Genomic DNA, 121896 nt, shown 5'->3' with positions numbered 1-121896 from the left:
AGCAGCCGACAGGGGGGACTCCAAGCAGCCCCCCCTCACCGCGGGACTCTGCCGGCCGTGGGAGGGACAGCGGGACAGGCCCTGATAATCGGGACTGTCCCGCTGAAATCGGGACTGTTGGGAGGTATGTGTGAGGTAGGCACAATTTACTTCATTTTTTCAAAATGATCAATAAAAAACTTTTATTGTAAGTGTAAGGGTGCTGATGGTAAACAAAAGGCTGATATTCTAGGATGCTGTGATTCAAGAAAGTTAACATTTTAATGCGCTAATCTGTGCTCTGGGTCCAGTCAGTGATACAATTGGAATGTTAGAGTACAAAATGCATACCTCCCAACATGACCCCCTCCAGGAGGGACAAACTACTCTACTTCTGGACTTTCCTTAAAATGTATAATTGCCATCACCTGTGTTGAACAGGTTTACCTAAGAAAAGTGTTTCACCACAGGTGATGGTAATTATACATTAGGAGGAAAGTCCAGGAACAGAGCATTGTGTCCCTCATGGAGGGGGTCATGTTAGGAGGTATGAAAATGTAATTTGCCCTAAAAGTATACATTTATGAAACTTTTACAAAGTTACACTTTAGTATACTTTTTTTCCAGTTTAGGTCTCCTGTCAGGATTCATTTTGCCGAAGATAATTTGCATAGGATTATGCTGAATGCGGTATCCAGAAAAATGGCCGACGGCATGTGTTCGCCTATTCCTCGACTCTGCTGTGCTGGAGACACTTTTTGTGTCTCTAGTGTCTGTTGGAGGAACACGCGATCTCTATTGTGGAAATGGCGTCACAATGTACGGACAGCTATCCGGGTTGCCTGGAAACGGCATAACGCTTAGTTACGTTGGAATAATCCTCCATTGTGATTTTAGGGACCCTTCCTGGCCGCAGACGCAGCCAGCATGTTCATTTACCTGAGCAAGAAGGTGAGTAGAGAGCTGCTGACTCCCTGCCTGGGTGTTATATGCGCCAGTCCTGTGCTAGCTGTGATGCTTGTGCTGCATATGTAACTGTATTAATGTGACATCAGTGGGTTTAGGACTCCCTGCCTGACCCTCTATTTTCTGCAACTACAAGTCCCAGCATGCTTTGTTGGACAGCAGCTGGAGCGACATAAAGCATTTTAGGTGGACTGTAATTATCGACGCCGCAGAGAACTGGCCGATTCAGAATTGCTCAGATATGTGCAACATTGGGGGAGATATAAGAAGCCCTGATAAAATCAGCTTTCATGTAACATTTATGGGGATGGGGGATGGGGGGGACGGGGGGGACATTACGGTGTGGCATATGTAGTGGGTATTACGGTGTGTGCCATTATGTTTAATGCGCATTAATGGCACGCCCCCTTTTGAATGACCACACCCCCTTTTCGGGCCAGTACTCTGTACTTGCCCCCTAGGCTAAAAGTTGCCAGCCAGCCCCTGGTGGCTCCCCTTGGGTTGGTGTGGCTGAGTTGCTTTCCAGGTGGCACACCCTCATGCTGTGTACACACGGGGGAGATATATGGCTGAGCAATATATGGCTGAGCAATATATTGCTCAGTTTCTACTTTACATCAGCGACCAGAGATGGTCGCTGATGAAAAAGAAACTGCCGGGGGGAGCCCGGCAGTGGTAATCAGCTGGTCGCAGGAGCATGTTCCTGCGACCAGCGATCACCACAGGGGCAAAAACGGGAGCGCGCACCCGGCGATATATCGCCGGTGCACACTCCCATTGAGGGCAATATGGTCGCTCAGCGACCATATTTCCTGCGATTTTGCACAAAATCACCCTCGTGTGTACACAGCATAACATTTATTTAGCACTATTTATTTTCCACTAATATATTATACTTTCTAGCACTTCACTTTTTAACCTCTAGCTCCTGCTTCTTTCTTAATACACTTTTATGCTGCTTTCCCACTGCCTACACGGGTAAAGACCCGTTTTTTTTAAACGGGTCTTTAAACGGGTAAGAGCCATAAAGACTCTTTCCCACTGCAGCTTTTAAACGGTAAATTACCGTTTAAAAGCTGTTTTTGTCACATTCACACTTACCCGTTTAAAAACCCGTTTAAGCAGTGTAAAGATAGGGGGGGGGGGGGGAGAATTTAAAAAAAAAAACGGCGTGGGGTCCCCCCCACTGCCGTAACCAGCACCAGGCTGAAAGAGCCGGGGCTGGTCATAAAAAATCAGGAAACCCGACAAATAGGGGTTCCCTGATTTTTTACAACCAGCCCCAGGCTCCAGGTCCGGGGCTGGTTCCCAAAATACGGGGGACAAAATGACTAGGGGTCCCCCGTATTTTAAGAACCAGCCCCAGGCACAACCAGCCAGCAGGGTAATGCCACAGCCGGGGGACACATGATATAAGTTCCCGCGGCCAAAGCATTAACCCTACCGACCAGTCAGCCTGGCCAGGGGCCCTGGGGGAGTGGGGACCCCCCCAATAAAGGGGTCCCCCCCCTCCAGGACTTACCTGACCAGGCTGAAGCCTGGTGCTGTCCCCGGTGACCCTGGAGCGGTGGTCACCGGGCTGATGGTATTGTGTAAAAAATAGAATAAAAACCATTGTCTTTTACTGGTGAACTATGAGTCCCAGCAAGCCTCCCCCGCAAGCTGGGACTTGGAGAACCACAAGTCCCAGCCTGCGGGGCATTAAAGGGCCCGCTGGGTCTTGTAGTTCCACAGTAAAAGAAAGAGTTAAATAAACACACTGACACACGTGAAAAATAAAAGTTTAATACATACATAACACATACATACTGATACTTACCTATCTTGAGCCCGTAGGTAGCCCTGGTCCTGATGTCCTGGTCCGTGTCGGCGTCTGTATCCAGTCGGCATCCCTGTCGGCGACGGCGTCGGCGGTCCGGAGTCCGAAGAAATCCATTTGGGAAGCTGTGGAAGGAAATCCTACTCACCTGTCCCAGCGCGACGTAGTCCAGGTAAGGTCTTTGCAAAAAAAACAAACCGACACCCGAACCAGACCGGACTGACGGAGACGCACGTGTGTTTGTTTACATCGTGCGGCTCCGCCTCCCGAATGCCGCTATTGGCCGCCTTGCGGCCTAGCGGCTCCTGATTGGCCGCTAGGCCGCAAGGCGGCCAATAGCGGCATTCGGGGGCGGAGCCGCACGATGTAAACACACCGTGCGTCTCTCAGCTGTCCGCTTGGTTCGGGTGTCGGTTTGTTTTTTTTGCAAAGACCTTACCTGGACTACGTCGCGCTGGGACAGGTGAGTAGGATTTCCTTCCACAGCTTCCCAAATGGATTTCTTCGGACTCCGGACCGCCGACGCCGTCGCTGACAGGGATGCCGACTGGATACAGACGCCGACACGGACCAGGACATCAGGACCAGGGCTACCTACGGGCTCAAGATAGGTAAGTATCAGTATGTATGTGTTATGTATGTATTAAACTTTTATTTTTCACGTGTGTCAGTGTGTTTATTTAACTCTTTCTTTTACTGTGGAACTACAAGACCCAGCGGGCCCTTTAATGCCCCGCAGGCTGGGACTTGTGGTTCTCCAAGTCCCAGCTTGCGGGGGAGGCTTGCTGGGACTCATAGTTCACCAGTAAAAGACAATGGTTTTTATTCTATTTTTTACACAATACCATCAGCCCGGTGACCACCGCTCCAGGGTCACCGGGGACAGCACCAGGCTTCAGCCTGGTCAGGTAAGTCCTGGAGGGGGGGGACCCCTTTATTGGGGGGGTCCCCACTCCCCCAGGGCCCCTGGCCAGGCTGACTGGTCGGTAGGGTTAATGCTTTGGCCGCGGGAACTTATATCATAAGTGTCCCCCGGCTGTGGCATTACCCTGCTGGCTGGTTGTGCCTGGGGCTGGTTCTTAAAATACGGGGGACCCCTAGTCATTTTGTCCCCCGTATTTTGGGAACCAGCCCCGGACCTGGAGCCTGGGGCTGGTTGTAAAAAATCAGGGAACCCCTATTTGTCGGGTTTCCTGATTTTTTATTACCAGCCCCGGCTCCTTCAGCCTGGTGCTGGTTTCGGCAGTGGGGGGGGACCCCATGCCGGTTTTTTTTTTAACGGGTAAAGGGCTACCCCTTTCCCACTGCCGAAAAAACGGCTATTACACGTTAAAAACACTGCTTTTTACACGGGTAACAAAAACCGGTATTTGTTACCCGTGTAAAGCAACCTGGAGCTTTCCCACTGCAGCTCTAGCCGTTTAAAAAGGCTAAAAAAACGGCATTTACACGTGTAAAGCCTGCAGTGGGAAAGGGGTATTAGCTTAGTTTTTCACTTGTGTGCTGCCCTGGAATGACTGGCCTATGCCAACCTTGGTACTTGTTTCCTAGCACGGCGCCCACGATACTAAGTCGTACGACATATCATCGCATCGCATGCCATACACCCGATGCGATTTAAAATTGTATAAGCACCCTAATGGGGGCTTACAATGTTAAATGCACCCCCACTATCAACGCCAACCTGAAGCGTGGCGAGCGCAGCAGTATGCGTCCTCAAACCTTTTCATACCCCCACTATCCACGTCGGCGTGGAGTTGATTTTATATAGTGTGGCGAGCGCAGCGAGCCACTGAGCCCGAAGCGTGGCGAGCGGACGCGTATTACTTTACATGTATTCCGCGTCCCCTCGTGGGGCTCGCCACGCTTCGAGCTCGGTGGCTCGCTGCGCTCACCACACTATATAGAGTCTACTCCACGCCAATGTGGATAGTGGGGGTATGAAAAGGTCGGAGGACGCGGGCTCGCTGCGCTCGCCACGCTTCGGGTTGGCGTTGATAGTGGGGGTGCCGTTGGGGGTGCTTTTAACATACTAAGCACCTATTACGGTTAATTATCTTATAGGGGGCACATTTAACATTGAAAACATCCATTAGGGTGCTTATACAATTTAAAATCGCATACCATTTTACAATGGCATACAATGTGATGATATACAATTTAAAATTGTATAACATTGGCTGCCATTGCGTAACATCGCATCGTATGCCTTATGGTCTGCGATTCGATGAGCACCGTGCTAGGAAACAAGTACCCCATTCTTTTTGGCGTTCCGCGCCCCAGATTCAAACTTAGTATTAGGGACCCACCAGAAATGAGGTCACCGTGAAGCTGGTTGGTGGGCAAATATTTCTTGGCCAATAAATATACCAAGAACCTCTATTATTGATTAATAATATGGAGTGTATTTTTCCATGTATTTTTCTTTGATATAACATTTATCAAGTGCATTCTATAATATACGTAGCAGCCATGAGCATCTTCTCCACTGGCTCACTTCTCCATCCGGAGAAGTAAAAACTGGACCGGACATCAAACTCTCCATTCCGGAGCTTGTAGTGTCTGCATACCTCCCAACATGACCCTCTCCAGGAGGGACACAATGCTCCATACCTCCCAACCGTCTCGATAACCGCGGGAACGTCCCGGTTTTCGGGGATTTTCCCGCGTCCCTCCCGCCCCCTAATTTCGGGCGCGCGCAAGTGGCCCTCCTCGGACCAACTGAAAGTTGGGAGGTATGATGCTCTGTTTCTGGACTTCCCTCTTAATTTATGATTGCTATCACCTGTGTAGAAACACCTTTCTTACACATGAACCTTACTAAAACAGGTGATGGCAATCACACATTAAGAGGGAAGTCCAGAAACAGCGTTTGTGTCCCTCCTGGAGAGGGTCTTGTTGGGAGGTATGGTGTCTGGTCCAGGCGGGTGTCTTGTCTGGGGGGTGTCTTGTCCAGGGGGGATGCCTGTGATAGTTTTCACCATGGGGAAGATTACAGCCTCCCCTTGTGCTCCGGACAGTTCCGGTTTTTGCTACATGTCTGGACCGTACAGGGAGACTGTAATCTCCCCTTCCCCATGACCCTGGTGACAGCTGTCACAGGCAGCCCCCCCAGACAGGACACCCCCGGATAGGCCACCCCCCGGACTGGACACTACAAGCTCCGGAATGCAGAGTTTGATGTCCGGTCCGGCATTCCGGGGTCTTGTCCGGGTCCAGTTTTTACCCATACCCTCTCCATCCGTTTTAATGCTTCATACAGTGCATCTACCCCATAGTTGCATACATTTCCCCACTCTGCTGTTTGATAAAATTGGTTACACGCGTACACATGTAAAGACGCCACAGCTCAGTATCCCGTCTGTTATATTTGCTTTGTATATTTTTGGGTCCAAAATAAATTAAATATCTAAGTCGCCCCAAGCCTGACACCTCTGGCATCCACCAGAAGCGCTGCAGTGCATTTATTTATTTATTACCCGTTTCTTAGAGAATATTCGAACATTCGCATCAGTCCCTGCCCCAGTGGAGCTTGCAATCTTCATTCCCTACCGCAAAAATACCATTCCCCAGATCTGCGAATATGTTCAAAACGATTTGTAAGCCGCTCATCATCAACTGATTTTTACACCGAGCCAAAGTCATCGCAGGCTCCGAGTAGCCAGAGTTGTACTTGGCGGCTGTAATGAAAGCAGGCATATCCGGCCTGTTGCCGACCTCGCACAGCGCTCGGCTACTTCTGCATTTTCACGGACACTCCCAGCATTTATCTTGGCACTCCTGTGAAATGGCCGGTTACTTTTACCTTTACCTTTCAATCACCTTGCGTACGCCTGTGGATCAAAAAAGTAGCGGGCTTTCATCTCAGGACGGCCTTGCGCATGCGTACTACGGCCACCATAGAAATTTGCAGCCATGCAATGAGCTCTGAATTACCCCCCTTAGTGCTATTTGTGAGAGAGGGAAGCGTGTTTGCGCTAGTAGAGCAGCTCCATGCGGCGGGGAATCGGGATTGCTGAAAGTCTTAATATTGGAAATGCAAACAGGTAAATAGATGGCTAATGCAGGGAGCCCTCTAAATTTAGCCGCAGGTCTCGCTGCTTCTGCAGCCGCATACGCCGAGTCCCTCTCACTCCATTGGTGTATGGGGGGGGAGGGGGGTGTCGGTTGACTACTGACCGGAGCGAGTGGTGACAGCGAGCAGGCAGCCATGCTTGATGTCACCGCTCGCCCCTGGCATTGCATACTACCCTAAAAGTGCATCCAGCTTCAAAAAGTGATAAAACGGAGAGTGATAGACGGCCAGCCAATCAGCTCCTAATCGTCATGTCACAGGCTCGGTTTAAAAAAATGACAGGTAGGTGCTGGTTGTTTATCACTGTCCATTTTATCACTTTTTGAAGCTGGATACATCTGGCCCATTGTGTTTATCATGGAATAAATGTATACATCTATATGGCATGTATAAATCATATAGCTGTATGTCATTGCACACTGTATTTTAAACCTCCAAAGAAAGTTCTGCAGCCAAGAAGATGCAGCAGCAGCAGCAGCGTCATCGCATTGGTGCAAGCCAATAACAAATATTAAAATACATGACTGTATGCAGGGCCCCAGGCAATCCCCCCCACCGCCCACTCCCCCACTCCACACCACCTCTCCCCTCTGGGGGGGGGGGGGGGGGGGATTGCTGTGTGTCCTGGAGTCCAGCGCACAAGGGGGGCAGCGGATTGCGGATGACTAGCTGGCGGGGGCTGATGACCGGCAGCCAGGGATGGGGACTGTCAGGCTGAGGCAGCAAGTTTAACACGGGCGGGCTCCGGCCTGTGACTGTAGCTTTCCTGCTGCTGCTGCTGGCCGGCTGCAGCTCACTACCGCCCTCCAGTGGCCGGCAAAATGCCTAAACCTGCCTAGTGGTGGCGCCGCCGGCCCTGACTGTATGACTAAGAAGAACATTTCGAAATATACTAGAACTCTTGGTCTATTTTGTACTGACCGTAACCTCCCCCTCAACAGCCTCACCATAACCTCCCCTTCGCATCCTAACCCTAACTTACTCCTCCCCAGCAGCTTAGCCCTAACATCCCCTCCCCGGCAGCCTAACCCTACCCTACCGCAACCTATCCCTAACCTTCCCCTCCCCACAGCATAACCCTAACTCTGCCTTCCAGCAGCCTAACCCTAGTCCCTCTCACCTGAAACTTAACCCTAACCTCCCCCTCCACAGCCTAACCCGAACCTCCCCTCCGCATCCTAACCCTAACTTCCCGCTCCTCAGCAGCTTAGCCCTAACATCCCCTCTCTGGCAGCCTAACCCTCCCCTACTGCGACCTATCCCTAACCTTCCCCTCCCCACAGCATAACCCTAACTCTGCCTTCCAGCAGCCTAACCCTAGTCCCTCTCACCTGAGGCCTAACCCTAACTTCCCCCTCCTCAGCAGCATAGCCCTAACACCCCCTTACCTCTCCTGCAGCCTAACCCAACCCCTCCCACAACTTGTCCCCAACCTTCACCTCCCCTGCAGCATAACCCAAGCTCTGCCCTCCAGCAGCAGCAGTGTTCGGACACCCGATACCCTGCAAGACCTTCCCGGCGGCAGGGACATATGTGATCTGTTGTGATGGATCACATGCGTCCCTGCTTCCCGCCCACCTCGCTGCCAGGAGGGAGGTCCCAGAACAGGTGGTCGGGCGGCCAGCCGGTCCGACCACCTGGTCGTGTCCGATGCGCACGGGACCGCGCATCGGACCCGACTGCATGTCAGGGAGAGACGATTTGGTCTGATTTATCAGGCCGATTAGTCGCAATCGGCCGAAATCGGGCCAAGTCGCCTCAGTGTATGGGCACCTTAGCCGAAACAACCCTCTCCCTCATACTTATCGGAAGAATATGCCGGGATGTTGACATCCCATGAGATGTTACAGTAAAGAAGAGTTCCTGCCTGTTCTGCTGAGCAGACTGTGGCTATAGATCCTTATAGCCACCCAGAGGCGTAACTACTTTTTTTGCCCCCCCCCCCCGCCGGACATTTCGGACCCCCCCCCCCAAAAAATATTAACCCCCTCCTTACCCGTCCCCATTGCCGCCGGCGCTTCTGCCTCTAACCCGACATGCAGATCTGTGTCGGGTGACGGGCGGTCCCCGGCTCCGGCTGCAGTGCTAATATAATAACAGACACTCGGAAAAAGGCTGCTACCATACAGCATTATGGGGGCAGCCATTTTCCGAGTGTCTCTTATTATATTAGCACTGCAGCCGGAGCCGGGGACCGCCCGTCACCCGACACAGATCTGCGTGTCGGGTTAGAGGCAGCGGCAATGGGGTAAGGATGGGGAGGGCAGGAGTCGGGAGCCGGGACCAGGTGGTAACTATAGTCCCGCAGACCCCCCAGGCGCCCACACCTGCCTAGCGCCTCCCCACCACCGCGGGGGCTGCGGGACTATAGTTACGCCACTGTAGCCACCTGCCATAAGAAAACCTGTACGTTTGTGTGATTATTTTAATGTGTGATCAGTATAAAGGGCCTGATACTGGGCAGCCCACAGTGGCGATATTCCCGCAATTGGTCTATGTTTTTCAAACTTAATGTTATGTCCGACCAGAGGATTTCATCTCTGACCCCTCCTGTATCTTTTCAGATCGCCATTCCCAACAATATCCGATTAAAATGTATATCGTGGAACAAAGACCAAGGTTACATAGCATGCGGCGGGGAATCGGGATTGCTGAAAGTCTTAAAATTGGAAATGCAAACAGGTAAATAGAGGCAGCACTTTCTGGCCTTTCCCTAATGAATGTTTGGGTTTATTTTTAGACTGCGTTCTATGTGCTAAGTATCATTTCTCAGAGAGCAGATACCTGTCTGCATAGGGATATTTGCTGAAAATAAGTCGGGATCCTACAACAAGGCTGAGCAGTGTCTCCCAGAACTTGGGGAAAGGAGAACCATTCAGGCCAGTGTGTGATGATCATCACCGGGGACAGGAAATCCAGCAGTAGAGGTTTATTCTCTTGAAGGGTCAATATTATCCTAAGCGCTGTTTATAGTTTCCTGGTTGAGGTTCTGCACGTTCTTTCCCACCAGATAGCACGGATCAGGCTCCCGAGGAGCTGAAGGTGTTGACAACTCTTCTCTTATGTCAGACTAGTTGAAAGCCTGTCAAAATAACAGCTTCTGCAATGTACTTTCACTTTGAGCTGTGACAGTTTTTACCTTCCCTTTGAGCTGTGACAGTTTTTAGCCCCCAAACTCTCCCCCCCTACTCCCAGTCCATATATGCCCCTACCTCCAATATCTGTCTTCACAGCTCCCTCTCTCCATATCCAGCCAGTTTGAGACAGATCAGTGTCCCTGCAAAAATGGCTTTCTCTTTCTGTTATGCCATCTTTTAGCACACAAAGGAGTAATTTGGTCTGTCGCGTGGTCACTGGCGATACTTCACCTCATAGAGGTGAGGCGTGGTTAGCCTTTTATTTAAAAGGTCCTTCTTCTATTCCACCAGTATACGGATGCATAAGGGGAGTATACAGAAGGGGACCAAAGTTAAAATGTACCTAATATTATTAAACATAAATGATAGCAGCAGTCTTGTTACTTAATAGCCACACCTCATATAAGCCCCCATAAATTAGCGACATATTTCACGATCCCCTGGTATCCGGTTCGGGCAATCGGAAACAGAAAAATCAAGTTTTAAAGTCTCAATTCCCTGATTCTGACGAAAATAGTCGTGATCAGTACATTGTGGATTTTCAAAACGAAGATCACCAATCATTGGTGGCTGTCAATTGGTGAATCTGATTTGTGCTGCTGGTCTGGTCAGGTTATTGGGAAAAGGGGGCTTAAATGTATGGGGGCTGTAAGGGAGATATAAAAAAATTGTTCTCATACCATTCAGAACTTCATCGGAATCACTGTACTGAAAATATGATCTCTGTTCCAGATGACGCCAAGTTAAAGGGACTTGCTGCCCCCAGTAATCTTTCTATGAATCAGACCCTTGAAGGACACAGTGGTAAGATCTCAATTACTATGTACATGGTGACGTTCATACACTATATTGGGACAGTGGAATGGTTTACTTTGTAAATGGAACTGATTGTACAATACAGTCTGTTCTCCGGTCATTTTAACCTTAAAAGATTGGCTTCATTTTCTCCTTCAGGTTCTGTACAAGTTGTTACTTGGAATGAACACTTTCAGAAACTGACCACCAGTGATCAGAATGGCCTCATCATTGTCTGGATGCTGTACAAGGGTAATCTTTGGCGCACTTTCTCGTAAAGCCTTTTTCTCTTGTATCATACACTACCATTCAAAAGTTTGAGATCACCCAGACAATTTTGTTTTTCATATGAAAATTGACTTTTATTTATCAAATGAGTTGCAAAAACGAATAGAACATATAGACAAGACATTGGCAAGGAAATAATGATTCTTTTTTTTTTTTTTTTTTTAAAGACATTTTATTTGAACATTTTTCAATAATGTAACAGACATAACAAATAAAGAGTACATTATCGCACAGAGAGGAGTCAATTGTAGTTATTAAACATAATCCTAATCTGGACCATCATACATTTCACAGTTTGAAACATCACAGGTATATATCAACATAGGATTTAAGTATAGCTACTAATCAATGCCATCAGAGAAGGTGGTAAAAATGAAATAATATTCGTCAGAGACAGTTTCTCTTAACCTGAGCCCACAGGTCCTAAGTGAAAAAGGGGACTCAGGGGTATGCTGTTCCCACCAGTTGTGAGGTATCGGGACCGATTACAGATGGAGTAAAGGGGGAAGAATGAGTAGTGAGAATTATATCTAAGTCTGGTATAATAGCCCACTTCAAGATCTTAGGTCACAGCAGAGTCTGTCGTTTTCTGACTCCCACTGTAGCGATATAGTAAAACCAATAACAAACATATTTGGAAAGTAAAAAATGAAAGAATAGCATCAAAAGGAAAAAGGGGGGAAGGTGGGAGGGGGGGGGGTAAATGACAGACGGGGGGACAATACAGCACTCACTGGGAGATACCTACAGTAATATATTAATTCTACGTAATCTGGCGTAGCATAAACCAATTGGTGTTTTCGAAGATTTTTTGAATGGATGCCTGTAGTGTGGGATCAAGTGACTGAATGTAGAAGTCCCACTTAGCATAGAAGCGTATTACACCCTTTTCTATATCACAGAGTGATGCCTGTCGTTCATAAAACATTATTTTAATAAGTGAGTTTTTCAACTCCATGAGTGACGGAGTCGACTTATGGATCCAATGGGTCAAAATTAATTTTTTAGCCTGGACCAATATCAAGGTGAGGAGTGAGAGTAGCTTTTTTTTTTGGGGTCCAAGGTTCCAATTCTTGAAATTGAGGAAAAGTATGGGGAGGGGATCATATGTGAGCTGCAAGGAAAATAAGGCATTCAGGAAACCCATCACCTTCCTCCAAAAAGTCCTGATCTTACCACATTCCCAAAAATTATGGAAAAAAGTGGCGCCGGTTATTTTGCATTTTGGGCACAGGCCCAGATCTCCAGGAACAAAGTGGCTCCTCTGTTGCTGTGATATATAGGCTCTATTGAGGAATTTTAGGTGGGTCTCCTGAAGGGAAGCAGATTGTAGGTGCTTGAGAGTAGTAGGTAGTTTCTTTAGCAATGATTGGGTCGGAGGGAGGGAAGGGATATCAATTTGCCATTTGGAGTCCAATGCTTGTAGGAGTTTTTCCCTTGGGAGCATTATCAAGGACTGGTATAGGTTTCTAATCCTGTATCCCAAAATATTATGTGGGGCTAGCAATGTTAGGATAGGGTCTGAGGTGATTGTGGAGGCAAAAGGAGGAGGTAAAGATTGAGCATAGTGACGTGCTTGTAGGTACATGAAGAATTGGGACCGAGGTAGTTGGAATTTATCCGCAAGATCTGTGAAAGAAAGAATCGTTCCTCCTGGATCAAAGACATTGCAGATAGCTGAGATGCCCTTCTGACGCCACTCCAAAAACAGGGGGTTATCTAGTCCCGGGCTAAAAGTTGGGTTGCCCCAGAAGGTAGCATGGGGAGTATTAGTTGGATTTCTATTGAAACGTTTGTGGATAGTAATCCACATTTTATAGGTTTCCCTGAAGAGGAGATTATCCCTTATATCCTTGGGAAGTTTATTGCGTGGGGTATGAAGTAAGGCCGACGGGGCATATGGATGGAAAAAGGCGGGTTCTAGGCTTTCGTTAGTGTATAGAGATCTGTTTAGGAGCCAATCTGTAGCATATCGGAAAAGGGCAGCTTGTGAGAAGTTTTGGGCTTGGGGTAAGCTAAAGCCTCCCTCTGCCTTGGGGAGAAAAAGTCTGGCCAGGGGCATTCTTGGTTTTTTTCCTGACCAAATAAATTTGGTGACCACTGAGTTATAGCGGGAGAGATCCAATTTAGTGAGAGCTAGGGGTAGCATTTGTAGGAGGTAGGATAGTTTAGGAAAAATCACACTTTTTATCACAGTGACACGTCCATAGAGGGACAGAGGGAGAGTCTGCCATCTTTCCAATAATTTCGAGATGGTCTGTATTACAGGCTTAAAATTAACGTTGTATAGTGAGTCAAGGTGTAGGGGAATCATAATGCCCAGGTATTTCATTGGTGAGGTACAGATAGCGAATTGTCGTAGCGTAGGGAAAGAGTCAGAGTATGATGAGGGCCAGGCCAGGGGAAGGATACGAGATTTTTCATAGTTAACCCTGAACCCTGAAAAAGATCCAAAATGATCTATGAGTGTCATGGCCTCTGGGACTGATTCGGGGGGGTTTGACAGGAAGAGGAGCATGTCATCCGCAAACATACTCAGCTTGACCTCTTTGTCTCTTATTTTAATCCCCGAGACCGAAGGGGTGGCTCTCAGCTTTACGGCTAAGGGTTCTAGTGCTAGGGCGAAAAGTAACGGGGAGAGAGGACAGCCCTGGCGTGTGCCTCGTAGAAGGCTAAAGGGGGGGGACAGATAACTGTTGGCCAGGATTTGGGAGGTAGACTGTGAGTAGAGGTTCATGATTGCAGTAATAAAGGGTTCTGGGATTTGGAAGTTTCTGAGTGTGGTGATGAGATGGTCCCAGGAGACCATGTCAAAGGCCTTTTCGGCGTCTAGGGAGAGAATCGCCTGTGGTGGGGGGGTTCTTAATGAGTGATGCCATTGCATAACTGTGAGGAGTTTTCTGACATTCAAAACAGAGTGTCTGCCCCATATGAAGCCTGTTTGATCTTTATGGACAATTGCCGGGAGAAGTAGTTTAAGTCTGTCAGCAAGAATTTTAGTGTAAATTTTGTAGTCAGTATTTAGGAGTGATATAGGCCGATAGGATGAGGGCTGGGTAGGATCTCGGCCCGGTTTCAGGATAAGCTTAAGGAGTGCAGAGTTAAAATAGGGGGGCTGGGGGGTACCTTTGAGGAGGGAGTTAAACATAGTTGTTAGTGGGGTGACCAGTTTGGGGGCTAGTAATTTATAGTATTCACCCGTCAAACCATCAGGGCCTGGTGCCTTTCCTGGTTTGAGGTGGCCAATTGCCCCAGTCACCTCCTCTTCAGTGATTTCGGCCATTAGTGAAGTAGCACGTTCGGCATCCAAGGTGGGAAGTTTAGTCGTGGCCCAGAAGGTGGTTTTGCGATCCTGATCTACGGGCGCAGTGGCATATAGTTTAGAATAAGACCTATGGAGTATGGCCGATATGTCTCGTCCTCTATGGAGGAGAGTACCAGCATCATCTCTCAGGGAGGTGATCGTGGTGGGGGGGTGTTGGCCTTGCAGGAGGTTGGACATTAGTCTGTTAGATTTACCACCAAATCTATGGCATTTACTTTGGGTTTGGAAGGACAATCTGTTTTCGAGTTTAGTCAGAAGGGCATCAAAAATAGTTTTGGCTTGGGTGAACGCTAATTTGTTTGGGGTAGTAGGTGAGGTTTTGTAGTTCTGATAGGCCACCGTCAATGCGGTCTGTGCTTCCAAGTAGTGTGTAGTTCTTTCCTTACGGAGATGGGAGGTATAGGAGATTATTGTGCCCCGCAACACTGGTTTAGACGCTTGCCAATACATGAGGGGTGAGTCAGTTGATGCGGTTACATTGTTATGCTTGTAATCCATCCAAGTGGACTCAAGCAGGGATCTAAATTTGGTTGAGTTGGCTAAGTGACTAGGAAACCTCCAGTTTATATAGGAGCCTCTATCCTGAGTGGAGCGCAGGGAGGTCCAGCATGCGGCATGATCGGACACAGTAATTGTCTCAATCCCCGCATCCTGGACCCGGGGAAAAGCCTGCGTTGAGAGCAAAATATAATCTATGCGGGATAGTGTACCGTGGGCTGCAGACAGGCATGTGAACTCACGCTCCACTGGGTTGAGGGCTCTCCAAACATCAGTAAGATGTAGGCTGGACATCAGGTACTGGATACCATGCCTGGGGGGTGGTCGTCTAGAGCTGATCACAGAGTCCCTATCTAGTACATTGGAGGCCACGACGTTGAAGTCTCCTGCTAATACGATTGTGGTGTCTAAATAAGGCGTCAGCAGTGTAACCAGGTTCCTAAAAAATACTTTGGAAAATACATTAGGGGCATATACATTACACATTGTGACTCTTGTTGAATGTATGGTGGCGTCCACGAGTACCCATCTACCCTCTGGGTCAGTGATGGTATTATGAATTTGCGTTGGGGAGTTTTTATTGGTTAAGATAGCGACCCCTCTAGATTTTGAATTATAGGGAGACGCCGCCAGCAGCGCCCATCCCATGGTGTTTAATTTTAGAGTCTCCTGAGGGGTTAGGTGTGTCTCCTGCAGAAACACTATCTCCGCCTGCAGTTTGCGGAGATATAGCAGGGTTTTTTTCCGTTTAGAAGGGACATGGAAGCCACCCACATTCAAGGTTACTATCTTTAGTTCAGCCATAGCATTCCATGGAACAGTGGTGATTGGTAAATTTCCTTCTTCTCAACAATAACAAGCAATAAAATACAGTGCCTCCAAATGAGATTAACAATCTTCGTGACACATATAACTCTGACAAGGGGAAAAAACACGAGGGGGAGACAAGGGGTAAGCAGGGGGAATGGGAGAATCCGGGGGGCCGGGAGCAGGGCCACCACAACCATTATACTGGAAAAAAGCAAACATTGAGTGAATAAGGTGGACCAACCCCGACGTCCCAGCATCCCACATAGAACGTATAGTAGTAAATACAAAGAAAGACCTCCGGAGTCCCAGCAGCAGAAGCGACTGCTGGGTACCGCATCCCCTGGGGGGAAGCAAGTCACAAACATATAGCATTAGGCTCGCCCCAGCCTTATATATATATATATATATATATATTAACTTTTCGGGGCCAACAGGGAGGGGGGGGGGGGGGGGCGGGGTACCAATACAGATCCCCCTCCCCCTCCCGGGCACCGGGGTAAACATTCAAAACACGCCAAACAGTAAATTCAATTCTTAGTAATCAACTAAGCGCCATAGCAAACAAGGATCAATGCAGTATATCAAACTTGAATCAAACTTTTAGCAACGGATTATGGTTATGGCCCGGAATCCAGAGAGTATCAGGCCGTGTGAGAACGTCCAGCAGGGCCGCATGGCCGTATAGGTAAGTATCGCTGCAAGGAGAAAGGTATCAGGGCATCTGCCACACATAAGTGTGGTGAGAAATAAGTGATGTCCGTCCAGAGTTACAAATCCGGGTCCTCCTGCATGTTATCAGGGCCCGCCGGGGAAAAGGTGGCCTGAGCTTGGTCAAGTAAATAAGCCTCTGCATCCTGTACTGTGCTGAATTCTGTGAAAGAGTTTCCTGAGAATAGACGCAGCTTGGCGGGGTAAAGCAGGGCAAACTTCACTTGGTCTTTTACTAAGGAAATAATGATTCTTATTTGAAATAATAATTTTGTCCTTCAAACTTGGCATTCGTCAAAGAATGTTCCTTTTGCAGCAATTACAGCATTGGAGACCATTGGCATAGTAGCTGTTAATTTCTTTAGGTAATCTGAAGGATTTTCACCCCAGGCTTCATGAAGCTCCTCCCACAAGTTGGATTGGCTTGATGGGCACTTCTTGCGTACCATACGGTCAAGCTGCTCCCACAACAGCTCAGTGAGGTTGAGATCTGGTGACTGCGCTGGCCATTCCATTACAGACAGAATACCAGCTGCCTGCTTCTTCCCTAAATACTGTAGTTCCTGCATGATTTGGAGGTCTGCTTTGGGTTATTGTCCTGTTGGAGGAGGACATTGGCTCCAATCAAGAGCAGTCCACAACATGGCGTTGCAAAATGGAGTGATAGCCTTCCTTATTCAAACTCCCTTTTACAGTACCTTGTACAAATCTCCCACTTTACCAGCACCAAAGCAGCCCCAGACTATCACATTACCTCCACCATGTTTGACAGATGGCGTTAGGAATTCTTCCAGCATCTTCTTACTTGTTCTGCGTCTCACAAATGTTCTTCTGTTTGATCCAAACACCTCAAATTTCGATTTGTCTGTCCATAACACCTTTTTCCAATCTTCCTCTGTCCAATTTTTGTGTTCTTTTGCCCATACAGGTTGAGTATCCCGTATCCAAAATGCTCGGGACCAGGAGAATTTTGGATAACGGATTATTCCGTATTTCGGAATATTTTAATATTTCAATTATGTATTTTGAAGTATCTTGCATGTATGCTGTATAAACACAATAAATACACACAAATATATTTTATTACCACATAAAATTCACAAATATATTTTATTTGTTCAAAAAACAAGGTTTCAAAACATGAAACAAAATTTGTGTACTATCTCAGATATTGAATTTGAATGCCAAGCAATCATTGTCTTGTACATATATAGTGCCAGTTATATATCATGTCCTCAGTAGTGCTGTTAAAAATGTCCCCAGTGAGTTTTTAGCAAAAAAAATATATTTTTTTCACTTTCTGGAATGTATGGTTTTCGGAATAATTCGGATAACGGATACTCGGATACGGGATACTCAACCTGTATTAAACTTTTCCTTCTATTGGCCAGTCTCAGATATGGCTTTAACTTTGCCACTCTGCCTAGAAGGCCAGCATCCTGGAGTCACCTAGTCCCTGTAAACGTTGACACTGGCAATTTGCTTGTACCATTTAAGGAAGCTGCCAGTTGAGGACCTGCAAGGCATCTATTTCTCAAACCAGAGACTCTAATGTGCTTGTCTTCTTGCTTAGTTATGCATCGGGGGCCTCCCACTTCTCTTTCTACTCTGGTTAGAGCCTGTTTTTACTGTTCTATGAAGGGAGTAGTACACACCGTTGTAGAAAATGTTCAGTTTCTTGGCAGTTTCTCGTATGAAATAGCCTTCATTTCGAAGAACAAGAATAGACTGTTGACTTTGACATGAAAGTTCTCTTTTTCTGGCCATTCTAAGAGTATAATCGAGCCCACAACTCCTAGCTCAAAGAAAGGCCAGTTTTATAGCTTCTCTAATGAGCAAACCAGTTTTCAGCTGTGCCAACATAACAAGGGTTTTCAAAGGTTTTCTAATCATCCATTAGTCTTGTAACGCGATTTGCAAACACAATGTACCATTAAAACACTGGAGTGGTGGTTACTGGAAATGGGCCTCTATTCACCAAACATTTGCAGCTAGTGTAGTCATTTACCACATTGACAATGTATATAGTGCATTTCTGATTAATTTATTGTTATCTTCATTGAAAAAAAAGTCCTTCTCTTTAAAAAAATAAGGACATATATAAGTGACCCCAAACCTTTGAACGGTAGTGTATATGACCAGTATACACAGACCCACACAACCATACAGCGCCATCACTTAGAGCTTGTACTACCATGTGGTGGAATATTTGTAACCTAACACAATTCTTTTAGATCTAATAATTACTTTTATTGTTCAACAAGTTTCTGCTGTAATACAGGGATGACTAGTGAATAGCTTGTACAGAAAGTGGTATGGTTACTAACGTTTTTTAATTGATCTAAAGTAAATCAATTCTGTGTTTCAAGGACTAAGCACCTATTTACTAACATTTAAAAATCAATATAAAAAAAATTAGCTGTTAGTAAATGTGTTTTAGCCCCTATAAAACAATATTGATGAGCAGCAGCAGCAGCTACTGACTTTGTGGGGGAAATTTACTAAGAATACGAATAAGAAAAATCATGTTCGTATTGTTAATACTAATGCATATGGCTGTTTTAGCCGTATGCAAATTCGTATTCCGGACGAAAATTTACTAATCAGTCGTACTTGAATGATTCGTATTTTCCGATGGCGTATGAATTCGTATTTTAGCCGATACAAATTCGTATTTTAAATACAAATTCGTATTTTTAAATACAAATTCGTATTGGCTTCAGTGTGGAAAAAAATTAAAAAATTATTCAAAAAAATGGCGTGGGGTCCCCTCCATGGCCGTAACCAGCACCATGCTCAAAGACCCAGTCCTGGTTGTAAAAATCAGGGAAACAATCATATAGGGTTCCACTGATTATTTACAACCAGCACCAGGCACCAGGGCCGGTCCTGGTTCCCAAAATATGGGGGACAAAACGAGTAGGGGTCCCCCGCATTTTGAGAACCAGACCCAGGCCCAACCAGCCAGCAGGGTAATGCCACATTATGCTTGCCGCCTAGCAGCTCCTGATTGGCCGCTAGACGCCGCTAGCCGGCCAATAGCGGCATTCAGGAGGAGGAGCAGCAGGATGTAAACGTACATCCTGCATCTCCATCCTGCATCTCCTCCATCCTGCATCTCCGGCATGGATCGGGTATTGGGTGTTGGGTTGTATGCTAATGATGGATCACCTGTAATTTGTCTCCCCAGGCTCTTGGTATGAAGAGATGATCAACAACCGCAATAAGTCTGTTGTGCGCAGCATGAGCTGGAACGCTGATGGCCAGAAGATCTGTATTGTGTATGAGGATGGAGCCGTCATTGTCGGCTCAGTGGACGGTAAGGACTGTTCTCTGTGATGTCATCTCTGTCATACTTCAGCACACAGATAACATGCAGGGACTACGTTTCGCTACATTCTATGCGGTCCTTTTGCATACAATGTATCCTATGCGATCCCAATAAGGGCTGCTGGGTCCAATAAATCTTGATGGCAGCCCTTTCGATCTCTGGCTCGATCCGATGTGCACGGGAACGCACATCGGGGTTATTCCATATCATTGGGAGGACCGATGTTGCGCATAGGCGCATGCGCAGGTGTGTTTCTACGCATGTGCAGACATAGGGTGTGCGCACCCACAGCAAACTTTTGGTTTGCCGGGCGCACGCACCCTAGACAGCGTGCGGGGGGGGGGGGGGGTGGAGAAGGGCAGGGGCGCCGGGCTGCCCCATTGCCATATGGGAACGCCCAGGGTGTTCTCATGGTAATGAGGCGGTGACGTGGGTGTGGGGGGGGGGGCTGGCAGCGACGTCACCGGATGTCAGCTGCCCGCCCATATCCCACCCAGTGTGCACGCTTGAAAGTCACTTTTATATGCGTGTACCTTCCACAACTTTCGATGGACGGCGACCATCGAAAGATGTGGGAGGTTACCCGCGGCATACAAATGGGTCTTTATGCTAAACATCCGGTGCGGGCGAACCCGCGCTGAGAAGAGGGTGCGGGTGGTCGGACATTCGGCGTGTGGGGTTTGGTGGATTTGCAAGGCTGCAAATTCCCCAGAATAATCCCCTTTATCCGATGTCCGATGCATTGGAGTCGGATGAAAACACAAATTGCACTAGTGTATGGGCACCTTTAGGCTGGACTCATCGCTAGTAGTACTGTGGTTAGGAATGTTCTATTACTGGACTCATTTTTAACAACCTAACTTTTATCCTTAATCTCCATATTTGCCAGGCAATCGTATTTGGGGCAAGGAACTGAAAGGCATACAACTGTGCCATGTAGCCTGGTCGCCGGACAGCAAAATTCTTCTTTTTGGCATGGCAAATGCAGAAATTCACCTCTATGACAACCAGGGGAACTTTATTGTAAGTGATGCTGAATAATATCAAAATATTGTTTTATGTGTATGTTCTACTTCAGTATAAGCAACAGGGCCTATTACATATCAGTATGTTCTTATCATCCATAATTTATATCTATAAAGCTGAAGAGTGATAAAAATGATGTCATCACATTGGCATGTAATGACCGTTGGTATGAACTCTGGCCCCTCCCACCTCTGTCAGTGATGTCACCTCCAGAGAGTTCTGGCATAAAACAAACCTGCAGTCTCCGGACTGTTACTTACTGATCACATACTGTATCACCTTATAATGACACAGCACAGACACTCTTGTTAATCACCCAATAACAACAATAGCCTCAACCAACACGTGTCATAGTATAAAAGAAAAGAGAAAGGCTCACAGTAAAGAAGAATAAGTGAGAATGTCCCAAACATTACAAAACAGTAGTAAAGATGAAAAAAAATATAGGTAATGCTAAGGATAATCTATATACAAGTCAGTACTTATAAGACAAATAGACAAATGAAGTTGAGAGAGAAGTAGAGTATGAGGGGGATCATACAAATAGGGGGGAGGGTAGTGTTAAAGGACCAGATGTATCACGCTTCAAAAAGTGATTCAATGGAGAGTGTAATAAAGCGCCAACCAATCACCTCCTTACTGCCATGTTACTGGCTGCGTTTGGAAAATGACAGGCAGGAGCTGATTGGCTAGTTGCTTATCACTCTCCACTTTTTTGAAGCTTGATACATCTGGCCCTAAAACAGAAAGGAGGAAAGGGAGAGAGAGAAGAAAGAGCTGAGAAGCACCATCTAGTTATTTAGTATACAAGTTTCATTTTAAGTTATTATTGAAAATAAGAATAATGGAAATGTTTCAGTGATGTTCTAGCTTTTCCATTTCTAGCCGTTTTGATAACGATTTATGGATGCAGGTAACACAGAAGTGAATTGTACACACAAAAACATAAACCATACCTCCCAACATATGCTGGCTGGTGATCAGGGCCTTTGTGGGGGAGGGGGGGGGGCATATGGCCTATCGGGAATGCTGTTCCTTGCGTGGCTCATGCCCTATTTCACTCTTTCATTATGATTTGAAATTAAAACATCATTTAAAAAGTAAAAAATGTAAAAAAAAAAAAAAAAAAAAAATTAAAGGTACTCTTTACCTAGAAGGGCGCCAGCGATTGGAATCGCGGGCGTCGGGGGTAAAAATCGCGGTCATCGCGGGTAAATCGCGGGTACATAAAAATCTGCTGCCCGCGATGACCGCGATTTTCCCATAGGGAACAATGTTAAAAAGGCAGATTGACCGCGATTTTCATGTAAAATGCCTCAATGCCCGCGATTTGGCCATAGGAATCAATGTTAAATGGGCTACATAGCCCAAATAGGCACAATTAACCCTTAAATGTCCCCCCAAATTTTTAACGCCACCCCACGATCCACGCCAACCCGAAGCGTGGCGAGCGGCGGCGGTACGCGTCCTCCGACCTTTTCATGCCCTACTATCCACGTCGGCGTGGAGTTGAGAATAGAATAGTGTGGCGAGCGCAGCGAGCCACCGAGCCCGAAGCGTGGCGAGCGGACGCGGATACCTTCACAGGTAAACGCGTCCCCTCGCGGGCTTCACAGGTAAACGCGTCGCCACGGACACCTGTGAAGCCCGCGAGGGGACGCGTATAACTGTGAAGGTATCCGCGTCCCCTCGCGGGGCTCGCCACGCTTCGGGCTCGGTGGCTCGCTGCGCTCGCCACACTATTCTATTCTCAACTCCACGCCGACGTGGATAGTAGGGCATGAAAAGGTCGGAGGACGCGTACCGCCGCCCCTCGTGGGCTCGCTGCGCTCGCCACGCTTCGGGTTGGCGTGGATCGTGGGGTGGCGTTAAAAATTTGGGGGGACATTTAAGGGTTAATTGTGCCTATTTGGGCTCTGTAGCCCATTTAACATTGTTTCCTATGCCCACATCGGGTCCATTGAGGCATTTAACAGTAAAATCGCGTCGGTCGGGCCATTTAACATTGATTCCTATGGGAAATCGGGTGCATCGCGTCGCGGGCATCGCGGGTACATTTATGGCCGGCCGCGACGCGACCGACGCGATTTCCATGTTTAACATGGGTTTCAATGGGAAATCGCGGGCATCGCGTCGGTCGCGTCGCGGCCAGACATAAATGTACCCGCGATCACCACGACGGGCGCCCTTCTAGGTAAAGAGTACCAAATTAAAAATTGACACTTAAAATATTTTTTTTTATCTAGGTGAAAATGGTGCTGAGCTGTTTGGTGAATGTGACGGGTCCGCTGAGCATTGCCGGCATGCACTGGTATTCGGGTGCTAAAGGGTACGTGGAACCAGATTGTCCCTGTCTCGCCATATGCTTCGATAATGGACGATGCCAGATAATGAGACACGAGAATGATGAAAGTAAGTAAATAAGTCAGTAAGTAAAGGTTTATACGTGTGTATATTTATATCAGTCGACTGCATATCCTCTGGCCCCAGGAAAAGAAACGAGCGAACCTGAATCACCCCCAATGTGTTGCGCCAGTGGTATTCATACTGTAATGACATCTCTGAACGCACAGCGCTTAGTGGTTGGACTACAACAGCAGTAGGCCGCACTGGGTTCCGCTCCCGTCAGCTGAGAACAGGGAACTGAGGCTGAAACCTATTATTTGTCTGCTTTGCTGTCATTTTATTGAGATAATAAAGAAGTATTTGGATTGCACCGACGTATAAGCCTTCCATGGCCTTCTGCATTACAGACCCAGTGCTGATTGATACTGGCATGAATGTAGTGAGCACTCAGTGGAATCACTGCGGGAGTGTGCTGGCTGTGGCAGGATCCCAAAAGACCACCATCCAGGATAAAGATGTCAATATTGTGCAGTTCTACACCCCCTTTGGAGAGGTAATTCTGTGCACATTCCTCTCGCTTTATTCCAATGGTTAGAACTGACCTTTAGTGCTGCGTATGATGTAAATAATATTGCAATCTGGTCTTGTTTTATGAATAGGAAACCATGGCAGACCAATAGGCATATTTATAATTGGTGCAGAGTGCACACAAGCTCCTGGGGCCAACAGGACCCTGGACTGCACACCCAGCACCCAGAGGGTACTTACATTGGGCTGCCAAGTGGGTCCCTCCTCTGCATAGCCATTTTCCCAGTGACATCTTCAGGAATATGGCACAGATCAGTGAAAGCATAGACTCTGGTACTGGTGCCAGGACCATTGCTCTCTTGTGTGCATTCGCCATTTTGCCAAACATCTCAAATTACAATTGTTCATTTTATCTATTAAAAGAGAGGAGACAGTTGCTCCAAGTAGGACGTTGAACGTAAGACATTGCTCACAAAAGACATACAAATCTGACACAAAGTATTGGTTAACAGTTATACTCAATCACTGTGATAAATTCACATAGTTATTGTCACATGTCGGACTCTGTGTTTCCGATACCATGTTCAGCCCAGAGTAGCACACTAGTGAAAATACTATAGTGCTAACACTATTAACACGATAGTATTTTCACTGGTGTGCTACTCTGGGCTTTCTAGTTAGTTTTTTGGGGTGCCGCACCATGCACCTAGATATAGCGCTAGGGACCCCCAACATACAGAGAAGCCTTGACGATAGCTTGGGGGCTTATACATCAGGGCTTGACAAATTTATTTAAAATCTAGGAGCCAGGATGAAAATTAAGGAGCCAGATAAAATAATAAGAGGGACAGTGCGTTCCGAAGGCGCGCACCCAAAATTTGCACGTGCCATAATGCCCATTACATGCCAGGGGTTTCATGCTGGAAGCCATGCAGCCCCACTAGTCCAGCAGCAATAAGCGGTGGCACTGGTGGGGCTCAACAGTGCCCCGAACAAGTGGAGGTGCGGCTGCAGGGGAAAGACCTGCATCCCAATGGGGGACTTTTGGCAGGTGGTGGAGGGGGCTAAGCCCCTGCATGAAAAGTAGGTAGCCACTAGTCTGACAGGAGGGGGAGACAGGGGTCAGGCACTGCGGGCCGCTGGTGTGACAGGAGGGGAAGACTGTGCCAGGGTGCGCTGCCACTGGTGTGACAGGAGGGGGAGGTGGGGATCGGGCATCACGCTGCCACTGCTCTGACAGGAGGGGGAGGCAGGGGTCAAGAAATGCGGGCCACTGTGTTCACCCTGGGATTTTGATTTCTCCCCCCCCCCATCACCAAGCAGGGCACATAATTCAAACACCCCCCCTGTTGGCTGGAGGCAGAGGGTAATTACATCCAACAGTTAAAGTGAACACTTATTTGAACTATGGGCACACAGACATAAAAGTTATCATATATAATGGGCCACTATATATTGTGCTCACTCACCAAGATAGGAGACCGTCTCTCGCCACGAGTCCTCACTGCTGTGGAAAGGCTCCCCTCTCAGTAGATGCATGCAGTTGTAGAGCGGGCCGCCTGTGACACCAGCCGCCCACAGAATGTCCCCTGCTGTGCTGTGCACCTCCACACTGTGGTGGTGGCCATCGTCCTGCCCCAGCACACATTGCGCATGATGTAATGAGCGGCGTCTTGAGATCCCGGGCAGCCGCTCATTACACATGCATTGGGGGAGGAGCTGTCTGCATTCACACGAAGCAGGCAGTACAGCAGCACTGGATTCAATCACTGCTGCTTTGGATCTAATCTGGCCGGTGGGTCTAAATCAGACAGGCTGCTGCAGCAGCAGCTTTCAGTGCCTTGGTTGCTGAGCTGCATGTCAGCACGAAAGGGGGCAGCAGAGGAGCAGGGCGTGTTTAAAAGTTTAAAATCCGGGCAGTGCACTGCGCCCTGCATAGGAAGCTTAGCGCCGGGAACACCAGGGCGGCTGGTGTGACAGGAGGGGGGAGAACGGGTCAGGCACTGTGGGAAACTGTGCCCGGCTGCTCTGACAGGAGGGGGAGACACTGCCCGGCCGCGCTGCCGCTAGTGTGAAAGGAGGGGGAGGCGGGCATCGGGCACCGCGCTGCCGATGCTCTGACAGGAGAGGGAGATGGAGGTGAGGCATTGCGGGAACTGGTGTGACAGGAGGGGGAACGGGAGTCGGGCGCCACTGATGTGACCAGATTCTGCTTCCACCCTCACTGCAAAATAAATCTGGTCGCCAGGAAGCAGAATCTGGTCGCCGTGGCGACCTGGCCCCCGGGTTTTGTCGAGCCCTGTTATACATAAATTCCCGCAAGTATATGTAACCGATATCTCTGAGTTCTATTACCATGTAGTGTTCTAGACTGGGTATTAATACCATTGAGTGAGCTGGGGGAAACCATGGATTTCTACTTCCTACAGTTCCTACTAAAGCTCCGTATACACAGAGCGATTGGTGGCTGATCGATATATCGCTCAGTAACCAGATTGCTGAGTGTCCCGATTTCATCAGTGACCAGCGATGGCTGCTGATAAAAACTCTACACGCCGCCGGGGGAAGCCAATGGCTGCGACCAGTGACCACTCCCGGCGACTGTCGCCCTGTACACATGGGGAGATGGTCGCTCAGCGACCATATCCCCGGCAATTTGGGCTGAAATTGCCCCATGTGTATGGGCCTTTACACTGATCTTCTAATGCTGGTGCAATAGGAGAGATGCAAAACAAGTTGGTTTTTAATATATATGGCCTTATTCTGGTTCACTCCTTCTGGCAAATTCCTTCTTAGATGGACAAAACCATGTGCACTGCAGGTGGGGCAGATGTAACTTGTGCAGAGATAATTAGATTTGGGTGGGGGTTTTACTTCAAAGTGAGATCTATATTGCAGTGTAAAAATAAAGCAGACAGTATTTTCCCTGCACAGAAACAAAATAACTCACCCAAATCTAATTCTCTCTGCACGTTACATCTGCCCCCCCCTGCAGTGCACATGGTTTTGTCCATCTAAGAAGGAATTTGCCAGAAGGAGTGAACTAGAATAAGGCCCATAGTATTGATAAATGTCAGTAATTGTTTTCTCTCTTACAAGCACCTGCGCACATTGAAGGTTCCAGGGAAACAAATGTCCGCCGTGTCCTGGGAAGGTGGAGGCTTAAGAATCGGGCTCGCTGTGGATTCCTTCATATACTTTGCCAACATTCGGCCAGATTACAAGGTAAGAAGTGGTGTGTGTGTGTGTGTGTGTCCACCATGTCACTAGCCTAAATCTGGTGCTTTGGCTGACAATTAACCTGCAGAAAATGACTGAATAGCAAAAGCAGCAGCGTTTCTCCTATCAGCAGAAGGGCTGTTTCCAGGTCACTGTTATGTAATACACACTTGGTTATTGCCTGCAAAACAGTATATTTAGTCAGCTGCCCCAACTGGGGACATCGTCACATTCTGCCTCATGCGGTGTCACAGGAATCTGGCATCACTGAGATACTTCATGGGCCTGATTCTGATTCACTCGCAAAAGCAAACTCTTTGTTTAATGGACAAACCCATGTGCACTGCAGGTGGGGCAGATGTAACAGGTGCAGAGAGAGTTATAGTTGGTGAGTTATTTTGTTTCTGTGCAAGGTAAATACTGGCTGCTTTATTTTTACACTGCAATATAGATATCAGTTTGAAGTACAAACCCCACCCAAATGTCTGTCTCATGTTACATCTGCCCCACCTGCAGTGCTCATGGTTTTGTCCATTAAAGAAGGAGTTACCTTTTGGAAGTGAACCAGAATCAGGCCCCATCTCACATGCTGTATTTTCTAGGGGTTACAAAGGAAACTCTTTCTCATGGGTGTCAATTAGCAAGTGAACAATTGGAACATCTGATGCAGCGCAGGGTTGAGGAGTGGTGATGCGCCTTCTCCGCTTGCAGGGGTTCTGGTTTATCTCTGAAATGTGGGCCTAATTCAGCAGAGGGTTTCCCAGGAGTGACCATGCCTCTTACTGCAAGTCTGAGTAAGGTCAGACTTACTCAGCGGGGGGGGGGGGGGGTGATATGCAGGTGGGTAGATGCTATACAGGTGGGGAGATGCTATGCAGGTGGGGGGGTGGTATGCAGGTGGGGAGATTCTATGCAGGTGGGGAGATGCTATGCAGGTGGGGGGGTGGTATGCAGGCGGGGGGATTCTATGCAGGTGGGGAGATGCTATGCAGGTGGGGAGATGCTATGCAGGTGGGGAGATGCTATGCAGGTGGGGAGATGCTATGCAGGTGGGGAGATGCTATGCAGGTGGGGGGGTGGTATGCAGGTGGGGGGGTGGTATGCAGGCGGGGAGATGCTATGCAGGTGGGGGGGTGGTATGCAGGCGGGGGGATTCTATGCAGGTGGGGAGATGCTATGCAGGTGGGGGGATGGTATGCAGGCGGGAGGGTGGTATGCAGGCGGGGTGGGGGGGGGGTATGCAGGTAGGGGGGTGGCATGCAGGTAGGGGGGTGGCATGCAGGTAGGGGGGTGGTATGCAGGCAAGGGGATGGTATGCCGACAGGAGGTGGTATGCCGACAGGAGGTAGTATGCAGGCAAGGGGGTGGTATGCCGACAGGAGGTGGTATGCCGACAGGGGGTGGTATGCAGGCAAGGGGGTGGTATGCCGACAGGAGGTGGTAAGCCGACAGGAGGTGGTATGCCGACAGGTGGTGGTATGCAGGCAAGGTGGTGGTATGCAGGCAGGAGGTAGTATGCAGGCAAGGGGGTGATATGCCGACAGGAGGTGGCATACAGGCAGGGGGTGATATACAGGCAGGGGGTGGTGTCCACCTCCTCCTGCATTTGCATTGCTATGATGCTAGTGGGGTGTACACAGGGGCCGACCTGGTCACCATCGATATTGATCTGATATCGATGACTGCCGGGAAACGGCTGGGTTGCCAGCACCGGCCAGCTATGAGCAGCATGGCACTGCTTTCCATCTAGCAGATCGAAGCAGAATTACACTCGCCTGCACAGTCTATACCTGCTTTTGATCCCGATTCCACAGGGGATTCCGCATTGGGATAGAATCTGCATCGCAGGTGGCTAACGCGCGATTCAGGGTCAATTTCGATTTGATTTAGACTATATAGTCTAAATCAAATCGAAAGTGGCACTGAATCACACCATGTGTACAGGGCATAAGCTTCTGCAAGCCACTTATTAAATGTGATTTATGCTGAATCAGGCCCCTATACCCACTCAACATATTGCAACTTCACTTTGTGCTAAAGGGTCTCCTACTGGCCCTCTAAACAGTCATTGGATGGCTGATTCCATCTTTCAGGCTGATACAATAATAACAGTATTTACCATTAGTACAAAAGTCTTATTATTTGCCAGTTAAATAATTTGGAATTAAATCAGTGTGTGTGTGTGTGTGTGTGTGTGTGATTGGCTACACCAGTCACTGGCAAGTTTGTGTTGACAGTTGTCCTCTATATACAGTATGCCTCAGGAGTAGATAGTATTGTGAATATTATTCCAGTAACTTCCTATTCCCACATAGACCATCACACTGTCCTTGCTCTGTATGGCTGTCAGGGTGCCAGGTGCTAATGTACACCATGTATTTCAGAACCTGTATTTCTTACACAGTGTTCTTGTTCTTCTGCCCGACAGTGGGGTTATTGCTCCAACACCGTTGTGTATGCGTACACAAGACCGGACCGCCCCGAGCATTGTGTCGTCTTCTGGGATACTAAAAACAATGAGAAATATGTCAAATATGTCAAAAGCTTGATCTCTGTCACCACGTGCGGGGATTTCTGTATTCTGGCCACCAAAGCTGACGAAAACCATCCCCAGGTCAGTGTGTACTGTATATTACTGTTATTATTACTACACGTCGGGATCATTCCTGTCACCTTATATGTCACGTTCTGTATGTATTGGTATTCATTTATCTTTGTTAGGTATGCAGTAAGCATGTTCTGTTCTATAGGGCACATTATTAGACTGAGCCTATAGCAGTATATTTGGATGCAATGTTTTCTGATGAGTGGTACAGAGGAAGTGCTGGGTGCAGGGCACATTATTAGCCCGAGCCTATAACAGTATATTTGGATGCAATGTTTTCTGATGAGTGGTACAGAGGAAGTGCTGGGTGCAGGGCACATTATTAGACAGAGCCTATATCAGTGTATTTGGATGCAATGTTTTCTGATGAGTGGTACAGAGGAAGTGCTGGGTGCAGGGCACATCATTAGCCTGAGCCTATATCCGGATATTTGGATGCAATGTTTTCTGATGAGTGGTACAGAGGAAGTGCTGGGTGCGGGGCACATTATTAGCCTGAGCCTATAGCAGTATATTTGGATGCAATGTTTTCTGATGAGTGGTACAGAGGAAGTGCTGGGTGCAGGGCACATTATTAGCCCGAGCCTATAGCAGTATATCTGGATGCAATGTTTTCTGATGAGTGGTACAGAGGAAGTGCTGGGTGCAGGGCACATTATTAGCCCAAGCCTATATCAGTATATTTAGATGCTTTTTTTTTTTTGATGGGTGGTACAGAGGAAGTGCTGGGTGCAGGGCACATTATTAGCCCGAGCCTATAACAGTATATTTGGATGCAATGTTTTCTGATGAGTGGTACAGAGGAAGTGCTGGGTGCAGGGCACATTATTAGCCCGAGCCTATATCAGTGTATTTGGATGCAATGTTTTCTGATGAGTGGTACAGAGGAAGTGCTGGGTACAGGGCACATTATTATCCTGAGCCTATAGCAGTATATTTGGATGCAATGTTTTCTGATGAGTGGTACAGAGGAAGTGCTGGGTGCAGGGCACATTATTATCCTGAGCCTATAGCAGTATTTTTGGATGCAATGTTTTCTGATGAGTGGTACAGAGGAAGTGCTGGGTGCAGGGCACATCATTAGCCTGAGCCTATATCCGGATATTTGGATGCAATGTTTTCTGATGAGTGGTACAGAGGAAGTGCTGGGTGCGGGGCACATTATTAGCCTGAGCCTATAGCAGTATATTTGGATGCAATGTTTTCTGATGAGTGGTACAGAGGAAGTGCTGGGTGCAGGGCACATTATTAGCCCGAGCCTATATCAGTATATTTGGATGCAATGTTCTCTGATGAGTGGTACAGAGGAAGTGCTGGGTGCAGGGCACATTATTAGCCCGAGCCTATAGCAGTATATCTGGATGCAATGTTTTCTGATGAGTGGTACAGAGGAAGTGCTGGGTGCAGGGCACATTATTAGCCCGAGCCTATAGCAGTATATTTGGATGTAATGTTCTCTGATGAGTGGTATAGAGGAAGTGCTGGGTGCAGGGCACATTATTAGCCTGAGCCTATAGCAGTATATTTGGATGCAATGTTTTCTCAGTCTGTCCCTTTTCTTCCCTACAGGATGATAATGAAGCAGAAACTAACAGAGCGAAGGTAACGTCTACATTGTATTTCCTTTATGTATCAATCCTGTGAACGTTCCAGTTTGGGTGCTTTGAAATAACTACAACTGCCCCATTAATTAGCTCAGTCGCCGGGCAGTGCGCAGCCTGGAGGGACAGGGGCGGACGGCGGTGTGGACGGGAAAATGCTGGTTATCACATAACGCCAGCTGTCTGCCCCGTATTCATCAAGGCAGCTGCAAAAAATTGCCAGTTTAGACTGACTTTTATTTGCGATGGCAGGAGAGATCATTCGATGGTTGGCAAACATCGAATGATTTCGTCTGCTAGAGGCTCATGCAAGGGGATGTGTTCTAGTTACACACTCAATCTGTGGCACGGGGGGCGGGTATTCGACGGGGCTGTGTCTCTGGTGCTCGGTAAGCTACGTGGCAACCAGAATCACCACCCCCCCCCCCCCCCCCCCCCATGTTCACACAAGGAAGCACACTGGATTTTATCTCGGTCTCCAGAACCCTAAATCATTCATTGGGTGTGTGTCATTGGGTAGACCAAAATTTGGTATACATGGTCCGACCTTAGGTCTACACCTGAAATAGGTTGAAATGGGTAAGGCCGACGGGGTCGGAAGGTTGACCCAAGCAATAGGTCAACAATGTGAAGGTCAACAGTCAAAATGTCGACATGAGGTTACCGCCTGTCGACACATGTCGAGTAAAAAAAAGTGAAAAACTTACATTGAATTTCCCACTGTTGACCTAATGCTTGTGTCATCCTTCCGACCCTGTTGATCTTATCCATGTCGACCTATTTCAGGTGTCGACCTTCAGTTGTCGACCCAATGCATATCGCCCTTAGCCACTTGTAGGGTTTACAAGGAATTTTATCCTCCTGGGGAATAAGATGAAGCAGAGTTAAGGTGCGGTATCTCGCAGCAGTGTATGGGATCCCGATACCCTGCTCCCCGCCCGGGACCAATTTGTTGTGACGGATCACATGCGTCCCTGCTCCCCGCCCGTCTCGCTGCCATGAGGGAGGTCCAACCACCCGAGACAGGTCGGATGCGCACAGGACCACGCATCGGAACTGAGGGGACATCAAACTGACTCGATTTGGGACGATTTGACGGCCCGATTTGTCGGAATTGGCCCAAATCGGGTCAGTGTATGGGGGCCTAAATACACTGCAGCTCTATCTCTACTGTGAGGCTGAGGTGACTGCTTGCACAGAGTAGGCCTCTGTCTCTGGCACGCTGGATGCCATCTAGTAGCCATTTTGGGTAATTATATCTACGAGTTACATAACCCATCCATAAAAGATGCTAGGCGAGACAGCCAGTTTAAGCGCACTACATAGATTACAATGTGTGGAATAGTGCATAGAAGAGATGACCCAAAATGGGGGCGTTACAGTGCACTTGGCGTTTGAAGCGCATTAATCACATGGTCCATTACACACTTGCTTCCGGTTAGTTGTCAGGGCCTATTACAATGTATTACATGAGGTAGTTGTCACCAAGTTTATTAACATTTATTTATAGAACATGCATATTCCATTACACTTTACTTTTGGGAATTACCATGTGTAGATTATTGTATCTGTGTAAGCCCAGACTGTTGCCTGCATGGCAGAAAGGTTTAGCAGGCAGTGGTGTCCTCACGGTCAAGCCTCCTCTTCCTCTATGTAGGTTTTGGTGCTTCCTGAGCCATTAAAGTCTATGGACCCCAGATACTGTAGTTAAGGGTAAGGGATTCAGCAACCAATCAGCTTTTAGCATTCATCAATTACATGCTATAAAATGATTTGTTGCAGCTGATTGGTTGGTATGGGCAACTTTTTCCACTGGTACAGTTTTTCATTGCTTGATATATCAACCCCATATTTAGCTATTGATCATGAAACCCAAACAGGACATTTATTTGGCTGCCAACATTGCCCCCATAACCTAGTCCAATGATTACCCCACCTTTTATTGTTATTATTACCAGTTATTTATATAGCGCACACATATTCCGCAGCGCTGTACATTTAATATTGGAACATTCACATCAGTCCCTGCCCCAGTGGAGCTTACAATCTATATTCCCTACCACATGTACACGCACACACAGACATTCTAGGCTTAATTTTGTTGGGAGCCAATTAGCCGACCAGTATATTTTTGGATTGTGGGAGGAAACCGGAGTACCCGGAGGAAACCCACGCAAGCACTGGGAGAATATACAATCTCCGCACAGTTAGAGCCATGGTGGGAATGGAACCCATGACCTCAGCGCTGTGAGGCAGTAATGCTAACCATTACACCGTCCATGCTCATAAGTGGCAGCCTGGCAGTGTTTGGAGGATAAAGCTACCAGGGCAGAAGTACCTAAGTATCCTCCCTTCAATTTCTATAGCAAAAGGCAGACATGAATTCCCCCAGTTGTACTGCCCCAATGCCTGGTGTACTTTGAGGGGTAACAATGATTCCTCGTTATTCCATTTGCAAGTGTGTTACAGGGTTATGGAATGGTTTGACCTCAGCTGGTCTATGGAAGCATTTTCCTTGATGTTTTCCCTCTCTGAGGGATCGTATGCACTGGTGCTGGAAACCGATGCCTTGTGCTTTGTTCTCTCCTATAATAGAGCAGCTCAGTACCTCCCTGCAGCACTGTGTTGTGTTATTAATGATCGCTCCTGTATCTTGTACTGAGCTTTCAAGCTTTACAACGCTGCAGGCTCCATGCGAACTGAAGCAAAGCGATTTCTTATCCGAGTACAGCGCGATCAGATTACATTTCTTTTTTTTTGTGGGACTTACAGCGTTAAAGTGCATGTGCCAAACATATAGAATTCGAGTTGTCCATTCACTGCAAAGACGGAGGCAGGGGGTAGTGTAGCAACAGCCTTCCCGAGTGCTTGGCTTGTCCCAAGCATGATGCAGGTGCTGCGGGGGGCCCAGCCAGTGAGTTTCTCAGCGCTTACAGATGATGTCATCTCTAAGGCCCTTATTCTGATTGGTGCGGCCCGATCAGAATATGCGGCCGCAACCGTGCAGGCGAATCCCCGCCTTCCATACGGATCACCACCTGCCGTCCGTACGCGGATATGTGGCGATCCGCATGAAATTGGACGGGGATACGCCTCCTCCGTCTTGGGAGCAGCCCCTGCATTCGATGGTCGCCGAACATCGAATGCAGGGCCGCACGCTCCACCAGGTCCCGCAACACAAGACCACACGGACACTTGTCCGTGTGAAATCATGTATGGGGGCGGGCAGCTGACATCCGGCGATGTCAGATGCCCGCCCCGTACCCACGCGTCACGGCCTCATTACCATACATACGCCCCGCGTTTGCATGGGAACGCCCATGAAACGCGGGGCGTATGCATAGGGTAATGAGGCTAAGTAGCCCCTCACGCCCCTCTATGCCCCCTGTGCGGCGTATAAAGAATCCGTGCGGCGAAATCGCCTGCACATGCGCAGAGTGACCTCTGCACATGCGCAGACGATCAACATCGGCGGTCCGTCCGCATGCGGGAATATCCGCACCGATCAGAATAAGGCCCTAAGTGCCGGCCTTCAAGACTGTACCCGTGTGAAGTACGAACGGTGCCGACCAGGCAGTGGTAATGCTGTGAATCCCGGATCTGCCTGGGATTGAAACCGTGTTCCAAATACTGGGTCGGATCTGGGATTTTAGTGTAAAAGCAGTATTGGATTCCATGTGTACAAGCCTTAAAGCTGGGTGTACATCTTCTGAGATTATTAAACAGTACGCATGATAACAACTAATAGTTAACGATATTTTCCTGCATATCTCTAGTATGTATGCACTATATCACTAAAGACGCACACTCCTGTGGGTTGTTAATGACCCTCTCTGTCATCTGTACATGTAGTAATATCCTGACTATATTGTTAACGACCGCTATATTCCTGGCCACTGAACGATATCTTTAGGTGCACATTATGCGATAATTCTGACCAGCGACAGCTTTCTCCCGGATGTGGCCGCTGAACAGGATCCTTAACAATATTGTTCAGTGTGTATGCACTATATCGTTTGTGTAGGAGTACAGGCAGTTCAATGGGAAAATCGTTACCGATATTGTTCATTAATAATATCGCATACTATGTACTCTCTCTTTTTCAGTTTTCACAAAAGATATCATTCGTCATGTAGGGAAGGGAAAACGATATTGTTCATGGAACATATCTTGTAATGTGTACCCAGCATAACAGTTATGTGGGGTACACACCAGGACGATTTGGCCCAAAATGAGCCAATTTAGATAAAATCTCGACCGATTGTATGTAAATCGGACATGTTTTGGGCCATTTTGCTGCCGTGGGTCGTTAGGTATTTTCTGAGATCCTACCTGCTGCAGGTAGGATCTGAGAAACGACCATTGTAGTGGGTTCGGGTTGCGATCGGATTGCGATCACATCAGGTGCCTTTTCTGTGCGGGATGGCGGCGAGTCAGCGGCTCCGTCAGCTCGTGAGCGGGTCGTACCTTAGATATGCATCACACCACCACGTGATATGCTATCTTTTCATACATGATCGCAGACATCATCTCTATGGGTATGGGTCATTAGGTTGACAGTCAAAATATCGACACATGAAAAAGGTCACAATTCATTAGTTTGACATGGTCAAAAGGTCAACTAAAGGAAAAAGTCAACATAAAAAGGGTCGACTTTGGAAAAGGTCAACCAGAGTTTTTCATGTTTTTTTGGTGTCTATGTTGACACTTTTGACTGTCAACCTAGACACTGTGGAACTACTGACCGCCTATTTATCACTATCATTGGCATGTAAGGTGCAGGAGATCCATCGGTGTTTGGCCTCTAGAACATACTGTATGTGCAGGACTAATGCTGAACACAAGACGCTTCCCAATACACACGTGAGACTGCTCTCTTGCCTGCATTCCTATTTTTGCTGCCCATCTACTGTTCACAGATGAACAGCCGGGAGTCTTATGCACACACATAAGACTCGGGTACATTTTCTAAAGTGTGATTTTTTAAAAAGGGAGAGATGTTGCCCCAAGCAAATAATCAGGTTCTACTTATTTATCTAGCACCGTCTAGACCAGGCATGTCCAAACTGCGGCCCTCCAGCTGTTGTGAAACTGCACATCCCAGCATGCCTTGCAATAGTTTTAGCATTCCCTAATAGCAAAACTGTAACAAGGCATGATGGGACTTGTCACAACAGCTGGAGGGCCATATTTTGGACATGCCTGGTCTAGAGGATAAAGGCTAGAATCTGATTGGTTGGTGTCGGCAGCATCTGTGACTTCTAAAATCCCATGCTCTAGTAAATTAGAATCAGGCCCACTGTGGAGAAAACCTGCCGTTTACTGTATCTCTGTGTCATCTGCTGGCGCAGCTATGTTATATGGGTATGGATCATTTGGTCTACAGCAAGATGGTCGGCACCATTAGGTCAACATGGGTCTAGGTCGACAGGTCATTAGGTCGACACAATCATTAGGTCGACAGTCAAAAGGTCGACATGGACACAGGTTAAAGTGCACCGCGTCCCCTCGCTGTGCTCAGCACACTATTTTATTCCCCCACCATGCCCTAATGGATGGTAGGGCATGAAATGCCGCCTGTCAGCACATGTCGACTCAAAAAAACTGTGAAAAACCCCATGTCGACCTTTTGGCTGTCGACCTAATGATTGTGTCGACCTAATGACCTGTCGACCTAGACCCATGTTGACCTTTCAGCATGTCTCGACCCAATGCTTGTCGACCTAATGACGTATCCCGTTTATGTACCGTGTACTTGTCCTCTATTGTATTCAATTGCAAGTCAGTTCCTGTTTTTCTTATTGGTTTATTGCTTATTACAATAATAATCTCTGTATTTTTCTGACACTTACTGTAATTGTATTCTGTTTGTTCCTAGTACGTGCTGGTTCTGTGCAATTCTATTGGAACGCCGTTGGATTCTAAATACATAGACTTGGGTAAGATGCTAACATGTAATGTAAAGGGGATATCCCACAACTCCAGGTACAGCTATTAGATTGGTCTTTCACTTGGAAATGATAACACCATATTTGCAACACCGCTCATCATGACACGTTACTAAACAATTGTATAACCACTACTAATACATGACCAATCAGAACCTATGTACTGTACTGTTGCTGTGACCCTACTCTGTGCTGCCGGGGACCCTGCTCCTTCCACTATATGAGTCTCTGTCTGTGGCTTCCTGCTGCATTTATTCCTCTCCTCACATGTCACTGCCCCTGTCACATGACACCCTGATCTCCCTTGGACAATCACACAGCTGGACACAGTTGCTCTTAGTATTTCAATGATCTGATTGGAAAGAAGAGGAGTAGATGGAGTTGATGATTAAGAAAAAAAATAATATGCTCACACCTCACTGTTAGCGTTTTCTGTGGCCAGCAATGGCTCGGTCTGCCTGCCACCCATAGAGACAGGCAGATGCATGACCGATATATCACATATTGTGTACCCAGCCTTTGTTTAACCACGCAGGCTGGTAGACACGGAGTACTTGATGCAGTTGTGTACCGCCAAATTTTGCGCCCCCCGCCCCGCTGCAAAATGTTGGCGCCTCTCCCCTCTCTCCCCCCTGTCTTACCTGTCCGCGTTCGTGGCTGGGAGTCGGGACCGCAGATCTACTTTGCACTCCTAGCTTCCTCCGAGCTCCGAGTCCTTATGACAAAATGTCCCTCAAAAAATGTCACTGTGTACGGCCCCGGCAGGAGTGTACAGAAGCAATGTGAGCATTGTGTACAACATGTAATAATCTGAGAGGTACAGGTTACATACAGTGCACAGTGTCACTGTGTATGGCCCCGGCAGGAGTGTACAGCAGCAATGTGAGCATTGTGTACAACATGTAATAATCTGAGAGGTACAGGTTACATACAGTACACAGTGTCACTGTGTATGGCCCCGGCCGGAGTGTACAGCAGCATTGTGTACAATCGGCAATCTGAGAGGTACAGGTTACATACAGTACACAGCGTCACTGTGTATGGCCCCGGCAGGAGTGTACAGCAGCAATGTGAGCATTGTGTACAACATGTAATAATCTGAGAGGTACAGGTTACATACAGTACACAGTGTCACTGTGTATGGCCCTGGCAGGAGTGTACAGCAGCATTGTGTACAACATGTAATAATCTGAGAGGTACAGGTTACATACAGTACACAGTGTCACTGTGTATGGCCCCGGCAGGAGTGTACAGCAGCAATGTGAGCATTGTGTACACCATGTAATAATCTGAGAGGTACAGGTTACATACAGTACACAGTGTCACTGTGTATGGCCCTGGCAGGAGTGTACAGCAGCATTGTGTACAACATGTAATAATCTGAGAGGTACAGGTTACATACAGTACACAGTGTCACTGTGTATGGCCCCGGCAGGAGTGTACAGCAGCAATGTGTACGATCGGCAATCTGAGAGGTACAGGTTACATACAGTACACAGTGTCACTGTGTATGGCCCCGGCAGGAGTGTACAGCAGCAATGTGAGCATTGTGTACAACATGTAATAATCTGAGAGGTACAGGTTACATACAGTACACAGTGTCACTGTGTATGGCCCTGGCAGGAGTGTACAGCAGCATTGTGTACAACATGTAATAATCTGAGAGGTACAGGTTACATACAGTACACAGTGTCACTGTGTATGGCCCCGGCAGGAGTGTACAGCAGCAATGTGAGCATTGTGTACACCATGTAATAATCTGAGAGGTACAGGTTACATACAGTACACAGTGTCACTGTGTATGGCCCTGGCAGGAGTGTACAGCAGCATTGTGTACAACATGTAATAATCTGAGAGGTACAGGTTACATACAGTACACAGTGTCACTGTGTATGGCCCCGGCAGGAGTGTACAGCAGCAATGTGTACGATCGGCAATCTGAGACCGTCATATTACATAACATTTTATGTGCTATGTCCTGAATATTAGCTGTAATAAATCTCCGGTCGGCTTCTCACGTCCGCTGGGTGCTACTTTATTACATAATCTGAAGTAGGCGCAGCCTTTTAGAAGTGAGAATTTATACCCTACGTCCTTGTGCAGAAAGTAAACAGCAATATGTACATTATGTGGCCTAGTACCGCTATAACAAATGGGCCCATTCATTACCCCATGGTAAACAGAGCCAAATGTTCGGCGTTTGTCCCATTTATACTCAGCCTGTAACATTCCTCCTTAGCACGGAGATGCCAACTCCAGAAGCTGCTCTCTAGACAGGGGAAAGGAGACCTTTGTATCCCTGCGGAATGCAAACATATCACCGTTTGTTTTTCCTCCAGCACATGCTAAGGATCAATTCATCTCTCAGGGTATAAATCAGGTGTGACCCTCACAGAGAAAGCTATTTCGCTACACAGGCCACTGCTATTGACTTTCTATTTATTTAAAGTGTAGAGCTAAACATATTGTAGGGTTTGTATATATCTGCCCTGACGAGGCGGTACGTACTGTAGCCAAGGTGTCAGTGGGGCAATTTCACCGCTTCCCGTCTCAGAGATGCACACAGGGGCTGATTCAGGTTGGATCGTTATTCTAAGAAATTGCAGTTCACTGCAAACAGCTGGCGCCTAGTCTGAAAGACAAAAGCCCAGTGCATTTGCAGATCCATATGTAATACCTGAAAGATCTAAGCATCTTCCCCGTTTGTCCAAGTGTGAGTAGGTCTAATGCTGTGTACACACGGTGTGATTGCCTTGCTCTTTGATCCCTATTCAATCGGGATAGAATCGCACGGAAAGCCAAACGCATTAGATTTTGTCTATATAGTACAGATCCGTACTTTATAGTCTTGGCTGCATTTGGCTAATTGATTTCAGCTAAACGGGAGAGCACATCGGCATTGAATCGGGATTGAAAGCTTTAAAACCATGTACAATCTTCATTCGATGTCTATACGATACCAATTCGATTTTTACTATGTAGTCAAAATCGAAGGGCTAATCTCACCATGTGTACACACCATAAGTCTGCGACTGAGACAGGCTAGGAGTGGTCAGCGCTGATGTCAGAGATCCACCTTAAAACCGCCTGGACACGCCTTTTTTTCAGACACAACCAGAAAATCTCATGTTTTCACCCCCAAATGCCGCCTCTGTGACAGTCAAACTGCGGCTGCATTTTTGTTTATGATCACTTTGCATTTGCCAATTTCACTTGCGTCATGCAAATACTGCACATTTGCAATCATCGATAATCACTCAAATTCTGTAATTAGCTATACATGCTGAATAATCCCTGCAGTACGCTTCATAGGTTCGTGGGGTGCTGTACTAATGAACATTGCAATAAAACGCAATTATCACATGCAAATCACCAGCCTATAACTGAACACAGGTCGCCGACCTTCACAAAATGCCGCCTGTCGCAGATCCAAATTCCTGGAAGTGGTGTCTAATACATGTCCCACAAACTGCATTTGTGGAAGCTTAGAGGGCTCTTACACACTGGCGGTTGGTATCAGTATTTTACTCTGCTTTTAAATGCAAACCTGTTGGATATAAGGCTTTTTAGATGTGACAAATACTTTTATTTAAATGTTATCATTTGTTCTATGGCAGTGGTCCTCAACCTCGGTCCTCAGGACCCCCCAACAGTTCACGTTTTCCAGGTTACCCGGCAGATGCACAGGTGCGCTCATTATTCACTGACACATTTTAAAAGATCACAGGTGGGGCTAATTATTTCACCTGTGATTCTGGGGGTTATTTTGGTTCACTCTTTCTGACAAATTCCTTCTTAGAAGGACAAAACCATGTGCACTGCAGGGGGGCAGATGTAACATGTGCAGAGAGAGTTAGATTTGGGTGGGTTATTTTGTTTCTGTGCAGGGAAATTTTTTACACTGCAATATAGATCTCACTTTGAAGTAAAACCCCACCCGAATCTAACTCTCTCTGAACATTTGCCCCACCTGCAGTGCACATGGTTTTGTCCTTTTAAGAAGGAATTTGTCAGAAAGAGTGAACCAAAATAACCCCCTCTGTGTGGAGACCTGGAAAACGTGGGTGGGGGGAATCAAGAAACCTTTTAAGGTTTTAAACCATTATATCATTATAAACCATGTACCACACAAACAGGTGTAAGATAGTTTCTAAGTCCTTTCAATAAAATATCAGCATACACATTTTATTCCAGAAGTCATTTGCTTCTGCTACAGAGGTCTTCTCATACAGTAGGTAATTGCAGTGGCGCCTACAGCTCCTCTTAGCACACCAGGTCCCGCGAGACTCTTCTAGTGTTGGATGTCTTTTTGTATACTTTTTGCTTCTTAGTTGCAAGATGATGGGACTAGGATGCACCAGGAGACTGTGCTGATGTCTGTGTGCGACTGAGTCTCGGGGCATACACACAGATCTGTTGCTTAGAAATGAAGCACATAGTCCCGTGTGTACACCGCATAGCCATCGCCTACTCAGATCTTTAGCACTCGCAGCCTCGATCTACTGTAGATAGATCTCCTGCATGTGCATAAAGAATATTGAGTTAGCACAGATTGCCCATACACACATTGCTATGTGTGTATGGGCAATCTACCCACCGGGAAGCTCAAGGGCGGTTTTCCTAGAGTGCATCAATCAGCATGTAGGCTAGACAGAAATCGCCCTGTGTATGGGGCCTAAGGACCCTGTTCTGATCCATTCGCTCCCCTGCACGTTCCCACAAGGGGGCGATGGTCTGTGACTGCGCATGCGGATACACATGTGCAGCCGATTGGTGTGAGCGGGCACGGCAAATTACTTATTCGCTGTCCCGTTCGCAGCTAGCAGTGCTGGTAGGGGGCGGTGGCGAGGGGTCGCGCCCATGGGAACGGCCAGTATTTCATGGCCGACTCCATGAAAACGCTGGATGTTCCCTTGTACATGCACCCAATGACGCGGGCAGCTGTCAGTGGATATCCGCTGCCCACCCTCTTCCCACACAGGGCGCTCGCTGATGTACGACACCGTAGAGGTGTCTTAGATCTGGGAGCGCTTGCAATGATTTTTTCCCTGCATGCAAGGCTGCAAGTGTGGGGCGGGCAGTGCATATAGGACACGCAAAGCTGCAAATTTCGCCGCTTTGCGTCTCAACCAGAATAAGGTCCTGAATCTGTACACAAAGTCACACCGCCCCTCTAATGGCTCCCACTGCAGCACCATAGAACAGAAATACATTTTGATATCTGTAATACAAGCGTAGCGAGTTCAGGTGGTTTTAGGATTGTGCGGATTGTGCATTTAAATGGTACAAAAAGCCCCTTTATGTATAATCAATACAAAAGCAACAGTAATTCTCTGTCAACCAGCGACAATGGAAGCGTCCGACATCATTATTGATCATGTGTTCCACTTCCTGCAGTGCCCTTGTTTGTCACCATGACCAAAGCCCACGTTGTAGCAGCATCCAAGGAAACCCTTTATGTCTGGCAGTACCGGGTGGCAAAGAAGCTGACTGCAATGGAGATAAACCAGTTGCTGCGGACTAGAAAGGAGGGCAGAGAACGGTAATCATTTGTAACATTCAGCTAATCAGAGAATGGTAAGACGTCCATAGTAAAGTGTATGCATCGTGTATTCCCTGCCGCTTGTGTATTGCAGGATGTTTCACGTTGATGAAGCATCATCTGGAGCTGGGGAGGGGCTTCTGGATTACAGCAAAGTGGTGGCGGTAAGTGAATGTGATGCAAATGCTTGGGAAACCCCAAAGGAACCAATCATAATGCACAGATTCATCACATGCTCTCCAATGCCAGTAACTCCTCCCCCAGGTTACTTCTGCCATTGTGTTGAATGGTACAGTGAGGCATTGTGCTTTCCATTGTCCATTGACTAGGATATAATGTATAAAGTTTGGGACAGTAAACCATCCCAAGACGTTCACATTGCCTTTAGACCCATTAGGCTGACAGGTTCAGGGGCTGTTGGGAGGGGTTCTCTGACGCCTACAGAGATATATACTGAGAGGTAGTGACGGATGGCACTAGCCCAGGTGCTTGACACTCCGCATCACTGCCTTCGTTTTAACTTCAACAATCCCTAAGGAATTATGGAGTTCCTTAGGGACCATGAGTAATTTGTTTCTGGACCACAAACTTGAGCCTCACGGCACCTCAGGTCTCCTAGGCACAAAGTTTGGGAACCGCTGCTGTAGGGTTAATTTGTTTCACCGCCAGTTAACCTATTGGTAAATATTGGATTGTGGGAGGAAACCGGAGTACCCGGAGGAAACCCACGCAAGCATGTGGGGGATATACAAACTACACACAGTTAGGGCCATGGTGGCAGTCAGACCCAGGACCTCCATGCTGTGGCAGTAATGCTAACCATTACACCTCTGTCCTCTGTGGCTGCTTCAGTCGCTTAGTGTCCTGTGTATAAATGTTGTGTTTCCATTTCAGGCAACCAGAGATCCCATCTGCTGCATAACGGCATCTGACAAAGTCCTCATTGTGGTACGTGGGCACAAGTTTCTCTTACAGCGGCCCTATCACATACCTATGTAGGAAACTGGGCACCTAATGGCGCAATATAATGTATATTACTAGCCTTACACTTCTGGCATACAATGGGCCAGCCCTGGCATTGGCATTACATATGTCAAACAACCTCTGATTGGTCCTTGTATTCTTATAATCATCCTCCCATAGATGACTGGGGGATATTACCGGTATGTGGTCTATGGCTGGAGAAGTGATAGTGCCACATCCTACACTGGACACCTGAAGACCCGCTTTTCATCATTGCATATTGTAAATGACCCCAGTTGTTCTCACATACCTTGTAGCGAGACTTTGAGCAAAATATGTGTATTGCAGATTATCACAATTAGGGATGCTCATCCCGGGGCATTTTTTTCAATCCCGGGATTAAAAAATGCCTATTCCCGGGATACCTGTGATTTAGTTTGTCAATATAATGACAAACTTTAATCCCCCTCTGTCCCCCCCCCAAACCCAGTGTCACTTACCCCGCCATCGGTGCGGGAGCCAGGCAGTGGTGGTCAGGAGCCCGTCGACTTTGATTGGGAGCTGGGTGGTGGTTGTCTGGAGGCGGGCAGCGGTGCAGGAGCTGGGCGGGGGTGGTCAGGAGGTGGACATTGGCGATGGCGATGAGGTCGGGTACCTGGTGGTGGTCTGGCAGGTGGGCGCGGAGCAGCAAACGAGCTGCGCAATGTGACCTCTGACATCAGGTCACTCGGCGCACAGCCTCAGAGCAGCGAGCCGAGATTTGGGAGCGGACAGGCAGTGTCTAAGCTGGTCTTAGCGCTGCCCGGCATTAGAGTTGCGTAATCCCGGATTGAAATCCCAGAGTTTTTAGGGCCAAATCCCAGTATCCCCCCCCGATCCCGGGATTAGCCACCCTAATCACAACCAACAGTTTATAATACTGACTGCATCTCAGAAGCTCCAGACTTGTCATGATGGAATTGCGGAATTTATTTGTAAGATCACTTTATAGTCGTCTTGTTATTCTTCTAATAGGCACGCGAGTCTGGGACGGTACAGAGATACAGCTTACCAAACGTGGTTTTAGTGCAGGAGTATGGGCTGAGCTGCCGCGCTCATCAGATGAGTATGAACTGCAATAGCAGGTGGGTATGCTGCGTTTGCCCAGTAGGCTGTCAGATGGTCTCCTCTCCCATAGTTCCAGCGTTAACACAGGCTACAGAAACATGGTGGCCATAATTACGCTACCCCTATTCAGAGCTGTCTGCAACTCGCTCTAACAACCACAATGTCGCCACATTTGGCAGGGAGACTTACTAGGGCTATGGCCTGTACAATGTGAATGTTTTACTGCAGTGTTATCATTGATGTGATAGAATAAAGGTAATCGCTCCTTATAGTTTAGTCTTCTTGTTCATTTGTCCATGTTCCTGCTGTGTTCACATTGTACAGCACTATATTCCCACTATCATCGACTTTATTTATTTATTAACAGTTTCTTATATAGCGCAGCAGATTCCGTTATAGTGTCTTATATAGCGCAGCAGATTCCGTTATAGTGTCTTATATAGCGCAGCAGATTCCGTTACAGTGTCTTATATAGCGCAGCAGATTCCGTTACAGTGTATTATATAGCGCAGCAGATTCCGTTATAGTGTCTTATATAGCGCAGCAGATTCCGTTACAGTGTCTTATATACAGTAGCGCAGCAGATTCCGTTACAGTGTCTTATATAGCGCAGCAGATTCCGTTACAGTGTCTTCTATAGCGCAGCAGATTCCGTTACAGTGTCTTATATAGCGCAGCAGATTCCGTTACACTGTCTTATATAGCGCAGCAGATTCCGTTACAGTGTCTTATATAGCGCAGCAGATTCCGTTACAGCGTCTTATATAGCGCAGCAGATTCCGTTACACTGTCTTATATAGCGCAGCATATTCCGTTAGTGTCTTATATAGCGCAGCAGATTCCGTTACAGTGTCTTATATAGCGCAGCAGATTCCGTTATAGTGTCTTATATAGCGCAGCAGATTCCGTTACAGTGTCTTATATAGCGCAGCAGATTCCGTTACAGTGTCTTATATAGCGCAGCAGATTCCGTTACACTGTCTTATATAGCGCAGCAGATTCCGTTACACTGTCTTATATAGCGCAGCAGATTCCGTTACACTGTCTTATATAGCGCAGCAGATTCCGTTACAGCGTCTTATATAGCGCAGCATATTCCGTTACAGTGTCTTATATAGCGCAGCAGATTCCGTTACAGTGTCTTATATAGCGCAGCATATTCCGTTACAGTGTCTTATATAGCGCAGCATATTCCGTTACAGTGTCTTATATAGCGCAGCATATTCCGTTGCGCTTTACAATAGGAGACAGTGATACAACAAACTGGATATTTATAGACAGTCAAAGGTACGAGGGCCCTGCTCGCAAGCTTACAATCTATCTAATGACTTCCTGCTAAATCCTTCTTCCCATGTCCTAATTGGTCTCCTTACCAAATAAAAAGGCACTATATGGATGTATGACAGCTGTCAGTGCTTGCCCCTATCAGTATATATTGGTATATCTTAAGAACACACAAAAAAAGGGTACTTGTGGAGTATCACGGCTCCCACGACCTTGATCGTATGCTAAAAAATCGCATTGCATCGCATCGTATACGATCAAATCGCATGCGATGCGATCGCACCCGATTTTGCACTGAAATGCATCAAAATGCATTTAAATGTGTAGTAAACTTGTGAAATGCCCCCAAATGCCATTTTTCATAGTGTACCACCCCCACTATCAACGTCAACCCGAAGCGTGGCGAGCGCAGCGGTACGCGTCCTACGACCTTTTCATACCCCCACTATCCACGTTGGCGTGGAGTTGAGAATAGAAAGTGTGGCGAGCGCAGCGAGCCACCGAGCCCGAAGCGTGGCGAGGGGACGCGGATACCTTCACAGCTATACGCGTCCCCTCGCGGGCTTCACAGGTATCCGCGTCCCCTCGCGGGGCTCGCTGCGCTCGCCACGCTTCGGGCTCGGTGGCTCGCCACACTTTCTATTCTCAACTCCACGCCAACGTGGATAGTGGGGGTATGAAAAGGTCGTAGGACGCGGGTGGTACACAGTGAAAAATGACAGTTGGGGGCCAATTAACATGTTTCATACTAATTTTAATGCATTTGGATGCATTTAAGATCAAAAACGTATGCCATTGCATCGCATCGTATGCCATCCTATGGCATCGTATGGCATCCGATGCGATCGCATACGATTTTTGACCAGAAAAGCTCAAAAATCTGTAAAAATCGCATTGCATCGTATACCATCGTATGCCACTACATATGGCATACGATGCCATACAATGGGAGCCGTGATACTCCACAAGTACCAAAAAAAGCCTTGACTGATATTTTGAAGGTAGCAATCTAATGGAGCCTACGTTCTCTTTCCAACGGCACCCGCTGGTCTCCTGATTACACCACTGTTTACCTGCAGGAAGTTTGCATCATATTGCTTTGCTCAAATACATTTTATTGTTATGATCGTGCATTGGTGTTTTTTGTGTTTGTACTGTATATGATTGCGTATTCTCTGCTGATACTTGATATGGGTGCGTTTGTGCCTTTATTACAGGCTTCATCATTTCAGTTTACATTTGAATGTTACTATTTAGTGGTGCATTAGTTTGTTATACTGTAAAAGTCCTGTTCTGTGGGAGCTAGTTGATTGTTACATAACACATTGGCACTGCAGAAAGCCAGAATCCCCTGAGTCACTATAATGCAGCGAGTCAGTATGAAGCCAAGAGGGCGATTCTAGTTCAATAATGTGAGTTTGTCCCCGTCCCGATGTTTTGGGGACTGTGCATGGTCTATTATGCGCATGTGTAGCCCCCCTTTGCGAATGGTTTCGGCAACAGGGTCCCTTTGACAGATACTTTACAGTATATAATAATTTTTAACATGTCAGTAAACCTTTTTATTGTTTTCCAATAAGACCTGACTAATCACTGAAATAAGACCTGACTAATCACTGAAATAAGACCTGACTAATCACTGAATTACAAGGCTGTTGGGTGCTCCCAGATAATAAATGCATGATCTGAGTATGTATTGTACTGTACCTTCTCCAGCCGCCTGGCTATCATAGATATATCTGGAGTAGTCACATTCCTGGATTTGGAATCCCGGCACACAGACGACGCCGGCCAGCCAATCATTAGCGAGCAGCTGAAGTTTGAGCGCAAGGATGTCTGGGATATGAAGTGGGCCAATGATAACCCAGACTTGCTTGCACTGATGGAAAAGACGAGGATGTACGTGTTCAGGAACATGGATCCAGAGGTGAATATTTGCACAAACCGAGTATTAATGACCACAAAATACAGCTACTGAGAAATCCTGTATTACATTGTACACACCGCACGTAGCCATCTGCAGGGGCGTAACCAGAACTTTGTGGGCGCTGTAGAAACATATTGAAGTGTCCTCCGGCCCAATGCTTCTTTCAGACACCTCGCAGCAGCAGTTTATGCTGGATAGTTGATTTCTGTTGTGCAAATTCGCAATCCGATTGTTGTGTCAATACCTGAGCTAAAATAGCAACAGAAATAGCAAAAGGATCTAATCGCAATCCGCGCGTAATTTGACTGACAGGAAGCCGGCATTTATGGGTGGTACTTGCCCGTTTTTCGGGGAGTGTCAGGGAAACTTTGCCGAGCGATCAGATCTGAATCGTGCCCCTAGTTTATTTACTGAACCATAACAGTACCCTAGTTAATGTTATGCCCCATAGTATTGCATTTGTGTATTGGGTCTCTAGTTTACATTATGCCACATTGTAGGGCTGCCAGTACATATTACTGTATGACACACAGAATCCACAATTCATATCATGACACCCCCAGTTCATATTGTGCCACAATACCGTGGCCTCTTACCATTACAACACCCACTGCACACATCTCTCCCTGAAAATATAATGTTGTACTTAATTGTATGGCATGGGATCAAATTGCTTAGCAGTCAAATCTGAGCAATTGATACGCAGCTTTATAACCTGGGTCCAGGCTCCCATAGACCTCTGGGCCCCATAGCAGTGGCATATCTTACACCCACTATGGTGACGCTTATGGCCAGCTGACCACAATTACGGTCCGGGTGGGGGACAATTACACTTCAAATATAATCTATTCCAGACTTCATTGAGGCAATCCAATCTATATATAAATTACAGTACTACAGTACTTTATTTACTTATTCAGTCCTTATAGCTGAGAGATATTGATATATATCTATGATTACCGGCTAATTAAATAAATAAGGATAAAGTAATTTCCTTAGAAGTACAAATCATAAAGCATAAACAAATGAACTGTTCTTGTAGAATATTTCTACTGTAATTATACTTGATCTTCTTTAATATTACATTATACTCTATTTGTGTTATTCTTATCAGGAACCCATTCAGACATCAGGATATATTTGCAATTTTGAAGACTTGGAAATAAAATCTGTTCTATTGGACGAATTACTGAAGGTATGTACTCTGTTCTGTTTTTGCATTTCAGTGCTGATCATTAACAGCAGAAGTTCTTTTATTTTGTGTGCATAATATGTTTTCCTTCTTCGGGCCATAGGGGACACTGGAGCTCTGGGGTATAGCAAGAAGTAGGAGGAGCCTGGGCACTTTTTATCTCCATACCTGACATGCATATCTCGCTCTCTCAGAGGCTGATGCTGTAATTGCCCAGAGCTAAATCTTTTCAGCCCAATTCAGATAGCCACTTTCCTCTTTTAGTTTATTTATCTTTGGCATTAGACCGATTCTAAATATTCTGTCACTTGAATTATTGGGCAAATGATTTTTAGGCCAAATTCCTGCACCACTGACCTGATGGAATCACTCTGACAATGACAGTGCTCTCAGGGATGTCAGCAGGGGGGTGTGGTATAAAACACAGACAGTCAGGATTCCGACAGTCAGTAGCCCGACGTCGGAATCCCGACTGCACAGCAGGGGGAACACAATGAAGCCCCTTGCGGGCTTGCTCAGCTCTCCACGCTGCGGGCATGGTGGCGAGCTGCGCTCGGCACCTATTTTATTCTCCCTCTGTGGGGGTCGTGGACCCCCACGAGGGAGCAGTCGGGATTCCGACGTCGGAGTAATGACTGTCGGAATCCCGACTGTCGGTGAGCCGTCCGGCACCCCGGCAGGGGCACAAAGCTAGAGCTACACCCCCACGACTCGACCACATTACATCTCTCTTGCATGTTGCTTCCCTGTTTTAGCCTGTTTCAAGCAAACCAGGATTCATCAGCAAGCCGTCTGACTCTATATGATGTTAAATCCCTGCCGGGGCCCCTAACACTGTAATAAAGTTTTGAATTAAACAGGATAATTTGGTATCGCCATATGTTGGCTTGGGCCGTATGCACAAAATACATGATTACCTTTTTATTAGTATTATTATATATTTTTTTATTTGTGTGAAAAATATTTTCCCCAAACAGGACCCGGAGCACCCTAACAAGGATTACATCATTAACTTTGAAATCCGATCCTTGCGAGATAGCAGAGCATTGATTGAGAAGGTTGGGATTGAAGACGCCTCTCAGTTCATAGAGGACAACCCTCATCCGAGACTCTGGTAAATGGATGTTTTGAAGACTATTGGCCATATGTAGTAGCCTCCATGTTTGGGATGCTGGTCCAACGCTGAGGTTTTTTAAAGGATCAATCACTTGCAAGTGACTGCCCCTTTAAAGAAAACTCAGAGTTTGTCTGGCACCCCGCCGCTGAACTCAGAGGCTATTATATTTGGATATATATATTATATAAAAGAAGAGGAGAGGCGGCACTCTCTGGCTTTTCATTAAAGTCAGACCATCACAGGTAACTTGATGATCAACGTTTTGGTTTATTTAGATCTTTTGTCAGGATAAGTGACAAAGGTTCTAAATAAACTGAAACGTTGATACATCAAGTTACCTGCGAAGGTCTGACCATTGAAAAGCCAGAGAGTGCCGCCTTCTTCTTTTCTGTATGCTTGCCATAAGAAGGCACCCGGCAAAAGATTATACAATTATACATTGGGAGTGTTGAGTGCAACACACCTCTCTCTCTCTTGCTCTCGCTCTCTCTCTCTGCTATGTACAGTATATGACATATTTTGTTCACTATAAAGGTAACATCTGAATTGTGGATGCCCCATCTTTTGACTTGATCTTTTGATTTGGATTTCACCAAGATACTTGGTCATTCACCCTTCATTGATGATGTAATGAACCAATTAATCTTGATTGTTGATTAACTTATCCACGTCTCGCATACTTCCAAACCCTGGCTCCCGTAAAGGACTCCAAGGAATCTAGTTCAGAATGGAGTAATTGTGCGGCCAACGGTCCTGGCTTGCAGTGATTATGTTTTTATTTCTGAAACCATGAAAACATTGCTTAGATATGTTATTACCAATCTGCGGATAACGCTTCATCTGTGTCATTTACCGTAGCTTTCTATTTCTCTGAAATTCATGGCGGAAGATGATTATTTATTATTTATTTATTAGCAGTTTCTTATATAGCGCACACAGATTCCGCAGCGCTTTACAGAGAATATTTGACCATTCACTTCAGTCCCTGCCCCAGTGGAGCTTACAATCTATATTCCCTACCACATGTACATGCACACACAGACATTCTAGGGTTAATTTTTTGTTGGGAGCCAATTAACCTACCAGTATATTTTTGGATTGTGGGAGGAAACCGGAGTACCCGGAGGAAACCCACGCAAGTACGGGGAGAATATACAAACTCCGCACAGTTAGGGCCATGGTGGGTATTGAACCCATGACCTCAGTGCTGTGAGGCAGTAATGCTAACCATTACACCATCCGTACTGTAATGGTACAGATGATCATTCTACTCCAGCATAGTATTAACCCATGGGCGCCAGCATATGGAATTCATAGCAAATACTGCTAAAGCCATACTTCTGGATGAGATGGCGATTGTATCCAGTGACTTAAATACAGTCAGACCCTTTAAGCCAAATATCCATAGTATTCCATGGGGGAAAGTTTGTAGAACCCAAATCTTCGCGCATCAAGGTTCCACCACGTGGAGATGGCCGGGTCCCACTTTTGCATCCACTAGTGACATTATTGTGCAGCTCAGAATTAGGACTCTCTGTAGAAAGCAAAGCAGAATTCCCTTAATAGACACAGTTATTAATGGGACGTATGGGTTTGTTTTCATATTAAGCAGAGGATTTATGGTGTAACAGCGAGGGCTCAGTGAGAGGGGATTTATACTGTATGTGTTACTTCCAGCAGAGATGTGTGGAATGTGCGCTGCATTAGGGTCTAGTCTGCAGCAAGGAATGTGAATCATGGAAACCAAACTCATATGGAGCAATGTATGGATTCAAAATATACCCTGCTACAAAGCACCGTTGTTACCGGGACACCTTATGTGCAGGTGTTACAGGGGCTAATAAATAATCACACTAAGTAACTAATACTATGTACTGTACAGTCTGGCTCCCCAGGACTTTGCTAGTGGGGGGAACAAGAACCTTACATTCAAGCACAGGTTGTTTTTACATTTTTTTTTTTTTTAACTAATCATTTATGAGCGTTTTACTTGTGGGACACAGTCAGAACTAGTCAAACTGTTAGAGCTTCATTTACACACTGGAAGCAGGGGATACGGTCATATTGTCTACAGCAACTAGGTCGACAAGACTAGGTAGACATGGGTCTAGGTCGACACAAGCATTAGGTCGACATGGGCAAATTCGATAGTCAATAGGTCGACATGGGGGGGGGTGACATTCTATGGGCTGAGAGAAAAGCGCATATATTTTTCGCACTCCACATCGCCGCTCTTCGCACTTTCAGAAATCGCACTTTTTAGTCACAATTCGCATATTTAATGGGATGCGCATTAGAGGCTAAAAAGTGCGATTGAGTGCGATAATGGGCGAATTTTCGGCATGAAAATGTGCGATTTTTAGGCATGAAAATGGGCGAATTTGAGCTTATGTGCGATTTTGGGTTTGTATTTAAAAAAAAAAAAAAAAATTGCGTGAGGTCCCCCCTCCTGAGCATAACCAGCCCCGGGCTCATTGAGCCGGACCTGGTTCCAAAAATACGGGGGAAAAAAAGTGTAGGGGTTCCCCGTATTTCTGTAACCAGCCCCGGACTCTTGGACCGGTCCTGGTTCCAAAAATACGGGGGACAAAAAATCTGGGGGTCCCCCCGTATTTTGAAACCAGCACCGGGCTCCAACAGCCCGCAGTGTCATGCCACAGACGGGGGACATTTTTTACATAAGGTCCCCCGGCCGTACCATGAGCACCGTGGCTGGTCAGCCTTAGACAGGGTACCTGGAGGAGTGGGGACCCCCCCAATCAAGGGGTCCCCCCCCCCAAGGCTTCACCCGTCCAGGGCTGAAGCCCGGGGCTGTCACCGGCGTCCCTGGCCAGTGGACGCCGGCCTGATGGTGTAAAATCTTTCAATCCTAACATTGCTTTATACAGGAGAACTACAAGTCCCAGCAGACCTCCCCCGCAGGCTGGGACTTGGAGAACCACAATACCAGCATGCGGGGCATTAATGGGCCCGCTGGGACTTGTAGTCCAGCTGTAAAAAGAATGTTAAAAGAAAACACACACACCGAAAAGTAAAACTTTATTACATACATCCACACACCTCACTTTTACAACCACATACTCACCGATCCAGGATCCAGCGCTGGTCTCCCTTCTGCTGCAGAGCCGGCTACCCCCGCACTGACAGCGGGGACAACCGGCTTTCTCCGATGCAGCTAACAGCTACTGTCGCATTGTCCCAGCGCAACAGAAGCTGAGAGAGTCTTCGGCTTGTGCGTCTCCATGGAGACGCATAGCTCAGCCAATCAGGGCTGAGCTATGCGTCTCCATGGAGACGCATCGCCCAATCACGCTCTCAGTCTGTGTCGTGCTGAGACAACGCGACAGAAGCTGTTAGCTGCACCGGGGAAAGTCGGTTGTCCCCGCTGTCAGTGCGGGGGTAGCCGGCTCTGCAGCAGAAGGGAGACCAGCGCTGGATCCTGGATCGGTGAGTATGTGGTTGTAAAAGTGAGGTGTGTGGATGTGTATGTAATAAAGTTTTACTTTTCGGTGTGTGTGTTTTCTTTTAACATTCATTTTACAAGTGGACTACAAGTCCCAGCGGGCCCATTAATGCCCCGCATGCTGGGACTTGTGGTTCTCCAAGTCCCAGCCTGCGGGGGAGGTCTGCTGGGACTTGTAGTTCTCCTGTATAAAGCAATGTTAGGATTGAAAGATTTTACACCATCAGGCCGGCGTCCACTGGCCAGGGACGCCGGTGACAGCCCCGGGCTTCAGCCCTGGATGGGTGAAGCCTTGGGGGGGGGACCCCTTTATTGGGGGGGTCCCCACTCCTCCAGGTACCCCGTCCAAGGCTGACCAGCCACAGTGCTCATGGTACGGCCAGGGTACCTTATGTAAAAAGTGGCATGACACTGCGGGCTGTTGGAGCCCGGTGCTGGTTTCAAAATACGGGGGACCCCCAGATTTTTTGTTCACCGTATTTTTGGAACCAGGACCGGTCTAAGAGTCCGGGGCTGGTTACAGAAATACGGGGGACCCCTACACTTTTTGTCCCCCCGTATTTTTGGAACCAGGTCCGGCTCAATGAGCCCGGGGCTGGTTATGCTCAGGAGGGGGGACCCCACGCAATATTTTTTTCTAAAAAAAACACATTTTTTACCGCAGAACCCTGCACAGATCTCAATGATCTGTGCAGGGTTCTGACCAACTCGCATATCAGAACCTGGTCTGAAAAAATGGCGATTATTAGACACCTTAAAAGTGCGATTTGCGAAATCCCATTCCATTATATAAGCGAATTGTATACTTTTCTATTGGAAAACATCTGGATGCGATAAAAGTGCGAATTTTTACCGCACTTTCAGTACGCATGACTTATCGCAAAAACTATGCAATTTAGAGACCTTTTCGCATCAGATTAAATATGCAATTTCACGGAAAAATGCAAATTAGCCATTTTTTGGAGTAAAATTCGCCAAAAAACACAACTCTCATTCCATAGAATGTTACCCGGGGTGTTTGACTGTTTTTTTGAGCCGACATGTGCCTACAGGAGGTATTTCAGTTTTATGTACAAGGGTAGTTGCGCTACAAAGTATATTCAGGTTGTGCAATAATTAAGAAAATTACATTTTATTAATTAATTAATAACTCTTAAAAGATTGGCTGTATAGCCTCAAGAAAAAGAAATATAAATTACTTAAAATAAGAAGAATAGCTGCAAACAATCGTGCACATTTAAAAGGGTTTCTCCTCCTGTTGTGCCCCTTTCTTTTTGGGCCCAAAAAGGTATAGTTCGTCCAGATATTGCATATAGAATAGTGTTCCTCCAACTACTTCCTCCACTCAAAGTGGGGGGGATGGCTTTCCTCCACAAAAGTTGTTTGCTCACAGAGATGGAATATCTGAACTAGGGTGTTCGCTGGATCCTGAACAGGAGAATTAGAGAGGTGGCATACCTCCACAATTGATAATTGATAATTGGATTTTACCAGATATCATATCTGGTAAAATCCACTCCACTACTCTTCCCAGGGGACGTAATTTGTCATTTTTTAACTGTGTCTTGTGTACAATAAAAAGGTGGTATTACACTATATATCTTTCCTCTTCATTTTGGGAATACCACCCTTGGTCTATGGGAGGTGAACACCTATCGTTGTACTGGTGAAAAGGTTCCTGATATTGGGTACCCCCTTCCTCTCGCCTATCAATTACGGAGAAGAGGAGATGCTCACTATCTCTAAGGGAGGTGTGGTAGTTACTTGAGCGCTGCCCATTTGAGAATTGACCCCTGATCATATCTTCGGATATTCACCTCAAATACTACGTTTACCGACCAGGGAAAGTCGTTTTTTAGGGGGTCAGATCTCCGAACAGCTGCTTTATATGTGGTGTTGCGCATCATTGGTCTAAAGTTGGGGACATTTGTATTTGAATATAGATCTTGTTGTTCTATAATGCGGTGGTGTCGACCTAATGCTTGTCGACCTAGTTGCTGTAGACAATATTATTCACACCCGGAAGCAGTGCAGTCTGCTCTGTCCACTATAAGGTGCTTGCTCATCCACTCACTGCTCGGGAGAGTCTCCTCCGCAAAATAGAAGTCTTCTAGACTTGCGGTGATCGAGGAAACAGATGCTCATCGTGATAAATGGTAAACTTCATGTCAATGTTCAACATCCTACCACCTTATTCTCACACCGGTAATTAAAATACTAATTTTATACCCCTGTCGGTCAACACCATAACTAGCGGTCTTGCACTTACAATGAATCCACCTCCAGACACATTTACTTGCCTCTTTTGGACAGCACTACACATTTTGCATGAATATTCCCTTGTTATATATTGGTCGGGCCCATACGCCTCCTGCGATCAGATGCATTGCAGAACAGTGTAAAATGACTTTTGGCGGTGGCACTAATTATAATTGTGCATCTAATTCTGAGGCACAGCAACGCCAATAGCTCATAGGGACCTAGGGCCAGATGTACTAATTCTTGTAGAGGGTTTAAGTGGAGACAGATCGTTACCAATCAATCAGCTCCTAACTGTCATCAGTGCCTGTTTTTATCAATAACAATATTTCAGAAACAAGCATACGGATATTGTTATATAAATAGATAAGTTAAAAGACTGTCAAAATGACGGCTTAGTCCCTATCTGCTCCTACCTCCAATATCTGTCTTCAAAGCTCCCTCTCTCCACCAAGTTTGAAATAGGGATGGCCTTCGACCCTTGATGATTCGAAATCAATGGTTTATGGCCGATGTAGAATACTTTTGCCATCGATGGCACAGCAAAACCGATGTTTAATTTTTTTTTTTTTAAGGTGCTGGGACACGGAGCAAGCCCCACCCCCACATTCTGCTTGGCCAATGGGCCAGTCAGTCACGGAAATGAATGACCATCGATAGGTAAAACTATCAATGGTCATCCATCACATACAGATGGAGCCGGCGTCATTCAGTGGGGGTCTGGCGGTCGGATCGCCAACCACCAGCCCCCGCCAACCGCCGGAAGGGGACGCGCGTGCACAAGACGCTCGTGCATCCCCTTCAGATGGAGCTCCCCGCTGGTCCACGTTGATCGCTGCCGCCTCCCCGCACTGCCCCCCGAACCCTGCCCGTCTCCCTGAAGCGGAGACAGACAGGGTTTGTGTTCCCCACCGCCCGGAAACTGGGACGCGTGTGCGTGTGAGACGCTCGTGCTTCCCAGTCAGATGGAGTGCCACTCCGCCGGCGATCGCCAGCGGGGGCATTCTGGTAAACCGCGGCACTGGCTGAGAGGTGCTCCATCTGTAGTTTGTTATGATTGATTGCTGGTTGCAGTATCACCATCAATGGCGACTGCACCGATGGCCATTCCTAGTTTGAAACAGGTCATTTTAGTCATATAGGTCATGACTTATATATCGCCTATATTATCTATGACATCTCTTTTTGAATAGTCTGCAGACAATACGCCTCTATCCTGACACACTAAGGGCGGTACGGATGTCCGTCTTCTAGGTAACAAACATGTTCTGTGCAGACTTGTGATTGGTGGATTCATATGTCCTATCCCACTATGCCACTCTGTAGCAAGACTTAACCAGTCTCTCCTCGCAGTGTACATTTTGAATTGCAGTGAGTTCACCGATGAGACCAGAATCTATCTCTGTGTTCCTGTATAAGACCTTATTATTTACTGAAAATCTTCTTGTAGGTTATACATATGTTATTGTGGGGTAGATTTATTAAGCTCAGTGAAGTGATAATGTTGCTGGTACTGTATCAGCGGCCAATCAGCTCCTACCTGTGAAGTTACAGGCTTGGTTTGAAACATGACAGGTAGGAGCTGATTGGACGGTGATAAAAACCAGACACTTTGGGGGAAATTTACTAAAGGAAATTTGTAAAAAAAAGGTGTATTTGTATCCAGAAATACACTTATTTTTGACATTTACAATCCTGAAAATACGGCAATTCGTATTCATATTGATGTGCTATCAATACGAATATGATTTGTCGTATTTTCGGGATAGTAAAAGTAAAAAATAAGTGTATTTCTGGATACAAATACACCTATTTTTTACAAATTTCCTTTAGTAAATTTCCCACTTTATCACTTCACCGAGCTTAATAAATCTATGAGGAGTCTGCAAGCTAAGCCATGATTATTGTCCCACAGGAAAGATAAGATGGCTCATTCTATATCATTTCCCTCTACAGGCGCTTACTAGCTGAAGCTGCCCTCCAGAAACTGGACCTGCCAACCGCGGAGCAGGCATTTGTGCGCTGCAAGGATTATCAGGGCATAGGGTTTGTGAAACGGCTGGGCAACCTGCAGAGCGAGCCCATGAAACAAGCCGAGGTATCCGCCTATTTTGGCAAGTTTGAGGAAGCGGAGAGGATGTATCTGGACATGGACAGGAGGTAAGATAGCTTTTGGTACAGCTGTTGGCTGGCCTTCCCTTATCTTGCGCACAGTTTAGGGATTTCGTTTTATTATTGTGCACTAAAAATTCTCTTTAAAAGAGAATATTTGGGGGATTTGCCAAGATTTTTGTGTGTTTTCTTTGGTGGTACGCACCATTGTAGTTACTGACATTTTATTCCTTTCATACTTGTCCTGTCTAATAAAGCTTTGGGGTTATCTCCACCCTGTTTGCTGTGACTAAGCTGAAATATTTTCTGTGGGAGGGGTGTGAAATTTTGACCGTCGTAATGTCGACATGAGAATATCGACGTTGTCCATGCCATCATTCATAGGGCGGTATTCAATGCTGCCAGCAAGGGGGTTTGTGCAGCAAGGATGGCTTGTTTCTGGCAAGGATTGCCTAAAACAAGCCGGCCGCTCGCTGTATTCAATATTCTGGGGAAATCCTAGCCGTCGGAGGACAGCGAGGATTCCCCGGAACGGTGAGGTTCGTCTTAAATGCAGTGAGCCTGCTGCATTTTGTTGCGAGCCCCGCCGTTTTGACAGCCGCATTCGCCGTTTCCACCTCGCTGAAAAGAACCAGTGAGGTGGAAAGGACGAGTGAAGGGGGGGTCAGTTGAATACTAACGGCGAGCTATCGACACTGCTCGCCATCATTGCTCGCCTTCAGGGCATTGAATATACCCCATAATGTATACAGTGATTAAATGTTATCCCTGGGTGCTCAGTGGTGACTTAACCTTTTCCCAGCGGCTGCAGTGGCTTTTTTTGTGTTCCGGCGGTCATGTGACTGTCACTCTAGTGCAGGCCTGACCAACCCGTGGCGCTCCAGCTGTTGTAAAACTACAAGTCCCAGCATGCCTTGCCACAGTTTTGCTATAAGGGAATAATAAAACTGTGGCAAGGCATGATGGGATCTGTAGAGCCACAGGTTGGCCAGGCCAGTTCTAGTGCATAACTGTGTAAATTAGTTCCTGTGCATGCACTATATGCTAGACCGCCCTATTTCTGACATATTATACGCAACGTTAATAACAATAAAGTCTTTAATAACCTTCCCAGGGACCTGGCTATCAGCCTGCGGATAAAACTGGGAGACTGGTTCCGAGTGTTGCAGCTGCTGAGGACCGGTTCCGGTGACTCGGATGACACCCTGTACGAGCAGGCGTATAATGCCATTGGTGACTATTTTGCAGACCGACAGAAATGGTAGGTACTAAAGCATATGTGCTCCATTATATCAATAGTCATCGGCTGCCTAATCTTATTATCGTCTTGTATCGATTGTGTGTGTGTAGGGTAAACGCTGTGCAGTACTATGTACAGGGCAGAAATCAGCAACGCCTGGCAGAGTGCTACTACATGCTGGAGGATTACGATGGCTTTGAGACTTTGGCCAATTCCTTGCCTGAGAACCACAAACTGCTACCAGTAAGTTGTCAGCTACTGTACTGTGTTCCGGGAAGTGCGGGATGAGGTGTAAATTAATATACAGTCTGTATAAGAAGATGGTTATTCCACAACACAGTATCACCTGTAGAGTGCCGGACACTGGAGTATTACATAATAGTTCACAGAGGATGTGTCCATGGAATTAGGGGCTAGAGAGAGTTAAGCGCATCCTCTCTGCCTCCTCAGTAATATAATGTGTTCCCCCTATCGCTGATGCTGGAGATGTGACTATAACCTAGCACCTCAGTAATATAATGTGTTCCCCCTATCGCTGATGCTGGAGATGTGACTATAACCTGGTACCTCAGTAATATAATGTGTTCCCCCTATCGCTGATGCTGGAGATGTGACTATAACCTAGTACCTCAGTAATATAATGTGTTCCCCCTATCGCTGATGCAGGAGATGTGACTATAACCTAGTACCTCAGTAATATAATGTGTTCTCCCTATCGCTGATGCTGGAGATGTGACTATAACCTAGTACCTCAGTAATATAATGTGTTCTCCCTATTGCTGATGCTGGAGATGTGACTATAACCTAGCACCTCAGTAATATAATGTGTCCCCCTATCGCTGATACTGGGTATGTGACTATAACCTAGTACCTCAGTAATATAATGTGTTCCTCCTATCGCTGATGCTGGAGATGTGACTATAACCTAGTACCTCAGTAATATAATGTGTTCTCCCTATCGCTGATGCTGGAGATGTGACTATAACCTGGTACCTCAGTAATATAATGTGTTCCTCCATCGCTGGTGCTGGAGATGTGACTATAACCTAGTACCTCAGTAATATAATGTGTTCCCCCTATCGCTGATGCTGGAGATGTGACTATAACCTAGTACCTCAGTAATATAATGTGTTCCCCCTATCGCTGATGCTGGAGATGTGACTATAACCTGGTACCTCAGTAATATAATGTGTTCCCCCTATCGCTGATGCTGGAGATGTGACTATAACCTAGTACCTCAGCAATATAATGTGTTCCCCCTATCGCTGATGCTGGAGATGTGACTATAACCTAGTACCTCAGCAATATAATGTGTTCCCCCTATCGCTGATGCTGGAGATGTGACTATAACCTGGTACCTCAGTGATATAATGTGTTCCCCCTATCGCTGATGCTGGAGATGTGACTATAACCTGGTACCTCAGTAATATAATGTGTTCCCCCTATCGCTGATGCTGGGTATGTGACTATAACCTGGTACCTCAGTGATATAATGTGTTCCCCCTATCGCTGATGCTGGAGATGTGACTATAACCTGGTACCTCAGTAATATAATGTGTTCCCCCTATAGCTGATGCTGGGTATGTGACTATAACCTGGTACCTCAGTGATATAATGTGTTCCCCCTATCGCTGATGCTGGAGATGTGACTATAACCTAGTACCTCAGTAATATAATGTGTTCCCCCCTATCGCTGATGCTGTAGATGTGACTATAACCTGGTACCTCAGTAATATAATGTGTTCCCCCTATCGCTGATGCTGGAGATGTGACTATAACCTAGTACCTCAGTAATATAATGTGTTCTCCTATCGCTGATGCTGGAGATGTGACTATAACCTAGTACCTCAGTAATATAATGTGTTCCCCTATCGCTGATGCTGGAGATGTGACTATAACCTGGTACCTCAGTAATATAATGTGTTCCCCCTATCGCTGGTACTGGAGATGTGACTATAACCTGGTACCTCAGTGATATAATGTGTTCCCCCTATCGCTGGTGCTGGAGATGTGACTATAACCTAGTACCTCAGTAATATGTGTTCCCCCTATCTCTGATGCTGGAGATGTGACTATAACCTAGTACCTCAGTAATATAATGTGTTCCCCCTATCGCTGATGCTGGAGATGTGACTATAACCTGGTACCTCAGTAATATAATGTGTTCCCCCTATCGCTGATGCTGGGTATGTGACTATAACCTGGTACCTCAGTAATATAATGTGTTCTCCTATCGCTGATGCTGGAGATGTGACTATAACCTAGTACCTCAGTAATATAATGTGTTCCCCCTATCGCTGGTGCTGGAGATGTGACTATAACCTAGTACCTCAGTAATATGTGTTCCCCCTATCTCTGATGCTGGAGATGTGACTATAACCTAGTACCTCAGTAATATAATGTGTTCCCCCTATCGCTGATGCTGGAGATGTGACTATAACCTGGTACCTCAGTAATATAATGTGTTCCCCCTATCGCTGATGCTGGAGATGTGACTATACCTGGTACCTCAGTAATATAATGTGTTCTCCTATCGCTGATGCTGGAGATGTGACTATAACCTAGTACCTCAGTAATATAATGTGTTCCCCCTATCGCTGATGCTGGAGATGTGACTATAACCTGGTACCTTCAGTAATATAATATGTTCCTGTACAGGACATTGCCCGCATGTTTATGACCGTGGGAATGTGTGAGCAAGCCGTGGCCGCCTTTCTTAAGTGTAACATGCCGAAAGCTGCAGTGGATGCGTGCATTCACCTAAATCAGGTTAGTAGTAGTAACCTAGGAAGTAGCATCTTGTGTCACTATGTTATTATACTCACCATAATTACATATATTAGTCCTCATTTTCCAAGCTCCCCATATTTCTGACCTGGTTATATTGTATTTGGTACTTGTTTCCTAGCAGGGCGCCCAGTTTTCCTATGTCCGCTACCGTACTGAAATCGCATAGCATTGCATGGGCCGTTTTAGTGCGATGCGATTTTTTTGATGTAATTTATTCACTGCTCTGTTGGCCCCAGGGGATCGCATCGCACCTCCCGCAAAATTGCATGCGATTTTATAGGGTTCGATTCCATGCCATTAGCTATACACTTGTATGACATACAATGAGGTTTTAGTCACCCCCCCCACTATCCACGCCACCCTGAAGTGTGGCGAGCGGCAGCGGAACGCGTCCTCCTGACCTTTTGATACCCCCACTATCCACGTCGGCGTGGAGTTGATTTTATATAGTGTGGCCATCGAGCCCGTAGCGTGGCGAGGGGACACGGAATACATGTAAAGTAATCCGCGTCCCCTTACGGGGCTCGCTATGCTCACCATGCTTTGGGCTCGGTGGCACGCTGCGCTCGCCACACTATAGAGAATCAACTCCACGCCGACGTGGATAGTGGGGGTATGAAATGGTCGAGAGGTCGCGTTCCGCCGCCCCTCGTGGGGTTCGCTGCACTCGCCACGTTTCGGGGTGGCGTGGATAGTGGGGGGATGACTCAAACCTCATTGTATGTCATACAAGTGTATAGCTAATGGCATGGCATCGCACCCTATAAAATCGCATGCGATCGTATGCGATTTTGCGGGAGGTGCGATGTGATGCGATCCCCTGGCCCATGGGTAATAATTCACCTGCACAGATCACTACAGTTCAATGCCAGATTGAGTGCTGACATCGAGTTTAAGGCCCTCAGACATCAGCAAACAATTCTGGCAATTTGCCATATGATTGTGAAATAAATCTGCAATACTGTTTATGGGGTTCACAGATCGCAGATTCAGATAAAAAATCAATTGAGATTGGTAAATCAGGTTGTCCAACATGTTGGATTTTTCTAGATCAATTGGGGCTGTAGATTGCTAGTGTATGGTTACATACGGCCTTATTCTAGTTAACTCGGAAGGATACGTATTTTCGGACGGCCACTGAGTGTTCTTAGCTCCGCCTACCGTACGGATCGCTCACACCGCCCGAATGCGGTAAGACACCGAACGAATGGACCGCCAGTGGATGTTTCATGTGAACACCTTCCCCATCTGTGGGAACCTCACCCATCCTCCGATGGTCGCCGACCATCGAATGATGGACCGAGCGGTCAGACAGCTCCAAGTGCTCCAGACCACTCGGACATTTTTTCGTGTGAAAGCAGGGATATGGGCGGGCAGCTGGCATCCGGCTATGTCAGCTGTCCGCTCCCCACACGTGCGTCACGGCCGCATTACCATACATATGCCCAGCGTACGCATATGGTAATGAGCCAAAACAGCCCTTCACGCCCCTCTCCACCCCCTGGATGGATGGTTCCGACCGATCATTTTCTGCACAGATTTCACGCCGTGTTCGGACGTGCAAGGCGTTCGCACATGCGCAGAAACACCTCTGCACAATACATCGGCCGTCCGACCGAACACGCAGCCGACCAACTCAATCAGAATAAGGGCCTTAGTCGGATCTGATCTGCAGCTTGCTGCGGTTCCCTCTGTTGTATCAGACACAGAACATAGGGGAGGCCTACAGCAGTGGTAACAGAACACAATAGAACCAAGCCAGAAACTCCCTAAGAACATACAGTAGTAATTGCAATAGATTTGCAATTACTACTGTATGTTCTTAGGGAGTTTCTGGCTTGGTTCTATTGTGTTCTGTTACCACTGCTGTAGGCCTCCCCTATGTTCTGTGTCTGATACAACAGAGGGAACTAATCCATCGCAGATTGTCCGACATGTACTGGCTATTGCGATCACTTTTTGATCACAATCGTCAATTGGAGATGCCCATACATCAGCAATGGTTTAGGGAAATCATCAAAAAATCATCAAATTGCCCAGTCGATGATGCCAGAAATCTGCAAATCGCTGGTAAATATCTGTAGTGTATGAGTGCAGATTGTGTCCGTTCTGTGCAGATTGGCAGATGGATCTAGCAGATCTGCGGAATGGATCTGGTTCTCAACTAGTCCCATATAGTCTTAAACATTATTGCGGCATCTAAAATCAAAACGGCATTACCTTACCATCCTGCACTCTAGAACGCTTTACCTGAAAGTCACATGAATTACCGCTGAGCTGCATTCTGGGAGTATCTGCTTGTAATATTGACCATCACAGTAGGCAAAAGGTGGAAATCTGATGACAACAAGATGATTGAAATTCTATATAACTAAAGGCCCATACACACTGGGTGACTTTGCTGATAGCAGGTCAGTTTTCTCGTTTGAGTTGCTTTCAGCTGAAAAGCCGCCCAGTGTGCACGGGGCAGCGATGAGCGGTGAGCGCTGCTGCACGCTCCTGCATCATCATTGGTGGCTGCCACTCATCTGCTGGTATCACCAGCAGAGGAGCGATGGGGTGGACGGCTTTCCATAGCATCCTGCTATGGAAAATCATCGGTACTTGTTTCCTAGCACGGCCACAAATCTTGGCCATCGGGGGTAATTTTAGTGGCCTCGACGCGACCGACGCGATGCCCCCGATTTTTCCATTGAAATGCATTGAAAACAGTGAAAAATCGGGTCGGTCGCGTCGTGTGCGCCTAAAAATGCTTAAATGGTCCACCCGCGATTTCCCCATAGAGAACAATGTTAAATGCCTCAATTTACCCGCGATGACCCAGATTTCCCATAGGAAACAATGTTAAATGGGTCAATTTACCCAAATCATCATAGGGAAGAATGGTAAATGGGCCAGAAAGCCCAAAAAACCCCCCTGACCAGTGAAATGTCCCCCCAAAAGTAGTTCACGCCACCCCGCGATGAACGTGAACCCGAAGCGTGGCGAGCGCAGCGAGTCCGCGAGGGGCGGCGGTACGCGTCCTCCGACCTTTTCATACCCCTACTATCCACTAGGGCGTGGAGTGAGAATAGAATAGTGTGGCGAGCGCAGCGAGCCACCGAGCCCGAAGCGTGGCGAGCGCAACGCGGATACCTTCACAGGTAAACGCGTCCCTTCGCGGGCTTCACAGGTATCCGCGTCCCCTCGCGGGGCTCGCCACGCTTCGGGCTCGGTGGCTCGCTGCGCTCGCCACACTATTCTATTCTCCACGCCCTAGTGGATAGTGGGGGTATGAAAAGGTCGGAGGACGCGTACCGCCGCCCCTTGCGGGCTCGCTGCGCTCGCCACGCTTTGGGTTCACGTTGATCACGTGGTGGCGTAAACTACTTTTGGGGGTACATTTCAATGTTCAGGGGTGTTTTTGGCCCATTTACCATTGTTCCTATGATAATTTGGGTAAATTGAGCCGTTTCACATTGTTTCCTATGGGAAATCGTGGTCATCGCGGGTAAATTGAGGCATTTAACATTGTTCTCTATGGGGAAATCGCGTCTGGCCCATCGCACCCGATTTTTTTGCGCATGCGATGCCCGCGATGGCCCCGATTTTACCCCCGATGACCGCAATTATGATCGTTGTGGCCGTGCTAGGAAACAAGTACCAAATCATTCACCCCAGTGAATTTTAGCCCAGCGATTTTCCCCATCATCGTTGTCCATACACGCTGGGCAAAATCGCCCAATGTGTATGGACCTTAACTCTGGGTGGTACTAATCCTTGTGAGAGAATGTAATTTCGGGTTGGGATCATTTGGTCTACAGAATGATGGTCGACAGTCATTAGGTCGACATGGGAAAATGTCGACATGGTTATAGGTCGAAAGGCCATTAGTTCGACAGGTCATTAGTTTGACAATGTCTAGGTCGACAGTCAAAAGTTCGAAATGGGGTTTTTCACAGTTTTTTTACCTGAATGTCAACACAGTCGACATGGACAAAGTTTAAAGTGCACCGCTCGGCACACTATTCTCCCACCAAGCCCTAGTGGATGGTAGGGCATGAAATAATGCCTGTCGGCACATGTCGGCTCAAAAAACAGTGAAAACCCCCATGTCGACCTTTTGACTGTCGACCTAGACCCTGTCGAACTAATGACCTTTCAACCTATAACCATGTTGACCTTTTCTCATGTCGACCTTTTCCCATGTCAACCTAATGGTGGGGGCCGTAATGACTGTCGACCATCATGCTGTAGACCAAATGATCCCAACCCTGTAATATCTGCCTATTTCTCTGGGCCAGATGTACTAAGCTTGAAAAGTGATAAAATGGAGAGTGATAAAAAGCCAGCCAATCCGCTCATAACTGCCATGTCACAGGCTGTGTTTGAAAAATGACAGGTAGGAGCTGATTGGCTGGTGGTTTATCCCTCTCCATTTACACTTTTCAAGCTTAGTGCGTCTTCTGTGTGATAGAACCGGTATAACGTATTCCTATGCAGCAATTCTTACTTGCCCTTAGGAAGCAGACTTTCCTTCTGTCTTATGTTAGACTAGTATAGTAAGTTGCATTGTGCGGCCATCACTCCTGGTGCATCATATCTTCCTGGAACAGACCTGAACGAGTTCTGCGCTTTCTTACAGTGGAATAAAGCCGTGGAGCTTGCCAAAAATCACAACATGAAAGAGATCGGATCGCTGCTTGCCAAATACGCCTCCCACTTGTTAGAGAAGAACAAGACACTCGATGCTATTGAGCTGTACCGGAAAGCCAATTACTTCCTGGAAGCTGCTAAGCTCCTCTTCAAGGTATGGGCTCCTGTGACCTCATGTTCCAAGAGGCAAGTGTAAGCTTCCACTAAACAGTGCACGTAGGAAAGGAGGAGAGTGCCATAAGGATCAATGGTCAGTATAGAGACGCTTACAGGCAAATGCCTATTGTTTTATCTGGGGGACATTGCTAGAAAATCTTATAAGTAGGGGGGGGGGGCTGTAGGCACTACATACTTTATGCTATAAAGGCTGAAACCCCTGCTGCCTCCATTGGCAATCTCCTTTCTTTATATGGTTCCTTTGGGGTAGACACAAAGATGCTTTTTCTGAGAATTGTGGACCAGTGGGGTTCCCCAGACATCATCCTGATATCAGAAGGGCTGAACAGGAGGATTACATGTAACAGAGCAAGGTCCAGGGATCCTCGATTTGCTTCAGTGGGTGTCTGACCGCCCCATGGCCTCATTAGCTGGGGTACCTGTTTCCATTGTTTTCAATGTTGCCTTGGGTTCTCCAGTGCAACAGGAGGAAGAGGGCTCAGCTTCTTCTTGTCTCTTCAGATTGGCCAGCCACCTTGTTCACGCTGGCTGGTTCTTTTTGGTGGTTACCCATGCATGCGATATCCTGCATTCTATGCCAAGCAATGCCACACCGTACTTTGACAACAAGGCATTTCAGACCTACGTTTAGTATTCTCAGAGGTGGTAGTGACACCATGATTAATGCCTGTAAGATGGGTACTTTGGTTGTCTATGAAAAAATCACGTCAACCTTTTAGACTGTTGACCTTCCCATTGTTTGTGTCGACCTTCCAACCCTGTCGACAGGGCCATCTTAACTTTTGGGCTCACTGGGCAGTTGCCCAGGAGCCCTTAATTCTTGGGGCCTCTGAGCATAGGCATTCTAAGGTGGTGCATTTGCCCAAGGCCAGACCCTCTGGAGCTTATTGGGAGACAGGTAGAGGATACTGTCCGATTACTCGGATTGTGAACGACTGTCAGAATACTAATTGGCAGAAGGCTGTAGTTATCCACCAATCAGTCTGCTCACAGCCATATACTGTATATAAGGTGGTGCGGGACTACCATTTTGATAGGCCTTTAACCCGTGAGTGGTGGAATCTGCAGGGGCAGGACAAACCTACCAGGGCAGGTTCATCCTGCCCCAGCAATACTCACCACTCAAGGGCAGCAGCCAGTCCCGACACCCCCCCTCCAGTCGCTTCCCCCCCTGTTCCTGACCTCCGCCCTCCTGCGATCTTACACCGGAGCTCCCCGCCGCCATTTGCACTGCATCACTGACCAGGTGGCAGGCCACGCTCGGGGAGGTTCGGGGCAGCTCGGGGGGGACTCAGGCGACCAAACTCTGAGCGTTCCCGAGCTGCCGAACCTCCCTGAGCTGCCCAAACCTCCCCGAGCGGGGCCTGACACCTGGTCACTGATGCAGTCAGTGTAAATGGCGGCGGGAGCAGCGACAGGGGAGCTCCGGTGTACGATCACCAGAGCGCAGAGGTCAGGGGGGGACAACGGGAGGGTGCCGCTAGAGGTGGTGCACAGCTGGAGGCACCACTGGCACACACCTTACCTACTAGTGGTATGCCTGGAAATTTTCTGGGACAGCCGCTGCGGCAGCGCAGCTGAGCCCGGGAAATTTCCGGATATACCACCGAAGTGGTTAACTAGTGGTTCATAAAGAACCTGTTCTAATTACCACGTTGTGGCTCATATAATTTGATTTCTAACAGTGCACAGACTGGAGCTCCCGCATAGAAGGGTACAGCAAATGTCTCAGCGTGAATAGTTTAATGCTCCTCCGAATATTTCATTGTTGACATCGGAGTTTTTACAGTGATAATACAGTCTGTGTTGTAACTGGGTTACATCTGTAAAGATGAGCAAGTGCTGCCATCTAGTGACCATCTCTTTTATATGCAGCTACAACATATATTTGGTTCAGTGTGACATCACCATCCAATCACTCCCTCAACTTTTCCCTCTGCTGGACTTGGGGAGAGAGTGCAGTGTCAGTGATTCTCAGTGAAGTTGGGAACAGCAAGAATCAATTTCAAGGTTCCCTACACTAGACACTATAGACGATGGTCATGTCACTGTTAGGCCCTGGGGAGAGTGTCCACACCCAGCACTTCCTCCCTAGCAGGCTCTCCTCACAGAGCAAAGCCTACCAAGAGTAACCTACTGCAGCATATTCTGCAGTTTCGGATCCCTTTTGCAGCCCAGAGCCACTATTATTCTATGGGCCCTATTGCTAGCACAGAGCAGTCCTTCTGGGCCTTTCATTGTATCACACAAGGAGTCCCCACAGGGACGCTTGGACTTCTAGTGAATTAGTTCCCAACTTCCAGTGGAGAGCTGCAACTATCTGACTGTTTTGCCCTGGAGGTGGTCATTTATGCTTTACATGTCCAGTTAGGTTCACACCGGAGTACTTGAGACAGTCATGAAGGTTTCATATGTCTGCTCAAACACATATTTCGATTTGTGCTGTTCTAGATTGCTGACGAGGAGGCGAAGAAGCGGACCAAGCCTCTGCGCGTTAAGAAGCTGTATGTCCTGGCAGCGCTGCTGGTGGAGCAGTATCACACGCAGATGAAGATTACCCAGAAGGGGAAACTAAAAGGGAAACAGACAGAGGTACAATCGCACTCATCAGTGTATCGTGTTTGGGGGACATCAATGTATATTGTGCAACCAATAGCAGCCAATCACTTCATAAATCATTTCTTATAAAAAGCATCTGATTGGTTGCTATGGATTATCTGTGCTTCAGTTTTCCTATAGAGTACGGTATGTATCTAGTGGGTGACTTGTAGGGAAGAGTCACCAATGAGAATGTTGCGCAGGTCATATACACGTTTTCAGGTGACTAATAAACATCCTATTTGGGAGACAGGTAAATGAAATGTGTTGTAATCAGTAGGCAACGTGTGCAGCCCAAGTAGGTGCCAGTCACCAAATGTCATTTTGCAGGCTACGTCTGCGTTAGCGGGTCTGCTGGAGGAGGACAGCTTGTTGTCTGATAATCGGATCATCGACAACGCCTGGCGAGGGGCTGAAGCCTATCACTTCTTCCTGTTGGCTCAGAGGCAGCTGTATGAGGGTTCTGTGGATGCAGCCATGAGCACAGGTGAGAGTATATGTACCAGATGACAGTTACTAGACACCAGTGCTGTGCGTTCCTTCTCTGCTAAAGCAGCTGTCAGCGGTGGTCACCGAATACTGTTAATAATGACTTTATGGGAATGAGCAGTTCCCGGTATTTAATACTGTACATTACCTAGTATTACATATCATGTTACAGAGAATACAGTATATATAGTCTGTCACATCAATCCCTGCCTAGTGGAGCTTACAATCTATATTCCCTTCCACTTGGATAGTTACACACTAGGGTACATTTTGGCCACAATTCCCCCAGACTATAGACTTCAGTCTATGCACAATAAGGCCGCAATAATTTAAGTGGCGTTTGTATATAAAAGTTTTTATTGTATCATTTAAATGACGTTAGATTGAAATAGTCCCTTGTCTGTAAACGTGTGTTTGTCATCTGCAGCTCTCCACCTGCGAGACTATGAAGACATCATTCCTGCCGTAGAGATCTATTCCCTCCTGGCACTTTGTGCCTGTGTAAACCGAGCATTCGGTACATGTTCCAAGGCCTTTATTAAGCTGGAATCGTTAGAGATCCTGAGCCCAGAACAGAGGCAGCAGTATGAAGACCTGGCGTTAGAGATCTTCACCAAGCACAGTCCAAAGGACAGCAGGAAAGCGGACGTGGAGGTCTTCCTAGAAGGGTTTGTATATTGCTTGGACATGTGGGCACCATGTATAATGCAGATGCTAATGTGGCAGATCTACGGCTCTGAGCTTTGTGGGTCTGTAATTCACAGCGCGCAATTTTCTCACACATTGTTAGTATGGAGAACAAACGTCTTCTCAGTTGATAAGTGTATGGGGTCTACACACGGGGAGACTGTGCTGAGAGATCTGTCAGGGCCACTATTCTCCGGTGAGAACACTGGCCCCGATTTGACTAGATTTAGGCCCTTATTCTGGTTCACTCGCAAAGGCTGGCGTGGAAGGCTCTGGCACCATTATACCTGGGCATAGCAGCCTGCTTCCCCCGCCTGCCCGGGTCCATTACTAATTGTTTCCAGTTGACACACTGGGGGTCAATTTAATAAAGGTTCTAAAAGTGAAAAGTATTGACGTTGCCCATAGCAACCAATCATATTCTGTCTATCATTGTCTAGGATGCAATAGAAATGATAGCTAGATTGCTATGGGCAACATCCCCACTTTAAACTGTGTATGGGTCGACACCTGAAATAGGTGAACATGGGTAAGGGGTCAACAGGGTCTGAAAGTTGACACAAGCATTAGGTCGACAGTCAAAAGGTCGGCATGCGTGTTTCATGTTTTTTCTTCTTGTCCCGAATGTGGACACAGTCAGCATGGACACCTTCTTAGTGTACCGCGTCCCCTCGCGTGGCTCGCTGCACTACTATATTCTCCCACCATGCCCTAGTGGATGGCAGGGTATAAAATGTCGCATGTTGGCTCAGAAAAAAAAAACACGTGAAAAACTCATGTCCACCTTTTAACTGTCAACCTTCCCATTGTTGACCTTCAGACCCTGTCAACCTTCAGTGGTCGAGCCAATGCATGTCGACCTAGTAAATTTAACTGTATAAGTTAATACTTTACTATTATTGTGTGTATGATGACAGGCCACATGTTTGTGTATTTCTGTGTGAAGGTTGTATAAGTCCCTCATGAATATTTGGATAAGAGAGCAATCACCGTTTTCATCAAATTATTTATTCAGATTTTCTTTCATTCCAACAGCGGGGAAGGGAAACTTCCAACATGTATTGCTTCAGGAAGACCCATCGCAGAGTACCAGTTCTGGATGTGCAGTGTCTGTAAACATGGCGTACATGATGGCGAGATTGCTGCGTTTAGCTTCTGCCCCCTCTGCCATAGCTCCACAGCATAAGTACCATCACCGCATAGCACTATAATACCACGCTCTAACAAACCCTTCTGGTTAATGGGACCATTTCTCAGTCACACATTGGACCATTTCCCAGTATACAGTCACATCATTTTTAAGGATTAAATAGAATTATGAACTCTATATATTTATTTTCTATGGTTCACGAGTTGTGCGGTACAGTACATCTTACCACGAACATGTTACCTATAAAATATGCCTGTTATCCTGTCAGTGGAGCAGCCATCTTTAACGTGGGCACAGTATCAGTGAGAATGCAGAATATCCATTCGCTGATGCGGTAACGTCATTGAGACAAGATGGCGGCAGCTATTTATTATAACACAGCGTATAAATTTATAGCAGGCATGGCCAAACTATGGCCATCTGGCTGTTGGGAAACTACAAGTCCCATCATGCATTGCCACAGTTCTGCTATTAGGGAATGGTAAAACTAAAGCAATGCATGCTGGGATATGTAGTTTCACAACAGCTGGAGGGCCATAGTTTGGCCATGACTGGTTTATAGTGACATATTAGCCTTTGAGTGGCAACAGTTCTGTGAGAGAGGTGCAAAATATCCACTAAAAATGCCAGCGTTGCACACATTAGTTATATAAATTCAAATGAAAAATGTTGTGTAAAAAAGAATATATTTCCTATATAAGGTAACATTACAGGTCATTATGAAGAATAAAAATGTTTGCTTGCCAATTTTCACCCATATTTAGAAAAATTCACTTGGCACTCAAACAGTTAAAGGTACTTTTTACAGGGATTAAATGCCACAGTGTAAATGTATTGTGTTTATTGTATCTTCCTGGAAATATGATTGTGAACAGTTGTTTTATATTGCAATTTATTTTTATTGTTTCAAATGTCTTTTATGTTGTTCGTAAAACTGTCGTGTCTGAATTGTAAATGATCAAACTGCATTTATATGTATAAAATAGTGCATTTGTTCACTAAAATACATTTTTTACACAGTTAGCCATTTCTCAAAGATTCGAAAATAATCATTTTTTTTATTCTATTCTTGCTGTTGTTATATTACGGATTGGGCAGAGTGATCGTTTGTTGACTGGTTATTGTTAAGTGCTAGGAATGGAAGGTACTTGTCTAGTTTCACAGCGCCAGCTTACGCTACGCACGGCGCCAGTTTATGCTACGCACGGCGCCAGTTTACGCTACGTTTAAAGCTACTCTAATAGCGTAGCCCAAAGGCTGCCTGCGGCAGGCTAAGCTACGTTGTCAGCATAGCCCAACGGTTGCCTTACTTGTGTAGTTTTACGGCGGCAGCGTAAGCTGCGATATCAGCATAGTCTGGCACCGCGAAACTACACAAGTAACTACTGTGCTGTATGAAAAGGTCGGGAGGACGCGTAACGCGTCCGCTCGCCACACTTCGGGCTGCCGTGGATAGTGGGGGTGTTTCAGGAACACATTCACACCTGTCATATCATAGATCTCAACAATAGATACACAGACGCAGGAGCGTATCATTAATGGAGCGTCTGAGATGCTCCTGCATGTCAAACAGATGGAGCGCCTCTCCGCCGGCGCCAGCATGATCTCCTCTCCGACAAAGAGAGGGGATCATGCTGGCGCTGCCGGTGTGAGAGAGGCGCTGACTAGGCTTAACAGGTACGCCGGGGACAGAGATGCAGTTCCCGCCAACAGCCCGGTAGTGACTTGTGTAGTTTCACGGCGCCAGCCTACGCTGATAACGTAGCCGCCGCAAAACTACACAAGTAAGGCAGCCAGGGATGCTACGCTACTTCTGACTGACTACGCTAACTACGCTGGGCGCCAGAACACTACACTGATTCTGACAGGTACGCTACACTGACGGCGTAAGCTGGCGCCATGAAACTACACAAGTACGAATGGAATCTTGGGACAGAAATTTCAGTAATGTGTGAGCGCTTTACGATAGACGACAGGTTTTTGAATAGTACAACTTTTAATAGTATATATGGTTGTTATTTTGGTACTTATGTAGTATCTGGGCTGCCGATTTTTTGATTGTATGCTTTAACTTAAGGCATACAATCAGATGCGATGACCCGATTTTTCCATAGGATTCAATGTTAAAATGGAGTCCATTTTAACATGGAATTTAATGGAAAAAGGGGTCCTTTTCATACCCCTACTATCCAAGTGGGCATGGAGTTGGATATAAACCTGTGGCGAGCGTAGCGAGCCACCGAGCCCGAAGCGTGGCGAGCGGCCGGTATTCTGTGTCCCCTCGCCACGCTTCAGGCTCGGTGGCTCGCTACAGGTTTATATCCAACTCCATGCCCACTTGGATAGTAGGGGTATGAAAAGGACCCCTTTTCCCATTAAATTCCATGTTAAAATGGACTCCATTTTAACATTGAATCCTATGGAAAAATCGGGTCCATCGCATCGCATGCGATATGGTCGGATGCGATGGACCCGATTTCAAAATCGGCAGCCCAGTTAGTACATAAGTACCGTTATTTTTATTGATTCTCTCTGATTCTGCACTGAATATTATACAAGTGAAGCAAATATACTAATGGTTTGTTTATTTATTTTTTAACAGTTTCTTATATAGTGCATACATATTACTTAGCGCTGTACATATAATATTTGAAAACTCACATCAGTCCCTGCCCCAGTGGAGCTTACAATCTATATTCCCTACCACATGTACACGCACACACAGACATTCTAGGGTTAATTTTGTTGGAAGCCAATTAACCTACCAGTATATTTTTGGATTGTGGGAGGAAACGGAGTACCCGGAGGAAACCCACGCAAACACGGGGAGAATATACAAACTCTGGGGGGCAGTAATGCTAACCATTATACCATCCGTGATGCCCCAATTTATAACAAGTTAACCCTTGGGGAGGACGGCTTTGTATAGTGGTGCGCTATGCAAAGCAGTCCGCAAAGCCGCTCATCTGCTGGTAATACCAAAGCAGTCCACAAAGCCGCAGATGAATGGCTTTCCCGGTGATGACGCGGGAGCGTGCATCACCGCTCATCGCCGGGCCATACACACTGGGCGGCTTTGAGCTGAAAGCCGCTCAAACTTGGTGTTACCATTACCTAACTGCAGACACACCCTCCCACTGTTACCTGACTGCAGACACACCCTCCCACTGTTACCCAGCTGCAGACACCTCCTCCTGCCATTACCTAACTGCAGACATACTGTTATCCAACTGCAGACACACTCTCCCGCCATTACCTAACTGCAGACACACCCTCCAACTGTTACCCAACTGCAGACACACCTTCCCACCATTACCTAACTGCAGACCCCTCCTCCCACCATTACCTAACTGCAGACACACCCTCCCACTGTTACCCAGCTGCAGACACCTCCTCCTGCCATTACCTAACTGCAGACCTACTGTTATCCAACTGCAGACACACTCTCCCGCCATTACCTAACTGCAGACACAACCTCCCACTGTTACCCAACTGCAGACACACCTTCCCACCATTACCTAACTGCAGACACACCCTCCCACTGTTACCCAACTGCAGACACACCTTCCCACCATTACCTAACTGCAGACACACCCTCCCACTGTTACCCAACTGCAGACACACCCTCCCACCATTACCTAACTGCAGACACACCGTCCCACTGTTACCCAGCTGCAAACACCTCCTCCTGCCATTACCTAACTGCAGACATACTGTTATCCAACTGCAGACACACTCTCCCGCCATTACCTAACTGCAGACACACCCTCCCACTGTGACCCAGCTGCAGACACCTCCTCCTGCCATTACCTAACTGCAGACATACTGTTATTCAACTGCAGACACACTCTCCCGCCATTACCTAACTGCAGACACACCCTCCCACTGTTACCTCCTCCTGCCATTACCTAACTGCAGACATACTGTTATCCAACTGCAGACACACTCTCCCGCCATTACCTAACTGCAGACACACCCTCCCACTGTTACCCAACTGCAGACACACCCTCCCACCATTACCTAACTGCAGACACACCCTCCCACTGTTACCCAGCTGCAGACACCTCCTCCTGCCATTACCTAACTGCAGACATACTGTTATCCAACTGCAGACACACTCTCCCGCCATTACCTAACTGCAGACACAACCTCCCACTGTTACCCAACTGCAGACACACCTTCCCACCATTACCTAACTGCAGACACACCCTCCCACTGTTACCCAACTGCAGACACACCTTCCCACCATTACCTAACTGCAGACACAACCTCCCACCATTACCTAACTGCAGACCCCTCCTCCCACCATTACCTAACTGCAGACACACCCTCCCACTGTTACCTGACTGCAGACACACCCTCCCACTGTTACCCAGCTGCAGACACCTCCTCCTGCCATTACCTAACTGCAGACATACTGTTATCCAACTGCAGACACACTCTCCCGCCATTACCTAACTGCAGACACACCCTCCAACTGTTACCCAACTGCAGACACACCTTCCCACCATTACCTAACTGCAGACCCCTCCTCCCACCATTACCTAACTGCAGACACACCCTCCCACTGTTACCCAGCTGCAGACACCTCCTCCTGCCATTACCTAACTGCAGACCTACTGTTATCCAACTGCAGACACACTCTCCCGCCATTACCTAACTGCAGACACAACCTCCCACTGTTACCCAACTGCAGACACACCTTCCCACCATTACCTAACTGCAGACACACCCTCCCACTGTTACCCAACTGCAGACACACCTTCCCACCATTACCTAACTGCAGACACACCCTCCCACTGTTACCCAACTGCAGACACACCCTCCCACCATTACCTAACTGCAGACACACCGTCCCACTGTTACCCAGCTGCAAACACCTCCTCCTGCCATTACCTAACTGCAGACATACTGTTATCCAACTGCAGACACACTCTCCCGCCATTACCTAACTGCAGACACACCCTCCCACTGTGACCCAGCTGCAGACACCTCCTCCTGCCATTACCTAACTGCAGACATACTGTTATTCAACTGCAGACACACTCTCCCGCCATTACCTAACTGCAGACACACCCTCCCACTGTTACCTCCTCCTGCCATTACCTAACTGCAGACATACTGTTATCCAACTGCAGACACACTCTCCCGCCATTACCTAACTGCAGACACACCCTCCCACTGTTACCCAACTGCAGACACACCCTCCCACCATTACCTAACTGCAGACACACCCTCCCACTGTTACCCAGCTGCAGACACCTCCTCCTGCCATTACCTAACTGCAGACATACTGTTATCCAACTGCAGACACACTCTCCCGCCATTACCTAACTGCAGACACAACCTCCCACTGTTACCCAACTGCAGACACACCTTCCCACCATTACCTAACTGCAGACACACCCTCCCACTGTTACCCAACTGCAGACACACCTTCCCACCATTACCTAACTGCAGACACAACCTCCCACCATTACCTAACTGCAGACCCCTCCTCCCACCATTACCTAACTGCAGACACACCCTCCCACTGTTACCTGACTGCAGACACACCCTCCCACTGTTACCCAGCTGCAGACACCTCCTCCTGCCATTACCTAACTGCAGACATACTGTTATCCAACTGCAGACACACTCTCCCGCCATTACCTAACTGCAGACACACCCTCCAACTGTTACCCAACTGCAGACACACCTTCCCACCATTACCTAACTGCAGACCCCTCCTCCCACCATTACCTAACTGCAGACACACCCTCCCACTGTTACCCAGCTGCAGACACCTCCTCCTGCCATTACCTAACTGCAGACCTACTGTTATCCAACTGCAGACACACTCTCCCGCCATTACCTAACTGCAGACACAACCTCCCACTGTTACCCAACTGCAGACACACCTTCCCACCATTACCTAACTGCAGACACACCCTCCCACTGTTACCCAACTGCAGACACACCTTCCCACCATTACCTAACTGCAGACACACCCTCCCACTGTTACCCAACTGCAGACACACCCTCCCACCATTACCTAACTGCAGACACACCGTCCCACTGTTACCCAGCTGCAAACACCTCCTCCTGCCATTACCTAACTGCAGACATACTGTTATCCAACTGCAGACACACTCTCCCGCCATTACCTAACTGCAGACACACCCTCCCACTGTGACCCAGCTGCAGACACCTCCTCCTGCCATTACCTAACTGCAGACATACTGTTATTCAACTGCAGACACACTCTCCCGCCATTACCTAACTGCAGACACACCCTCCCACTGTTACCTCCTCCTGCCATTACCTAACTGCAGACATACTGTTATCCAACTGCAGACACACTCTCCCGCCATTACCTAACTGCAGACACACCCTCCCACTGTTACCCAACTGCAGACACACCCTCCCACCATTACCTAACTGCAGACACACCCTCCCACTGTTACCCAGCTGCAGACACCTCCTCCTGCCATTACCTAACTGCAGACATACTGTTATCCAACTGCAGACACACTCTCCCGCCATTACCTAACTGCAGACACAACCTCCCACTGTTACCCAACTGCAGACACACCTTCCCACCATTACCTAACTGCAGACACACCCTCCCACTGTTACCCAACTGCAGACACACCTTCCCACCATTACCTAACTGCAGACACAACCTCCCACCATTACCTAACTGCAGACCCCTCCTCCCACCATTACCTAACTGCAGACACACCCTCCCACTGTTACCCAGCTGCAGACACCTCCTCCTGCCATTACCTAACTGCAGACATACTGTTATCCAACTGCAGACACACTCTCCCGCCATTACCTAACTGCAGACACACCCTCCCACTGTTACTCAACTGCAGACACACCCTCCCACCATTACCTAACTGCAGACACACCCTCCCACCATTACTTACCCGCAATCACACCCTCCCACCATTACTTAACTGCAGACACACCCTCCCGCCATTACCCAAATGCAGACACCTCCTCCCACCATTACCTAACTGCAGACACCTCCTCCCACAATTACCTAACTGCAGACATACACCTCCAGCCATTACCTAACTGCAGACACCTCCTCCCACCATTACCTAACTGCTTACACACCCTCCCACTGTTACCCAGCTGCAGGCACCTCCTCCTGCCATTACCCGACTGCAGACACACCCTCCCACCATTACCTTACTGCAGACATACACCTCCTGCCATTACCTAAGTGCAGACATACCCTCTCACTGTTACCCAACTGCAGACACCTCCTCTTACCAACTGCTTACACACCCTCTCGCCATTACCTAACTGCAGGCACCTCCTACTGCCATTACCTAACTGCAGGCACCTCCTCTTGCCATTACCTAACTGCAGACACCTCCTTCCGCCATTAACTAACTGCAGGTATCTCCTCCCACCATTACCTAACTGCAGACACACCGTCCCGCCATTACCTAACTGCAGGCACCACCTCTCGCCATTACCTAACTGCAGACACCTCCTCCCGCCATTAACTAACTCCAGGTATCTCCTCTCACCATTACCTAACTCCAGATAATCCATCCCGCCATTACCTAACTGTAGACACCTCCACCCACCATTACCTAACTACAGGCACCTCCTCTCGCCATTACCTAACTGCAGGTATCTCCTCCCGCCATTACCTAACTGCAGACACACCATCCCGCCATTACCTAACTATATACACCTCCTCTCGCCATTACCTAACTGCAGGCACCTCCTCCCACCATTACCCAACTGCAGACACTTCCTCTGCCATTACCTAACTGCAGGCACCTCCTCTCGCCATTACCTAACTGCAGGCACCTCCTCCCGCCATTACCTAACTGCAGGCACCTCCTCCCACCATTACCTAACTGCAGGCACCTCCTCCCACCATTACCTAACTGCAGGCACCTCCTCCCACCATTACCTAACTGCAGGCACCTCCTCCCACCATTACCTAACTGCAGGTATCTCCTACCACCATTACCTAACTGCAGACACACCGTCCCGCCATTACCTAACTGTAGACACCTCCACCCACCATTACCTAACTACAGGCACCTCCTCTCGCCATTACCTAACTACAGGCACCTCCTCTCGCCATTACCTAACTGCAGGCACCTCCTCCCACCCAGGCACCTCCTCCCACCATTACCTAACTGCAGACACACCGTCCCGCCATTACCTAACTGTAGACACCTCCACCCACGATTACCTAACTACAGGCACCTCCTCTCGCCATTAACTAACTACAGGCACCTCCTCTCGCCATAACCTAACTGCAGGCACCTCCTCCCGCCATTACCTAACTGCAGGCACCTCCTCCCGCCATTACCTAACTGCAGGCACCTCCTCCCGCCATTACCTAACTGCAGGCACCTCCTCCCGCCATTACCTAACTGCAGGCACCTCCTCCCACCATTACCTAACTGCAGACACACCGTCCCGCCATTACCTAACTGTAGACACCTCCGCCCGCCATTACCTAACTACAGGCACCTCCTCTCGTCATTAACTAACTGCAGGCACCTCCTCCCGCCATTACCTAACTGCAGGTATTTCCTCACGCCATTACCTAACTGCAGGCACCTCCTCCTACCATTACCTAACTGCAGGTATCTCCTACCACCTTTACCTAACTGCAGACACACCGTCCCGCCATTACCTAACTGTAGACACCTCCACCCGCCATTACCTTACTACAGGCACCTCCTATCGCCATTACCTAACTGCAGGCACCTCCTCCCACCATTACCTAACTGCAGGCACCTCCTCCCACCATTACCTAACTGCAGGTATCTCCTACCACCATTACCTAACTGCAGACACACCGTCCCGCCATTACCTAACTGTAGACATCTCCACCCACCATTACCTAACTACAGGCACCTCCTCTCGCCATTACCTAACTGCAGGTATCTCCTCCCGCCATTACCTAACTGCAGACACACCATCCCGCCATTACCTAACTATATACACCTCCACCCGCTATTACCTAACTACAGGCACCTTCTCTCGCCATTACCTAACTTCGGGCACCTCCTCCCACCATTACCTAACTGCAGGCACCTCCTCCCACCATTACCTAACTACAGGCACCTCCTCCCACCATTACCGTAATTTACCTAACTGCAGGCACCTCCTCCCGCCATTACCTGTTTGTATGCTCTAGTCTATATCATTTATTCTGATTGAAGGGACATTGGAACGACCACTGTGCTGTTTACCCGTTGTTCTGATGTGTACCCGGCCTAAATGTACAGAAGGATAGTAACCCTAATAGTGGGCATGCTAAACAAAAAAGAAAATAATTAGACTGAACACTAATAACTGGTCAATCAACTAAATGTGAACCAGCATGGCACATTGCCTCCTTTCACATCTTGTTGTCCTCACAGCCAGGGGATAAAAAGTGAGTGGGGACGAGATGCGTGCATGCTGAAGATAGGGTTAGTGGGAGCTGGAGGGACACAGGTCATGGAGCTGCTCAAGTGACAGATGTGTACAACCAGTACTACTCTGTACATTATGTATAAGGGGCACTACTGTGGACATTGTGTAAGGGGTAATACTGTGTAGCATAACTTGAATATGGGGCACTACATGCGGTGTAATGTGAATATGATTGTGCTACTGTGTGGCATAAATTTAACTGGAGAGATTATTGTGTGACCACACCTCTTCCTTGCCGTATCACTATCCCTTTATAACAGTGATTTTCAACCTTTTTACCTTGGGGCACACTAAATGAGATTTTAAAATTGCCAAGGCACACCATGAGATCCCCACAGGGCAAAACACATTGGCCCCCACAGGAAAAAAGCAAAGCTATTGCCCCCCATATAAAAAACAATCACACTGGTCCCCACAGGTAACACAAATAAGATACATTGGCCCTTCAAATGAAAAGAAGAGACCAGTAAATAACAGTTGAACTGGTGGTGGCTGTAAACTGGTTTGGGCATCTCTAGATCTGGAGGCACACTTGAGAACAGCTCAAGGCACACTAGTGTGCCACGGCACAGTGGTTGATAAACACTGCTTTATAATGTACAGGCGGAAGGGCACAAATTTACAGTTTGCAGGGGGTACCGAAGGTCCTCGCACTGGCCCAGGCTCCTCCTAATGAGGGAGGAGTCAGTGTCAGGAGAAATGTGTTCCACCTCCTGCTCCAGGACCACTTTAAGCCCTGCTTGTAGTAGGGATAGCCATCTACGCTATCGCCATCCATGACGATGCTGCAAACTGCTCATCGATGGTTTTAACTCTAGACAGCCATCCATTTTATTTGACTGACTGACCCATGGGCCAATCTGAACATGGGGGTGGGGCTTTATGGGTGTCAGAGGCAGAGCTATGCTCTTGTCCCGGCTCCTTGGGTATGAAAAAAAAACAACACAACACAATTGAGTTATGCTTATCGATAGAGGGAAACCATCTGGTCACAAACATCAAGGATCAATGGTTATCCCTAGCTTGCGGGACTATGTAAAAACCGGACCCGGACTAAACCCGGACCGCCAGACAGGACATCAAAATCTGCAGTCCGGAGCTTGTAGGGTCCGGTCCGGAGGTGTCTTGTCCAGGGGGGGTCCCTGTGATAGCCATCACCAGGGACATGGGGGAGGGGAGATTACAGCCTCCCCGGGTGGTCCGGACCGTCCGGTTTTTACTACATGCCGGACCATACAGGGAGGCTTTATTCTACCCCTCCTCCTCTACCTGGTGACAGGTGTGATAGGCAGCCCCCCCCCCCCCCCAACAGGACACCCCCGTACCGGAGGCTACAAGCTACAAAATGCAGAGTTTGATGTCCGGTCCGGCGGTTTTGTTCTGGTCCGGTTTTCACCCATACCCCTAGCTTGCAGCCCATAGAGAAGCATGGAAAATGTCCAGCATACCCCATATGTTGGTGTGCCCCCGTAATTATGTGCAGTTGTATATTGAAGGATATTGCTCGAGCAGAAATTAATTGACTCCTAATACAATGAATACACAATGCATGGCAAGACAAGCTCCAAAATGCAGAGTTTGATATCTGGTCCGGCGGTTTTGTCCTGGTCCGGATTTTACCCATACCCAACTTGTAGTACTATACGTCCCAGCATGCCTTGCCTAAAGGTGTATAGGGTTATTATAACGGGACGCGAATATCCTCAATAGCCGGCTACTCAGGCTGATGACAGTACGTGCGTGTCCCAAATCACCGACACCCGCTGCTGCTGTTGCTGCTTAGAGAAGTGGCGGCCGCGAAAGAACCGGATCTCTTGAACGGATCCCATTCAAGGACGAGTGACAGTGCTGCTCGCTCAGTCTGACTCTTGCGGTACAGGCAGCAGAAGGACAGTCGGACTCGTGCTGAGCGTGTGCACGTCGTGACGTCACTCACGGGCATGCGCGGAACATGGTCGGTCAGCGCTAGGCGAAGTTCCTACTTCCTTCTTCCTAGTTCCTTGTGTGCCCGGTGACGGGGCCCGGCCCGGGGGTGAGTTTATTTTATGGGGGCAACAGCAGGTCATTGGTTCTCAGTATCTTCTGTAGGGTGTGGGCAGAGATCCCTGCAACTTGGGTGCATGATATCATTGGTGTTAGAGGAGAGTGGGGTAATAATTACACCTTGAATATGTCATCTATAAATATGGTTGCTTATAAAAAAAATAGTTTGCTTCCTTAAAATTAAAAGATGATATAAATATGTTTCTTATTACCCCAGGCAACAGTATCCTATTAGCCCTCTTGGGGTAATCAGAAACAGACCTGCTATTTCCATATGGCTGCTTGTTAAAAATGAAATGGGATACGAATCATCTCCTAATACTGGGTACATATTAGGAGATGCTGCAGGAGAATACTATTCAGCGTACACACTGGCCGATAGTCACGACCAGGCCAGTGACGTCACCATACATGCAGCTTCCACGCACATCGTTGATGATATTGACTGTACACACTGGGGACGATGTATATGTGATCGTTTATATCGTTGATATATGGCCCAGTGTGTGCCCACTTAAGAGTATATTATAACGGCAATGTTTCCCAATATAGAACCGGGAACAACTATATATTCGAAAATATGTCTCTGGAAATGCCTCCAAACAATCACTGTTGAGGCAGCACTCGTCCGACATGTCTTTTCCTCGGGACTATGTAAAAACCGGACCCTGACAAGACTCCGGACCACCGGACAGGACATCAAAATCTGCAGTCTGGAGCTTGTAGGGTCTGGTCCGGGGGGTGTCCTGTTCGGGGGGGGGGTGTCTTGTCTGGAGGGTCCCTGTGATAGCTATCACCAGGGACATGGGGGAGGGGAGATTACAGCCTCCCCGTGTGGTCCAGACCGTCCGTTTTTTGCTACATGCCCGGACCATACAGGGAGACTTTATTCTACCCGTCCTCCTCTACCTGGTGACAGGTGTGACAGGCAGCTTCCCCGGACAGGACACCCCCCGGACCGGACGCTACAAGCTCCAAACTGCAGAGTTTGATGTCTGGTCCGGCAGTCCGGGGGTTTTGTCCCGGTCCGAGTTTTACCCATACCCCTTTTCCTCTGTACAAACAGACTCTCATCCACCTCCACTATTTTTCCTGGACCACCAATCCGGCGTTGGGGCTGCGACATTAAGTCCACGGTGCAGGCCTCCCGCATAAGGGTATTGTACAGCACGGTGGTTTTATTCGACAACTTTAGTTGTCGCTCACAAAACGATATGCTTGTGAGCTCCTCCGCCCATGAATAAAGAAAACGGATGAGGGTAAGAAATGGTATACGGCACCCCGGGAACCAATGTGCCGCACGGAGGCTGACCTTCTTACAGCAGGTTTTAATGTGGCAGCACCACATACACTCCTTCATACTCAAGCGCATGCGGTGTCCATTAACACAGGTTTGTGTCAGTGGCAGCAAATGGTGCTGCTGAAAAAAAGCCTCCTCCTCTGCCTGCGGCAGGTTAAACCTGCTGAGAGGTTCTGCAGCCATTCCTAATTAAGAAATAATGCAGTCACTTCACCTCTGACTGACTAGGGTAACTGCGTAATGCTGACTGACCATGCTGGCTGCGGAAACTCTACGCTACTTCTGACTGACTACGCTGGCCGTGCGAATACTGTATAAGGGTCAGCTTGTGGCACAATATGTGTGTAACCTATGACATTTGTTGTTATTTAGTCCCACAATGGAGCACAGCCTGCTGCATTCTGCAAACTCTGCGCTGGAGAGACACCAACTGAAAATGGCCGAAGAACTGTACGGGAAGATTATAAACAGCTGCGCGCAAAATAGGTGAGACAGGGCATACATGGTCCACTTGTATCCGCTATATCAGTGGTTCCCACAGTGGGTGCCATGGTCCTGCAGGGGTGCCACGGATTGGTTGTACGGTCCAGAATCAAATTATTTATAGTTATAGGCAAAACCAGAGCTGGCACCTGTCAGTTATAAAATATGCAGAGACCAAACTGTGCAAGAAACACCATATGAGAGAGCGACACCCCAGGTGGGGAAGAGGAACTGCACAGGTTGTGAAAGATGCAGGGAGCTAGAATGAACACTGATTTTCTACTGAGCTGTAATTCATTTTCCACTAAATAAATACATTGTAAAGATGACTGTTTGGTGACACACATGCTTACTAGTAATCCTGTATGTAGTATCTGCCAGTTATAGCATGTTCAGTGCACGGTTATTGTCTAGATTCATCCACAAGTACATGCTAAGCTGACTACACAGTCCAAAGGCTGCTCCAAAGTCCTGAACAGTATGCGGTAGCATAGGAACGTGCAGCAAGAAGCTGGGCTGCCCCCACTCTCCCATAGTCCTTTATAGCTTTCTTGTCCGTGGTGAGCAGCAGCTGCAGTAAAGTCACTATAGGCCTGATATTCACTGATAGTTGTTGCACGAAGCCGTAGACTGGTGCAGATTTTATTGGGGTGTTATTTTACAAGAGGGTAGACCAGTTTAGACCTGTGTTTGCAGTAGGGACAGCATATTTGGGCCATTTTACACATGGAGCTAATTCACTTACCTTTAGCTTTGACTGGGATTGCATTTATACTGTAGTGGCTTTAGGGTCTATTTCCTAAGCATTGGAGAGAGATAAAGTGGACAGAGATATAGTACCAGCTTATCGGCTCCTAACTGCTGTTACAGGCTGTGTCCATTTTATCTCTCCCCAAGGCCAAGTCAATACAGTAGTGGCTAACATTGTGGAAATCTTCCATTGATACATCATTTTTTAGTATTGCCTATTTATTTATTTATTTATTTATTAACAGTTTCTTATATAGCGCACACATATTCCGCAGCGCTGTACAGAGAGTATTCAAACATTCACATCCGTCCCTGCCCCAGTGGAGCTTACAATCTATATTCCCTACCACATGTACACGCACACACACAGACATTCTAGGGTTAATTTTTTTGGTTAGAAGCCAAATAACCTAACAGTATATTTTTGTAATTGTGGGAGGAAACCGGAGTACCCGGAGGAAACCCACGCAAGTACGGGGAGAATATACAAACTCCACACAGTCAGGGCCATAGTGGCAATCGAACCCATGACCTCAGTGCTGGACACACCTGTACATAACATGTTTCTGGTTCATCTGTAGAACCCGCTTACACACACACACACACACACACACACACACACCACTTCTCACCTTGTAATCTGGGGACACGGCGGACATTTGTTTCCCTGGAACCTTCAATGTGCGCAGGTGCTTATAAGAGAGAAAACAATTACTGACATTTATCAATACTATGGGCCTTATTCTGGTTCACTCCTTCTGGCAAATTCCTTCTTAGATGGACAAAACCATGTGCACTGCAGGGGGGCAGATGTAACATGTGCAGAGAGAATTAGATTTGGGTGAGTTACTTTGTTTCTGTGCAGAGTAAATACTGGCTGCTTTATTTTTACACTGCAATATAGATCTCACATTGAAGTAAAACCCCACCCAAATCTAACGCTCTCTGCACAAGTAACATCTACCCCACCTGCAGTGCACATGGTTTTGTCCATCTAAGAAGGAATTTGCCAGAAGGAGTGAACCAGAATAAGGCCCTATGTATAAAAAAAACAACAACTTGTTTTGCATCTCTCCTATTGCCAGCAGCATTAGTAGATCAGTGTAAAGGCCCATACACATGGGGCAATTTCAGCCAAAATAGCTGAGTGACCATATCCCCATGTGTACAGGACAACAGTCACCTGGAGACCAGCCCTGCAGTGGTCACTGGTCGCAGGCAGTGGCTTCCCCCGGCAGCGTATATAGTTTTTATCTGCAGCAATCGCTGGTCACTGATGAAAACGGGACACTCAGCAATCTGGTTACTGAGCGATATATCGATCAGCGACCAATCGCTCTGTGTATACAGAGTTTTAGTAGGATCTGACAGTCGGAACTGTAGGAAGTAGAAATCCGTGGTTTCCCCCAGCTCACTGAATGGTATTAATACCCAGTCTAGAACACTACATGGTAATAGAACTCAGAGATATTGGTTACATATACTTGCCTAAATTAATGTTTAAGCCCCCAAGCCATTGTCAAGGCTTCTCTGTATATTGGGGGTCCCTAGCGCTATATTTATTTATTATTTATTACCAGTTTCTTATATAGCGCACACATATTCCGCAGCGCTGCACAGAGTATAGTTGAACATTCACATCAGTCCCTGCCCCAGTGGAGCTTACAATCTATATTCCCTTCCACATGTACATGCACACACATTCATTATAGGGTTAATTTTTTGGTTAGGAGCCAAATAACCTAACAGTATATTTTTAGACTGTGGGAGGAAACCGGAGTACCCGGAGGAAACCCACGCAAGTACGGGGAGAATATACAAACTCCACACAGTCAGGGCCATAGTGGCAATTGAACCCATGAACCCCAACCCACGCTGTACTGTAATGGTGTAATGGTATTGCCTAAAAAACAAGTGGCATTATGTGCCATCAAACCTCAAAAATACACATGTTCGAAATGGTTGCCATAATTTTGTCCCTTACTGTATGCCAGTGGTAGCCAACTCCAGTCCTCGAGAGCTACCAACAGTTGACGTTTTCCAGACAACCTAGCTGCTGCACGGGTGCACTCATTACTCACTAACACATTTAAAAGATCCTTAGGTGGAGCTAATTACTTCATTTGTGATTCTGTGAGGAGACGTGGAAAACATGCACTGTTGGTAGCTCTGGAGGACTGGAGTTGGCTACCCCTGCTGTATGTCACTTTGTACCTTTACTGTTCCTTGTACACTAGTCCTTATTCAGATTGCAGTACAAATTTGTTCTCAAAATGGGCAAAACCATGTGCACTGCAGGTGGGGCAGATGTAACATTTGCAGAGAGAGTTACATTTGGGTGGGGTGTGTTGAAAGTGAAATCTAAATTGCAGTGTAAAAATAATGCAGCCAGTATTTTCCCTGCACAGAAACAAAATAACTCACACAAATCTAATTCTCTATACATGTTACATCTGCCCCACCTGCAGTGCACATGGTTTTGCCCATTTTGCGAACAAATTTGTACTGCGATCAGATCTGAATAAGGGCCACTGTTTGTCCTTTTCGGTCCCCGGGAAAGTACTTGGTTTTATAACCTGGCAAATTCCTGGTTCTCAGCCCAACACAAATTAAGAGCAGGGACCCAGACTGGACCCTATTCCACAGCCCAAAATTCCAGGTTGATGTGTGTTCACCTGCAAAAACCCAAGATTGTAAAGGCAGTGGATCAGGGGTATAATATAATCTGTAATGTGTGCTTGACTGTAAAGGTGATTGTTCTCTTTCATTCACTATAATAAGTCACATGGTTTAAAAGGACACTACTTGGGGTAGTGTTAATCTTGATTTTTCAGCCATGTTTCTTTTTTTTTTAAAATTAGTTATTGTTCTGTCCCTCCCTATCAGGCCAGCATCCATACGCTATCTGGTCTGTTATCCCCATGTCAAGATATATACTTATTTATGAAGGTTGGCAGCACATTGCGTTACTTGAGCTGTTGTGATTAAATGTTTATCACTTTCTGTCTCCGTAACTTCCAAGCGTTGCATCGGATCCTACGCGTTGAAGCTCTGCCGACTGCGTCACTATTATTTATCAGGTTACAGCTGCCCGTAAATCTGCATCAGTCACAAAGATGTTTTTAGAAGTAAATAAAAAGAAAACCTAATTTATTTGTTTTCACTTTTGTGTCCTGAAGCAAATGTAGCACTGAAGACCTCGCCGTCGCGTTCAATAACAGGGGGCAAATCAAATATTTCCGAGTTGACTTCTACGAAGCGATGGACGACTACACCGAGGCCATACGAATCAACCCGCGATTTGAGGTTCCGTACTACAACAGAGGCCTAGTCCTGTATCGATTAGGTGGGTGAGGTCAGATCATTCTGCCCCTCGTTCCTATGTTGTATGCAGATGATGGAAGCTGTAGTAATCCAGTGGGTCACTAGTGTCGACATGAAATACGTCGACAGGGTTGGAAGGTCCACACAAACATTATGTTGACAATGGAAAGGTCGACATGAGTGTTTTGCCTCTTTTTAAATCCTGAATGTCGACACAGTCGACACGGGCATTGTCAAAGTAAACCGCGTGCCCTCGCATGGCTTGCTGTGCCTGGCACACTATTATATTCTCCCTCCACGCCTTAGTTGGGGGTAGGGCATGCAATATCGCCTGTCGGTACACGTCGGCTCAAAAATAACATGAAAAACTCATGTTTATCTTTCCATTGTTGACCTAATGCTTGTGTGAGCGTTCCAACCCTGTTGATCTTAGCCATGTCGACCTAAGCCTTGTTGACCTTCAGTGGTCGAACCAATACATGTCGACGTAATGTGTCAACCTAATGACCGTATACCATTGCAATGGTTAACACCTCCATTTGCAATCTTCAGAAGGTTTGATAAATCTTCCTCTTAGTCATACTGGGGGAAATTTAATAGTATGAGAGAATCAGAAAGTGAGAGATTTGGTAAGAAATCTCCAGGTTTTTTTTTAAAGCGGCAATCATTTACACTGCAAAACCAGTTTGATTGTGCAGTGTAAATGATTGCCGCTTTTAAAACAAAATTCTTACCAAATCTCTCACTTTCTGATTCTCGCATCCTATTAAGTTTCACTCAGTGTATTACAGATCCAGCAGTAAAGGTATATATTCACTTTTTACGCCTCTCTAGTTGTCAGCTTTGCGGCCAAGGTTTCTAAGACCTCTTTGCTACAGCAAGGGTTTTGTCTCTTTCCTTAGTAAATTCCTGTAAACCGCAGGAGAACAGACATGATATACAGGAAACTAGGGGCCAAATGTAATAGGGTGTGAGAATCAGAAAGTGAGAGATTTTGGGAGAGTTTTCCCAGTTTTTTAAAGTGGCAATCATTTACACTGAAAAAACAGTTTGATTTTGCCAAGTAAATGATTGGCGCTCTAAAAAAATGGGAAAACTCTCCCAAAATCTCTCAATTTCTGATTCTCACACCCTGTTACGGGTCTTAACTACAAGGTAAAATACGAGTTTAAGCAACAGATCTGCGCGGATGGATTCCTTCCCGTGAAATATCTTTACATCATACATTTAGCAAAAATATTTGATATTGTAATTTAACATACAGAATGAATGAATTTGCAAGACTGATCGGCCGCTGACCTCTGCTCTGTAATGTTGTTCTACAGTACGCTCTGTTAGTCATTGTATGAAAATGTATATGGGTATATAATATGAGATCTATGTTATCTCTATATAAATATACAATAATAAGAATACTATAATAATTAGACTTATACAAACATAAAACGAATAAAAAACTAATAAAAACATAATACATAATAAAAAACTAATAAAAACATAATACATGTTTTTAAAACAGGATTTTATGATGAAGCAATTAAGGATTTCCAAAAAGTTTTACTGCTGAACCCCCGGTTTGAAGATGCTAAGATCAGCCTCAGACAAAGCATTGTGGACAGTGAAGAAAGGAGGAAGAGGATGTCGGATGTGTAAAGTAGACTGTACACTCCCCCAAGGCGTGGATTGCTGCTGAGATGCCACTTCCCGTGGTACCAACCGCAGCAGGGATCTTTACATTCATCCATCTCTCTGGCTTCTATCTGACCATGCCATTCTTTTTTTCTATCTTGAAATTATTCTGTAATTTTCAAAAAAGAACAAATTTACCGGGCAAAATTATTTACCGGACCTGTATTCAGGTCCGATCATTGGCCCGAGTGCGTTCGCACGGGGCAGATGTTAGCGCTTTTTACACACGCATTTCTACCATCCGCTGGGTGCTTGCACCCACAGCGAACAAACCATTCGCTGGGTGCACACGCCCATCTTTGTGGGTGGAGGGCGGGGCATGGTGCGCCATACTGGACCATTAGCATATGGGATGTATGTGCGTTCCCATGAAAACGCTGAGCGTTCTCATACTAATGCGGCCGTGACGGACATGTGGGGGGCGAGTCAAATGATGTCAGCTGCCCATCCCCTTCCCCCTGAGCATACATGCATATGTGTGGTCGGTGACCATCAAAAGATGTGGGAGGCTCCCAGTGGCATACGAATGTGAACGTACGCGCCTTGCGAATGGTGAGCCGGCGTACCACCATTTGCAAGGCAGGATCTGGTTCACTCAAAAGGATGCAAATTGGCATCTGAGCGAATGAACCAGAATTACCCCCTAAGTATACCACCACAAAAGGTATAATAAAAGACTGTGAAGGTGAGACGGTATATGTTAGGGTTAGTGAACAAATGCACAGAAAAGTATATTGTACACCGCTGGTGTCACATGCCCGAGAATTAGTACATAAGAGAGAATAACTAGCGTACCAGGTGGGGTACAGAAAATATGTCCACTGACTATGACAGAAAACCTGCGGATGAATTATACTTCTAGGGCCTAGATTTTCAACCTTTTTACCTTGCGGCACACTAAATAAGACTTTAAAATTGCCAAGGCACACCATGAGATCCCCACAGGGCAAAACAGGAAAAAAACAAACATATTGGCCCCCACATTAAAAACAATCACACTGGTCCCCACAGGTAACAAAAATAAAATACATTGGCCCTTTACATGAAGAGACCAGTAAATAAAATTTGAACTGGTGGTGGCTGTAAATGGGTTTGGGCATCTCTAGATCTGGGGGCACACTTGAGAACAGCTCAAGGCACACTAGTGTGCCACGGCACACTGGTTGAAAAACACTGTTCTAGGGGTTACTGCAACCTTATGGGCAGAGAGCTACTGTCGGCAGTCATGGTGGTACATGCGCCGGTGTGACCGAACGGTTCATGAGTTGTTTGCTATGCAGGCTTCCCCTGTCACTCCTATATCAGCGCTGTGGCGCATCGCTGAGCTCTGCAACGGTTTACTTCTGATAGCGAGAATATCAAAGAGCAACGTCTACCCAACATTCAGCGCCCAGCGGACAATGGAAATGAATGAGTTTATACCAGAATCCTTACAGCCGTTTCTGAATTGATGGTTTTTTCTTTTATTCACCTTAAGTGTTTATATACTAGACCACAAGTTCTCAAACTCGGTCCTCAGGACCCCACACAGTGCATGCTTTCCAGGTCTCCTCACAGAATCACAAGTGAAATAATTAGCCCCACCTGCGGATCTTTTAAAATGTGTCAATGAGTAATGAATGCACCTGTCGGGTGACCTGGAAACCGTGAACTGTGTGGGGTCCTGAGTTTGAGAACCCCTGCACTAGACGCATTGGTACATATTTCAGATAATCACACATTAAATCAGCCTTCCAAAATGGCCTGTGTCCTTTCGTCGGTCAGGTATGGTTTCCAGTCCCTTCCATTTCTGTAATGATACCAGAACTTCTATTTCCTGATGATCTTTTGATTGTTGCGGTTTCCAGATGGATAATGTGTCACCCGTTCTCAGGATAATTGTGTCGCCCTACATATTTTTAAATCTGCTTCTGGGAAGCCTTGTTGGGAAATGTCCCGTAGACCTATTTCATTTTATCTTGCATATTAATGGTCGTCCGTTGTGGGCACTGCCTACCCTACCCTGTGTAATCCTAGGTAGGGGATCTACAATAGCTGCTTCACCTGGATCCTTTGTGGGGAGGACGAATAATGCCGGCAACCACTGACCCAAAATGGCTTTTTCCAAATCCACGCCTGTTCCCATATATACCGTTGTGTAAGCCTCAGGACTTGTTATATGGGGATGCTACAACCTATCCACCTGTCCACCAGTGTCTCACCATCATCGATGGTACATAAATATCGAATTTGCATCCATTTCCAAATTAGGCCCCCAGTGTAGTTTTAAATTGCGTAGGGTCAGGACAGATCTACAATGCCCTCAATACATTTCCCCCATGGCGGTTCTGTCATTAATTGGCTTGATTCAGACGAGAACTGTATAGATGAGCCTTCGTCTTTATTGCATTACTTTTGATTATGGAATCTCTTTAATATATCCCTGTCATGATTGCGGCTTTGTAAATCAATGTTATTTATAATCATACCATAAAGTAATTTGGGTACTTGTGTATTATCACGGTGCCCCCTTTTCCATCGCATGCCATTGTACAACCAAAAAATCGCGTTGCATCGCATGCCATATGATCGCATGCGATGCAATGAGACGCGATTATACCAGATTTTACATTGTACACCCACCCTGATGGGTACTGACAATGTTAAATGCCCTCCCATTGTTAACGCCACCCCACTATCAACGCCAACCCGAAGCATGGCGTGCCCGCGAGGGGCGGTGGTACGCGTCCTCCGACCTCTTCATACCCCCACTATCCACGTCGGCGTGGAGTTGATTCTATATAGTGTGGCGAGCGCAGCGAGCCCGAAGCATGGCGAGCACACGCGCATTACTTCACAAGTATTACGTGTCCCCTCGCGGGGCTCGCTGCGCTCGCCACATTATATAAAATCGACTTAACGCCGACGTGGATAGTGGGGGTATGAAAAGGTCGAAGAACGCGTACCGCCGCCCCTCGTAGGATCGCTGCGCTCGCCACGCTTCGGGTTGGCATTGATAGTGGGGTGGCGTTAACAATGGAGGGGCATTTAACATACTTATTACCCATCAGGGTGGGGATACAATTAAAAATTCGGGTCTGCCTGGGCATTTAACATTGAAATTGCGTTGCGACGCGATATTAAAATTATACACTCTTCCCGGGAAAAGCCTCAAATCGGGTCCATCGCATGCCATCGCATACCATCGCTTACCTTAATTAGTGGTATGCGACGCGACGGGCGCCGTGATACTACACAAGTACCAGTAATTTATTAAAATGATGGACCAGCGAGTTCTATTTGATTCCGCTAAATGGTTACAGCTCGGAGTTTACAGTAAGACTAGTACGAGAGTTTGCTCATGTTGGATTGATCTGAATGTATGTAAATGACAATATCTTATTCATCAACATTTTATGCTGATATTGTAAAGGTTATGAAGTTTTATTCATTAATTTTAATAAAAATCTATTTCTTTAAAATTGGTGGACTATGAATTCCAGTGCTGCAGAAGCTTCCATGCTCTCATTTTACTTAAGGCTTTTGACTGCATCAATAATTTGCGCTAATGTTTATGTATTCAGGGGTTTCCTCCGCGCTCTGCAAGTTGTGTTGCACATAGCACATGACCTCCTGTGTGACTTGTTAGCCCCCGGCGTCTTTGCATGCAACTTTTTCCATTACAATGCATCTTACTCGCATAACGGTGTGAATAGGACGCACAAGCAGCAACTGCTGATATGTGTCATGTCTATATTCTGTGTGCGACTACAGATTAATGTGCATATGGAATGATATGTTGTGGTGTTTTCCAGTAAAACACTGTGACATAGCATTTCGTATGCAGATAAAGCCGTGGTCGCACACGGGAATATAGGCATGCTGGATATTATTTTAATCAGCAGAAGCTGCTTGTGCGTCCGCTTCACACCAGTTTCTGAACAAGCTCTGGTCAACAGGCCATTATTGGTCGATACATGGGAAAGGTCGACATGGTCAAATTTCAACACGAAGCGATAGGTCAACATGAAAAAGGTCGACATGAAAAAAAAATGGTACCCAGCCCATAAATTACAGTTAGAGGTTGACTGGGTGCATCTGCAATTCTCCCACCTTATCACTTTCCTAGACTTGATATACCTCCCCCCTAGGAGGTTTCCATTAGCAACTGCGGTTCTATCATGTAGCTATAGGAAGATAAGCCTGTATATTGATATGATCAGCAGAATCAATGTATTGCCTCCGTATATCAACGGAACCAGCTCAACCGCTGCCAGTAGATCTGATAGTACGGACAGCATGTGGCATCGGATCTGGTCACAAGCCCACCTAGTTTCTAGAAGCTTCTTGTGACCTCCGCTCTCTGTTTATTTGCTTTATATTTGGCGGCTCCTCTTCTTCTATATTCTCTTTTTTATTGTGGGGTTTGTTTTTTTATGTTTATCAATATTAATTATTTTATCATTTGCAGAGCAAATGGCTGTACGGGCGAAAAGCTCACAGATAAGTCAGTCTGATCTGACTTTTATCTGGGCCGGAGATGACTGAACAGGGGGTGGATGCTAAAGTCATGTGACATTAGCAACTGGCCCCATGCAGGCTTCACTACACCTGTGTTCGCATTGGGGCACCCAGCATTTTTCTGGCGCACCCTCCATTTTTGTAGGCACACCCAGGAAACGATGGGTGTCCCTATGCACCATCACCCTCTACACTCACTGCCCGCCCCCCCCATGCGAACGCCTTGAGTCTGTGATAGTCGCCGAAGTATTTCACACAGCGGCCCTGCACATGCGCAGAGCCGCACCATCGGTCCCCGGACTGAATTTGTGCTTGGCCGAGCCAGGCTGAATCACCCACCTACTGTCCATTCTAGCACAGCGCACCTGTAACAACCCATGCAGCTCCTTTTTCTTGCCTGGTGCCGTCGCTCTCTGCTATGGTGCTTCTAGCACAGTCTGACCTGTATCTCAGTGTGCTAGAAGCACCAGAGCAGCGATCAATGGCCCAGGCAGGAAAGAGGAACTGGACTGACTAGAATAAACTCTATGCCCCCTTAGTACAAACGCCAGTGACAATGCTACGCCATAAGAGCGGCACATCTGATTAGCGGCTGTGGGTTGCAGCATATCGTTATTCTTTGCATTCATTTATTATATAAACCGCAGCTGAGATCGTCTGTGATTCTGTACCGGCATGAAGGGTGCCGGAGCAGATTACGTGGCGTCTATGAACCTTACTGCGATACAGTATGTCCGATGATGTAAGTACTGGCGTGGAATCGTCTACATCAGGAACATTAGAAACAGAGCAGTCAGTTAGGAGAACAACTTTACTGCATTAAAAACAATTAACGTCTATTTAGATCCAGATAAATGATAAACTCTATATTTTATATATATATCTTGGGTCTGACCCACAGATTGGAGAGATGTCTCCTGCGCCAGGCTGGCATCCTACAGAGTTACTAGACAGTGTTTAGGCTGCTCTTGATGTGTGCTAGCATTGTGTCATCCGTTAGATATCCCTGTCCAGAGCCATTCTGGCACACTGCGCGTACAGTTCTGTTCAAGGAGACGCACATACAGTAACTGGGAATGTGTGTGCGAGGCCGCTCTCCTATGTATACAGGACGGGCAGTACTTCTACTGTAGTCTCTGTGGCTCTGTGCTGCATGTAAATCATTATCATTAAGGACTTATCTCAACACTAAGGGGGGATGCAGTCCCGGATCACGGCTGTCGATCCCTCCACACAGCTGTGATCCTGGCCTGTTTGCGGTTTGCCCGACAGCAAATCGGGAGACGGGATTCAATGTCCCGTCTCCCGGGACATTGATATTTAAAATATCGCCCATTATGTACACTTCAAACGATGTGTGCTCCTGTGGGTAGTACCGACCTCCCCTCATCATCTGTGTATGCCATTTAGGCCACTCAAAGATGCATAAAAACAAGCATACAGCTGTCCTATGTCTATATTTATACATTAGAGTAGACCGTAGACTTGGTCTTCGTGGAGAGCTCGGGGACCGTGTGGCCACCTCAATCAGTTTATCCATTTTTTTCTTCTCTGATAAAACTTTATCATGTGGTTGAGCTGCCATTGATCCTAGATGCCTCCACGACAAAGTGCTGGACCACACATGTCGAAGAATGGGATTGGTGAACACTGAAACGTGCATAAAATCTGTTCTCATTGTCACTACCGGGTTCCAAACTTCCTCCATAAGCAACTTAGCACAAAAACTGGGATCGTAATGGCTTGGGTTTCCTTGAACAAGTAGACACAAACATGTACGCCTCAGGTCTCCATGCTTTATGCCAAATAGTGGCTGGGGTGGTGTAAAGCACCCCACTGTTGGACTCTGAAATAGTGGATACATCTGGGGTTTCATTAATTGCAGTTCACCGTTTGGCAGTCTGATGGACAAATCATGGTTTGTCTGCAACCAAGAGAATGCATCATGCCCAAAAGCTATCTACCAACATGAATGGTTCGGCCTATGTTCCTTCTTTATGGTGAAGAGACATGGTAATACATGGTGTACAATGACCTAGAGAATGATGTTCCTCCAACTTTGTGGCCACAGTTTGTAGACCTCTGCACAAACCAAAGTCCTTAAAAAAATGGTTTGTCATGTTGAAGTAGAAGAAGGTGACCTGTCCCAGACAAAGCCTTGACCTCAACTTAATTAAACAACTTTGAAATTAATTAAAACAATGTTTTAGCCTTGGAATGCTCTTGTGAACAAAGAAGAAAAAAAAGTTTTCAGTCTGATTTGCAGCACAATAGTTAGACCACTAGGTGGCAGCAGAGAACAATTTATTGGGCAAACAGAAAACATCCAAGTTTACAAGCTAACAGTGTACAGTGAGGTTAGATCATTAATAATCCTAGTTAACCCTTTAATGAGAGTACAATACATTATAGCTCCAAGGCCAGTCACACTGTGACATTGTGCTCTGTGCTGTTAGATGAGAATTCAGTTCAGTTATCCAAGTGCCTGGGGGTTTTCATGACAAATAAGGATTTTGTTTGATAGGATTTTTTAAAGAAAGAGTTTTTTCACTAGATGACAATTAGTGTATGCAAATAAGTGGTGTAGGTCCGGGCAGTGGGTTGACAAAAATTTGGGAGATTTTGTAAGTTGACTACCAAAATATTGCAAAGAATTTTTAGGGATTTTGGACCTAAAAACTGCTCTCCTGAGAAAGTTTGAATGACTCCTAAAATGTCACCACATTTTTTAACCAAAATACAAATAAACTCAAATTGAGCAATATACAATCATCAAGGCGCAAAGGACATTATCATAATAAAAAGTGATAATCGTGAAAGGGTGTCATACGTCCCTTATTAAGTTGATATCTGTTCTTCCTTTTCTCCAGGTGTGGTGTTTATATATATGCTTCATTAGTACTTTAATATAGGGTAACTCGGGTCATGTGAAGCAAATAAGAACAAAAAACACAATGTAATGTTTAAAAATTACAAAATTCAAGTAGTGTGTACTGGTAACAAGGATAGCGTACCGAACTCACACTAAAGGTTTCTTTTTCTCGTGGAATAAAGGTGAGGATTATAGTTGCGTAGCAAATTTATGGTTTTGTGAAGTTGAGTATATAAAGGTTTCTTTATGTGGCTTCTTTATTCAGCCTCCAACATTCGCCAGTGAAATAACGTGCTCAAAAACGTGGGTAAAAAAGAACACAACGTTTTTTTTATGAGTAGGATTGTTTGAAAAACTGAGGATTTAAGTACAGAAAACCTTTGTGTGGGAGCTGGAAATTAGATTGTGATTGGGTGTACCCTCACTCGCACTGGATAAGGTTGGGTAGATGTGCATAAAGGTTTCTAATTCAGACCTGATCACAGGACAACTTTGTTTTCAAAATGGCCAAAATCATGCTACGCTGCAGTTGGGGAAATTGTAACGTGTGTAGAGAGAATTAGATTTAGTGGAGTTACTGTATATTGTTTCTGTGTAGGGTAAATACTGGCTGCTTTATACATACACTGCAATTTAGATTTCAGTTTGAACACACCCCACCCAAATCTAACTCTCTCTCTGCACATGTTACATTTGCTCCACCTGCAGTGCACATGGTTTTGCCCGTTTTGCGAACAAATTTGCCCTCCGATCAAGTCTGAATTAGTTCCTTGGTGAGGAGTAGGTTGTCCAATAATGGGGGTCCTGGCGTTTTAACATCTGGATTCTCAAATAACAGGGTCCTCAGAGAACAAGGGTCCCAGCATGGTAAAGCGGTTCTCTGATAACAGGGTCTGTTAGTTTTCCAGCGGTTTTGCCTTTAGGAAGTTACGGCAGAACCTTCTGTTTCCCTAAACTGAATGTTTTTCAATGTTGCCCTGTCCAGGTACAATAAACACAGCTAAGGGGTTAATTTAACAAAACATAAAATATTTGTTGGACTATTCCTTCATACAGTAACTACAATATAAGTGTGATCGTTCACTGCAAGTTTGTTCTAAACAGCTTGGAACCCGCTGGGGAAATCTAATAAATGGCTTCTAGAAAATTGGCAGAAATATCCAGTTAATCTATTCTGGAGAGCTCTTAATTACTGTCCGATCATTCCTGGGAAAGTTTAATACAGCTGAGATAAAGCAATCCCTACTGCTGGCGTACGTGTTTACCCAGAAACCATATCTGTACATACATCAGCGGCATCTGTACTATACAGAAGAGTTTGCTGGTGAAATCAAATAATTGCCATATGATCTATGTAGTCAATTATGATGTAACCAGGGGCGGATCCAGGATAAAATGACAGGGGGGGCACCATGATAAAAAAGGGTTTGGGTGGGGGAGGGGCGGTGTTAGTGGTGCCAGTGTACATGCTAAGAGAGCGGCAGGAGAGGGTGGGAATGGAATTAAAAATAGGCCCTGGCATTTAAAGTACGCAGGCCCACCATGGCGACAAAAGTGAAGGATGTAGTTGTGCTCCAGAAAAGGGTGTGTGGCCACTCAACAGGGGGCGTGTCAACACCATATACAACTTCTACACATTATGCAACAAAATACTAGACCCCATTATACTTGCCCCTTACACATGATGCCAAATGGAATGAGCCAAAATTGACATAATGCCACATGGATTGTGTCAAAATTCACATAATGCCACATGGATTGAGCCAAAATTTACATAATAACACACACGGATTGAGCCAAAATTCACATAATGCCAAATGGATTGTGTCAAAATTCACATAATGCCACACGGATTGAGCCAAATGCATAAAATGCCATATGGATTGAGCCAAAATTCACATAATGCCACATGGATTGAGCCAAAATTCACATAATGCCACACGGATTGAGCCAAAATTTACATAATGCTACACGGATTGGGAAAAAATTCACATAATGCCACACGGATTGAGCCAAAATTCTCATAATGCCACATGGATTGAGCCAAAATTCACATAATGCCACACGGATTGAGACAAAATTCACAATACACTTTATAAACAGGGACATTGTCCACCAAAGGCGCGCATTAAACATTTACACCATAATGTCCATTACACGTTAAGTTACATGCCATTATGTCCATTATGTGTTATGCCAAACACCATAATGCCTATTAAAAATTATGCTACATAAGTGCAGCTTCTCTACATGCTCATTGCCAAGGGTTCCATGCTCATTGCCAGAGGTTCCATGCTCGTTGCCATGTGGGATTACATGCTCATTGCCAAGGGGGAATACATGCTCGTGGTAAATGGGGGACAGCCGCCGCCAGGCAGAAGTGATAGCCACTGACAGTGGCAGAGCCTGGCTGTATTCAGAGCACTGCAGGTCCCGGCTATTTGAAATAATACCCCTTTCACACCAGAAAATGCATTCCCAGGTTGGCCCCTTTTACACCAGCCTAGTCCCTGCATTTTCTGGTGTGAGGGGGAGAGAAAACCACCCCTCCCCCCTTTAACCAGTTATCTCATTTAACCGGCTATATCTTCGAAACCAACTGACCCATTTACATGAGACAAGTATTATATTGAAGAACTTTTGAGTGGGCTTTGAATGATTTTGGTCTAGTGAAACTGGAACGTTTGGTTCCAGAGTAATCTGCCCTCAAAATCATGAACAGCCATGAAATTACATTTCAAAAATAAAAAAAATCGGTTTACACGCAATATCTCTGGAACCGATTGACCGATTTGGACCAGCCTGGTGTCATATTGAAGGCCCAGCGATTTGGAATTGAATGATATCAACCACAAGCTTTTATGATGCCAGGGCGGGAACTGGCAGCCGTTGGAACCGGGTGGGGGTCGGAATTAACGGGTCCCATATTATCCTATGGGGAAAAAACGTTACGTTACAGGTTTGCCAGGCGATATCTCCGGTTCCCGGGGGGCTAGAGACACGGGGCTGGGCTAAATGACAGGGGGGCACGTGCCCGGGTGCCCCCCCCCCCTGAATCCGCCACTGGATGTAACATACTTACATATCAGGTTCTGCGTTATACATTTCTCTGTGCGGTGCTACCGTTAATACGTTCCTATGCAGAGAAGTCCAAACTATGGTCCTCCACCTGTTGTGAAACCTCACATCCCAGAATGCCTTGCAATCGTTTTAGCATTCCCTAATAGCAAAACGGTGGCAAGGCATGATGGGATTTGTAGTTTCATAACAGCTGGAGGGCCAAAGCTTCTGACACGCTGCAGACTGTTTAAAATATAACAGAAGCTTTGCGCTCTGTCTCTCTTCACTTTACCTCTGTCCATAACTTGATACATCTCCCCCTAAGTACAGTATATGTATCATGCAATATTAGGATGGACCCGTTTCTCTACAGTGACTGACAGTTAGTAAGTGCATAGTGTGGACTGTGTGATTCATTCACTGGGTCAGGGCCAGTGGTGTCCCAGTAACTCAGATGCCAGCAAAATCAGCTTTTTGACCTGTGTCAGATCTCATTAATAGATTGTCCTAGAGATGTGGGAGTTAGGTTCAGCTGCTTGTGGGCCTGATTCATGTTTGTAATACCCTTTTCAGACATCATCGTCTGTAAATCCTGTTTTTTCCTGGCATTTGAATGTCGGGTCATTTTTTTCCGGTCCTAGTCTGACACCCTCCCTTCATACAGAAAACCATTTTACCGGGTTAAACATTTCTACCTGGTAATTTGTTGATTAACACGGGTATTTATTTTTTGTGAAAGGGTCAACACAGGTTGAAAAACCCAGGTCCTGGACCCTGGTAAATTCCTGGCCTGAAGACCCGGAATTTCGACCGGGATTGACCCTTTCACCACAATTAAAGGACCCGGATTCAATGACAAATTACCTGGGAGAAATGTTGAACCCGGTAATTTGCTTTTCTGTGTGTAAGGGGTATATATAAAGCAAAAAGAGCAAGCAATTTGGAAATACCACATTGCACTGCAGGTGGGGCAGATTTTTTTCCCCAACCATCCAGATCGTACAATAAATCTTTAGGTGTATGGCCTTAAGCCCTGGACACACTGGGGGAAAATTATACCCCTTTTAGACCAAAACGCCGGGTAGCACCCGGCTTTTTGGACCCTGGTAGAAGCCAGGTGCGACCCGGCGTTTAGGGGCATTTACACCGGACGGGCTTAAACGCCCGCACCCCCCTCCCGCCCCTTCCCGGCGCTTGAAGATGACAGCGCGATGTCATCTTCAAGCGCCGATCGACGCCGCCGTACCCAGAATGCTGCTGGGGGCAGCCCAGCACTAAGGTAAGCTGCTAGGCTGCCCCCAGTCCCCGCGCGCACCCCCCGCCATTGGACAGGAGGTGAATGGATGCCGCACACAGGCATCCGTTCACCTCCCTCCCCCGCCGCTGCTGCTGTCTGCAGAGTATAGCAGACAGCAGCGCCGGCTGTCAGTGTCAGACTGACAATCCGTCCAACCTGCGGACGCTGCGGTCCGCAGGTTGGACTTTCCCCATTCATGTAAATGGGAGCCGGGTCATCCGACCCGGCGTTCCCATTTACACCGCCCTCTACCCAGGTCCTAGCCGTGTTCTACCCAGGTCAGGACTTGGGTAGAAGTCCCGTGTAAAGGGACACGGCGTTAGGGATTTACACCGCCGAAGATCCGGGTCTGACCCGCCGCTGACCCGGATTTTTCGGCGGTGTAAAAGGGGTATTACTAAGATAGAAGTTCTATTTCACATGGGATGTTGCTATGGGCAACCAATCAGATGCCATCTATTATCTTCTAGAAGCTGCTAAATAAATAAATAAGTAGATTCTGATTGGTTGCCCATAGCAACAACCCATGTGAACTAGATCTCTCATCTTAGTAAATTTCCCAGACTATGTGATAAAGGCAGATGATATGCACGATAATGATATTGTTAACAAAGTTATCGTGCATATCGGTCAGTTTGTACAAATGAGAACGATGTGTGCTCCGCGGTTCGTGTACGCAGCTGTAGATTTGAGTGGGATATGTCCAAACTGAAATATAAATTGCAGTGCAAAAGCAGCCAGTATTTATCCTGCACAGAAAAACTATAAATGTATTTTCCACCCTTCGCATGGCAACATGGTTTGTTCCAGACACAAAGGGGGAAATTTAATAGGATGAGAGATTCAGAAAGTGAGAGATTTGGTAAGAAATCTCCAGGTTTTTTTAAGCGGCAATCATTTACACAGCAAACTCAAACTGTTTTTGCAGTGTTAATTATTGCCACTTTAAAAAAAAAAACCTGGAGATTTCTTACCAAATCTCTCACTTTCTGAATCTCTCATCCTATTACATTTCACCCCAAGTTACTTGTGTTTTTTGAATCAGGCCCTGTATTGGCTGCAAGGGTCTAAATTAACTTAATAACAAAGTAATGTTGGAAAATCTGGTTCATGATCAATATCTTTAGAAACGATTTCATATCCAGATTTGACATTTGGAGGCATGTGTTATGTGGTCTGCATTTGCTGGTGGTGTGAGATGCTGGCAGACTGTGAATCCAGCATTACCATGAGGGTGGCATATAGCTGAACCTACTGCACCTGCATCTAATTGGAACGAACCTTTAAAATGTGACAGTTGGTATTACAGGGGTACAGCTGCTAGGTGATGTGTATGCCCTCGCATGCAGCCGAGAGGGAGAGAAGCCACACAATGGTCGCTGATCTTCGAATGATTCTTCTCCTGTTCGGTAATAAAATCTAGTCTAGACTGACTTTTATTCTGGCCGCAAATCACCGAAAATGGGGGCAGGTGATGACATCATGTGATGGGGCATCATGTATATAGGTGGGCACTTCTACTAAATGGCATAATGTGAACAAGGGGCTCTACTGTGTTGCATAACTTGTGTAAGGGATACTATTCTATATGTTACATTAAAAAAGGACACTGCTGTGAGGTGTAATGTGAGTAAAGGGAATCATTTGATCTGGGGTGTACTTTTGAGGCTATATCCCTTCCTCATGAGACTACTCCTCTTATTGGGGCACATTCATTCTGCGAGTGCTGTCCCTTTTTAAAGTATGGTAGGGGGAGGTGCAACAATGCTTATTCCTAGATGGAGCACCAAAATGTCTAGTGGCCCGCTGTTTTTCTTTTGTTTTTGGTGTTGCCTATAGCAACCAACCAAATTGTAACTACCGAGTATCCTGTACATTCTATAAAACGATAGCTAGCTTCTAAGTAGTGCATACAAGCAATAAATACTATTTCCCCTCCTCTGAGCTACTCTTTGTAAATCCCTCCCGAAAATGAAAAATTCCAGCTTCCTTCACTATTTCGGTTCTCACGTTGGTGTCAAGTTCAGATAAAACCTATTTATTCACAGGATAAAAAGAAACAGCTTTGTTTTATGTTGCTTAGATGTCAATATATCTGGGTTCTTTTCCAATCTGTGGAACCTTAGCACAGAGTAATCTCACTGTTTCCAGGGTGGGTGCGTCTTCTAACCCCTCCGGTATTATTGACATGAGAAACTTCTCACAATATCTAAATACAAATGGTGGCCAGAGTCCAGGCCCCTGGCTCCCCGTGTAAGGATCTATGCTGCAGCTCAAGCACAGCTGTAGTATTTATGTAAGGGATATTATTTATTGCATGGAATCGGGATCAGAAAGCATGGAAAACCTCAGTAGACAGACATAAGTCAGGTCCATAAACCTTGTTGTCGAGTCTCTCCGTACACAAAGTAGTCCCTGTAGATACCATAGTGGAAATACCCCTACCGACATTTCAGCTCCTAGTGTCTGGGAAACGCAGCAAAGCTTTCTTCACATCCAGCAACGTGATCTTTGCGGTCTTAGATAGGCATGTCTAACAACATCTATTACCTCTGTGGTCACTAGAGCGCAGGGTATACGAACATCTGCTGTCTTGTGGTTTTTATAGGCTCATTTATAAGCGACATGTCCAAGGCCTGTAGGAATATACGGTATACAAGCAGGGACATACAAAATGGCAGCCGGCCAGGATCAGGAGAGCACCATTGGCAGGCTACATGAAAGTCTGGAGGCTTTTTTTTTTGTTTTACTAGTCCTCTGTTTGTTTCTCCGCTGACCCATTATTTTGTCAGAACGTGGAAAACTAGACCGCACTGTGTGTTTTGCAATGACAGCGATATATCAGAAACAGGCTGAGGGTTACATAATGTCAGGGACATGAGGAAAAATGGGATTATTCTAGCCTTGTACAATTGTTGTGGTAAAGATAGAAACAAGTGTTCCTGAGATGTCGTTCTAGATAATGACGTTTTTTATCCGGACGTTAATATCAGGAGTGGGTAACAAATCAATCACGCGCAATGAGATAGGGCTCTGTGCATGAACATGAGGTAAATTTGCTGAGCTCGGCCGTTCTGCTTTGTGGATTAGGTGTTTGCTGCAGTATTATTTCCCTGCTCTCAGGACTAATGTAGGTAATTTCAGGTCAATGGCACCCAGAACATGATTAAAGGTTCCAGGTGCCCTAGGGTAATTCACATGCAGCTCTCCTTGTAATGCTGCTAAACACACGTGTATGGGCGCTCAGGGACTCCCCAGACATACTGCCCGTGTGCATGTAACGCAGGTTATACAGCCGGCATGTAGGATCTAATCAGTGGCGTAGCTAAAAATATTGCGTCCCCCCCACGACGAAATTTGGGCTCCCCCCCGCAGTTAAACACCCCCCAAAAGAGTTTAGGCAGAGAGTTGGAGGATGAGAGAGAGGGAACTGGGGGAAAGAGAGTAAAAGAGAAGAGTGGGGGGGGGGGGGGGGGGCTGGAGTAGATGGAGAGGAGGAGGGGAAGAGAGCATGGGAGAGAAAAAAATTAGTGGACTAAGACAGGGGAAACAAAAATGTTTGAGACAGGCGTCACTTCTAAAGTTATAATCCTACCCCCCTGTATCTTGCTTTGTCCCCGTCATAGTCTTTCAGTGTAATAAGCTGCGTTTTGTAGTGCGGCAGTGGCATCGGTCTCCTGAGGAGGGAGGGGGAGGCGGGTCTCCCCCACAGATCGTCGCCGGGCGCTCCTGCAGGTCCGTGCTGCCTGCCTCTCTCGCAGATTGGTGCTGGGTCCCTCCGGCAGGGTAGTGTCTAGACTCCCTTCAGTTTTGACAATTTTCCCATCATGCCCTGGGTCCACGTATATCTGGAGGTGGGATCGCTCGCCACCGTGCCTGCGAGGGTACAATGCAGCTAAAATAACCGACACCTACGTGAATTACAGATAAGGAACCTGGTACCTTACAAATTGACCATAATATCAGTAAATTGTTTATAATATCGCATAGTTTGTACCCAGCTTTCTGGATGTTGGCGGCCCACCTGATGAAGTCACCGCAATGTGGTACAGATCTGTTTGTACATCTAGCCTCCTTGTGTGTTAAACATCCCTTAACCATGCCATGTTGCGTCACAGAAGTGCCGAACAGCGGTGACTCCAGTTCAAAATTCAAATAGGGAAGCCCCACCCACTGCCACCAACTGCCATTCCAAACTGACTCACTGGCGGTAGGTGTGGCTCCCCTGTTTGAATTTTAAACTGTGTTGTAGCCCCCCTCTGGGGCCGCCACTGGTTACAAGTGTCCTTGCGTTCACCGGTTCCGTTACAATGTGTCTTATTCACAAAATGGTGTATAGAATGCACAAACAGCTGTGTGCAACCACGGGTATGTTTGAAACACAGAATTTGACGGCAGTTAAGAACCACTTGGCCCATCTAATCTGCCCCTTTTTTAAACATGTTACCTCAAACCATATTTGATCTTTTGTATACGAAATGCTACATTAGTGTACATTAGTGTTCCAAAGGATAGATGGATAGGTAGGTACACATTTCTGAACAGAAGTGTGCTAAGATCCACAATTTTTCTCCATGTTAAATTGAAGAGTTTATTATATTTGTCTTGATTACCAGTGTTCTCCTTAAATGACTCTTTTTGGCACTACTACATGTATAAAAGTATACTTGGTGTGGCATGGTACACCTGCAATTGCATGGTCCAGCGTCCCCATATGTTCCTAACATGTACATATGGTAGAGGAGGGGATACATTTCCATCCCTACTGCCCATCTGCAGATTCTTCTCACAAATCTTTTATCCTGTCCATTTAATGTTATCTGGACTGCGCTGGCACCTGTAATCTATCAGAACACATCTGTGGATTCAGAGGACCCACTGGTACCTGTGCCTCAACCACCTCGAACCAGAGCAGAGTTAGGGGGGGTCAATCCTATTAATTGCGAAGGGTGCGAGGTGCAGTTCCAATGGCACTTGATTTCACAGTCGGATTTCAGCTTGAATTTACTTAAAATAGCTTGCTGCCCTATGGAGCTGTGAGCAATTTAGTGCGAATTCCGTCTGCCAAAAAGTGCGTCCAGTGCTATGATGATTCGCAATCGTCAATTAAGCACAGCCAATAGGATCGGCACCTTAATGTAGTGTAATACCCAGGTACTTGAGGTGTGATTGTGGACCACTTGAGACAAAGCTTCTTCGTCTTCTGTCACATCTTCCATTTCCACAAACACACCGTAACAGGGAGGCAAGTGGAATTACTCCCCTTTGATAGTAGACACAGACTGACACTACGTAAAGTACAACTATTTTATTTTTACTTAAATTCCACTTTAAAAGTTGAGTTTTTAGAACAAATAATAATCACCATCAGAGGCCAAACAGCAAAAAATTACAGTTAAAATAGCTAACATAACATTCCCATCAACATACAACAAAAAGGGATAGCATAGGGGTACCATATGAGGGAAGCCTAACCCCGTGAAGTAATGTACAGGGCCCACTTGCAGAGTATTGGCAACAGAAGGGCTACACTGCAGAGTTTTGACAGTAGAGGGATTACACTGATACAGGGAGCTATATGGAGGGGCTTATCCCACTTTAGCTGTGTGACCCAGTGGCAGAGTTTGGCAGCAGAAGGGTTAGAGGTCTCTCACCCCTGGTTGGGGTGCTTCTGCCACCACTGAACATCTCCTTCCAGAAAGTAGGCAAAGCTTTGCAGCTCTTCCTGGGATCACTGGTCCTGTCGCTCCTCGACGCACAGATCCCAGCAAGGCTAGTCCAGTTCTCTGGACACACCCTCCTTCCTTCAGTCAGGCTCTCTCCCTGCACTTCAGGCACTTCTTGGGCAGCCCCTCTGGGGAGCTGCAGGTCCTGTAGCTCCTCAGCCCACGATCCTCATCTATGGGCCAGCAGTCTTTTAGATCCCTCCAGGTGAACTCACCCTCTGCAGTCTGAGCAGCCACTTTTAACCTCTCCAGGGTCACCTACTCCCCTCCTCTCCTTTGGGGCAGCTAAAACCTAATTGGGTCTTGAGCCCCAAGCAACCCACTCCCACAGGGAATTTTACCCCACTACATGGGAGACCCAATCAGGAGGCAGCTGATTTTCCCGCTTTCCAGCTGTTGCTGGCCAGAGGCGTTTCACCCTAGAAGGTGACATCATGATGTTTACACAGAAAGCTGACAGGGTCACCAAAAGTTCAACCCACTGTCATGTACAATCCAGCTATAAGGCAGAGGGTCTACTGTATAACTCCTGCAGTATCTATGGCCTTTTTATTTAAAATAAAAATGTATATAGGGTATTACATTAGTACTTTATGGAGCTTATTCAGGTCTGTTCGGCCGGCCTTCGATGTTTCGTGTATGCACATTTTTGCGCATGTGCTGGGTGCATGCCTCCACGGCGAACAAACCCATATTTGTGGTGGGAGGTGGGGCGTGGGACGCCAGGCTGGACCATTAGCATATGCATATGTAAACGTGGCCAGATGACGTGGGTGCGCGCGCGGGGGCGAGGCAGCTGACATCCACTTGCCCGTCCACTTCCTTCTGAACTGCTGGGTGGTCTGGACACTGTGACAGTTATTTGAAACTACCTACTAAACAGGAATTTATCAACTCCTAAGTGGGTGAAAAGGGGTTAAATGTTCCGCCCAGAAGTCCTTTGCCTAGTTGAAACCAAGCACATCAGCTAGTGTAAATTAGAAAACAATGAGGGTGATTCAGACCCGCTCATTACCGAACAGTAGTGTGCTGCGTAGTGTGATTTTCATTTCTAACAGGAATTGTCCCACAGCCTTGTCAGTGGCCTGACATAACACTGAGCGTAACAGGTCATTTGTGTTGTATATTGAGGAGTGTTGCACTGTCCCCGGCACAAGCTGACCGTCTGTAACTCCAGCCAAAAAGAGCACGATGTCAGCCAATAGCCGCGGCTCTGTGCTGGTGCTTATACAGGACTTTACAGGCTCTCTCCCACGTTTCCCAGCGACATCATCACCGTCCTATGGTGGAGGCTGCGATGTTATGATTAGTTTTGTGTAACAGCTGATAGATGTGGCGTGCTAATCTGTATGGATGCCTCGCTGGCTTCACACCCAGAAGTGAGACTTCCATCATTTTGTGATAGAAAAAGAAATAATAAATCATAACTATAAATAGCAACAAGTAATATATTCACTGGTATAACACCCCCCCCCCCCCCCCTTAAAGTTCAGATTTAGGGTGAGATGTACTAAGCCTGGAAAGTGATAAAATGGAGAGTGATAAACCAACAACCAGTGGCGTGACTAGAAATTTTGCTCCCCCCAGCCAAAATAAATCTGGCGCCCCCCCTCCCATTTTTTTGGAACCTATAGCATTCCAAAAAGGGTGTGTGGCAATGCTTATTAGACAATATGCCACATACTGTAATGTCTATTACATATTATACCACACACCATAATGACCCTTACACATTATTCCCCTTACCATAAAGCCCATTACACATTATGCCACATATTGTAATGTCCATAATACACATTATGCCACACAAAGTTATGCCACATTATGCCACAACGTAATGTCCACTGCACATTATACCACACACCTTAAAGTCAATTACACATTATGCCACACACCGTAATGCCCATTACAGAATATACCACACACCGCAATGTCCATTCCACATTATGCACACATGGTGAAACCCGATATATATTGAATGAGGTCAGCTTCCAGGCAATTAGGTTGCTGGTGTTCAGTATATCAACACTGGCATCCCAACTGCCATTAGAACACTGAAACTGGAACATTTAAACACATCAGGATGCCAACACCAGCCAACAATTAGCCGTAAGTATGCTGGAACGGGTTAGGGAGAGGCCAAGGTGGATTAGGGATAGGCAGTACTGGGGGTAGGGAGGGGTATGGTTAAATATCAGCTGGAGCAGCGGCAAGAAGGAGGATAGGGGCAGGCAGTGCAGAGGCTAGGGAAGGGGTTTAGCAGCTACTAGGTTTAGAAGTGTACATACATTGCACTTTAAGCTGCCATATTGAAAGTTATTTCCAGTGCTGCTGCAGGCACCATTGACACCACCTCTCTACCCCATGCATGGCCAGCAGCAGGAACCGGGGCAGCCTCCGGGAAGGGAGCACCATCCTGGCACACAAACATATGAGGGTGCCCTAAATGATTGCCAGTTACCCCATCTCCTGACCCGAAACCAAGCAAAACACATCTTACCAGATGCTAGAACTGCAGCCAGGAGAGGACACTGAAGCGCGGGGATGGCAGTGGGTCACATTCCGTTATCTTCCGTTATCTTGAAGGTCATGACGGGTGCTCTGTGATGGCCGCTCCTCCTGGGCTCTGCGTGTGTGATAGCTTGGTTGGTCTCTAGGACAGGAAGGGTGGAGTCTGCACTGCAGCAGCAAGTTCTGCTGCTGCTGTGGGAGGTGAGAAAGGATGATCATAGGCAGTGGTGCAAGTAGAATTTTTTTCTTGGTGGTACTGATAGCCTCCACCAAAAATGGGCATGGTCATGTGTCATCAGGGGGCGTGGTCACACAAAGCTAGAGGAGTGACTAAATGACAATAGAGGCGTGGACACAGGAGACAGGGAATGAGAAACTGGGAATGACTGGGGGTGGGTTGGCTCTTGCTTGGGGGAGAGCCAGGCAGCTTGTGCTTACAATAGTGGAGCCTGCTCTTCATGCTGTCGGCGCTGCTGATGCCAGTCAGTGTGACAGGCTAAATCAGCAGTAGCCGGTAGCTGCATACAGCACCAATCATAACGCTGGGTGGGCTGCGGATGCATTATATTTAGACTTAAAATGAAAATAGAAATGACAGTGGCTCAGGGGGTAAGTGGTACTGCGTACCTGCAACATATTTCTTACAGGTACTCCGTACCACGCCATACCCCCTTACTTGCAACACTGATCATAGGTCAGGGTGCTCTGGTGCTGCTGCCAGCAACTCAGGGCAAACAATTGGGGCACAGGAGCATAACTAGAACCTTGTGGGTCCCATTGCAAAATATATAAAGGGTCCCCTCCCCCATTGTCTCTTTCCCTCAACCCTTTCTTCCTCATTTTGATACTCACTCTCTCTCTCTCTCTCTGACACTTTCTTTTTATTTCCGTCACTGTCTCTCTATTTCTCTCTCAGTCACACCTCCACTCTCTCCACAACGTTTCTCTGTCTCGCTCCGCTCTTTCCTTCATACTCACCGATCGGGATTTTAGCTGTTAATATTATGGCGTTGGCATCCTGACTCATCTGAAGTTCAGCGGCCGCTCTTCTAAAGGCATTAGGGATGCTAGCGTCGCTATACTGAATGCAGGGACCAGTAGCACACTGACACACACAGTATATTGAAAAAGGACCAGGGGCACAGTGACAAACTAATTATATATATATATATTAGTGGAGGGTACCAGAGCCAGCACGGAGTGTAAAGGCCCATACACATTGGGCGACTGAGCTGAATGCTGCTCAGTTTACTTGTCTGAGCTGCTTGCAGCTCGGAAACGGCCCAGTGTGTACAAGGCAGCAATGAGCGGTGATGTGCTCCCGCATTATCACTGGCCCAGGCGCTCATCTGCTGGTATTACCATACACATTATACACATATTTTATTGTCGAGAGGTCCTGCGTTACCCAGAAATGTTTCTAATAGATACCAGACACACAGGACATACATGCACACATACCATATACACAGACACACATCACATACACGCACATATACCATACAGACACACATCATATACACACACATACCATACAAATATACAAACAGGACATACATGCACACATACAGTAATCACACGCATGCCATACATACACACAGGACATGCCATACAGACACGCACACACACCATACAGACACACAGGACATACACGCGCACATACAATACACACACAGGACATAAAAGCACACATACTGTACCTTAGACACAAAGGACATACACTCACACACACATGTCATACAACCACAGATACCATACAACATGCACATGTAGGAGGCCCCGGGGCGGGGCCAGGCACGCACCACTCGCTGCGCGTACTCACCTCGCTGCGCTCCGCCTCCTACCTTCGGGCCTGTGACGGTCCCGGTACCTTCCTCTTGCTGCACTGATCTCCAGAAGCGACTGCACCTGTAGGGGAAACCAGGGGGAAAACCCCCTAAGGGGGGGAGGGGATGCTCATCACAGGCACTATTGGCCTCAGAGTGGTTACGCCCGCTTGTGGAACACGGCAGGCGTAACTGAGGTGGGGGAACGCTCCGGGGAGGGGAAGGAGCACAAACAACAAGACAACAGATTCAATACAATTTCTACTCACCAGTCGTTCACTGGTCCACCGTCACACTTCCAGTGCGGATACCGCCACCTGAAAAGGAACTGACGTAACCTCCTGCTCCCTAAGGCAGGGCAAAACACCAACGCGCCTGCGACTTACCTCCTGCGCACCCTGCGGCCTGAAGCCGGCTTACGTAACTCGCGACCTAGCGCTGGATCCTTAGATGCCCCAGCCTAGCGTCGCGCGACCCAGGACCTAACGCCGGATCTTCCGATGCCACGGCCTAGCGTCCTGCAACCTGGCGCCTAACGCCCGCGCAACCTGTGACCTAGCGCCGGATCTTCCGATGCCACGGCCTAGCGTCACGCAACCTGGCGCCTAACGCCCGCGCAACCTGTGACCTAGCGCCGGATCTTCCGATGCCACGGCCTAGCGTCACGCAACCTGAAAAGAACACAATCTGCACAGGGCCACGATTGGTGAACCCCAGTACAGCATACAGTACACGGTGTCAAGTAAAACAGTACAATGTAAAGAGACCACACTGCACCAACACCTAGCGAGGGCCTACCTCCCTCTGGCTGTTCCTAGCCTTGCCGCGATACCCCTTGCGGCGATAACTGCACCCGAGGCCTGTCGATACAGGCCTGTTCCTCCTACTGAGAGGCCTCAGCCCTAGCGGGGTCTGAGCCTCGTACACGAACAGGGCCTTGCGCCCCACAACCAGCTGGACCTGGTGTCCAGTGACCCAATAACTCAATGGGGCCCGAGGGGGCCTACTATGTAAGGGCCTAAAGCCCAGAGCACCACTGGGCCTAATGCCCACCCACACACAAAGGGGCTAATGCCCAACGACACTAGAGGGGCCTAATGCCCAACAATACAGGAGGGCCTAAGGCCCAACAGTGCAAAAGGGGCCTAAGGCCCAACAATACAAAACCGGGGCCTAAGGCCCAACAATACAAAACAGGGGCCTAAGGCCCAACAATACAACCGGGACCTGAGGCCCAACCATACAAAACCTTAAGTCCCCACAGGCCTAGAGCCCGACTACAATACCCACAGGCCTGGTGCCTGAATTGGGCCCACGGACCTATTGCCCGCACACCTGGTGGTCTAGGGAGGGGACCCACATGGTGGACTTACCCGTCCTAGGGCCTTCCGCTGGACCAAGCCTGGTCCAGCCACGAGGGTGGTCCGTCTTCACCGGAGGTGGGATGCTTCCCACCACCTCCGGGCTTCCTGCAGTCTTCACCGGGGCAGCGGGGGCCGGGGCAAGCTCTTTTGCGTTGCACCCCGCCGCACCCGGGCTTCCTCCGTCTTCGCCGGCTGTCCCCGGCGCTGTGTCCTTCGCCCGGCGGGCGGCAGCGTGTAGCAGTACTCCGCACACAGCTGCCGCCTCCCGGGGCTTCCGGCGGCAGACCTCGCTCCGTCCAGCAGTCTCCTCTCCTCTGCTGCTCCGTCGCCGACTTCTCCTTCCCGCCCCCGGCGCTGGTTAGTTCAAACCAGCACCCGGGGGCGGGGCTCGTGACGTGGCGAGCCAGGATTGGCTCGCCGCCGCCACTTCCCATTGGGCGCCAGAGCGAGAGCCATGATTGGCTCTCCTTTGGCGCCGTATTCAAATCCCCTTTGTTCGTGGGGATCAGCGGCGAGGGCTCGCCGCTGCCCCCACACCTGGCGTCACTGGAGGGTCTGCTTCCGGCTCCCCGGGGTGGCGCCAGGCCACCCCAGGCCAGGAAGCAGGCGCCAGCCAGCAGCAGGGCCAGTGACCGCACTAGTACACTGGCCCTGGCTGCAGGGGGCGGCACCACCCGGCGGCGGCACTGCCCCTTTCGTCCCGGTGCAATAGCACCGGGGCGTATTTCTACACTTGCCCCCCCCTTTTCCTTTGTGGTCCCCACAAAGTGAGCCATTACCTGCGTTCCGGCGTCAGGGTCACCCTGGCCCTCTCGGGAGGTTGGTCCTGGTCCGGGTGTCCCATCTGGGGTGCCTGGGCCAGCATCTGCAGAAGAAAAACTCACCTCCACCTTCTCGTCTGGGGGTGTGGCTTCTGGGTATAGGTCTCCTGTGTCACGGGTGGTTGTCTCCAGGGACTGGTCCTGGTCCTCTGTGGGCAGTGGACTCCTGCGTTTGGCTTCCGCCCTCCTTCGCCGACTCCTCCGAGGGAGGGGTCGTTTGCCGGGGTCACCCGCCATAGGCCAACAGGGAGATTCCCCTTCCAAGGGCATCACCTCTACCCATTCTTCCCCCATCCGGCAGGGGGCCTCCATCTGGCTTTCCTGTTGAGGGGTTGCCCTCTGGCCACCGGCTGTTCCCTCTGGGGCACTTCCTACCTCTCGGGCAGCCGCCCTTGAGGGAGGGGGGTCGTCCTCCTCTTCCATAGTCTCCCAACCGTCGTCCTCAGATCCTCCAGGGTCAGTTTCTTCCCGCGAATCGTAGTCCATAGGCCAGGGGCATTCAGGGCGCATGTGGTCGAGGTCGCCGCAGCCCGTGCACCTCTCAGATTCCTCTTCGCTCCAGTCGTCCTCTGAGGACCAGTTGGTGGGGGCAGGGTGGTCGACATACCCTTGGCACCAATTCTTAATCGTCTGGGCGGAGACGTAGGGGCAATCCGGCGGTTCGTGGTCCACCTCGTTACAGAGTTCGCACCAGGGTTCGTCCCATTCGGTATCCTCTCTTACTGTGTAGCCTTCGTCTCTCTCGCTGGTTTCTGCTAGCCACTGTGCCATCGGCGAGACGTCTCGCTCCAGGACGTCCTCTGCCTCCGCGGAGTTCCTTCCTCCTATCGGCACGTCCCTGTCTTCCGAAGCTTCTGGTCCCAACCGTTCGAGTTGGAGACTGGTCCGGCATGGGGAGTGGCGAGGGTTCCCTGTTGTGCCTTTCTGCCCTGCCCAACATGGGGACATTTCCGCGATCCAGAAGGGGGATATCACGGCCTCCTCCGTCATCAAGGGGCCTGGATGGCTTGGCCCCTTCCACTCCGTCGATCTGATTGTTCCCATTGCCGCATGGCGTTGGGGACAGTCGCTGGTAAAGTGTCCCATCTGCTGACACGTCCGGCAAGGGGTCGCCAGAGCCTTCGCGAGCCTCTCCTCCCGTCGCTGGTCCTTGTCGCGCTGGATGGACCTCTGTACAATCCTCATCAGGTCCGCTCCTGTCACCGTCACCCAACCGTCTTCGTCCACGCAGGGGTAAGGTGCTTCCGGAAGGTCCCTCCGGCGGGTCTCCCTGGGGGTGCCCCACATCGCAACTGTGGATTCAGATCCTGCCGACTACGCCAAAATGTAGGAGGCCCCGGGGCGGGGCCAGGCACGCACCACTCGCTGCGCGTACTCACCTCGCTGCGCTCCGCCTCCTACCTTCGGGCCTGTGACGGTCCCGGTACCTTCCTCTTGCTGCACTGATCTCCAGAAGCGACTGCACCTGTAGGGGAAACCAGGGGGAAAACCCCCTAAGGGGGGGAGGGGATGCTCATCACAGGCACTATTGGCCTCAGAGTGGTTACGCCCGCTTGTGGAACACGGCAGGCGTAACTGAGGTGGGGGAACGCTCCGGGGAGGGGAAGGAGCACAAACAACAAGACAACAGATTCAATACAATTTCTACTCACCAGTCGTTCACTGGTCCACCGTCACACTTCCAGTGCGGATACCGCCACCTGAAAAGGAACTGACGTAACCTCCTGCTCCCTAAGGCAGGGCAAAACACCAACGCGCCTGCGACTTACCTCCTGCGCACCCTGCGGCCTGAAGCCGGCTTACGTAACTCGCGACCTAGCGCTGGATCCTTAGATGCCCCAGCCTAGCGTCGCGCGACCCAGGACCTAACGCCGGATCTTCCGATGCCACGGCCTAGCGTCCTGCAACCTGGCGCCTAACGCCCGCGCAACCTGTGACCTAGCGCCGGATCTTCCGATGCCACGGCCTAGCGTCACGCAACCTGGCGCCTAACGCCCGCGCAACCTGTGACCTAGCGCCGGATCTTCCGATGCCACGGCCTAGCGTCACGCAACCTGAAAAGAACACAATCTGCACAGGGCCACGATTGGTGAACCCCAGTACAGCATACAGTACACGGTGTCAAGTAAAACAGTACAATGTAAAGAGACCACACTGCACCAACACCTAGCGAGGGCCTACCTCCCTCTGGCTGTTCCTAGCCTTGCCGCGATACCCCTTGCGGCGATAACTGCACCCGAGGCCTGTCGATACAGGCCTGTTCCTCCTACTGAGAGGCCTCAGCCCTAGCGGGGTCTGAGCCTCGTACACGAACAGGGCCTTGCGCCCCACAACCAGCTGGACCTGGTGTCCAGTGACCCAATAACTCAATGGGGCCCGAGGGGGCCTACTATGTAAGGGCCTAAAGCCCAGAGCACCACTGGGCCTAATGCCCACCCACACACAAAGGGGCTAATGCCCAACGACACTAGAGGGGCCTAATGCCCAACAATACAGGAGGGCCTAAGGCCCAACAGTGCAAAAGGGGCCTAAGGCCCAACAATACAAAACCGGGGCCTAAGGCCCAACAATACAAAACAGGGGCCTAAGGCCCAACAATACAACCGGGACCTGAGGCCCAACCATACAAAACCTTAAGTCCCCACAGGCCTAGAGCCCGACTACAATACCCACAGGCCTGGTGCCTGAATTGGGCCCACGGACCTATTGCCCGCACACCTGGTGGTCTAGGGAGGGGACCCACATGGTGGACTTACCCGTCCTAGGGCCTTCCGCTGGACCAAGCCTGGTCCAGCCACGAGGGTGGTCCGTCTTCACCGGAGGTGGGATGCTTCCCACCACCTCCGGGCTTCCTGCAGTCTTCACCGGGGCAGCGGGGGCCGGGGCAAGCTCTTTTGCGTTGCACCCCGCCGCACCCGGGCTTCCTCCGTCTTCGCCGGCTGTCCCCGGCGCTGTGTCCTTCGCCCGGCGGGCGGCAGCGTGTAGCAGTACTCCGCACACAGCTGCCGCCTCCCGGGGCTTCCGGCGGCAGACCTCGCTCTGTCCAGCAGTCTCCTCTCCTCTGCTGCTCCGTCGCCGACTTCTCCTTCCCGCCCCCGGCGCTGGTTAGTTCAAACCAGCACCCGGGGGCGGGGCTCGTGACGTGGCGAGCCAGGATTGGCTCGCCGCCGCCACTTCCCATTGGGCGCCAGAGCGAGAGCCATGATTGGCTCTCCTTTGGCGCCGTATTCAAATCCCCTTTGTTCGTGGGGATCAGCGGCGAGGGCTCGCCGCTGCCCCCACGCCTGGCGTCACTGGAGGGTCTGCTTCCGGCTCCCCGGGGTGGCGCCAGGCCACCCCAGGCCAGGAAGCAGGCGCCAGCCAGCAGCAGGGCCAGTGACCGCACTAGTACACTGGCCCTGGCTGCAGGGGGCGGCACCACCCGGCGGCGGCACTGCCCCTTTCGTCCCGGTGCAATAGCACCGGGGCGTATTTCTACACACACATACAGCATATTTATAAACATACACAAGCTATAGACACACATAGCACATACCTCCCAACTGTCACGATTTTAGAGGGACAGTCCCGATTTTCGGGTCCTGTCCCGCTGTCCCACCCGCGGCAGGCATTGTCCCGCTGCGGGGGGGTGACAGTTGGGAGACCCCCAATCTAGTTGAATAGACGCTGTGCGCATGCGCACAGCGTCTATTCTCGTATGAAAATGAGGTTGCGGCTAATTAGCATAAGCCGCGCCCTCATTTGCATACGCCCCTATTTCATGCGGACAGAAGTTGGGAGGTATGCATAGCATACACAAAGGACATACACAAACACACACACACACACACACACACAGAGCATACACAAAAAGTATACATACATACACACATACAGCATACTTACAAACACCAATACTAAAGCAAATAACCCCCACAAGCAATGGAGGGCAACCAGTTTCCATATACCCAATCCTCCCCCTTCCCACTGCAGTGAACTGGTGGCTCACTGGGCCACCAGCATACATTAATGGTGCCCACACTTTTCTCCCCCTGTCCCTGCCCCTACAGCTGGCACCCACAACAAGTGACACAAACCTGTAGAATCAGCATGTCACCTCTTCAAAGCTCCGTCTTTCAGACAGCCCCATGTCCTGGAGACAGAGAGAGGAGCTTCCTGACAGTCGAGGAGCTCAGCTCAGCTGTGCGCTGCAGCGCCACCTACAGGCTGCTCAATAGTATATACCCAGCATAGTTGCCAAGTCAGCTTGAAACAAGCGGATTTGGGCTTGTTTTTTTCGTGAGTCGCTTATTTTTTTTGATGGTTGCTTGTTGCTTGTTTTTGGGCTTATAATTTTTTTTAGTAGCTTGTTTTGGGCTTGTTTTATTTTGGGCTTCTCTGTAATTCAGTTATTCAGCACAGAGATAAGGGACAAACACAGGTGAGAACTAGGCTTATAGAAATGGTAATGACTCCCATTATCTATGTTGCGGCTGGTGTGTATTCTCTAGGGCTAATCTGATTTTAGCAATGATGCTTGTAGTAAGATTGTTCTATCTTTTCTTAAGATGTCCACACATGGTACAATTTATCCCGCTCACATCGCACAGCACAAAAAGTATGTGCTCACTAGATTGCATTGCAGCGCATTCAAAACGCATGCGATCTAGTACAAAACGTACATCGCCTGTCGCACCGTGTATGGTAAACATTTCTCAGTGCGTACAAAGGACAATGTTCACTTGAGATTTTTCTTTAGAGAAAAAAATGAAAGTAAAATATCTCATATTGGGGCAGATGTATGATGGCGCGCTATGGGGGAGAAGGGGGAATCAGCGCATGTTATGTGCACCGATACCGCTTCTCCCCCATGTAAGAAGGAGCCGGTGTGCACAGGCCGCTATGTAAGGTAAATGTATGAACGGTCCACAGCGCTGACTGTTCCATCCCCTGCCGCTATCCGCTTCAACAGCTGCAGGGTGACGAAGCCCTATACCCAAACCAGTGACATCACTGTCCCTGCTGCTGGCTTCAAGCTGCGCTGGGATCTCACGTGATTAGCGAGATCTCACGCATGCCCAGTACAGCCGGCCATGGGGAAGGAGTCAGCGCGCAAGTTTGTGTTCGCCCGCTTCGGCAGACAAGATGTTAATACATCTTGTCGATGTCCCTTCCTGCTTTGCCTCATCAATGAGGCGAAGCAGGAAGTGTTATAGTATTCTTTAAAAGCCAGTTTTGTGCTGATAAAATATCATTGTAAAGACATTACATGTAGATTGTATAAATAATACGTAAAATATCTACCTATCTATAGTCAAATGTAAGTTGGGCTTGTTTTGGGGCTTTTTAGGATTAGATTGGGCTTGTTTTGGGCTTGTTTTTTGGTCATCAGTTGCTTGTTTTACGTTTCAGAGTTGGCAACACTGATACCCAGCTTCCTCCCAGCAGATCACTGAGCAGAGCTTACACGGCTTTAAGAGTGCCGTGACCCTGCTGCGCCCCAGTGGCACCGGCTCCCACCCGCGACGGCTGGGGCTGCCTAACCATAGCTACACCACTGCCAACAACCAATCAGCTCCTACCTGCCATTTTTCAAACCCAGCCTGTGACATGGCAGTTACAAGCTGATTGGCTGATGGTTTATCACTCTCCTTTTTATCACTTTTCAAGCTTAGTACATCTGGCCCTAAGGCTTTCAAACGTGAAGGTAAAATATAGTGTTCAATGTCAGCTTGACTTTGGGAGAGATGTATCAAATCGGACAGGTGGTGAAATTGGCAATATCAACCAATCCTCTTTTAGCAATCATTTTGTAAAACATATTTGTAGCTTTAAGTTGATTGGTTGCTATAGGCAACATCTTCCCATGTCCTCTTTATAAGGTTTGATAAATCTCCTTTTACATACCACACTTCAAAGCTGCTGCCTCAGCAGTGTCCCATGTCAGACGGCAATCCCTGGGAGGACCCGGGATGGGGAAAGCAATGTAGTCCGGCGGTAGAGGTAGTGGCAGCCCTGACTCTTCACTGCCTGGGGTAATATATAGGGGCCAATTCTGGATCACAACGGTGGTGGTGCTGGGCCATCGGAACGCCCCAGCATTTTATTGGTGCCTGCATGAAAACGCTGGCCATTCCCATATATTTACGGGGGCCGGCTGCTGGGGGGGGGGGGAGGCAACTGACTTCACATGGCATAAACCGCCCACCCTGTCTTCGTCCCGGCGGCTGGGGGGGGGGGGGTGGAAACCCGCTGCTTAGTGGGAGTGTTAAGAAAAAATGCAAGTGTACTTCGGAAAACGCTGGGAGTGTCCAGGCCGGATATGCCATTTTCCATGGCCCCGCCAAGTACGTCTCTGGCTACTCTGTGCCTGTGAGTGAGCCTGTTAGGATCGGTTATGGACATATTTATATGGCTGTGATGCGGGCATACACATCGATTCGCACAGCAATCACATTAATTCGCAAGGCGGGATTTCACTCTAGCGGGCAACGTCTACCTGAGCGCAGGCCACTGCCAATTCACAGGCACGCGATCGGGTCTGAATAACCCCCTATATACACCCTTCTGGCCTTGTGAAACAACCAGAATACCCCCCCCCCCTGACCATTGTCTGAGCCTTTTCTCTGTGACGAGTGCCATTTAGCAACTTCTTGGAATCACTGAAACAGTGTGAACTTAAGTTTTGCAGGACCAACTAGACTTTAAAAAAACAAAACAGTTTGATTCATTTACTGTACTTACGGGGTGCTTCATTAAAAAAAAAATTCTGCTAATCAATGGATCTATTCTTTTACCCCTATTATTTACCCCGGCAAATTATGCTGAATCTCCGGGGTAAATATTAGTATTGGTCTAAGTTAAGAAATATAAGCAGAAAGAGGACAATCTCCGTAGCCCTGCTCCATTCTGCTTTAGTCCCAGACCAGTATGCCAGCCCTGGCTCCACTCTGCATATATATATAGAGAGGGGGGATCAGATCAGCTCAAACTCCTATTCAATTAACTGTGTTAAGTGTCTGGTCCTATTCAATTATGTCCTGCAGTAAACCCCTCAGTTAGCATGCAGGAAGGCATATAATCCTGGTTTAGTACCAGGAGCTATACAGTCACATTACACAGTAAGTCTCAAGGAGGCAATTAATGTGAAATTCTATTTGCACCC

At 47.5% G+C, this 121896-nt stretch overlaps 2 protein-coding genes across 4 annotated transcripts; both read left to right on the top strand.

Moving 5' to 3' along the window:
• Positions 1–771: 771 nt before the first annotated feature.
• On the top strand, positions 772–72998 carry WDR35 (WD repeat domain 35). 2 transcript variants are annotated; one of them, XM_083178591.1, is made up of 28 exons: positions 772–930; positions 9404–9521; positions 10709–10780; positions 10931–11023; positions 19591–19719; positions 20621–20754; positions 23004–23169; positions 23511–23656; positions 26731–26856; positions 29279–29464; positions 31025–31057; positions 36935–36995; positions 42402–42546; positions 42641–42710; positions 43441–43494; positions 44524–44628; positions 47612–47827; positions 48942–49022; positions 49997–50133; positions 57815–58018; positions 59085–59231; positions 59321–59453; positions 61869–61979; positions 66625–66789; positions 69264–69404; positions 69741–69897; positions 70327–70567; positions 71622–72998. In XM_083178591.1, exons 1-28 carry the CDS (start codon positions 907–909, stop codon positions 71770–71772), a joined length of 3546 nt encoding a protein of 1181 aa, XP_083034717.1. In that variant the 5' UTR covers positions 772–906; the 3' UTR covers positions 71773–72998. The 2 variants fall into 2 exon arrangements, with proteins under 2 accessions (XP_083034717.1, XP_083034716.1); XM_083178590.1 differs by having other exon boundaries at positions 44524–44633; positions 47617–47827; positions 71622–72993.
• A 10085-nt stretch (positions 72999–83083) lies between these two features.
• Positions 83084–93500, top strand: TTC32 (tetratricopeptide repeat domain 32). 2 transcript variants are annotated; one of them, XM_083178588.1, is made up of 4 exons: positions 83084–83218; positions 84902–85015; positions 88942–89108; positions 90606–93500. In XM_083178588.1, exons 2-4 carry the CDS (start codon positions 84909–84911, stop codon positions 90737–90739), a joined length of 408 nt encoding a protein of 135 aa, XP_083034714.1. In that variant the 5' UTR covers positions 83084–83218; positions 84902–84908; the 3' UTR covers positions 90740–93500. The 2 variants fall into 2 exon arrangements, with proteins under 2 accessions (XP_083034714.1, XP_083034715.1); XM_083178589.1 differs by having other exon boundaries at positions 83183–83206.
• The last annotated feature ends 28396 nt before the right edge of the window (positions 93501–121896 follow it).

This window comes from Crinia signifera, chromosome 3, assembly GCF_055691185.1.
Source record: "Crinia signifera chromosome 3, ASM5569118v1, whole genome shotgun sequence".
Classification (NCBI taxonomy): Eukaryota; Metazoa; Chordata; class Amphibia; order Anura; family Myobatrachidae; genus Crinia; species Crinia signifera.
This window is presented reverse-complemented; position numbering and strand designations above follow the sequence as displayed.

Coding starts and splice junctions, on each gene's coding strand:
- WDR35 (XM_083178591.1), top strand. CDS start 907: ATGTTCATTTACCTGAGCAAGAAG. Junction 59,232..59,320: donor TTTGCAGACCGACAGAAATG/GTAGGTACTAAA, acceptor GTGTGTGTGTAG/GGTAAACGCTGTGCAGTACT. Junction 69,405..69,740: donor TAAAAGGGAAACAGACAGAG/GTACAATCGCAC, acceptor GTCATTTTGCAG/GCTACGTCTGCGTTAGCGGG.
- TTC32 (XM_083178588.1), top strand. CDS start 84,909: ATGGAGCACAGCCTGCTGCATTCTGCAAACTCTGCGCTGGAGAGACAC. Junction 85,016..88,941: donor AACAGCTGCGCGCAAAATAG/GTGAGACAGGGC, acceptor TGTGTCCTGAAG/CAAATGTAGCACTGAAGACC. Junction 89,109..90,605: donor CCTAGTCCTGTATCGATTAG/GTGGGTGAGGTC, acceptor TTTTTAAAACAG/GATTTTATGATGAAGCAATT.